The sequence below is a fragment of the Gossypium arboreum genome, chromosome 10 (genome assembly GCF_025698485.1).
Source record: "Gossypium arboreum isolate Shixiya-1 chromosome 10, ASM2569848v2, whole genome shotgun sequence".
NCBI lineage: Eukaryota > Viridiplantae > Streptophyta > Magnoliopsida > Malvales > Malvaceae > Gossypium > Gossypium arboreum.
The window spans coordinates 3856693-4000871 of record NC_069079.1 but is presented as its reverse complement, the minus strand read 5'-3'; the positions used below and the strand labels follow the sequence as shown (position 1 = coordinate 4000871).

The 144179-nt window shown below is 31.2% G+C and overlaps 13 protein-coding genes and 1 non-coding gene across 18 annotated transcripts in view; 8 read left to right on the top strand and 6 right to left on the bottom strand.

Annotated features, from left to right (window-relative positions):
- Window positions 1-1143, top strand: part of LOC108487058 (F-box/kelch-repeat protein At1g30090-like) — a 1973-nt gene extending 830 nt beyond the window's left edge. For all 3 annotated transcript variants that reach the window (XM_017791280.2, XM_017791279.2, XM_017791278.2), the window contains exon 2: window positions 1-1143. This exon is cut by the window's left edge. In XM_017791280.2, the coding sequence (XP_017646769.1) occupies window positions 1-963 (963 nt within the window). In that variant the 3' untranslated portion in view covers window positions 964-1143.
- A 1035-nt stretch (window positions 1144-2178) lies between these two features.
- On the top strand, window positions 2179-2860 carry LOC108488491 (outer envelope membrane protein 7). The gene has a single exon (XM_017792767.2). The coding sequence runs from the start codon at window positions 2330-2332 to the stop codon at window positions 2558-2560; it is 231 nt and encodes a 76-aa protein (XP_017648256.1). The 5' UTR covers window positions 2179-2329; the 3' UTR covers window positions 2561-2860.
- A 497-nt stretch (window positions 2861-3357) lies between these two features.
- Window positions 3358-9959, bottom strand: LOC108489638 (cullin-4-like). Of its 2 annotated transcripts, XM_017794314.2 has the most exons (18): window positions 9435-9959; window positions 8682-8797; window positions 8233-8579; window positions 7397-7577; window positions 7091-7213; window positions 6714-7001; window positions 6443-6568; window positions 6208-6309; window positions 6070-6123; window positions 5144-5250; window positions 4996-5056; window positions 4776-4907; window positions 4510-4647; window positions 4319-4399; window positions 4063-4143; window positions 3871-3951; window positions 3676-3790; window positions 3358-3615 (listed from the first exon to the last, which is right to left on the bottom strand). In XM_017794314.2, exons 1-17 carry the CDS (start codon window positions 9781-9783, stop codon window positions 3677-3679), a joined length of 2481 nt encoding a protein of 826 aa, XP_017649803.1. In that variant the 5' UTR covers window positions 9784-9959; the 3' UTR covers window positions 3358-3615; window position 3676. The 2 variants fall into 2 exon arrangements, with proteins under 2 accessions (XP_017649803.1, XP_017649802.1); XM_017794313.2 differs by having other exon boundaries at window positions 3358-3790.
- Window positions 9960-13731: 3772 nt separating this feature from the next.
- On the top strand, window positions 13732-14326 carry LOC108488962 (VQ motif-containing protein 10-like). Its single transcript, XM_017793214.2, has one exon. It carries the CDS (start codon window positions 13850-13852, stop codon window positions 14225-14227), a length of 378 nt encoding a protein of 125 aa, XP_017648703.1. The 5' UTR covers window positions 13732-13849; the 3' UTR covers window positions 14228-14326.
- A 26234-nt stretch (window positions 14327-40560) lies between these two features.
- On the top strand, window positions 40561-42887 carry LOC108488665 (glucan endo-1,3-beta-glucosidase 11-like). Its single transcript, XM_017792955.2, has 2 exons — window positions 40561-41661; window positions 42429-42887. Exons 1-2 carry the CDS (start codon window positions 40570-40572, stop codon window positions 42510-42512), a joined length of 1176 nt encoding a protein of 391 aa, XP_017648444.2. The 5' UTR covers window positions 40561-40569; the 3' UTR covers window positions 42513-42887.
- Window positions 42888-48746: 5859 nt separating this feature from the next.
- On the bottom strand, window positions 48747-50985 carry LOC108488155 (uncharacterized). Its single transcript, XM_017792453.1, has 7 exons — window positions 50587-50985; window positions 50088-50491; window positions 49728-49972; window positions 49477-49613; window positions 49298-49405; window positions 48989-49171; window positions 48747-48806 (listed from the first exon to the last, which is right to left on the bottom strand). The coding sequence occupies exons 1-7, from the start codon at window positions 50983-50985 to the stop codon at window positions 48747-48749; spliced, it is 1536 nt and encodes a 511-aa protein (XP_017647942.1).
- A 123-nt stretch (window positions 50986-51108) lies between these two features.
- On the top strand, window positions 51109-52204 carry LOC108488985 (uncharacterized). Its single transcript, XM_017793230.2, is given in 4 exon segments — window positions 51109-51339; window positions 51435-51622; window positions 51701-51863; window positions 52046-52204. Coding segments are annotated over 4 exon segments (591 nt in total). The 5' UTR covers window positions 51109-51258.
- A 285-nt stretch (window positions 52205-52489) lies between these two features.
- Window positions 52490-57792, bottom strand: LOC108488414 (beta-amyrin synthase-like). Its single transcript, XM_053020121.1, has 17 exons — window positions 57246-57792; window positions 56975-57160; window positions 56804-56893; window positions 56421-56707; window positions 56106-56268; window positions 55827-56015; window positions 55351-55470; window positions 55134-55256; window positions 54916-55038; window positions 54563-54661; window positions 54421-54477; window positions 54089-54135; window positions 53856-53999; window positions 53566-53743; window positions 53278-53361; window positions 53072-53155; window positions 52490-52881 (listed from the first exon to the last, which is right to left on the bottom strand). Exons 1-17 carry the CDS (start codon window positions 57447-57449, stop codon window positions 52768-52770), a joined length of 2292 nt encoding a protein of 763 aa, XP_052876081.1. The 5' UTR covers window positions 57450-57792; the 3' UTR covers window positions 52490-52767.
- A 233-nt stretch (window positions 57793-58025) lies between these two features.
- Window positions 58026-59861, top strand: LOC108487233 (uncharacterized). Its single transcript, XM_017791527.2, has 5 exons — window positions 58026-58262; window positions 58497-58649; window positions 59120-59359; window positions 59449-59508; window positions 59593-59861. The coding sequence occupies exons 1-5, from the start codon at window positions 58152-58154 to the stop codon at window positions 59695-59697; spliced, it is 669 nt and encodes a 222-aa protein (XP_017647016.1). The 5' UTR covers window positions 58026-58151; the 3' UTR covers window positions 59698-59861.
- Window positions 59862-60917: 1056 nt separating this feature from the next.
- On the top strand, window positions 60918-62279 carry LOC108486990 (transcription factor MYB119-like). The gene is made up of 2 exons (XM_017791175.2): window positions 60918-61860; window positions 61985-62279. Exons 1-2 carry the CDS (start codon window positions 61373-61375, stop codon window positions 62277-62279), a joined length of 783 nt encoding a protein of 260 aa, XP_017646664.2. The 5' UTR covers window positions 60918-61372.
- A 480-nt stretch (window positions 62280-62759) lies between these two features.
- On the top strand, window positions 62760-65189 carry LOC108464739 (transcription factor MYB64-like). The gene is made up of 3 exons (XM_053019772.1): window positions 62760-63786; window positions 64574-64624; window positions 64708-65189. The coding sequence occupies exon 1, from the start codon at window positions 62877-62879 to the stop codon at window positions 63756-63758; it is 882 nt and encodes a 293-aa protein (XP_052875732.1). The 5' UTR covers window positions 62760-62876; the 3' UTR covers window positions 63759-63786; window positions 64574-64624; window positions 64708-65189.
- Window positions 64933-69211, bottom strand: LOC108486991 (uncharacterized). Its single transcript, XM_017791176.2, has 11 exons — window positions 68965-69211; window positions 68450-68599; window positions 68297-68352; window positions 68050-68115; window positions 67824-67931; window positions 67049-67115; window positions 66716-66800; window positions 66176-66339; window positions 65865-65966; window positions 65383-65605; window positions 64933-65273 (listed from the first exon to the last, which is right to left on the bottom strand). Exons 1-11 carry the CDS (start codon window positions 69001-69003, stop codon window positions 65140-65142), a joined length of 1194 nt encoding a protein of 397 aa, XP_017646665.1. The 5' UTR covers window positions 69004-69211; the 3' UTR covers window positions 64933-65139.
- A 4642-nt stretch (window positions 69212-73853) lies between these two features.
- TRNAN-GUU (transfer RNA asparagine (anticodon GUU)) lies at window positions 73854-73927 on the bottom strand. The gene has a single exon. It is a non-coding gene; the product is annotated as a tRNA-Asn (tRNA).
- A 37281-nt stretch (window positions 73928-111208) lies between these two features.
- On the bottom strand, window positions 111209-113181 carry LOC108488694 (gibberellin 2-beta-dioxygenase-like). Of its 2 annotated transcripts, none has more exons than XM_017792983.2 (3): window positions 112551-113181; window positions 112111-112462; window positions 111209-111673 (listed from the first exon to the last, which is right to left on the bottom strand). In XM_017792983.2, the coding sequence occupies exons 1-3, from the start codon at window positions 112955-112957 to the stop codon at window positions 111410-111412; spliced, it is 1023 nt and encodes a 340-aa protein (XP_017648472.1). In that variant the 5' UTR covers window positions 112958-113181; the 3' UTR covers window positions 111209-111409. The 2 variants fall into 2 exon arrangements, with proteins under 2 accessions (XP_017648472.1, XP_017648473.1); XM_017792984.2 differs by having other exon boundaries at window positions 112111-112459.
- Window positions 113182-144179: the final 30998 nt, after the last annotated feature.

Here is a 144179-nt window from a genome sequence, read left to right as displayed (position 1 = left end):
CTGCTTGGTAATAAAGAACGATTTTTCACTTCAAGGAAGGAACTAGGTTTCAAAGACCCTTGGCTGTTTGTGCTTGCCTTCCACAAATGCACTGGTGAAATTGAATGGCAGGTTCTTGATTTAACCAATTTTTCTTGGCATAGCATCCCTACGATGCCTTGCAAAGACAATATTTGTCCCCGTGGTATTAGCTGCGTTTCGTTTCCCGGTGAGGGCGCACTCTTTGTTTGTGGGGGGATGATGGCCTCCGATGTCGATTGCCCTCTTGACTTGGTATTCAAGTATGAGATTCAGAAAAACAATTGGACTATGATGAAAAAGATGAATACCGCTAGATCGTTTTTTGCAAGTGGAGTGATTAATGGGATGATATATGTAGCTGGTGGAAACAGTGCTGATCTTTTTGAGCTCGACTCGGCCGAGGTTATGGATCCCGCAATTGGGAATTGGCATCCAGTAGCCAGCATGGGGACCAATATGGCATCTTATGATTCTGCAGTACTCAATGGAAAGCTTCTAGTGACAGAAGGCTGGTTATGGCCATTCTTCGTCTCTCCAAGGGGTCGAGTTTACGATCCAATAACTAATACTTGGGAGAATATGGGTCTAGGATTGAGAGAAGGTTGGACTGGCTCGAGCGTAGTGGTTTATGGCCACTTATTCGTGGTTTCTGAACACGAAAGAATGAAACTCAAAGTTTATTATCCAGACAATGATTCCTGGGAAACAACACAAGGTCCCCCATTACCAGAACAGATATGCAAACCATTTGCTGTCAATGCATACGATAACATAATATACGTCGTTGGTCACAACCTTCATGTTGCCGTGGGCTATATCTCGAAACAGAATCAAACAGGCAGTTCCGAGAATAAGTGGAGATTCAGTGTCGAATGGCAAGTTATCGATGGTCCAAAACTTTCTGACTTGACACCCTCAACTTCTCAGGTTCTGTTTGCTTAGCTTGTATCACATATTGTCTATCAGTTCATTCAATAAATTGTAATTGCAGAAGTAGTATGCATGTCGATATATTTTTCCGGTCATGGACTCACTTTATTCTTGTATGGAATATAAGTCCATATCATCAATGGCTATAAGCACAATTACAGTGGTAGGAGAATATTGGAAACTTTGGGAAAATCATTAACTTGCATGTTAAGCAAACCATTGATGCAAATTCAATTGTTAAAAGAACCTTAAGCAAGGGCTTATATTAAGGGGGGACAAGAATGGCAGATTCTCAAAGTAAATAACAAATCTGATTCTGTCTGCTACATTGCTAACAAAAAGCAAGAAGATGTTGGTATTTTTTATTTATTTAAAAAACAATGAATCCTGTCTTCCTTTTTCTAACACTTCCTGTAATGAAAATCATGGCCATTGTTTTTAGTTTATGCTTGGACAGGATCTTGTTTTGTAGTAATAATTTATGTATTAAAAACGAATAAGAATATATGTATACTACATACTTATATTTAACATTAACATTCACGTACTCATTTGAAATAAAAATAAAATACATGAGGAGTAAAATTGAAAATATTGAGCTGGAGTGTTTGATGGTGAAGGTTCACCCCCTTCTCTTTTAAGACAAATAAAATAATGGAATACGTATCTTTTGTTTTTGTTGAATTTCAACGTGGAAGGCACGTTATTAAGTGGCATAATCCCACTTTGTTAGTGAAACAAAATGGGGGAGGGGGTTGGGAAGGATTGGATTGTTTAAATCTCAATTAAAAATTTATAAGAAATCAAGGTTGTTCAAATATTAATCTAATTGCCATTTGCAACAACAATTAAGTCAATAATCAAATTGATTTTCGACTTACGTTTTAAGATATGAAATCTAATCTAGACTCACTTCAAATAATTATAATATTTAAGAAAACAATGAATAATAAATAAGATTAATTGTACAAAATATTCATATTTTAATTTGATCTTTAGACTTTTAAGTCTTTAAAGTATCGATATCATATTAATTAAGTCTTGGATCGATATGAAACATATAGATCAAATTTTAAATATACGAGAGCTTATTATATAATTAACTTAAATACATATTAAAAATCGTACATTCTGACGGTGCTATCTATTATTTTAACATGTCGGATAGATGATATCTATGTAATAATATGTACACATATTTAAAATTTGATCTATGAAGGAGGATAAAGGCCCAAAATGTGATATGAAGAAGTGATTGGGCCCAAATCGTCAAAATCATAACAGTAGGATTTTGTAGGAAGGATTTCTATCAAAGGAGCCTAACACGATTCTCTGAAAATTCATTCCCAGAAGGAAAGAATTAAGAGGGAAGGAGCTGATGGCAGCAATAACAAGCGCGGTGATAGCAATAGCGGGAGTGATATTGGGATGGATAGCAATCGAGATCGCCTGCAAGCCTTGCCTGGAGAAAGGGCGTGAAGCCATTGACCGATCTCTTAACCCTGATTACGACCCCGACGATGATCTCCAAGCCCCTCTCAACCCTAACCCAGATCCCCAATCTCACCCTGGTATTTCTTCTTCCACTTCATCCAAACCCCTTGAATGATCCCCTACAAATTTAAGGGTTGGGGGGGGGGCGAATTCGTACTTGATGGCTGTTATAGGCAAATTTGTGTCAATTTATTTTCTACCTTATTTGTCCAGGTGATTTGCTATTGTTTTGTTTGAACTTTGAATGAATGGCGTGGTTGAATTGTTATGGTACTACTGTTATCACATTCAATTGTACCGTTCTTGGCCTGGTTTTAGTTTGTTTCAAGTGACATAACTTGGTTTGTGCATCCATGCCTTTCAAACATAACATACTCTACAGATTATTCAATTGAGTGCAGGAATTTTTTTAAAATTTTTTGCAGTGTTGTAGTTGTTCATTAAGGCAGTCGGCGTTAACCCAGATGTCCAGATCAGATAATTTTATAGATAAACAAGTTTAGTACGAATGCAATACATAAATGCTAATGTGACATAAGACATCGCACTGCGAGAAAATAATTATGTAATAAATTTATAAAACAGGAATGGTAAGGATGTAAACATATATTTGGCTTAAATATTTGTATGTACATATATTTTAAAAGTAAAATATAGATATTATATTTTTAGTAAATTACCAGTTGTGTTGGTAATTCAATTGAAAGGTAACTTCTAAATAATAGTATTGATTGATATATATTTTTCATAGTGAAATTCAAGTAGCTTAAAAGCCTCCAATTAATTCAAACGATAAATTAATTTAATTAAAAAATAATTAGATCATGAGATATAGAAATGCAATTCCCATTGCAATGCCCACAACCAATCAAATATTTTATACTTGTAAAGGAGGAGCAAAGGCGAATCCCATTAACGAACATGGCATATACCTTTAACATAATAAAAAAATAAAAAGAAATTCCCTTCTAAAGAAAATAAAACAAGAGCCAGGGAAAAAATGTAGCTTATTTCAAGTACCGTAACAAGGTATCAAAAGAGAGGCTAAATATGCTTTACAATTACAATCTCGATTGCAACAACAAAAAACAAAGAACCTACATGTTACTGTACATGGATTTCACCTCGGATTTCACCTCCGGCCTCTTAGAGAAAAGACCATAGTTTCCCCTGTCATTTTACAAGGAGCTTTCTGTTATAAAAAGAAAGAAACCAAAAAAAAAAAAAAACCTTATGCCAAATAATTGTATATTTGTGGGTTGTTCTTGTCCCGCTCCAGGTACTCCCTGTCAATGAGAGACTCGATTCTTTTCTTCAAATCAGCCGGTTTTATGGGAAACTTTAGCTGTTCAATGGAATAAACTTGTTTTCAGTATATGGATATCTCCAACTGCAACTTTAAGGCATATTATCCCTTTAGATTACCTGTTCGAAGAGTTCAGTTATCAAAAGAGTGTGACTCAACACTTTCCTCGTCTTCATTATCCGAACAATAGCAGCATCAACCTGGAATATATCGAGTGATAGTACAATATATTTGATTAAGCAGACCTGTTATTTTATTTTGTTCTTTTGGTGGATAGCTAAAAAAAAAAAAAGGAAGAGAACATGCCGAACCTGATATTGACGGTCTTGAAATACTCTTTCAGTGGTGCTTGTGTTCTCCTCCACTGTCTCTTTCATCTGGATTGCATTTACCTGCATTCCAAAAGGAAAAGAGTCAGCTTGATGCTTTATTACGTGTGGCAATTACTCACGTCAGAATCATAATAATAACTTTCCCATAGATATTTAGGAGAATACCATATAGATAAGCATGATGGTATTAGAAAAGTTTTTAACCACCATGGCTTGAAATCGCAAATAGATGTACCTTTATACGATAGAGAGGAGCAGTAAATCCTTCGTTGAAAATGAAAGAATCATCATCTTCGACATCTCTCCCTTTTGGCAACTGCAGCACACAAATTCAAACATAGAAAAGAACAAAGAAAAGAATGTCACCTACTTCGCCAGCACAATAATGAGATTAACTTGGTGAGTGCAATAATATAATGGCCATACCTTTTGCAGGACTCTCACTTTCCCACACGCAAGGGACTGCAAGGTCCTTCTCAATTCCTTGTCCTCTATGCCAGTGGAGTCTTTAATGTCTTGAAAGCTAAGCTTTTGGGCATCGTTGAACAACATCAGAACTACAGTCTAGAGGTTAAAAGATCACAAAACCAGAAAACTGTTAGAACTTGTCTGCTTGTAGAGAAACTACGAAAAGAGAAGGAACATTATGGAAGACAGGAGGAAAATGGCTCATAAGACACCAAGAGACAAACCTGGAACAGGGAAACTGCCAGCTCCTTTTTACCTTTGGGAAAATCTGCTTTCAACACACAATGACCCAATGAATTTTGCCACATTAGGCGTCTCCCACTGTACTTACTCAAGTAGAACTCCTTGAAGATGTCCTGTTAGACCAAGTAGAAGAAAGTATTAGAGAACTATAAGATAAAAGCTTCCTGGTGTTTATAATGGTAAACATTTCCTGCAGCAAACCTGATAGACATTCAATTCATGTGGAAGCCTAACATCCATAGGTGGATATGTTGGCCAGTACCTGCCCAGCTCAACAACCAAAATAAAATCAAATACTATTGATCAAGCAGCTATTATTTAACTTGAATAATGGTAAAGTATGATTTACCCAGTTGTTAAGACATGGACACTCATCTCAATTCCTGATCGAAGTTTTGTCCTGGCTTGGGATGACTGCTTGAATGATTCATTTATCTCCTTTGATAGTTCAATATCCTGGATAAAAATAACGAGAATCCATATTCATTACAATTAAGGTTTGTATTCTGGGAAACTGTTAAGAACTTTTTGCCAAAAAACCACACACAGCAAGATCAACCATACAACGTGAGGAGATTTAATTACAAATAGAGGCCCATAGTTCTGACCCATGGCAACAACTGCAATATTACATTTCAATTAATTTCATATGATTAGTTTCCCCAGAACTGAAATATAACTGGAAAGGAAACTCAGGTGTGCAATGTGCTAATCCTTCCAGGTTCTGGGTAGTCCATTAAAGCGCACAAAATTTAAGAGTAAATGTTGTTTGCATGTGAACATATTTTAGACCTAAGAATCTAGTCACAAAAATAAATTCCAGTAACACACGAACTCCATTTATTATGTAAATTGTTTGATCTTACAGCAACCAGTACACAAGTAGGTATTCCAAGAAATAGAAGATAATTTAACTTGTTGAGTACTTTTCTCTTCTACTCTGACATGATTAGATTATTTTCTTATATATTTATATGATCTACCCTCAGGCACAACAAACTAATGACATCATCATTAGTTCAACACATTCTGCTTGCTGGAATTACAAATAATTAATCCAACTCATGTCAAGAGGGATAACACTACTGGAGACAAGACCACCAGTAACAGGTAACATATTCTTAGACTCTTAGTGGTTATAAAAGTTATGGACTGCCCATGTTTACAAAACCCTAAAGGATGCAGTTCACCAGATTAATGATTAGAAATTCCAATGGTAACCTATGGAATGCATTGCTTTTACAAACTTATACAAAAAAGGATATAGAGGTAAACCTTGAACATTCCTTCAAGTTTGTTTGTAAACTGGCTGCCACACTCTGTCTTCAGCTGCAGCATCGCAAGAACATAACAAATTAACAATTTAATACAATCTTCTGAAGACACACCATTTAATGCGAAGAACATACTGACCTTAGAAATCATGGATTTCTCTGCGTCAATAGAAGCACTCTTCCCTAAAAGCAGCCTTTTAGCAAGATCTTTCTTATAGAATGCTTCAAAAACATCCTTGCCCTTAATTATCAACAAAAATGCCATTCACAACTCTAGCATTAACTAGTAGGGCAAGAAAGAAAGAAATGCACAAAAGGAAAACTGTTACTTGGGGGAAAAAAATAAATTTAATCATTTTTGGGGGAAACTCTACCTGGATGAACCTGAATAAAACCAAAACTTTATCAAGTGTACCCTCTAATTCCTCTTCAGAAGTACCCTTATTACCAGCACGAAGCTTTTCATCCAGAAACTTAGCAATAAGCTCAGCAGGTCGATTCTATTAAACACAATAAAGTTCGACCATCAGTCAAGTTCAAAATATGATGATCTAAATTAGGAATTTACTTCACTGGTTTAAAGGTAAATGAACATGCAGTTTAAAAATAAAATAATCTCCAAATACAAAGGACAAACATGCTAACCTGACGAAGATTAATTAGATGCTCAAAAGAATCCTTAATGGTGTTGCAAAATGCCTCATTCTTGGAAAAGCTTTCTTCCAATATGGAGTCAAGTGAAGCCTTGAATTCTAACAAGGAAGACACCATGTCCTTGTCTTTCTCTTCATCCATGACAATGCTCTGCCCAGTTCTCCGAATATATGAGCTTAGGGCCTGCCTGAGTGATTCAAGAGCATTGACCCTTGAAAACAGTGAGTACATCCTCTGAAGGTCCTCGATACGGTGTCCATCCATCAGCATCATAAATCCCTGCACAAATTAGAGAAACCATAACTACTAAGAAGATGCAAATTCAAGGTGTTCAAAGCACAAAGAACAACCAAAATTCATATTCACACCTTATCAAGAATGGCAGATATATGACGTTCCAGCAGTTGCCTTTCTGCTGTTGCTATAAGCGGCTTTCTCGTAAGAGCATCCAGGTAGAGTAAGCATCTTTCATTTTCTTCATTTAACCTCATCTGAAGGAATACGCACAAAAAGCCATATAAATATGAACTTACCCAAAAATTGTAGAGGGATAAACATGCATATTCCATATGAATACAGAAACATATGATAAATTAAGAATTCCTGTTAGAAGGATAAAACATGTACAATCCAAACCAGTCACTGCTAATAGAAACATAAAATATGAAAAGCACCTCTACATGCTTCAAGTAATCTGGAACATCAGATTGCTGCATGTATTTCATTCCTTCAGCTGCATAAAACTCGGATGTACGCTCCAGGAATGGCTTCTCAAAGCTTTCTGAGTAAATACCTAAAGCAGTAAACATCTTCAAAAGATGGTTAAGTAGTGTTCTGTCAACTGCTTCACCTAACCTGCATGATCAAAAACAGATGCAGTGGATTCCAAGATGTAAATTTAATAGAAACTTGGAAGATTGAATTATTCCAAAATTTATGTGGATTTAGACATCAAAATTGGCCTTTCAAGATATTGCTTTCCACAATACAAAATACGTAACCACCTTATACCTCTAAAATCATAGAAAGATAAGTAAGCTAGGCCAGGGAATATTGACATTGAAACAACAATTTAGGAGTTACTAACCTGACAAATACTTGACACGTTGGTTTACTTTTTCAGTATTTACCTCTCCACTTACACTTGCATAGAAAATTCAGTGTGACCTCAACTAGGTAAGAAGGAATCTAAAACAAGTTAAACCATAGCATTCGTTTATCCCAACTATACTGTTTCATCCAACCATATTATCCTTTATGTACTAATAGCGAAGCCAAAACAATACAAGGCAACAGGGGACCTTCTCAATTTCTTATACCTTTCCATCCACATCGTCACAAGAAGGATAGTTCATCCATAAGTTTTGCAACATTCAATGAGAACCAATCCAGTACAATATCCATCTAAAATTATTATGCATCTTCTGCATAAGTTTTTACTTTGGAACACATAAAAAAGAGACTAGAATAAAAGAATTACAAATTTCAATTTGACTGTTATTAAACTTACCTCTCACTCTCAATCATTCTTAAAAGACCGGTGACAGTTTTGTGCTCAACTTCTGGAGCCAGAGAAAGATGTTTACAGAAAAGTTGCAAGCCCATGTCCCACAATGAACGTACATTTGGGGTTTGTTTAACATATGTTCTGTCCAGGTACAAGGCTATACCACGAATCATCAACATTTGATCACAAAGATCTTGCCAACATTTCTCAACAAGCGATAAGAAAACCACGAGGTCCGGACTTTGCCCAACCAAAGATTTTAATGCTGCCGATATACGTGCTTCACACTCTTTTTCAATTCGTTGATAAAGACTTCCTCCCATCCTATGCAGGCAAAGATCATTGACAGCCTGAAGGAAGCAAGCCCAGTTATCAAGTGACAATATTGCTCATATTGCAAATGCCTGTCGTAATCAAAATAGAGAGAATGAAAAAAAATATACAAGACTTACCTGATAAAGCTTCTCCAAGTCACATGAATCTGGTTGCTTTAGAAAAATAGCATTAATGGCTGACTTCAGCTTTGCCCACGTTTCCTCCTCAAAATTCATAGGCACTGTCGGTTTTGCTACACCGAAACAAGACAGAAGTTTAAGTTGTATCAGAAATCTTTCCGAGTATATCTTCTAAATATTTTCATTGTTGGAAGTGCAAAGCCCTTCTAGTTTCTTACAATTAGTTCATATAAACAACATAGTCTAGGAGATATAATCTGATTTCCAAAAGAACCAAACTTACTTGAAACCCCATTACATGATTACAATTCCTTGTAAGTAAACTTACTAATAATAAGTAATAACAATTATATGCTAACTAAAAGCCGTATTTAGTTGTCTGGAAAGATAAAGTAACTGATTATACTTATGCGAGCACGCATCAAATATGCTTACAAAGAAAACAATAAATCGCTCCACCCAAATAAAATTCTAAATAACCCAGTTATAATTAATTAGTGCTAGCTCAGTATAACAGTAAAAGCAATAAAACAAACTCAAAATACCAAGATCTTAAAATCGAATAAAACACCGAGTTTTATAAAATTCACCTCTTCTAAGTCCTAATTTTTCATTCCAAAAATGACCCAACAACCCAAAGCCACTCAATTGGTAAGATCAAAATTCTGTATTAACTAAAAAAGGGAATTCATAAAACACCCAGAAACCAAACTATAAGAATAGAGAGAGATCAAGTAGAAGAAACTCAACCTTTAACGAATTTGATGACGAGCTTCTTGGCGGGTTGAGGTGGGGTAGCCTTTTTGCGAGACAAATTGGCGGCGGCGGGAGCGCGACCATCGTCGGACTTGGAATCGTCGTCGAGGGCCATAGGTGAAGAAGGGTCGAAGACGACGTCGTTATCGCCTTGGTTGTTGTGGTGGTTGTGAAGGCCGTTCTTATTGGGGTCAAGAGAACAAGCCACGGCTTGGGACTTGGCTTTCTTCATTGACTGTTGAAAGTGAGAAGAAGAGGAAGAAGAAGAAGAAGAAGAAGAAGACAAAGAAGAAGCAACAGCGGCGTTGGAGCTAAGAGAGCGTTTGGTTGGGGGGAGAGACATGAAAAGTGATCAAGAAAGCATTGTAAAATCTTCAGCTTCAACTATTTAATTTAATTTGATTTTTATTCACTCTTTTTATTTTATTTTTACAGTATACATCATATAGATATAGGGGAAGATAACGAGAGAAGGCAGCTGAAAGATGAAAAATGTTGAGAGAGAAGGAAGTTACAAAAATAGAAATGTTTTTACCCTTTTCCTTCTTTTGTGTACTGTTTGGTGGTTGCTGGGCCTCAGAGCCCGGTTTTGTGATAACTAATTGGACTATTTGATTTTTACGATTTACTTCACATTTAGCCCACTAACATAGCCCCATTTAAAATGCCTTTTTCAACTCAGGTGCTTTCGCTTCCTTATTTCACCCTCAAACTTTATAAAAAAATCATTTTAATTCTCCTTTATTTTTTTCACTTTTTTTAGTCTTTAAACTTATATTTTTATCAAATTATCTCAAAATAAATAAAAAAATTGACGTTGTATACATGTAGATTGCCACATTGATGACATGTTAATATTTAATTAATTTTAAAATTTTTAAAAATTTAAAAATTATAATTTTAAAATTAAAAATCAATAAATTTATTTAAAAATTATAAAATTACTTTTAAAATTTTATAAAATTAATTAAATGTTAATGTGTTATCTACGTGGCAATTTAGGTGTATGTCATATAAGCATAGTTAACAATAGATAGCTTTTCTATCTATTTTGAGGTGATTTGACAAAAATATAAGTTGAAGGGTAAAAAGGAGAAAAATTAAATGAATGTCTAAAATAACTTTTTTGTAAAGTTAGAGAACCAAAAAAGTCATTATGCCTTCTTTTTACAATAAATGTTAATTTTAGAAGAGATTAACATATACAAAAGCACCTAAGTTTAGTAATTTATACTTACTTCGTACCTCAAACTTTTTTTTACCTAATTTGTACCCAAACTTGAAACTATAAGCCAACTTGGTATCTTTTTTGGGTGTCTGACTAATACTATTAAAATCCACACTAACGACCAATAGTATGGTGACACATAACAACCTCACATTGTGACTTGTAGAAAAAAAATGTATATTTTACTTTTGCCATGTGTCACAATTGCCATATCGACGCCACGTCAGCTTATTTTAACAATTTTAATCAGCTAACTAAAAACAATACCGAGTTGGCTTATGGTTTTCAAGTGTAAGTACCAGTTAGGTTCAAAAAATATATTAGATATCAAGTAGATATAAATTATCAAGTATAAGTACCTCTCTATATTAACTCTTTCAGTAAAAAGGATCAAGTGTCTCCTTAATAACTCAAAGGAGCATGTGGTTGAAAACTTTGTATTAAACATTGTAAGTTCGGAGTTTAAGTCTTGACAATAACATTCTCTTCCCTATTTCTAGTGTATTAAAAAAAAAAAACCTCAAAGCAAAACAAACAACAAAACCAATAAAATATAAAATATAAAATAGCATAACCCAAATGGTAAAGTCAGATAAGATCATAACATGATATCTAAGTTGATAAAGTTTAATGTACATGCATTAATAACCTTGGAAGCTAGAAGTCATATTTAAAGTCATGACCTTTATTGGATTCGGTCATTAAAATTCATTTGATGTGTTGAAATAACATTACCTATTTCTATAATATATATATATATATATATATATATATCATACATAAAATTTGTTATGGCAATGGAAAACTACATACAAAACCCCGAAAGAAAAGCTTATTAACACACACAACATTAAGACGAAAAACAAAAGCTGGCCTTTTCTTTTTTCAAAACAACAACAAATCATCATCAAAAGCTAAAAACTATCCTCTTTACTCCGTGGATTCTCGAAACACTCAAGAAGAAGAAGAAGATAAAAACAACACAATCAAAAGCCATGGTAAGGAAATATAAAGTTGTAAAGAAGAAAAGCTCCAAAATGATTCCTAAAGACGAGGAAAGAAAAAGAAGAAAAAAAGAAGTCACGTAAAGCTAAAAAATGGAACCACACAAGGATACAAGGCTAAAAAAAACCTATTCACTTAAGGACTATGTCAAGAGGTAGAAGGGAGAGCAAGCATACAAACAATGCTAAACATAGAGGATATCATTGAGATTAAAATTTTCAAGTTTTTGTAACCATCCATGTTAGCTTGTAAGCTGTCTAGAGAAGTATTTGAAGTATTGTCTTTTAGGATGAACCCTTCGATAGATCTGTATTGATCTCCAATTGGGATTTTGTCTTTTGACTCTAAGAAATCTTGAGTGCCTAAAGCAACGGTTCAATGCCCTTTGTTTCCATTTAAGATGCATGGGTTCAAACTCTACCAATAGCGAATGTTCACATCCTTTTGGCAGAAAGCCTTGTACCACACACGGTCCGATTCAACGAGAAACTCTCTCTCTCTGTTAAACTTGCTACATTAGGCACTCGAGCTCTTCCTAAATTCAAAAGACAAAATTCAACCAAAAACAATATTGATTCATTGAGAAATTCGTCACCTTCCTTAAATTATTATCTATTTTTACCATTAAATTGTTGGAAAAATGGATCTTTTGGAGACTTTGAAACATATTCTTAATTAGTAAAGGTAGAGATTTGAATCATAAAACTATGATTTTATATTTTACTCTAGGAGACCTTTACAACGACATATCATATATTCAAAATGGTTGAATAATGAATGAGAAATTGATGCTCAAAATAAGTCATTTGTGAATTATGTTGAGGAAAATGTAAAATTTAATCCCGTATTGATTAAATATCAAGTGTGAAATATATTTTTATATATGAACTAACTTAATACCTATTAAATGACTAAATTAATATTTTTCCCTTCCATACAAGGGTGCAGGTGTAAATCTAAACTTGCTAAGGTAGGGATGTACTTATACGATCTGTGTGAACTTTTTTTTCATATATGGCTAATTTAGCCTATTATTTGTCTTAGGCTCCCAGTCCCACCACGCGACTTATATGCGTGCTTGTTGACAATTCCTTATGTGCGTGCTTTGACGAAGACCATGCCTTTTGGTTTCTCATTTCTCCCTCCACCAATTTGACTCGAGTTTTGGTCCGTCAAGACTGCATAACATATATATATCACTAATTATGCTCACAGTCCTTGTGCTTTTCATATATTTAAATTTTAGTAATTCCATTTTTAATTTTGAAAAATTAGTTTCTTTGTTCTTTTGATTTAATAATTAAGGTCTAATTAACAACAATATTAAAGGACTTATGTGATATTTTAAAATAAAAATTTGTTAAGGTGGCTAATATTATATGTGTAAAAGGTCAAATAAGCAAATAGATATGATGAATATGGGATTGTAAGGTTTCCTTTTATAAATATAAGGTTGTAAGAAGTTTTAACATTATTCTAAATCTTTGTCCTTTTATTTAATATTTGAAATCTAATTGATAACACTAATAAATGTCAACTTTTGTTATTTTAGATTATATGACATTTAAAAAAATGCTCGTGTGGGTAATATTATCTCCGTTGAAAGCTAAATAAGTAAATAAAAATATTGAATATGTAAATTATAAGGTTTTATATTCTAAATTTTGTAATATTATTTAATACTATTTTAGAGAAGCTAAACTAATGGCGATACTTTTTTTCTTCTTACATAGTTTTTACATAGTATTAAATTCAGAAATTATTTTATTAAAAATGTCAAATAATCTGATTTAATAGAAGTCCTTTAACTATCAATTCGACTTCAATTGTTAAATAAAAAATAATTGGACTAAATGTCTGAAATTAAATGTAAAAGGACTAAATTTTAAATATATGATGAGTAAAAGGAGTTGGAGTGCAATTAGAGCTATATATAATCATTTACCCTTTAAAATAGTCAACTTGGTTTCATTTCTCCAATAACTGCGCAACCGGTGTCGGTCCCCTCATCGTTTCCCCTATATAAAACAATCCCCCCAAAGCCCTTCAACTCACATCTCTCAACTTTCCTTCTACATCTAAAGCACTGCCGTGTGTATTCAAGCAAATAATTATCTGTGTTATAATAATAACACCAATTCCTTTCTTTTTTTTGTGTGTGTTGGTTTTCTTTTCAATGGCGACTACCATTACTACTTCATCTCATGAAGGTGTTAAAGTAGTGATAATCGATACTCAGTACGTTGAAACCGATCCCCTCAGTTTCAAATCTGTAGTTCAAAGGCTTACAGGCAAGGATAGTTGCGTTTCATGGATAGAGGAGAGTTCGTTTCCCTGCAGTAAAACCCAAACAAATTATAATGTTGCTGCCGGAAAGGTTTCAGCTGAAGGGTCATATGGCACAGCCACCGCAGGAGGCGGCTATGGTTGTGACGGTGGTGGTGGTTTTCATGTACCCGTGTTTACTACGCGTTTAAGTTTTAAAGACTTGGATAGGTTGATCCTGGAGGCTCCTCCATTGGACGAGTTGAGCTGGTTGTTGGCTGAGTGCTAGATACGATTTGCAATATATACCCACAATTAATTTTTGTAATGACATTCTCTTTTTGGAATTTTTTATATTGCTGTTGATGCAGTATTTTCTCTTCGTTAAGACATCGTTTGGATTGCATTGAAGCTCAGTTGAATGCGTTTAATAATGGTGTTTAGATTACACCATTAGAGTGAGATTGAGCAATTGATGCCCACAATTTTGTCTAGTGATCCCACTAAAACCTCTTTTTAACCTTCATGTATCTTGTTTTATTTTCTAAATTATATACTCTAAATATTTCTAATGTATTTATATTCTCAATAACAAATGGTGGACTGTCATGGTAGTATGATACTTTATTAAATATTAATTCAAATTTAATATTATTTTTTATACAACATTAAGAGTAGAGATGAAATAATATGATTTGAACCCGTGTCAAATGAATGTTGATAAAAACTCGACCATCATTCTATGAAATTTACTTAAATTACTTAGCTAAAATATTTATATAAATTTATAAATATTATTAAAATTTTAAATGATAAATGTTTTTTCAATCATTTAAATGTTAACTACACTCTTAATGAAAATAACCATTATTAAATAAAATATAAATAATTACATCAATGAAAAACTTATCAAATAATTCTCTTTTTTCATATATAAAAAGAACAATTTAATCATCATTATTTTTACTTTCACCTCGTTATCATCACTATTTTTAAATCTAATCATACAGTCAATTAACTTTTTAATGATCTAATCATTAATTTTAATATCACTGTTGTAGTATTCAATTTCATTGTTACAATGATTAATCTTTACACCATTTTTAATCTTAGTAAAGTCAATCTTATCACTCATCCAAATGGACCATTAAATTATCCATCTTATATATTTATATATATATATATATATATATATATATATATTATTTAGTATGATTTTAATGAAAGAAAACTCAAGTTTAAACTCTAGAGATGCCATTGTAAGAAAGATTAACCACGAACCTTGAAATGGTTAATCTTCATGATTCATAAAATGAACACATAGGTAGAGATGATATCAGTTTGGTTTGATTGGACTTTTTGAATTTCTTAAACCATCCATTATAATTCAATTTGATTCTCAATTTTTTCATACTAATTTTTATTTTGAATTTTAGATTTATTTTAACAAAATGAACTTTGTATGTTTTTAATATTGTTTGGTGAAGTTTCAAAATCTTTTCATAAATATTTTTAAAAACAATAATTTTAAAGTAAATAAAAATCATCAATAATTTTTATATAATAATTTTAAAAAATATTTTTATACAAACTTTTAAGTAAATTTCATTATTTTTAATATAAAATATTTATTTATATATCAAAAATTAAAATTAATTATAAATTAAATAAAAATAGAATTTAATTCAGTTTTGAACCATCATAATTTACAAATTTATATTTTATAAGCTATCTAAACATCCTAATTCGAGGAGGTTTTCAATTTTTCTATTTAGCATAGAGTGTAGGGCATTCATATTTGGAGTTCAGTAACTAGTGTTGGGTTGTAGAAATGAGTGGCGGTCGGAGACTCCATCACTCCACGGCATTTATAAGCAAACATTAGGTCTAGATGCTTGTGATATTGATCGTTTAACTTTTCTCTGAAAAATTAAAATTAAAACAAATATTTTTAATAAAATGATATTACGTAATTAACTGATAGTAAACCTACATTATTAACTTTTATAAATACTGTATCTCTATATGTCAATGGAAAAACACAGCTTCAGAAGAAAAATTGTAGAAGTTTCTCAAATGGGTTACTTCGCATTAAAATTTTATAAATTCAGGAGAAAACTATTTTGATCCTATCAAATAAATTAATAATTAATTAATTTTAATCATCATATACTTCCAAGGATATGAACATGGTAGTAAGGTTTAGGTCAAATCTAGTTGTTGTCGTACTCAAAAAGTATTAGTCAAATGATTAGAAGAATGTGAATATTCAAAGCGCTATAGCATCAATATTAAAAGCATCTCTGCTTTGCCAAAAAGACAAAAGGACTTTATATATATATATATATATATATTGTGCAGGAATTCAGATTTTGCGGCAAGTTGAAACCAAGAGCTTTGACACACATGGATATGGAGACTTAAATGCCCTCTAAAATAATCTTGTTCCTATGGAAACTGTGCACAAGATGGATACTATATAAGATGTAACGCAGTGCTTCGAAGTCCCAAAAAAAGTGTGTAATGAGATTAATGCCGCGATTGCTAACTTTTGGTGGGGACAACAGCAGGAAGAAAAGAAAATTCATATATTGGTTAAACTGGTTGGAGCTCACTGTTAAAAAAGGAAACCAGGGGGGGGGTTAGGATTTAGAGATTTTAGCTTATTCAATAAGGCTCTCTTTGCAAAGCAGTGTTGGAGGCTGCTACAACATCCTGACTCATATTGGACAAGGATTTTCAAGGGCAGGTACTTCCCTGACTGTACTATCTTGGAAGCTAGAAAGGGTTCGAGAGCCTCGTGTGTTTGGGCCAGCCTCCTTGAAGGGAGGGATTTCTTAAAAGAGAACATTATATTGCAGGTATTGGATGGGAAGGAGTTGAACATTTGAAGAGATAGGTGGCTAAGAGTTGGGACAAATAATGTTGATACTCAAGATTTACTAAACAAAGTTTGTGAAATTATGGATGTTGAACGAGGGTAGGGTGTTTGGATGCGATCAGGCCTTGGATTTCTGAGGATATTGCGAGAGCTATGGAGGAGATTCATATTTGCCAGCATTGTGGAAAGGATCGAATGGCTTGGCCTCATTGTCTGTCTGGCCAATATACGGTTAAGGAGGGTTATCATTTACTGAAGAAAAAAGAGGAGGGTAACCGGATTAAAAAGCCTTCTTCGTCCCATTGTGTGGATGAAAAACTTTGGAAAATTATATGGTGCTTGAAGACTTTACCAAAGGTCAAAATGTTTCTTTGGAGGGCCTGTAGGAATTTACTTGTTACCAACCAGAACCTTTGTAAAAAGAAAATTAAAGATGATCCTATGTGTATTGTATGTGGTAATGAAATTGAATCTGTTGAACACATACTGTCGACATGTGAAGGGGTTAGAAATGTGTGGTTTGGTCTGAATTTCTGTTTTCGAATCAACAAGGTTTTGATTACAACGATGGACGAATGGTTGGTTGGAATTGAAGGCCTGGTAAGTAAGGAAAATACGCAACAGTTATTAATGAAGGTTGCTTTCACGTGCTGGCACATATGGAAAGCTAGATGCAAGTTGATTTTTCAGAATGAGTCTTGGAATCCAGGGCAAATTATATGGGCGATTAATGCTGCAGTCAGAGAACTTGATACAATTAAGTTACCAGACATTAAAATGAAAGAGAAGTCCAAGCAGATGGAGTGCTCCAGCTGAAGGTTGGATGGTTGCTAGCTGTGATGGGACTTTTAATTATGGTGCCGAAGGAAGTCGGAATTGGGGTTGTTATCAGGAATTCTGCTGGTCAGGTAGTGGTATAAAAAGTTTGAAGGCAAGTTCGGCTATTGAAGTGGAGGCTTTAGCTGTACAGGAAGGTCTTTTTGTTGCTGGTAGGAAAGTCGAGATTGACTCTGAGATACTTCAAAAAGAGATTACACTTACTAAAGGGGTAATTGGCTTATTTTTCCATCTGTACAGAATATACTTGTATTGGTACAGAAGTTTGATAGGTTTGTTCATATCAAAAGAGAAGCATTTAGAGCTGCAGAATGGGTTGCGTCCCAGTTCAAAAGGAGCATGTGTTTATCAAATTGGGTGGACTCACCCCCATCTTCCATGCTCCATATCTTGTGTAGAAATGGTCATCTCTCTCTACAGAATCTTGGAGAAAAGGCAGTGGTCAAATTCAAACAAGTCGCCATTAACATGCATTCAGTCACAAATCACTTTCAATCGAGACTCATCACAATAATTGAAAAAAATAAAATAAAACAAGGGAAAAAAAAAAAAAGGTAAGCCAAAGACCTTTAAATTGGAATTCTGTCCTTAAAAACAAAAACAAAATTGTAATTATTGAATTAATTTATGGCGAATAATAAATTTGTAAAAATTAATACAAAAATTAAGTGTGACTTGTTGAAAAGATTAATTTGAGAAAATTATGATGTTTTGGATTTAAATTTTATTATGTGTATTTATTTTTAAAATTTTATATATATAAAAGATAAAAATACTTTCAAAATAGTATTTGTTGACTTATAAAATAGTAAGTTTTAATAATTCTATAATTAAATTAATGTTTAATATATCATTTGATACTTAAGTTTGACATTGTTTTCTAACGTGGTATTTATACTATTTTTGGTTCTATTTAGTACTTGTATTTGATAAAAGTTATATATTATGGTACCCAAAGATGACAGTGTTTACTATTTAATGCTTAATTCGGTTTTAAGGTTGATTTGATGAAAGTTAATTATTATTATTATTATTATTATTATTATTATTAAGTTTGAATTTTTCGTGATTTTGTTAAGGGAATTAATTTAGTGTTACTTGTGAATTAGTTTAATTTTTCATTTAATTTGAAAAATATAGTTCGATAAATATGATTTAATTCAAGTTATTTTAAGGTTGATTTGATGAAAATTAGTTATAAATTTATTATTAACTAATTATAAATTTTGATCAAAAATAAATAATTTTATAATTATATACATCACACATAATCAAATATTATGACTTTTTTCTAACTTAGACAAAAATGTGAGTATATAAATTTATGTTATTATAAATAAAAGAAGTTTAGTCTAATTTGACTATTGAAAAATATGGAGTTATTGAGATTTATTTAAGAAAGTGTACAATTCTTTAAACACTTTGACACACTAGTCTATTTTCATATTTAGTTAAGAACTGTATTTTTGGATTGAAATTGTGGATTGTATCTAATCCATCCACTAGCAAAACAAGTTTTTAGCGGCGTTTTTCATTCAAACGCCGCTAAAGAACGAGCATTAGCGGCGCTTTTTAAAAACATCGCTAAAGATCGAGTATTAGCAGCGCTTTTTTAAAAACGCCGCTATATGTACACCTTTAGCAGCTTTTTTTGAAAAAACGCCGCAAAAAAATTTAACACAACGCCGTCGTTAAACGCCGCTAAAGATTGAGTATTAGTGGCGCTTTTTAAAAGCGCCGCTATATGTACACCTTTAGCGTCGCTTTTTAGAAAATGCCGCTAATGCTTGATCTTTAGCGGCGTTTTTCAAAAACGCCACAAAAGAATTTTGCAAAACGCCGTCGTTCTGTATTGACCTTTTAGTGGCTTTAGCGGCGCTTTTTAAAAAACACTGCTAATGCTCAATCTTTAGCGGCGTTTTCTAAAAAACACCACAAAAAATGAAAAAAATTAAAATACTATTATTTAAAATAATTTTAAAGATTTTTTGTATATGACTAATTGTTTTTAATTTATATGTTAAATATTTTCTTACATAATTGTAAAAGATATAGTATTAATTTTAAAATATTAAATTAATTATAATTATAGTTTAGGGTTTATGGTATATGGTTAAAGGTTTAATGTTTATGAGTTACTATTTTAAGGTTTATGGATGATGGGTTTAGGGATTATGGTTTAATGGTGGTTTAAGGGTTGGGGTTTAAAGTTTAGGTGTTAGGTGTTAGGGGTTAAGAGGTTAAGAGGTTATGGGTTTAGGTTTATGTTTTAGGACTTATGGTTTAGGGTTTAGGGACTAGGAGTTTAGGGTTTAGATTAATTAGTGTTTTTAATTTATATGATAAACATTTTCTTATATAATTATAAAAGAAATAGTATTAATTTTAAATATTGAATTAATTATCATTATAATTTAGGGTTTATGGTTTAGGATATATGGTTTATGGTTTAAGGGTTGAGGTTTAAGGCTTAGGGTTAGGGGTTAAGTGTTAGGTTTTTAGAGTTTATAGATTATGTTTATAATTTAGGGTTTAGATTAATTAGTGTTTTTTAATTTATATATTAAATAAGTGTAATTAGTGTGAAAAGCATATGTTAAAATTTTGAAATACTATTATTTAAAATAAATTTAAAGTTTTTTGGGTATATCACTGATTTTTCTAATTTATATATTAAATAATTTCAAATTTTAAAGATTTTGAATTTTATCTAATTTTTTAAATATTAGTTAAATTTTAAAAATTATTTATTTAAATGAAAAAATTAAAATACCATTATTGAAAATAATTTTAAAGTTTTTGAGTATATAACTGATTTTTTAATTTATATTATTTTTAATTTTTATATTAAATAATTTTAATTTTTAAAGATATTAGCGTTTTTATTATAAATGCCGCAAAAAGTATGCAAAAATTCATTTCACTTTAAAAATGCACCTTTAGGCTTGTTCTAATCAAAATGTGCAGTATTAATTTTTTAGTGGCGTTTTAGTAAAACGCCGCAATAAGTGGGATTTAGCGGCATTAAAAAAAAACGCCGCAGTTTTATCCAAATTTTATCCCCAACTCAGATACTCGAGCCCTCTTAATTTTTTTCCCCTAAAAATTTTCCTCCAAAACCTTAAATTTCCCCAAATCTAAATCCCAACCCATCTCTCATGGGACGGACCACCATCTGCGCATCACGGACCGACCATCTCTTTGCATCGCCGTCGACTCGACCATCTACTGTGTCGCCGTCACATTGCTCTTTTTTCCATCTTCTTCTCGGTTCTCATTTGCTTTTTTTGCGGAACTATTATTTTCATTCATTTCTCGATCATTTTTCCTTTTTCGACAGCAGCAAGGAAAGACTAATTGTTGTTCCCTGCATTTTGTGGGGGGAAATTTCGACGACAGGAGTTGGTCACTAAGGTTGGAGAAACATTTGAGTGCATTTTGGAAGGGGCAAGTTTTCTATATTGTTTTATTGGCATATCTCTCTAGTAGCTAACGTGTTTACTGCACAGAACTTATAACTATTTTCTTCCTTTTTCTTAGAATCCTAGAACCGTGATGATGTTCTTTCTCAATCGATGTTCTTGTCACTTTTTGTTATGTGATTGCATTTAATAAAGTGAGACAAGAGCACAGTGAAGACATGTCCATAAGTAGTGCTTTCTCAATTATTTTCGAAAGAAGACCAGAATTAAGGTCTAACGTCATAACTGTTATTCAATATCGTTTTACTCATTTCCTATTTTACAACTTTGAAAGCGGGAATATTCAAAATCTAATTGTTAATCTACAGGTTGCAAGGGCTTGCACATAAGGTACTTCAGTGGTATGTATGCAGAATGGAAGGTTGGTTTACTTCGGATGCAGATACCATCTCACTTAAAAGCTGGGACCAGGCAGGTTTCATACTTAGGAATTTGAGGTTTTATTTGAATTGCTTTTGATGTTTTATTCCCTCTTGAGTTTTTGTTCGATGAGGCACCAAGATTGTAGTAGAGATGAGTTTTCTTATGCAGATTATGGGAAGTCAAATGCATAATGGAGGTCTCGAATGTTCATGACAGCAGCCCTCTCTGCTGGGTTTTTTCACCATTGTTGCTGCTAGGTGTCAACTTTATTTTAACAGATGTTATGCCTTATATGATGCTATATGTGTAACATCCCCTAACCCTATACCGTCACCGGAACAGGGTTACGAGACATTACCAGTCAGTACAGTCCAATTTCGGTCATTAATTAAAATAAATATTCACACACATCCTAGTTTTAAGATGTCGTCCCTTTAATGGGCCCTCGCGGTCCAATATGAATAGTAAATTCAATTCGGGACTAATTTAGAATCACTACGAATTTTTAGTAAATTTCAAAATTCATACTACATACCGTTGCCAACCATAATTTACTCATTTCATCAATACCTTTACAACCTAAATGACTCTCATTAAACATCCTGGGTACATGCCATTATCAATACTCAACATACTTTACCTTAATGAATTCGGGATCGTCTTAGGATGCTGATTCAACGTACTATCTTTACTTAACTGCAGACGAAACAAACGTGCATTTGAGTATGGTATACTCAATGGTATTTCTATAATCCGAACAATTAATAATATAACAAATACTTAAGATCATAATAACAATTACAATTATTCAATTATTTATTCATAGATAAATTTCAACTACTTACCATATAAATTTTATACAAATCATATAATAAACACAATAACATAATTGTTCAAGTCTTAACTAAATCCATTATTATTACTCCATTCTTTCACTTACTACTCGGTATAGCTTTCTTTAATTTACTCACAATTCAATATCATTAAACTATATTCAACTATACACTTATCAATCGTATTCCATTTTAATTCATTTCAATAACAGTCAATTTCATTTATATCATATCAACTTACTATCCCTGATAGCTTTCAGTATATACATACGATTCATATATCTCAAATCACATTTCAATTCATCAAGTTGCATCATATATCATCAATTCGAACTCCAATCATTTCATGAACCTTTGGTTCATATTTTCAATTTCATATCTAAATTTTCAATTCTTAATTCAATTTCTCGTTTCATTTCAATAGCTTGATCAATCAAATTTATTCGATTTATCTTTCACTTATTTACCCCTATTAACAAACCCGGATTTTGACTGATACACGGATTCCAACCCAAACACATCAGTACGGCACATTGTGCCTAAAACGGTACATAGTACCTGATCAGTATACGACACATAAAGTGCCTGATCGATAAAGCCGGCAAATCCGGTACACTTCCAGATTCTATGGCATGCCAATTATATCCGACTCAGCTCGACTAGTTAATAGGGTATTTCATTCACTTTCTCAATTTAATAATTCTTTCATCAATATACCATTCTGATAATCACATATATTCACCCATTTTCACAATTCATACAATTTCATTCAATTCAACAATATATTTCAATTATTCACATTAATTCATAATTCAATACAATTCAATTCACTTTTCAATATCAAATATTCAAATATCACAATCTCATATATTCATATCAATTTCCTCATATTTCTAATCAATATATTTTTAATATAATATTCATTCAATATTCAAATTTCTACATAAATCATATATATTATATAATTCAATCAATATAAATTCAATCAAAATAATTTCAATCAATATAAATTCAATAAATTCATCGCATACCAAAATCAATCCATTCCAATTGTAAAACATCATAATTCTAACACTAACAATTGCCATATGTATATAAATATAACAAATAATAACTAAGTTCGGATTATAGAAATACAAACCGTAATTTTCGAGCTAACTCCGTTGACTTTGTCTTGTCCTTTCTTAGCCGAGATTTCGGTACCACATCGACTACGAAATTAATACAATTCATAATCATTAATACATTACTAATTCATATCTTGAGTTACAAAATTCTAAATTAAGATCCGCTAATTTTTCCTGAAACTAGACTCACAAATCTTCTTACAATAAAATTTTCAGAATTTTTGGTTTAGCCATTAAGTACATTTTATTCTTTAAATTCACCCCTATTCTGCTGTCTGACAGTTTCGTCCCTTCTTCACTAAAAATTAATTATCTCACAGTACAGAACTCAGATAATATTCTCGTTGATTTCTCCTGAAAATAGACTCATTAGGAATTCTAAACATATAACTTTAAGCCTCTAATTATTTTTCTTCAATTTTTGGTGATTTTCCAAAGTCAGAACAGGGGAACCCGAATTCATTCTGACCTTGTCTCACAAAATTCATTATATCTCAAAATTTACAATTCAATTGCTTATATCGTTTCTTCTATAAGAAACTAGACTCAATAATATTTAATTCCATATTTTATTCATCCTCTAATTCAATTTCTACAATTTTTGGTTATTTTTCAAACTTAGACTACTGCTGCTGTCCAAAATAGTCTTAGTACAAAATGTTGATTTACTTTAATTTCAATTTAATTCTAACTAAATTCACTTACTTTTCTATCTTAATTCATACTTTATTTCTACTCAATTTTTAACCAAACTTAGACATAATTATCTATTTTTCATCATAAAACCATAATTTCGAAATTCTTTCAATTTAGTCCTTAAAGCATAAAACTTATGAATCACTTTACAATTCAATCCTTGTATCATTTTTAACTTGAATTTCTATCAATTTAGCCCTTAATTCATCATTTTATTTAACATGGACAATATCTAGAAATCTAATAACTATCAAAATATCAACTTAATTTCATCAAAACTTTGTTCTAAAACTTCTAAAACATCAAAATTAAGTAAAAGGGCTTGATTGACTTACCTATTAAAGCTTAAAGCTTCAAACCTTCAATTTTCCCTTTTCTCCCCTTCTTTCTTTCTTTTTCTCCCCTGCTCTCTGTTTCGTTTCATTCTGTTTCTATATCCTTTCATTTGCTTCTTTTGTTTATATATATAATATAATATAATATAATATAATATAATTAAAACATAAAGTACCTTTATTATATAATAATATAATAATATAATAATATACTAAACATAAAAAAAAATCTTAGATTTTCTTCACGATAAACCACCTCAATTTATACTTTTTGTATAATTACCCTTTTAGTCCTTTTTATTTTCTTTTAATCTATAATTCAACTTTCACACTTTATTCAATTTGGTCCTTTTACTTAATTACTCTTAATTAAATTTAAATTCACTTAATTAAACTCTAATTAACCACTCATTTTACTTAGTAAATATTTTTAATAAATATTTACGAATCTATTTTTCAGAAACGGAGACCCGAAAATACACTTTTTCAGTAACGGTAAAATTCGGGTCATTACAATATGAGACAAATATATTCCATAGTTTTTCTTATCCTTCTGTTTTTGTGCCGTTATACTCTCTAATCACATGATTTCCCTAAGCCATCCCCCGTCAATAATGATTGATTGCTGATGTAACAATGTTTGATTGCTAATCACATGATTTTCACTTTTGTTTTGTCTTCAATAATGATTGATTGCTAATGTAACAATGTAATAACCCTCTGTATTGCATTAACAAAAACCACTGCCTTCATCTAGCAAATGATTTCATTTCAGGGTGATAAGAGCTCAAATGAAATTGACAGCAATGTGGGAAATAAGAGCTCGTCAAAAAGGGTGGAGAGAAAAGGTCGCCAAATCTAATGCGCAGACACAAGGTAACCTCCAGTTTGTCTAACCATCCACCATGGCCTGATAGGAAGAAAATTAGTAGAAAACGTATTTCTTTCCTTCTTTCTTTTCCACTGTTCAGTGCTCTGCGACATGTTTTGTCAGTTTTGGACAGCGAAGCGGAATTTTATAGTCATCATGAATTTCAGAGTTAATATTATAGGCAGTCTAATTTAACATTGTAGTAAACATTATATTTGATAATTTTGGATACGATGTATAAGAAAAACGATTAAAATACATGATGATATGAACATCTAAATATGTCAAAGGGATATACTGATTACCATATCTAGTAAAATATGATTTATTTCTAGCATAAACTAATTCACTTCAAAACTACTCTTTATTGTAATTTTTCATCAATAACTCATGCTTCATTCTAACTATCATTTTTTTTTTCTTTATGGATTTTCACTAGCGTTGATGATGCAAATTAATCATTATTTATTCCAATATATTTGAAGAAAGGAACATTTGTTCAGATAAAATATAGTATATATTCTCTGCTCCTATCTAATTTATCATCATTTGCCTTCTCAACGACTGTTATTTTACCAGAATCCCTACTAATTGAATCATACCTTTGAAACATGCGAGCTATAATTTACTGTGTAAGCTGATGAGTTACCATAATATAGCTTTTTTACATTTTGACTGGTGGCAAATGGAACAGGAAAAACCAACTACACTAGATTGTGGTCCAAGAACAATTTGCAGAAGGCACATAATGGCTGACTCCCACCTCTACAAATGCATATGGGAGGCATTGCAGCAGCAAATAAGAATGATATTGATCAACATGCAGTTGACACCGTATGTGCTCTGAATCCGAATTCAGGTGTGAGTTTCAGATATTTTATGTGCAAAAAAGAGTGCCTTATGTTTGTATGTTAGTTAAGCAGATTATAGATAGAACCTGCAATAGGATCAACAAATTAGTTGATCAAAAACTACACCCAGTTTTGTAATAGTCTACTTGCATATTTGCATATATTTAATAATAATCTCGTGTCAACTAATTATTCTATTTTCTTATTTAATTGTTTTGTTTTCAACATTTTATTTTTATTTGAGTTGAAAGAGAAAAACAAGAATTGTAATTTTGACTTAGAAAAGAGAATATTCATTAGCAGTTTAATCAATTTAAATAATCAATGTTGATATTTTTATTATTTATTTTAGTTTTGATTCTAATTTTTATTTTTATTTTAATATTTAAGATAATTTGAGTTCTACCTTTTGGATTTTAATTGTGTTATAATTTATTATTTTAAATTCTAAATTTAAATTCATTAATTTTTGTATTTAGTTTTAAAGTTAAAATTTTAATAGAAAATTTAATTTGATAATGAATTTTAAATTTTATATTTTTCATGACTTTTATAATATTTTATTTTTTTAAATTTAATGACCTTTAGCGGCGTTTGTGGGGAAAGTGCCGCTAAAAGTCCTGGTCTTTAACGGCGTTTTTTAAAAAAGCGCCGTTAAAAGTCATAGTCTTTAGCGGCGTTTTTCAAAAAAGCGCCGCTAAAAGTCCTGGTCTTTAGCGGCGTTTTTCAAAAAAGCGTCGCTAAAAGTCCTGGTCTTTAGTGGCATTTTTCAATAAAGCGCCGCTAAAAGTCTGTTTTCCTGTAGTGATCAAGGGAAACATGTTTGAAGAATTGGATTGAATCATGTTTATTTAATCTCTTGGATCGAGAAAGTTGGATGAAATTTTAACATTGAAGACTTAGCTGTCTATAATCCTTGTTTGTTATTATTATATTGTATTCATCTAGGTTGACTATTGTTAGCAAGTCTTGAAAACTCTATATAACTGATAGACTTGTATAGGTTTATATATTGAGAATTGAGAGTACTTAATTTGTTCAGAGTGAGAAACATTATTCGGGAGAGTGCATTTATTTGTAAAACATTTGTGTTGTGGTTTTACATGCTAAGTTTATGGGGGTGAATTTAGTGGTAAGAGTTTTGGTATTTAAAGATACAAAAGTGAAGAAATTATCATTGGAGTGTGATAGATTTAAGTTCGCTTGTTATAAATGTTTGAAGATAATGAATATTTTTCATTGAGTTAAGCTCTACAAATATAAAAAAACGAATTGCATAAACAATATCCATCTCCTATTTTTGGTTCTATGCTTCGTAGTACTTTGAAAATGTGCTAACTTCCCCAATCAATTTTATCAGCACAATTAACTAATTAATTAATAACTTATTCAAGTTAACATTCGCTATTTTATCTTATCTAACATGATTCTAATTTCTTACAATATTTCTTAAACCAAAATATACCAAAAATGTGTGATATCCTTTCCTTAGATTCATGGGGCAACATGTTCATTTTAATGTAAAAAAAATGCATGCATTGAACCTTCAATGATCAATCCCCCTTTTACTTTGTTCCATGATTCTTTGCTTCCTTTCTTTTAACACCTTAATGTTCATGAATCTTTTGTTATAAAAACAAGGCATGTTTCTTTAGTAATCTGCTTTATGTGATGTCATATATTGCAAACTCAAATATATAAGTAAGCTAAACATTTCATTTTCCATTTTCATATATAAATTAAATGTAATCTAAAAATAAAAATATAAGTTATAAATATCGATAGAGCTTTAAAAAGTAAATATATATATTTGATAAATTGACAATATATAACTCTATGCATGCATCATCAGTGAATTAGATATATTATAAAAAATTTAAAATTAAATTTACTTAACATCATTTAGATAATTAATGATTTAAATCAACCTCTAGAACTGCTACAAAAAACACCATTAGATTACAAAATAGCACGATCTAACTCAAAATTTTCACCTAATTGAACACGTCTACCATATTTTTTTACAGTAACAGGATCACTATAACTCACTCCATTGAGTTTGCCGCCATAAAACTCAACAGTTACACCTACTTATTCGAATAAAAATTTTCTTAGAAAAAGAAATCATATGAGAAAGTTTTTAAATAGATAAGCCCAAAACTTTTAGGCATTCGGCCCATAAGTTTCACGTTTATGTTAAGAAAAAGGCCTTACTATTTTTGGATTACTTTAAAAAGCCCTCAATTAATCAACTTTATTTGCTTACCATTTCATGAAAATTATCATGAAATGTTAAATATGTTTTTTATATTTTTTCTTCAATACGTCATAATATAAATATATATAAAAGTACTTTAAAAAATAAATAAAAAATCTTTTATTGTTGACTATAATACTAAATTAATATTAAAATAATATTTTATTTTAATTATTCAAATTCAATTGCACATTTATTAATATTTCAATAATATAATACTAAAACTTACCTTACATTAAATATTTAGAAATTTTGATTCCATTAATAGCTAAAAAATCACAAAATAAAAGTTTGAATGTCATTATTATTTTCATTTAGACTTTAACTGTTTTTTAATTTTTTATTTTTATAATATTTTAATTATCAAAGTAGTAATATATTTTAGTTATTTTAATTAAAATTTTGAATGATATTACTTTATATTAATTGCATGAAATAAAGTATATTTGTTCAATAAATTAAAAATTTTAATATGCAAAATCACGTGTAACATATGTGATGTTAAGAATTAGTATATATAAAAGAACAACTTTGAAGCTAACGAAAAAATATTTTTTATTATATTATTAAATTAATATTTGAATAATATTTTATTTTTATTATTTAAATTAAGAATTTATTCAATCTTGAGTTAATTTTACTAGTATAATGGGAATGCAGTAAGTATTTTTATTCAACTAGCACTACAGCAAAATTGACTTTTAGCGGCGTTTTTTAAGGTCTTTAGCGGCGCTTTTATACGCCGCTAAAACTATTTATGGCGTTTTACAAGCGCCATAAAATACGCCGCTATAGATGGCGCCACTAAAGTTTGTGGCGTTTATTTAAAAAAACGCCGCTAAGGTCATGACCTTTAGCGGCGCTTTTCCCACAAACGCCGCTAAAGGTCATGACCTATAGCGGCGCTTTTCCCACAAACGCCGCTAAAGGTCAAGACCTATAGCGGCACTTTCTCACAAACGCCGCTAAAGGTAATGAAATTTTAAAAATAAATAAAATATTATAAAAGTCATGAAAAATATAAAAATTTAGAATTCATTATCAAAATATTGAGAAGAATAATATCCATGATATAAATATAAAAATTTTCTATTAAAATTCATTATCAAATTAAATTTTCTATTAAAATTTAACTAAAAATATTGAAATAAAAATAAAATTTAGAATCAAAACTAAAATTCTTCCGAAAACATTGGGATCCTTGATGGATGCATACTGTACAAATGAGATTGATAAACTAGGCATGAACAAAAGCACTTTTAGAAAATATTTGCATGCTCTAGTCTTAAATAATCTCCATGTGATATACATAATTGTTTTTGCTGAACTCTACTCCAAGGCGTTGGAATCTTTCACATGCCTTGATTGTATCATCGTGGTGATGCCAATATGTCTGAAAAAGGCAAAAGGGCATTTTTAGTACCTAAGAAATCCCAAAAACTCCTTCAATACACAAGCCGCATATTACAAGAGGCAAGGACTATTCATACCAGAGCCTAAAGGTTTTATAGTATCTGGGTAAAACTGAAATATATACATATTGGGTGTTTTAAGGAATAAAATTATGTCTTCCATTTTGAAATCATTAAAATCCTCACACCATGTTTGACCAAGTGAGAATTTCCTTTACATGAAAACAGAAATCCGCAGCCAAAATATCTTAATATCTATTATCCTTTTTTTTTATTTGAATATTTTATAGTCGTCATTCTCTTCTCAAGAAGTGAACTAACAAATTAATTTGTCTTTCTTAGCATACCCAATAATATAACTAAAATTCAATATGCTGTTCACTGCAATTAGATACAGAACTCTTAAGTGAATTTGCTTTCCAACATAATGTTTTCAATTCAAGCCCTCTTGTTTGGAACTGATATTAACCAAAACAATTTGGTTTGTCTCTGTCTTTTGCCAAACTGGAGGTTACCTTGTGTCTACTAATTTTCTACGTTTTCTACTAACCCTTAAGAAATACGTTTTCTATTAATTTTCTTCCTATCAGGCCATGGTGGATGGTTTAGACAAACTGGAGGTTACCTTGTGTCTGCGCATTAGATTTGGCGACCTTTTCTCTCCACCCTTTCTGACGAGCTCTTATTTCCCACATTGCTGTCAATTTCATTTGAGCTCTTATCATCCTGAAATGAAATCATTTGCTAGATAAAGGCAGTGGTTTTTGTTAATGCAATACAGAGGTTTATTACATTGTTACATTAGCAATCAATCATTATTGAAGACAAAACAAAAGTGAAAATCTTGTGATTAGCAATCAAACATTTTTACATCAGCAATCAATCATTATTGACGGGGGGTGGCTTAGGGAAATGATGTGATTAGAGAGTATAACGGCATGAAAACATAAGGATAAGAAAAACTATTGAATATATTTGTCTCATATAGCATCATATAAGGCATAACATTTGTTAAAATAAAGTTGACACTAGCAGCAACAATGGTGAAAAAACCCAAGAGAGAGGGTCATTGTCATGCTAAAATTAGAGGTGATCTAAAAGGCATAGACAATATTGCATGAAGGAAAGAGAAGTTGCAAGATAGAAATCAAAATTAAATTCAAGACCAAAGGTGAGTTAAGTTAGCAAATTAAACAGAAAGTAAAAGTTCAAGCCTTGCGTAGCAAATGCTCAGTGCAAGTAACCAAATTAAACATCAATTTACAAATACGAGTACCATTGCAGCAATTAACCTGAAAGATGAACCTATATATATTATATGGGACACTGGTCAACAATTCCTCATCTGTTTTATGTCATATAGAATGTAAGGGAATACAGGGAAATCCTAGATTCAAAACAATGTCACCTTATGCAGTTTTTAATTGTTTTCAACTTCATGACTAAGAGTATCAGCTTCTGCATAGAAATTAATGTTTATCTTTCTACACACAACACAAAAATTCCAAAGCACCTGTTACTTGAATGGCAATATATGACATGAGAAACTAGCGGAAACTTAAAATGTAAGCATTATCGATAAGATAATACATCAAAAATAATCAAATCAGTTGCAGAGGTAATCCCAAAGTATTCACATGTTTCTAGGAAGTTATAGGAAAAAGAAGGTCAAGACACTATTTTCAACCATGTACTTCTTTGTCCCATCATAATAACACAAGAACACACTACAGGATAGAAGGTGTACTTACTAGCAACTTATATCCAATATTGTTTCTCTCGCTATTGTTTCAATAATATACGTGCATCGTTATCGAAGTCCTAGTCCAGCCTTCAAGATAACATAAAATATTATTAATGCTTACGCTTTGGAAACAAAAGGGAAGTGTCGAAGAGGATTCTAAATTACAAGACATGCTACCATGTGTGAGGCCAAGACAATTAGTTTGTCTTTGTCACCAAAGTCAGATAATTGGCGATCGAGAAAAGAAAAACGAAATTAGATAAACATTAGTTTCCAATTTAAGACTCCATTAGGAGAAACTAGTAATGATTCTAATATAAATGGGTTAGAAAATTTGCATGGGAAATAGGGAGTTCAATGGAACTGAAGACGAACCAAAGGACAATTGCCTAAAGGAGTTAGTCTCCTCATTTTTAAGGGAATGAAATAGAAAGAAATGATCATTCCTGATTATTAGAGTAAGAGAAGGATATCCTCAATTGGACATGAGATTCAGATGTAGGAAAAATGAAACTAGAAAATAGGCTCAAGAGACAGCAATAGAGACCAAATAAACAGCAAAATATAGCTGGTCTCCTCAAATAATGAAGCGGAAGAGAACAGTGAAAACTATTGAAACATAAATAAGCAATGAATCCTTCACCAGACACGAAATTCTCTGTTCATGCTATATTTCTTACCTCCGTTCATGCTAGTTTGATCACCAATCAACTTTAGGAGGAACGGCAACAAGTAACCATGTATAGATAAGGAACCAATAAAAAGCATGGCTAAATGTTTCAGCCAAGCCATAACTGTTCAATAGAAGTAGAACTGCAGAAAAACAAAAACATACAAAGGCATATTTAGAACTATGCAAAGAAGCATTGAGGCAAATGAGAACCGAGAAGAAGATGGCAAAAGAGCAAAGTATGACGGCGACGCAGCAGATGGTCAAGTCGACGGCGATGCAGCAGATGGTCAGGTCCGACGATGCAGCATATGGTCGGGTCTGGCGATGCAGAGATGGGTTGGGATTTTGATTTGGGGAAAATTTAGGGTTTGGGGGAAAATTTTTAAGGGGAAAAAATTAACGTGGTTCGGGTATCTGAATTGGGGATAAAATTTGGGATAAAATTGCGGCGTTTTTTTTTAATGCCGCTAAATCCCATTTATTGCGGCGTTTTACCAAAACGCCACTAAAAAATTATTAAAATTGCACCTTCTTATTAGAACAAGCCTAAAGGCGCCTTTTTAAAGTGAAATAAATTTTTACATACTTTTTGTTGCGTTTATAATAAAAACGCGGCTAAAATATTTAAAAATTAAAATTATTTAATATATAAATTAAAAATAATATAAACTAAAAAATTAGTTATATACTCAAAAAATTTTAATTTATTTTAAATAATAGTATTTTAATTTTTTCATTTAAATAAATAATTTTTAAAATTTAACTAATACTTAAAAGAATTAGATACAATTTGAAATCTTTAAAATTTAAAATTATTTAATATATAAATTAAAAATTAGTGATATATCCAAAAACTTTAAATTTATTTTAAATAATAATATTTCAAAATTTTAACATATGTTTTTCACACTAATTACACTAATTTAATATATAAATTAAAAAACACTAATTAATCTAAATCCTAAATCAAAACATAATCTATAAACCCTAAAACCTAACACTTAACCCTAACCCTAAGCCTTAGACCTCAACCCTTAAGCCATAAACCATAATCCATAAACCTTAAAATAGTAACTCATACACTTTAAACCCTAAAACATATATCCTAAATCATAAACCCTAAACTATAATGATAATTAATTCAATATTTAAAATTAATACTATCTCTTTTATAATTATATAAGAAAATGTTTATCATATAAATTAAAAAACACTAATTAATCTAAACCCTAAACTCTTAGTCCCTAAACCCTAAACCATAACTACTAAAACATAAACCATAAACCCCTAACACCTAAACCCTTAAACCCCTAACCCCTAACACCTAAACCTTAAACCCCAACCCTTAAACCACCCTTAAACCATAATCCCTAAATGCATAATCCATAAAACTTAAAATAGTAACTCATAAACATTAAACCCTTAACCATATACCATAAACCCTAAACTATAGTGATAATTAATTCAATATTTTAAAATAATACTATCTCTTTTACAATTATGTAAGAAAATATTTAACATATAAATTAATACACAATTAGTCATATACAAAAAATCATTAAAATTATTTTAAATAATAGTATTTTAATTTTTTAATTTTTTGTGGCGTTTTTTTGAAAAACGCCGCTAAAGATTGAGCATTAGCAGCGTTTTTTAAAAAGCGTCGCTAAATGTGTACTTATAGCGGCGTTTCTTATAAAAGCGCCGCTAATGCTCTGGTCTTTAGTGGCGTTTTGCCAAAAGCGCGCTAATGCTCTGGTCTTTAGCGGCGTTTTGCTAAAACGCCGCTATTGCTCTGTGTTTTACAATTTTTGCGGCGTTTTTTGATAAAACGCAGCTAAAAACGCCGCTAAAGCCCTATTTTCCTGTAGTGTAGTAGCTAAAAAAATAAATAAGAAGTTTGAATCTCATTTTATTTTCAATCACTTTAATTATAATTTGATTTTTATAATATTTTAATAATCAAAATAATTAATATATTTTAATTATATTAAAATTTTAAATAATATTACTTTATATTAATTATTTAAGATAAACATATATAATTAAAAAATAAACACATGCAACACATATAAAATTAGGAACTAGCCTACAAAAAATAAGGTAACATATTCAATTAAACCCTATAACCAATACCCAAAGCTTTTGCTGTTCATTTCTTCTAATCAACTTATCATATGATAACCTTTGTTTGCAAAACAATCCAAAAATAAAATTGGCTACAAATTTGCAGGGGCTTCTTCTTTTTCTTTCAAAGTAAAAACCCTTATGGAAACTTGGTTCATCATTCTAATTTTTAACAAAAAAATTTCTTAAACCAAAGTTTACCCAAAATGCATGGGGATCCTTGGGTAATGATTATTTGGACAACATGTTCATGTATATGTAAGAAATTCCCATGCATTGAACCCTCAATGATCAATCCCCTCCCCCTTTTTTCTTCTCCCATGAATCTTTCCTTCCTTTCTTTTAACACCATAACATATATATATATATATATATATATATATATATATGTCTTTAACAAAAAGCATGTTTCTTTAGAAAATCTTCTTTATGAGATATCATAGCTCACTCACTCTCATATAGTCTTGCAAAATATTCATACATTTGCACATCAGCACATGCTATAACCCTAAAGTATAATAAGTAACCTAAGGAATATACGTTACCTTTTTTTTTTTTTTTTTGCCCCCAATTTTCATATATGAAAATCGTAATCTTAAATTGAAAAAAAAGAAGATATAAATATTGTTGAAATTTGAAAACTCTCGTATTTGGTGGAAACCTACTTTTAAAAGCAGTATTGTCTACTTTTTGTTGTCGATTAAAAAGCACCGAAAACAGAGAAATGATAAAACTGACTACTTTATGAAGATGAATCTTTTCCTTTTCAATGGTGTGATCTCTTTTTAGCAGTGAGATCACATGCAAGGTCGGGGGTTAAGCCACTTAGTTCACAAGGGGCATGCAAGGCTGCTCCTTGTCTCTTTTGTTGTGCGGGTAATTATCGTTAAGATATATATAAAAGATCTGTCAAAGACTCAGAGCTAAGTACGTTTTAAACAGTTCATGGGGTCAATAGTATCCCACTTGAATGGGGCACCTAATTAGCTATTACCCGTAACTAAATGTTTAACATATTCACCATATTTCAGAATAAAATTTCAGTTTTTATTAGGATTAGTTAAATATTTGAATTAAGAATCACAATTTTTAATTTCATAAGTAAAAATATTTTTCTAGAAAAACTAAATGTTAAATATATTTTGAAAAATATATGTTGTTTTATGTAATTCTATTGTTAACTATAAAATTTTATTGGTAATGGAAGAGGTAATTTTTACTAGATTTATGATACACTCACTCATGAGTGAAAAAAATGTAACAAGTATATTTATTTAAAGTTCATATAAAAATTAATTGATGTTTTGGTTACAATGATAACGTTAATTGTTTATTATATATGGTGCTCCGTATTTAAATTTTAGTATAATCAATTTTTATTGATTTATTATATAGAAAAAGATAAAAATATAACTTAATTTGTACATGTGAGGGTAATTTAGTAATTTTATAACTAAATTGATGTCTAGTTAACCTATGACACCAACTCAATAAAAGATTTAAAATTATTTTCCTTTAACTTCACAATAAAGGAATCTTAAGATTTTTCAAGAGATCCCTTCTAATGCTGCCAATATTATACAATCCGCGTGGTGTTGAGTGAGTTATATTAAGTCGAAGCCAAGTAGACCTAGTGGGACTATGAGTAATCGACGTGGAAATTCTAGGTGGATCCCACCACTTACTGGTTCTATAAAAATAATATGGTGCTCGAAATCTATCTCCAGGCCTTGCATCTTTAACAGGAGTGGCAAGAGATGAATATGGTAGGTGTGGCTTTGGTAGATTGGGAGAAATATTGGAAGATGCAATGTTGAACAAGTTAAACTTTGAGCTATTTATGATGGCTTTTGTGCATAGGATTTTAATTGGAAGGAGGCCATTCTTGAGACTGCTTGTGCTTGGGCTATTAAAGGTATTCATAGGGGTTTTAAAGGTCAAGTGAATAGAGACTTGATACTACGTATCCAAGAATTATGCAAGCGTGACTAGCAAATGGTCGTTAAGCAGATTCCAAGAGAAAGAATTTTGCCCCCCATATTCTGGCAAGTCTAATGAAAGAATTTCCACTTGGGTCATGTGTGTTTCATGATGCCCTTACTAAAGTTGCTGAATAACTCCGAGTTGATAATACTTGTATACTATCTAATTCTAATGTTGCCTCTGTTTGATTCTAATTGACTTTATTTTTCTACCAAAAAAAAATAAATATAGATGGAGTGATAGTAAAATTATATTTTAATATTATTGAACATGTTTTTTTATCTTTGAATCTATAATTGTTTATTCTTTTATTTAAAGATGAAATATAAAAGTATGAAAATACAAAATGTCATAATAATAATGTTAATTATAATTTAAGAGAAGGGTATTTTATAATTTCATGACCGAGTTAGTGACCCAACTAAAAGTGACATCAACTCAGTAAATACTTAAATATAAGTATAGATAGATGCTAGTGATGTCAAATTTGGCTTCACTCCATTACTTTTTCTTTCATTAATATCCAAAGCATGTTTAATCACCATTCACAAGTTGATTTTCGCATTTAATAGATGTGTATTACATATTTGAATGGTGATGATCATCATATTAGATATTAATGATTAAAAAAAGTAATGGAGTGGATCTTAATCCAGTAATATCTACATTTTTCCCAACTTCTTTACTTATACAAGTTAAAAAAATTCTATAATAAAAATAATTTAGTAAAATGAATTTTTAAGTATTATTACATTCTATCAATTAAACAACAAAATCTTATACCTTCCAATCAAATAAATCAAACGGAGTAATGTACCTTACCTTTTAATACACTAAATAATCTTACATTTTATTAATATTATTATTAGACATAATTTTTTTAAAACAATTAAATTCAGGGTGTTTTTGAATGGGCGGTGTTTACTTCCGGTAAAGTTAAAAATAAGATGACGATGAAATTAATTATTGTAACTGTGAAGTAAAAGATATCACCGCACTATAACCACCGTCCATTTAGAGGGAGCATTACTCTTTTTGAGTGAAAAATACACCGGTGTTTGAACAGTTGGGACCGCTAACTGGTGAATAGATTCCATGGGATTGGCTGGTACATGACAGCTTCAACTTGCATGGCAAGAAAAAAAAAAGGAATGAATTAGCTCCAGCTAGGCATTAGCTCACTTTGCATGGCTTACTTATCCATAAATTAGACGTGGGTTTAACCCTAAAGTCAATCAATAAAATCAACCCCAAAAAGAAACCACCTTGACCTCCATTTTACATGTGCCTCACTCCCACCTCCTCAAAAGAAAAAGCCCAAAGGTAAAGCTTTTCATTTCATATACCATTTCCAATCTTAATAAAAGCTAATATACATACACATATATACATATAACTTTCAACCTAGACAATGACTCTTTAGATTATGCCACGAAAAATCCTACCCTAAACTTAATGGAAGATGACGAGATTTTGACGAGGCATTCAACCAGAGTCTCCTCACAAATGGCTGCCGTGCACATATAGCCACTAATTTGGCCATGTGCAGTAATAGAAACTAGAAAGTCTCCCTTTTATTGACTGTTAAACACAATTTGCCTACCTGTCTGCGTGTAAAATGAAAACGAAACAAGACCTGTTTCTTTTCTATGTTGCGTTTTAGCCTGCCCCTTGGAAAAATCTAACCAGTTTTTTCTTTATTTTTTCAGCCAAGGGTCTTTGTTTTCTATTTACTTTAAGAAAAAGGATTGAAAAAGGAACCATGACTTAAGATAAGCACACTTATCTTTGTAATAAAATTCAACGTATTACGTAGACCATTCCTTATCCACTCACCAAACCTTTACTTAGTCAGATTTAGTCTTAAACGATTCATTTTTATAGTTAGTCATATTTGACATGCAATCACTCTAGTATTACAATTCTAACATCTATTAACTCTATCCTTCTTTTTCTTTTTTATACCTTATTTTAATATTCTTTATTTTAATTGATTTATTAAAGTTGGCCATAATGCCTCTTCTATTTCCTGCCTTTTTGTTTCTTACAAGTCATAAGTTTCATATATATATATATATATATATATATAATCACTTTTTATCTTTGAAGGAGAGCCACAACTAGTAATTAACTGATCACACTCATGGTGCACTATTTCATTCAGATGTCCTAACATTTAAATTATCCAACGTAAATATTATTATAATAAGAATACACATATATATTGGTCAATTCAAAAAAAAAAAAAAAAGCTTAGCTATACCTTTTCTTGTAAAATGGATATTATCCTAAGCAAAACTTTTAGCTTCATAATTGCAAAAATAATATATTGGCTACATACACATAGAATTTGTATTGAGTTTTTGGTACATTCATTTCTAATCCTCAACTTTTTAAAACATGTATTTTAAGTCCCGAGTTCTTTTTATTGATTTTGTTAAATAATTTGATATGACTTATTTTTAAAAATGTAATGTGATATAAACACGTTGGCATTTTTCATTTTCTATTTTTCTCTATCTTTTATAAATATGCAAAAAATTATTAAATTATATATACATAAAATATCAATATGTATATATTTCGTTAGCACATATTTTTAAAAATAAACCACATCAAATTATTTCACGAAGTTAATAAAAAAATAAACTATTAAAATAGTCATTTTTGTTTGACTCGGGTTACATTTTAGTCATTTATACTTAAAATGTTATGTTTTAGTCACTTGCGTTATCGTATTGTAATATTTGAGTCATTGAGCCATTAATTACTGTTAATGATGTAACGATAAACTGAAGCGGCATGTTAAATCATCATTTCAAACGAAAATTTTAAGTTAAATTCTATAATTGGTCCCTATATTTTTTCATTTTTAGCAATTTAATTTTTTTCTTTTATGTTCTTTTTACTTTCTCTTTTTCTTTATTTTCCATCCTCTTATGCTTCTCCTCTGTTTTCCTCTCTTTTCATTTCTTTTAATGTATCTTTTCTATGTTTTCCGAAAGTTAAAAGAACATAAAAGCAAAAAGAAATAAATTGTTTATATTATATTAAATTGTTCTTAAAAGAATATTATTTGAAGGGTATTTATAACTTTTTATATTTTGATAAATTTAGAAAAAAAATACACATAAAGAAAATAATGAGAATTTGGACCCTAAACATTATGGTATTTACTAGCTTAATTTTATCATTTCATCCAAACTCATATTTGTTTTATATCACTTTTTGGCATAATATTAAATTTAGGCCTTAAAATTTACATCTTTTTTTAAGGAAAATACAGACTAAAACATTAGTTTTTTTATAATATTGGTGTGACAACCCACATGGCACTTCACGTGTACGACATGTTGATATGGTACTATTTATCTTGTCATGCCAATAAATAATTTAAAATTTTAAAAATTTTAAAAATAACATGAAGTACATATGAATTACTAAGCGGGTTACCATTTTTAAAAATTTAATATTTGAGTCATTATTCTAGTTAAAAACAACAACAATTCAACTTTATTTTAAAGGTTGATGGTACTTTTTTAAAAAAATTAAGGCTAAATTTAACTTAAAAAATTAAATTGATAAAAATATAAAAGTTAAAGGTTAAATTTAATATTATTCCTTTATTTTTAAAATTGTTACATAAACATAATCTACTACTAATTAAAAAGGAAATGGTAGAAAGTAATATATTTAATTAATTAATCATGATTAGTGGGATTATGGATTTCCTTTTGGGTGAAGCAAGTGGTAGGGGCAATTAAGTCATAATAATAGTAAACCCCGTAAGAAAATTTGGAGAAGTTGGCGTGCGTTGGAAAGAGACAATCTAGTCCAACTCCAAAGCCGAAATAATTTTTTTTAAATAAAGGACATGCCAAAAAACCAAACCAAGTCTTTTAAAAACCCATTTAAGGCAGTAACCAAAAAAATAAAAAATAAAAAAAAAAACCAAACAAGAAAACCTGAGGCATCTTCGAAACTTCAAAAAAAACAAGTCACATTCCTCTCATTCTTTCATAGTAACACTTTCAACAAGGATTTTCATGATGATCCATGTTTTCCTTCTCCTTTCTCTCTGTTTTTCAGGTACCCCCTGTTTTTATTTTTCTTTTAATTTCCTTCTTTTCTATACCAATGCCATGTTGTCTCTAATCTAATGTATTTCTTGTCTTTTTTTTTTTTCTTAGATTATGGTTTCTTACCAGTTGCTTCTTTAGGCATCAACTATGGTCAAGTTGGCAGCAATTTGCCTCCACCCGACAAGGTTCTTGGTCTGTTGAGTTCCCTTAAGATCACAAAAGCAAAAATCTATGACACCAATCCTCAAATTCTTACAACATTTGCCAACTCCAATGTTGAGCTCATTGTCACGGTTGAAAACCAAATGCTTGCCGTGGTAATGGATCCTCAACAAGCACTTCAATGGGTTACTACTCACATCAAGCCTTATTTTCCGGCCACTAAGATCACCGAGATCTCTGTCGGAAACGAAGTATTCACCGACGACGACACGTCGTTAATCGGGTACCTTGTCCCTGCCATGGTTAGTATCCATGGTGCTTTAGTTCAATTAGGCTTAGACAAGTACATTCATGTTTCAACACCCAATTCATTAGCAATTCTTCAAGAATCTTTCCCACCTTCAGCTGGTAGTTTCAAGAGCCAAGTGTCGGCGACCATGTCACAGTATCTTCAGTTCTTGGCCAACACTGGTTCCCCATTTTGGATCAATGCCTACCCTTATTTTGCTTACAAAGGTGCCCCAAACAATGTTTCATTAGACTATGTTCTTTTCAACAAAAACCCAGGAATGGTCGATCCTTACACTAAACTACACTACGACAACATGTTGTACGCCCAAGTAGATGCTGTTGTGTACGCCATGTTTAGGTTGGGTTATAGTGGGATCGAGGTACGGGTTTCGGAGACGGGTTGGCCGTCAAAAGGGGACCCCGATGAAACCGGAGCGACTCCGGCGAATGCAGCTGTTTATAACAGGAATTTGTTGAGAAGGCAGATGCGTAATGAAGGGACACCTTTAAGACCAAACACGAAGCTTGAAGTGTACTTGTTTGCTTTGTTCAATGAAGATATGAAGCCTGGACCGACATCTGAAAGGAACTACGGTCTGTTTCAACCTGATGGAACCATTGCTTATAATGTCGGACTCTCTGCCTTGTCCACAACTTCATCAACATCGTCATCTTCATCATCTGCTTCCATTTTCCTTACGTCCTCTGCGGATAAGGTAAAATCATAGCTGTAATTATAATGGTATAATTGTAGAAATATGCAAAGTGACGCACGTAATTGTTTTTAAAAAATGTGTGATTTAATACTGTAAAACATAATATGAATAGGATTGCATTTTGCACTTTATACTATAAAAATATGTAAATTAATCTCTGTAAAAGTAAACTAACCATTATATTAAAGATTTCATTTATTTTTACTGTTTAAAATTTGTCCCTGTACTTCAACATAAGATATTACATGTGGCATGCCATTGTTATTGTCTAATTATTCTGTTAACTTATTTTTAACAGTATAAATGGATAAAATTTTAATAGAAAAGACCATTTTATTTTTAATATAATATATAAAAATTAATTTAACATTTTAATAGAATTAATACCTATAATATCGTTGCATCTATTAGTAAAGTCCAATCATCAAACAATTTGCTTACCTAAAATTTCCCTAAGGTCGTTTTTAAATATATAAGTTAAAAACAATTTTTTCCCTCTTTCCTTTTAAAAGAAATTTGGAAAACAAGTATCTTGTTAGAAAAACAATGTCACATAAGCAAATTTGGATAGTTTATTAAAAGATATTGTGGCTTTTTTTTTTTTATCCATTTGGCCTACATTGATATACAAAGTTAAACTTCGCATGCATTGTCACATTAACTCAATAATATAATATAATATAAAATTGTTGCTTCAATATAATATAAACTTCTTCTTATAATTATTATTGCATTTCATTTTAAATAGCATTTATTGTGTTTTACAGGCAGCAAAAATGAGATATCAAAGCTTGGTTTATTGGATGTTTGTGTATTTGCTAGCTTTCCAAGTTTTACTAAGGCAACATTAAGCAAAAATGGTGACAGCATGTAAATATTACATTTTGGTCTGGATAAAAAAGAAAGAACCCTACCAAGCTTATATGGTTATTTCATGAAGAACATACTTTGAAGATACCAAGTTCAACAATGGATCAAATCAACCATTATATGATCAAAATGGGTATAATTTCAAAACATACCCTTTTTGTGAATTGTGTTGATACTCATTCATCATGTTGAAGATTAATGGAGCTGATTCAAGAAAAAGAGAAGCTATATATTTTCTTTCTTTTTTTTCTTTTTTTTTTATTGTAGTTGTTCTAGATGTTGTAGAAGAATTATTTTCTCGATTCAAGAGAAGGATTATATATATTATTTTCTCGATTCAAGAGAAATTCTGGTCATATTTATTTTTTTTATACAATATTTAAAACTATTTATAACTTATCTTTAACTCATATATAGGAGGATAATGTGCTTTAGTATACTCAAATTCACGTCTTTCTACATTGACAACAATACTCATACTAATCGAGTTAAAAAAAAAAAATTACACCAAAAAGTTAACTTTGGTGTACACTTTTGGACGTGGAATCCATAACTGTTAGCTTTCTTAAGAAATTTGCTTTTAATTAAACTTTTGCTCTGGCCAAATGGTATAATAAGAAAGATTAATTTTAGCATATAATAAGAAAAGAATATATGGGATAATGAAAAGATGAAGCTTTGTTTGGTTGTTTTTGTGAATCCCGAACATGAAAATAGAGAGGGAGGCAGCTTTATTCCCTTTTTGGCCAAATAAACCGTCAGCATTGGTCATAATATGCCATCCTCTTTTTTCTCCCAAAAGGAGCTTTTTTTTATAAGGTTATCTTTTTCAATTCCTTTATATCTATCAAGATATATGAAGGAGACAACGTCTGCTAAGGCTGAGTTAATGTTGATGGGGATCCATGGTCTTCTCATCCTTACATCACCCTACATGGTCTAGATGCACCCCCACTATCAAAAATTAAAAAATAGGTTCTTCAACTTAAAAGGATAAAATAGTCTATTAGTATAAATATTATTATAAAAAAGTGGATTCAAATGTGTTTAAGTTTATTATTCTAGAAGAGAGATTATAAATAATTTTAAGTATTATATCAAAACAGGTGATAAGATCATAAGATCATTCATTAAATCTTTTAAATTTTATAAATAACAACTACTAATTTAAAATTATTTATATATTTTAAAATTTTATTTTTAATTATAAAAATATTTTTCACAAGACGTTATTAATTTTGACATAATCATTTCAAATCAATCCAAAATGGATGGAAAAATTAATTTATATTAACTTTGTTGACGTAACATCAATGTGACAATCTATGTATATGTCATATTAGCAATTAACTAATTTTAAAATAAAAAAATTTAAAATATTTTTATACATTTTAATTTTTAAAAATATTTTTAATTTTTTAATTTTAAAAATTAATTAATTACTAACATGTTTAAAGTTAATAACGCTAACTTTTCTATCCATTTTAAGTGATTTGATAAATAATACAAAGTTAAAAATTAAAAAGACAAGAAATTAAAAAACTAAAATATTTTTGTTTGTAAAATTAAAAGGTGAAATAAATTATTATTCCATTAATTTTTTCGAGGTTTACATTCAATATGGTTTAATTACAAAAAGAAGTTAAAAGAAGTTTGATGCATGTAGGTTAAAACAAATCAATCCCACAAAAGATTAAAATTCCTTATTGTATTGTCCTTTAGCACTTAATTTAGAAAAGATTAAGCTTATTATCAATTTCAAAAGGGATTAAAATTCCTTTGGATGTTGACAGCAGAATTATTTGGGTACCCTAAGTTAAGTTAATTACAAACATTAAAACCAAAGTCCATAAGGGTAAAAAATGAAAGAAATCACTTTTAGGGTTTATATACATGTCGGCACAGTAAATAAAGGTTTCGCCATAAAAATAAATAAATCTCAAAATTATACGTGAATTTTAATTTAATATGAAATTGTATATATAAATTTTACTTTGGTACAATTATATACGTGAAACTTTAATTATGGTTCAAATATATACTTAAAACTCTAATTTTGATTTAGTCATTCACATTTAAATAAAATAAATACATCAATTTTTTTATATTGAATAAATATAATTATTTATGTATGCAATATATAAACATAAAACTATGTTATATTACTAATTGTGTTAATAATTTATAAAAATTAGATCAAATCAAAATTTCATGTATACAATTATACATTAAATCATAATTTATGTATAATTTTAGGATTTATAAAAAAACAAAATAATGAATTTAATAGGTAGCTTCATCCTTTTTATATTATCCTAAATGTGGGATTTAATCGTAATTAATTAATTAATTGGTAATTTGCTTGTTACAAAAGGGAAGATTTAATCATGACCCAGATAGGCTTGAATTTTGATTCTTTTATAAGCTAATCGGAGCCTCTATTATCATTATTACACGTGTTTTTATTAGCATTATTACACGCATTAAAGGAAGAGATAATAATAATTATTATTAATTTTCAAGAATAATTATTATTAATTTTCAAGAATAATCATTATTATATATGTTAGATTGAAGTGGGTCCATTATGCATTGTATTAATATATACATTGTTTCTCAAATTTGATTTTATTTTAATTCAAACTTATTTAGATCACATTCATATTATTTTTATTAAAAATATTTTTGTTTAATGATAAATAATTATATATTCATTTATTTTATCATCATTGTGTTATTTTCTTTTTATTAATATAACATATTTTTAATAAATATAATAATATAATATATTTAAATTTTCATGTGATATAAAATATATAATACATTATATTAAAGGAAAAACAAAGTATTATAAACTTGAAAATAAATTGAGTCAAACTCGAGCTTTGAATATTAGAAAAATTCAATCCATATTTAAAATAAGAAAATTTTTATTGCTAAGTTTACTTTTCGAATATAATATTTTTACTTGAATCATCTTAAATATCATATCAACTTTCGAGTTTGGACAAGTAATCTAGCCTCGGACAAAGCTAATCATGCTTTACTAGAATTATTCTTCATTAATCTCTTTAGCACTTAATAATAGGGTAAATTAGAAGAAAAATGTCTATTTTAAAACATATTTAGAAAAGTAGGTCTTTTTTTTTAAATTTAGATTAAAAAAGTCAATTTTAGAGAGAAACAAAAACACTTCCTTAACTAACATGTCCGAAAATACTTTCTACAAAATACATTTTCTTTTTATACATTAACTTTTTCACTTAGGTGGCTAAATGTTAATGGTATTTTTATTTCATCTTGTTTTAAAAGTTTTTAATTTTAATTAATATTTTTAATTAATAACTATTTTATTTATATAAATAAAATAATAAATACATAATCATATAATAAAAATATATATTATATATATCATTATGTTAAAATATTCTTAATTAATAACTCATTTATTTATAACATATTTATTAATAAAAATTTAATTAAAAATTTAAAAAAATCAAAAACATGAAATAAAAATACAAATGTGAATGGGAGAAGAATCAAATCGAGACTCAAATAAAAATACAAATATGAATAGGAGAAGAACCAAATCTGAGATTTAAGAATAAAACCACTAATATTTAATCATCTAACCAAATGAGCTGATATGTCAAAAGTAAGTGTTTTCCAATATGTCACTTTGTTTCTCTCACCAAAATCGATTTATTTTCTTAAATATGGGAAAAAAAAGACCTACTTTACAAAAAAATTTTCAGTTTTTCCCCCGAATAATATTGATAGTAAAAATAGCTTTAAAGTAAATAATAACAAGATATGTATCTAAAAATAGAGAGAGGGGGGGGGATGATAATAACATAATTTAAATTCGAATTTTTAACATATCAACAAAAGACTTAACCAGTACTCTTTTATTATGTCTTGGAGAGTGATTTACCAAAACATTATTTATGAGACTCAAACATACATATTGAATAAAAAAAAATGAATGAATCAACCCCAACCGCATATGCTAATCAAAGTACTATTTCCTTATTCACGAAGATCTTTTATGACCAACAACCGCATCATAAAAATCATAGTTGCAATTTTAAGGACATTACCATTGCTTTGAATGAGGTGGACTTCCATATGATGTTTCTTTTATAGTACTAAATTTCTAATAATGGAATTAAATGGTTAAAGAAAAAGGGGTTTTATTTATTTATTTATTTATTTTTATAAACAATGGCAGCAAAAAGATAGGGTTTCATCCACTCTTTTCATTTCTAAAAACGGGTCAAATTGCATGTTTAAATTAAAAGTAAATAAAAATAAAAAAAATCCTGAGTCATGATTTGTGTATACTTTTTCTTAAAGATGAACTTTATAGGAGGAAGATGCTCTTATAAATGTAAGATTCGCTCCTTTACTACATGGATTTGGTAGTTTTGGTGCTATGGAAATGGAAGTTCTTTCTACAGTTAGGGTAGGTTTTTTTTTGCTACTTCTTACTTGGGTTTAATAGGACACTATTTGCTAGGTTTGGATACTTTGTTTAGGGCAAATTTTTAGTTTGGGTTTGGATAGACGGTTGGTGAGTGTGGTGTGTTTAGTTTACTTTTTGTATCACGTTATAATATTGATTTAGTATTTAATTTTACCGCCACCGCTATTTTTACACTAACCGTAGGTAAACGTACTGCTCATCCAAAGCCACCCTCATTTGATTTAATGGGTTTGATTTTATAATTTTAAATTTGTTAAGTTTAGAGAGTTTATTAGTCAGAAATGAAGTAAAAATTTTTGCATTGGAGGTGGAGATAAAACAAAAAAGAAAATTAACAGTTAAAAAGCTAAAAGTTATGTATCAAAATAGCTTAAAATGAATTTTTAATATCTGAAGGATCAAAAATATAAATTTATTACTTAAGTTGTGTTTAATAGTGCTTTTAAAAGCATTTTAACATGAAAAGTACTTTTGGAGTAAAAAAAATTATTGACTTTTCGAAAGCATCCCCAATAAAAAGTTAAAATTTTAGTTTTCTCTTCTAAAATTACTTTTAACACTTAATTATATTTTCACCCTCCAACATAAGGTTGCTTAAAAATATTTAAAATTTATTTTCATATATTAAAATATTAACAACAAATTATAATAATTTATTTTTATATTCTTATTAAAATATCATAATATTAACTAATTTGAAAATTATTTAAATGCTTAGTTATTACTTTATAACACCATGACTCAAATGGACATTTTATTTCTCAAAAGCACCTCTTGACAGTAATACTAAATGCTTAAATCTTAAATCAAACTTTTCCAAAGCACTTCTTAAAAGTAATATTAAACTAGCCCTTAACCAGTGGCTAGAAAGTATTAAACTAAACTGTTAATTTATGAAAGGAGCTAATATGCAATTTTGTCATTTAAACAACAGCTAAAAAATATTAAAACTTAAATTAGTAATGTTTAAGAAGTACTAAAAAGGAATTATACCATTTGTCCAAGAAGGGGCGGAATCCCCTTGACTTCATTCTAATTCCAATTTAACAGTGACAAATTCAACCAAATTGATTACTGAGTTGAATAATTTTTTTTTTTATACTTCTGGTCATAAATACAAATAATAATATTAATGCCTACATAGTTAAATAATGGTCATGAGTATATTTTTTTCCTTTGAAAACAAAAAGCTTGAGTAAGCTTGAGTTCTAAGAATATATATAACATCTGAATAAAATGTTTGCGTATAATTAGTAAATTTAATAATAGTATAATTATGCCGATTAAGTCTTAATTCGATTGGTATAAATATTGTTGCTAATGTAAGAGAACGTAAGTTCGAGTACGCTAAAACGTATTATTCTCTTATTTATTATGAGTTGTAGAGGTGTTATACGTAATTATCTCTAGTGAGATTTTTTAAAAAATAATATAATTATGAAGGAGATGACGCCTCCGCTAAAAATGAGATTACACTATTAGAATTATTAATAGTAGAATAAATAAAAATTTCGATTTATGCAATAAATCAATTAATATTAATTAAATTTATTATAAATATTTATAGTTTTTATGTTTATAAATATAAACTTTACACAAGCATTCTAGGCGAAATTCAAGACTGCAACAATAAAAAATATTCCTTTCAACTTAGATAATGCCCAAGTTAATTCCTGATTCCAAGAACCTACAGTTCTACGAACATATAGAACATTGCATAGTTGCAATTCTAGTTTCCAAACCTTCTTAGAGAATCCACATTCGAAGAAATACGACTTCTAGGGAAAACCTGGAGCAGAGTAAACAAGCATCAACAATAAGACCCATAGAAACTAAACAGTCTCTAGTGGGAAGTCTGTTAAGTATTGCCATCCAAGCGATAATAGTGTTTAGGGATATGCAGTGGGAACCATAGTAGCCTATGCCAAAAAACTTTCCTACCTTTCACTCTAATTCCTCCCATAATTTTACAATATCAACGGGGAAATTATGGACATTACAAGCAGCTACTTCCTTCAATTTGAGCATTCTTCTCCAATTCCAACTACTAACAGAATTAGGACTGATATCCCAAAAGCTTCTCCCCTTCAAAATGTACTCTTTGATCCACGCAATGCAAAGAGAGCCTTCTCCAGCAAGAATACTCCAAACTTGCTACAAAATACAAGAATACTCCAAACTTGCTACAAAATACAAGCCCTATTCCACACTTTAGGTTTTTCAAACCTAATCCTCTTTCTGACTTAGGAGAACATATCAGTTGCCAAAAAACGCTTGCACCTGTTGCAGCACAGTCCCTACCTCCCAAAAGAATCTAGCACAAATCTGAGAAACCTTTTTAAGGACAGCTTTGGGCAAAAGAATCGCATGCACCAGTAAGCTTGAATACTAAAAAGAACAGCTTTGATGAGTTGAAGCCTACCAGCATAACTCAAATGTCTAGTGGACCAACCATTAACCTTAGCCAAAATTTTATCAATCAAAGAACCGCAATCAGAAAAAGACAACTTCCTAGACACAAGAGGCACTTCCAGATACCTCACAAGTAATTTGAGAATCTTGAAACCAATGATACTTGTCATTACCCCCAGTTTCTCTTCAGACACACTAGCAACAAACAATTCACTCTTAGAAGCATTGAGTTGTAGATCAGAGAATCAATAAAACTCTTGCAAAATGCACCAAATGCTCACAACAGAATCAACATTACCTTTTGCAAATATAAGAAGGTCATTTGCAAAAGATAAGTGTGAAAGTTGCATTCTAAGATACTTTGGATGATACTTGAAGGCTCTATGCTTGGCTGCCACTTCAAGAAGCCCAGACAATAACAAAGAGGTAGGGAGACAGTCCCTGCCTGATTCCCCTTCTCCCTCTAAAGAAACTATTGAGACCACCATTAAGAGAGATAGAAAATCTAGGAGAAGTGATGCATAGAGAAATCCATTGAACCAACTGTGTAGGAAACCCCATAGCTCTTAAACAGATAAAATAAATTCCCAGCTCAAAGAATCGAAGGCCTTCTGAAGATCCACCTTAAGAGTGCATCTAAGAGAAATGTGCTTTCTACAATACCCCCCTCATAAACTCATGAGCCAGCAAAGTATTGTCAACAATATTTCTACCCTTTATGAAAGCTCTCTTACTCTTAGAAATTAACTCAGGCAAATACCGAGTAATCCTATTCACAAAAACCTTAGAAATACACTTGTAGACAGAACTACAACAAGAAATAGGCCCAAACTCCTTGATATGACTTGAATTCTCACATTTAGGAACCAAAGTAATAATAGTGGCATTAAAAGCAGTTAATAACTCTATAGTATTGAGAAAATGTTGAACAGCAGTAAGACAGTCGTCACCTACAATGCTCCATTTTGGTTTGAAGAAAAAGGCTGTGTAGCCATCAAGATTAGGGGCTTTGTCATTCCCTTGCTCAAATATAGCAACCTTAATTTCATCTCTTGTAACAAGCTTAATAAGTTTAGTTTGAGCATCCAGGGATAAAGAACATGGAAAGAGCTCATCAAGGAATTGATCAGGAAAGTTAGTGACTCAGCAGCACCAACGAGACCTTTATAAAACTCTATAATCTTAGAGGAAATCATCTCATGAGTCTCCAACTTATTCCTTGCATCATCAAACAGGGCTTTGTTAGTGAACTTATTCCTCTTAACAGCAATTGCATTATGAAAAAACCAGGTACTTTGGTTCCCGTCCCTAAGCCAAAGAACTTTAGCTTGTTGCCAAAAGAACCCTTCCTTAGCATCCTTCAGGTTTTTTAGTTCAACTTGTACTTGCCCAATATCCCCACAAATAGCTTCCTCACTCAACTCAGCTAACTGCAATCTTTCTAATTCAACTTGCTTCTCTTTCACCCAACAAGAAATGTTACCAAAAGCTTTAGAACTTATAGCTCTTAAAAGCTTCTTTAACCTTTTCAACTTGATGAAAAGACGACGCAACATAGGATCACCAGTAATTCCTGCCAAGAATCAACAACTATCTTCAAAAAATTACTATGTTTAGCTCAAAAGTTAAAAGACTTAGGAGGAGAATAAACAGGCTTGTCCAACGAAACTACTGAGGGGCAATGAAACAAACAAACAAACAAATTTAGCTCCTCGAACCGGGCCGGACCAATGTGCACAGCGACCCAAGTTTAGACCCCTATTTAAACAAACAAATTTAAACTCTGCAGTTTAGAAGATACTTAGAACATTAGGACTTTCCAATAGGCGATGATGGCGCTTTCCTCTGCGTTTCGAGAAAGACTAGAACACATGGAACATTCTAGAAACCAACGTCTAATGCTCCTCCTGGTCAAATCTAAACTTCACTTTCTTTTTTTGTTTGGTTCCCGGTAAAATCAAAGCCAGAAAGTCGTAATTTTGTGTCTCTTCTTGTTAATACACAGGCGGAGAAAGAGCTGCAAGCGCACAAATCTCAGGTTTTGGAATCGAAACTGGCTCGTATTGGTTCCATGGAACGAAGTTGCTTGTTTCTTGATCAAAAGATCGCATCACAAAACTTTAGAATCTCTGCTCTCAAATCTGAAATCGAAAATCTCGACGCCAAATATGATTCTAGTTCTCGAAAATTGAAGTAAATTTTTTATTTGTGTTTAGCGGTGTAGATTTATAGTTTAAATTTTGAACTGAAATGCATTGCGTTGAAACTTAGGGCTGTGAAAAGTGAGATTGAGGAGCTTGAAGAGGTGGAGAAGGAGAGAGATAAGTTTTACGAACTGAAAATTTCAGAAATGAACGAGTTTAGAGAGAATGTGAAGAGGTTTTTGACGGAAACTCGAACTGGAGTGCAAGAATTGAGGAACAGTGTAAACGAGGTAAATTGAAATGTTTGAATTTGAGACGTTCAAATTAAGGATCTTAAATTTGAACTACTAAGAAGTTTGTTGAAGTTACAAATAGAATCTCATTTTTAATTGAACAAATTGAGCAATGTATCCATTCGATTTCCTAACTTGGTTTCATGGAATTTGTCAATTTTAACCGATGTTTCTTGCAGCTGAAGTCAACTTTTATGGAACTTCCAGGCAACAATGGTTATATGAGTAGTTCTGAGATAGCTGAGGCAGAGATGAAAAGGGCTGAACTGTTGGCTATGACAGAGAGTTTAACAAAAACCTTAGTTTCAAATCACCAATGAAGAGCAGAGTTGCAATAGCAGGCTGAGAATATGCTGTTTGCACGAAGTCCAGAGAGATGGAAACCAATCCAGTCTGGCAATAGCAAAGGTGTCTGATAACAATATAGCAGATTCATGAGGATGAGTCATGTTGTTGAATCAAATTTCTACCATAATTCCGGGTCAGTTTTTGAGTTCTCATGCAATAGGATTGAATTCATTGTTGTTTTTGGTAGTAATGAACTGTAACTTGGAACTTAAATCTATGTTGTGGGTTTGTAATCCGTATCAAAGAAGTCATCAGGAGTAAAAGCTGAAAACAAGTCAATTGAACTATGCATATATTTTCATTTGTTTGCGAGTTTTACACCTTGAATATGGTATTTCCTTTTACAATATCTACTCACTTAGTTTCTTTCTTATACCCTTTAAATAAGCCTGAGTTACTGAGATCAGCATAATGTTTACAAGTTTATTGGAGGAATCATATTTACAACACCAAAAGGGCTGAAAACTATTTGAATTGATTAGAGAAAAAAATACTAAGTAAGCATCAATTAACGGTATTGATAATTCCTAGATCCTCTGAGAACCTATATCGCTTATGAAGGCAAAAGCACATGCCTACGATATTCGCCTAGAGCCCATAATGGGAATATATTTCTGTATGCAGCATAGTGTATCATACAAGTCCTCAAGCAGAACCCTGTCAGTTCCTGTGAAAACCAATATGGTAGTTTAGAGAAAAGCACTATTAATTAGTGTTCGATTTAGATATTGATCATTTAGGCCTATCTATGAAAATTTGAACAATAAAAAGTAGTTAAATAGATAAGAAAGGACGCCAAATCTTTTGGCAATGGATGCATTACTTTGCTAGAAGGATCTGATTTATGTCTGACATACCTGCTGAGGAAATTCACCACTTTCCATTTGTGAGTTAATCAATAGTCTTGCTGCTTTATGTAAAGGTTCCGGATCGACATCAGCCTAGTTATCAAGAAACATACAGAGCAGGAATTGAGGTTTGTTTTGAATTTCTTATGTTTAAGGGTTGGTATCATGTTTCTTTAACCACTAATATCAGCATAATTTATTTCCCATAACCCTACCTGTCCTGCATGAATCAGACCCATCATTGCCCATGAAGTTTGCACAAGATGTGACCAGCTCCCTTCAGCTAAATGTCTATATTCCTGTTCATATTGAGGGGAAAACACTTAGAAATATTAAATATCGGTATTGTTTTTGAAAACACCATAGTTTCTTAAGGAAAACTGCTAATTATATGTCCAACAAAGCAACAATTACAGCAATATCTGCTTGAACCTCACATAATTCATGCTCCCTAGCTTAGACATAGATTTGAGTATGCAACATAGGAATAAGGTGACAGTTACCATATTAGGGCATGATGAGTAGCTTTCTCCCCATCCACCAGACTCTTGCTGTTTTGAAAGCAAAAATTGACAAGCTCTATGGACAATTTGGCTGTTCTGACAAGTCTTACCGACAGCTGATAGCCCTGCTAAAGCAAAATATGTGCCATATGTATAGCAAATCCCCCAGTTTCCATACCTGCATACACAATAATGATAATCTTAGCTTAAATATCTATGTTAACTTTCTTTCCCATTATCCATTCATGATTTTTCTTAAAATCAACTACGAGAAAGGAACGGAAAATCACCAAGAACCATCTGCCATTTGTGAACCTTCAACAAATTGTACTGCCTTAGCCACAGCAGTTTTGATTTCTTTCTTTTGGTATTGAGGATATAAATGAGAGAGCAACACAAGAGCTTGGATGGCTGATGAAGTGCATTCAACATACCTATGATCACCACATGGCTAATGTTATAGAAAATTTCTAATATGATGCATCAATAATAACATAAAAATGCAATCACTGATGATACATACTCACGCTCAATTGCTGCAGCAGCAAACAGTTCAGTCGGATTTATCTTCTGAAAAATGAAAAAGATCCCACAAATTTAAAAAAAATGACTCCGCGTAAGAATCTATGTTATTTGGACTAGAGTATGAATGTGGGACATGGGTATGTTCAATTTTTAAAAAAGTTTTGACGTATTAGTTATAACTTTATACCCATATTTGAACGTGTTGGACAGGATCGAGATCAAGCAAAATGAAAATTCAGAGTAATATAGATTAGAATAATAGAATGAAGCAGCAGAGCATGAATTGAGCATGAACTGGAAAAAGGACATGTACATTTTGATAACTTCTACCTGCATCCATTGAGGTCCTCTTACTGGCTCCCAGGCAGTAAAACCACCATTTTTGCTCTGATGAGAACAAATGAAAATGGAAAATCAAAGCCAAGAATACATGAATATGCAGAAAGGTTTTTCTTTTAGATTTTTTTCGTACCTGTAATGACAAGAGGGCATTTACAGCATTATACAATCGCTCTACTTCAATTGTTTCGCCTACGATTTCTGGTGGCATCTGTGAGAGTAAGAGTATTGCCTGCAAAGAATCATGCTTGGACTCAGGTTTGAGTGTTTTGTCACAGGTATGCGTCCTACACAGGTATGGTAAACTTTTTTTCTTGGAGGAACAATCCTTGTATCCATGTAAGGATATGTATTACATACAGGTACCGGACACGGGTATTTCAAGTCAGACCAACAAAAATTGAATCCAACAAGTACGATAATTGGATCTTAAAATCTGTAACTTCCTTTTTCTATTTTCAGATCTTGATGCAGGAGATAATTTACCTTCAAAGCTTCAGCTATGCCATCTGAGGTTTGCCATCCCTCATCTGGAATAGAGAAAGGCCAACCTCCTTTACTTGCATGGCGGTGCATACTTTGAAAGTCACCTGATGGATTTTCTAGAATCTATGCAAGAAACAAAGTCAGCTGATATAGACATCTAATACAGGTTAGTTTATTAAGAAATAAAAAAAAAACTAGGGGATGAAATAGGCAGAAACCTGTGACATTTTTATGAACTCATTTGCTTTTCTGAGAGTTGAACCATATTCATCGGTTAGATTACTTGAGATGATTGCTTGAGTAGCCAAAACGGCATCCCAGAACTGGCTACCACCGTTTAACTTCACGAATGCAATGGAATTAGCAAAATTTAATCAGCAGTTCGATAGATGCAGTTTGTAAAATGAAAATTTATTATCAAATTTATCACCAAACCTGCATTTTCATTCCATCTTCAGCTAACCATAAGAAATCTGGAACTCTTGCCAGGTGAAATTGTAGTGAATCTGAAGTTGGATTTGGATCCTCTGCCCAACAGGCCATCATATTCAGAACCTACATTTTGTAGCATTTTGGATTATCAGCATTTTGGAACCAGTTGGCCTTCTCCAATGTCAGCACTGGCATAGGGCTAGACCCATCAATTCGGCAAGTCAGGTTGGTTTTGAATCGGTTCAATTTGAATTGAGTTAATTTATATTTAAAATTTTTTGGATCATTTTATGTACGAGTTAGTTTCCGTTTCAGGTTGCTTGGGGCTTAAGTCATTCAATTTGACAGTCAGGTTTTTCCTTGGGTTATGTATTCTGGTCATTCCAAATTCTGGGGATTTTGGCTTCAAGTTATTCAGGGTTTGGATCGGATCAAATTTTCAAGTTCAAGTGAGAAATTACTAGTATATATAGAGATACCTTTTGGGTGCTTCCTTGAGTTAAGAATCGAGTATTTTCATCCTCATAGTGAACTACTTTCATAGCTATCTGAAGAGCTTTCTCTCTTAACATGGAGAACGGCCAGCAATTTAGAACCGGCTCGACAATGTAATAAAGATAGTCCCAAAGAAGAATTTGCACCCTGGGAAATGGCAAATACACGTCTTCCTACATATATATAGTTTCAAAACAAAAACAAATAAGACTTGTATGCCTTTAGGAAGCTCTAACCCATTGAATACTACAAACAATACTAACCTCTGAACACAAGTGGCGAGCTTTATTCCAATCTATCGTATCATATGATTGGTTATAAATTTCATCCCTCAATGACACAATTAGCTCACTTATCGGACCCACGAATTTCTTCCCATAAAAGTAAGACAGTGGTGCAAAAAAATTGCGCATGTAAGACCATAGCCTCGCTGAATGCACATCAATGGTAAGATATATATAATCAACTGTCAGCTTATAGAAGAAAAAAAAAGTTTAGCTTTTTGTTTTCTTTTGATATAATTATTGGTGCTCTCATCCATTTTACAGTCTAAAACTATTCCTGTTAGTGTTCGGGACTTACTTGGTCCCAAAGGAAGATATGAAGGGAGAAGCCATAGTTCTGGGGGCATTGGGTTGCACCCTGACCATTCATATAATCCTAGTACCGAAAGATAAGCTTTGCCCCATGAGGGTACCATCGTTGCGCCACCATGATCAAGTATCCAATTCCGAGCCTTCTCAACAGCTCCATCTTTGCCGCCATCAGTTCCTTCCCCGAGCAAACGGAGAGCAACATAATTCAGGGTCGTGTTCATCATGATGCTATGTCCTTCTATATGGAAACCCCATCCTCCATCTTTATTCTGGCCAGGTTAACCCCAAAAAAAGTAGGACTACTAAGTATCTCCAACAAATTAAAGACGATTTTCATTTACAGAAATGTTTCATAAATTTATTACTTGATGATTATAAATATAACGTAGAATCTCCCTCTTGTGTTCTGAAGATAGAACTATATCAGTTGTTCCAGTAAGGTACAACACCATAACCTGAAAAAAAGAAAGTCTTAAAAGCCGTAAGAACCAAGAATTTGACCATTTTCCAATGGCTACTGTACTTTTAAAACATACCAAAGGAGGTAAGCAAAACAATGGGCCTGAATTTTCTGAAGGCCAATGTCCATCACAAGCTTGGGTAGCTGAAAGGAATCGAAATGCTTTCCTTAAAGCAATTTCGGCTTTTTCATTTTTCACCACTTCATCTTCTTCAAATCTCACTGGTTCAATGCTTAAATCTACGTTGTTTTCTTTGATCAGCTGTATTTTCAATCAAGACTAATAGTAAGAAAAACAGTTTGATGTAAGCAAAATACCGAACACATGGGAAGCTAAGAAACTTGACCTGAAAATTCTTAAGCATGTCGCTGCTTGGTCTAACACGATGCCGATGTGAGTTGAAATTGGGTTGAAAATATTGGGTTTGGGTTCCTTGTCCATTTGATATTGAGGAAGCTTCATTGTCGAACTTCCAAATCTGTCTGCCGACGAAATTGTTAGTGCTAAGCAGCCATGGACCATTGCCTTCAGCTATCTCCAGCTTCCACATATTGCTGCTCTAGAAAGTCAACTTTTCTGTGATCACTTGAGATTGTTTTTTCTTCCTTCTTAACGAGGTACATTAAATCACCATCTTCACTGTACAGTACCCATTCTTGTTATTTATTTATTTTTCTATTTAGAATAGAACGGTAGATGATAACATAGTTAATATATGATTCAGATCTTGAAGGACAGCAGCGTTTACTATATTCTAAGCTATCAACGTTAAACCCATTCTGATTTTATTCATTTCTTTTTCCAGCATTCGACTGCGCTTTGCATGTCCTGATTCACGTGATTCATTAGTCTTTGTGAATTGAGATTATAATTGCTATATACCCAAATCCAATTTTTTATATAAATAATCTGTTTTTCATCCGTTTACGCAATTGTACATTCAAAGAACAAGACAGAAAATGAGGGTTAATTCGTTTTCACACTGTTAATGTAGAAATTGGGTTTAAAACCCGAATTTCATAACCTTTTGGACCAAGAATCACTGGACTGAGCCCAAAAGAAAATTCTTTCCTTTTTCCAAAGCCCTAATAAATATTAAAAAAAAAAAAACCATGTTCTTGAAAATTCCAAAACTTCCAAACTGGAAGGTTCTAGTACTACAGCCTCGCATAATCGTTTAGCTTAAATCCCTCCGATTAAAGAAAAAAGAAGAGAAAAGAAAAGGCCCAAAGAGAAGTGATTTTAAGGAAAAATGGCAGAAGAATTGACGTTGGATTTGGAAGAACTTAGGCAGCTTCAAAGCATCGCAAAGAGACCACGCACTCTATCTCTTATTTCCTCTGAGATTCGCAACTTGGAGAAGGTATTTTTTTTTCTTGAATATTGAAATTTTAATGTTTTAGATTAAATGGGGTGTCCTTATTTTTTTTTATTCAAGTGTTCTTGTTGAAGCCACTATAGCTAGTCTGATAATTTCTTACTTTTCCCCAGTTTTTTAGAGGATCTTTTGTGGGAATTTAAGTTTTCTTATTTTTCCTACTTTGAAATTCAATGGTGTTTTTTTATGTTGTTGTTCTAATGAGTTATTGAGATGCAGACCTTGAAAGAGAATGAAAATGGGGCTTCTCCTGTTACTGCTCCACAAATTCCAACTCCCATTTCAACCTCAGTTAAGACTCCAGTTAACCCTGCACTGAGTTATGTTACACTTGCCTCCTTCAGCTGGGATCAAGATAACGATAAAGTCAAGGTATGGAATTTATGTTCTTAGGGATTTAGAAAAAATTTCATTTCTCATCTAAGCAGAAATCTATTATTTATTTGTTTCATCATTGGATTTTGGCACCATAAATTATGTTCTCTAAGACGAGGTTAGCGGTATGCTATTTGAGTTCGATTATTACTTCATATCGAATTTGAACTTAGAAAGTGAAACAAGCTTAAACTTTTGAGACTTTCAACTCGAGCTTGGCTTGATAACACCCCTAATTAGCTTGAAATATGTGTTGATAAGAAAGGTTTAATCCAGTGAGATCGATTATTATTTCAAGTCGAATTCGAACTTTAAAAGTGAAACTAGACTGAGTTTTGTGTCTCAAGTTTCGACTTAATCTCAGCTTCATAACACCCATAGTTAGTAGCTTCTTAGATTTGTCTTCAAACTTATGAGCAGCAATCTCAACTTTTATTTTTTTGGCTAATGTTGTGTTTATATGATAGATATATGTCTCTCTGGAAGGAGTTGAACAGGAAAAAATTCAGACAGAGTTCAAGCCAATGTCATTCGATGTTAAATTCCATGACGTTCAAGGCAAAAACTACAGATGTGCTGTTCCAAAATTGAACAAGGAAATTGAACCAGAGAAGTGCAAGGTGATGGTTAAGCCAACAAGAGTCATCATCACATTGTTCAAAGCTTCTAAAGGGAATTGGACTGACCTGCACTACAAAGAGGACAAGGTAATTACCTAGATTACCATGATTAAAGCTTACTTATCATGCTTCGTTTACTATTAAACTATGCTAATAGTACCTTCTTTTTTTCACAGCTGAAACCAAATTTGGATAAAGAGAGAGATCCCATGGCTGGAATCATGGACTTGATGAAGGTTAGGTTTATTTCATGAATTATTACTAAGTTGTAATGTCTAATTAATGCCGGTTTTAACGACATTCAAATGTGTAAAATACAGAACATGTACGAGGAAGGAGATGAGGAAATGAAAAGAACAATTGCTAAAGCATGGACTGATGCAAGATCTGGCAAAACAAATGATCCTTTGAAGGGTTATCGTTGAATCCCATTTGAAAACTGAGATGAAATGGGGTTCGTTTCGGGTATTTTAGCACAATGGTCTTGTTTCTATGCTTTTTTGTTTGAACTTGTACTGAAGTTGCAGAAAGATTTGTTTCTGGATACTTTTGTTCTTGCTATAAAAAGTATAATTGAAATTTGGAGATAGTTGGATTTCTTTCTTTATGTTAAACCAATGTTTGTCGGACATGTTCTAGTTTGCGTGGTCTAAACTCACTCCAAGTACTAAGTCGGCATTGATAAGACTAGAAAATCTGGAAAATTAAGAACTATCTTGGCGGCGGCAGCCGTCATCCCAGTATTTGACTGCCATAGTCTGTATTGAACTTCTCGTAGCGATGAGCATGTAAATGAGCTGATGGTCTTGTGTTCTTCAAGGCAATTTCTATATCATCAGGTGTAATTAGCCAAACCTCAAGGCAGTAGAACTCAATAGCCAGTAGACATTTATGATTTATCTTTAATTTTTAATTAATATTTTTTATTAAATTATTTAACCGATATTTAATATATTCGGCTCTGTACATGGTACTCTCAACAATTGCTACAGTAACTTTATTTATTCCTAATGATACTCAAAAAGCTGATTTTATTTAAAAAGTACCCATAAATTCTATTTGTCTGTACATCTTTGTTCTTCTCACATACCTGAGTTCATTGGAGCTCTCTTTTTCTAAATCCCCCATTATCAAATATTGATCCTTCAACACCTAAATTCTGTCCTGTTCACTCAAATTCGTAGAAATTATTATTAAATGAGTAAAATTAAAAAACAAATTATAGAGGTTGAATCTTCCATCTATTGCATGGAGAGTCATTCTAATATGGGTTTTATAAGTTATGGATCATTGGCTTCTTACTTTCATGGGCCTACTTTGGTCTCACATATTCTCTAAATCCATCCCAGACGTCTGCTTTCTGGGATTTTTTTTTTTTTTTTTTTTTTTTTGACTCAAGCAAACACTTTTGTCACCTACCGGGTAATCTTTATATTAAAAGGGATATGAAGTAGACAAAAATTTCAATGTCAAAGAATAAACCAGTAGAGCTAAAACTTCATTTCTACCACCAATGAAGTTCATGGTTTTTATAACTACCTACTCAAACTCTCCCCTGAAGCACGTATTTCTGCAGTTTCAAAATCAGGAAGGGCAAGAAACGGAAACATTTTCTGAAGAACTGGAGAATCAAATCTTGATTCTAAGTAACCATAAGAATGTTAATAATCGGAGTTATTAGTGTTGATAAATATACATATATAAGCCACATCTTCCACCCCGCTTCTCAAACTCTCCCTTAAAGCAGGCATTTCTGCAGTTTCAAAAGCTGGAAGAAGAGATCTTTGCCTTGACAAAAGAAACGGAAACATCAAAAAGCATTTTGCAAAAAATTCAAGAGAAAAAAAGAAATGATTGATTAAATAATTAATTATGCAATTAATTTTCGGTTTAATAACGAACCCACTAATCTCTCCATCTCTCTCTCTCCTTTAACAATTTTGTCTGAGAGAGGAAGCTAAGGAGTTATCTTATTTCAACGTGTGCCCTTTCTCAAGCCTTGCTTTAAGCTAAATAAGCTATATTCTCTTCAGTTTTAAGCTCTTGTCATGGGATTTTCTTTCTCTTCCTTTTTAAATATTTTGGTTTAGGTCACTTTTCATGGAAGAAGTAAGAGGGAGAAGGGTAGCTTTTGGTTATGGGAATTTACTGTGCAATTATAATTGTAAGCCTTCCCTATGTAAGTCCAGTCCTCCATTATCTGCTATAGACAGGTTTTTATGGGGTCAAACTCAAAGCCTCTCATCTCATTCTCAGGCTGCTCATCAGCGGCCGTATTCAATACAAAACAATGTGAAGATCAACAAAGGAACAATGCTTGGTTCAACTGCTGATGCTTTGCTCCGGGGTTTCTCCTTCCCCAGTGATGCAATTGGTGGCTATTTACCAAGGCAAACTAACCTTGAGGAAAGCTTCCTTGATGGACTTTTGGTAGATGGTGAGATCCTCGCTTTGACAGAGGATAAAAACCCTAACACGGAAATGAAGGCATCAATGAAAGGTGATTTCCCTAAAGGGGTAGTGAGGAGAAACAAGAAAGTTGCTTCTGCAGCTTTGATCAAGGGTCAATGGACAGATGATGAAGACAGGTGATATATAAAACAATGGATTTTATTCATTTTCTTTTATAAGAATTAGATTTTGTTTTTCTTCTTCTTTAATGGTTTTTTTCTAGGTTTTTTCTTACGGTTGATATATATTATCTATTTATAGGAAACTGAAAAGATTGGTGAAGCAATATGGAGTAAGGAAATGGGCACAGATTGCAGAGAGTTTGGTTGGTAGAGCCGGAAAACAGTGTCGAGAGAGGTGGCATAATCATTTGCGCCCTGATATCAAGGTTTCTCTATGTTTCCACGTTTATACTTTACTATATATATCTTCTTTGAATGATGAAATCAAACAGAGGTTATTCATTACTTTACCTGGTTTTGTTGTCTCCATATCCATTCTTCAAAATACAGACTACCCGGAATCTACAAACTTGGATGTTTTTCATGAATATTAGTATTAAAGTTGACTAAGAAACAAAATCCTGGGACTTTGTCTTAACTGATATTAATTTTGTCTTGAAGTCTGTGCATCTCATCATGCCCGAAATATATGCTAAAGACACCCATTTACGACACAAAAAAGATCTAACCCTGGAGGATATATAGCTATCTACTACTATATTTCCTCCATTTATATATATTTAGGGTTTTCTTTCATGACTTTAAAAAAGAAAAAAGAGTAAAAAAAACTCCTTTCCCCCATCTTCAATAATGTGTCGTTAATTCTTGAGTTGGAAAGGTCTAAAGGGGTTTTGTTTTTATGTATAACTATAATTACCTTGACATGCAAAACATACGGCTGGGGTTTCAGTAGCCGTTTCTCCGCATGTATCTTCCCCTCATTTGTTCCACCTTTGCAAAGTTTTAACTTTAAAACTTTAGCTCAGTGTTGATTTTCATGTGAAACTTGGAAACTTTTTTAAGCTAACAAAGAAGTAATTTCGTCATTAAAAAAAAGGCTTCCCTTTGAGTCTTTCGATAACAAAATTAACTCTCTTTTTCTTAAAAAAAAAATTGTATTTATTCTATAATAATTATACGCTCGCATATGTATGTATATATATGTGTGTATTATTGTTTTGGAAATAAAATCGTCATTGCCTCATATTCTGTTGTTACGTGAGATGTCATTGTTGCAGAAAGATAGCTGGAGTGAAGAAGAAGATAGGATCCTAATTGAAGCTCATGCCAAAGTTGGGAACCGGTGGGCTGAGATTGCAAAGGTCATCCCTGGAAGAACTGAAAATGCCATAAAAAACCATTGGAATGCTACAAAAAGGAGGCAAAACTCAAGGAAGAAGAACAAACAAAATGATAAGCAAAATGGCAAACCTCAATCCTCTATTCTTCAAGACTACATTCGAAGCCAAAATCTGAATACCCCAACCAACAGTTCCACCACTTCCGCCACCCCTTCTAGCTCCACCTTCTCTGAAGACTTGTCAACTCAATTCAATTATTTCCTCCCTGAACCATCCGAATCCGATGATTCTCACCCTTTGGTTGCTCAAACATATGATGATGAACTTATGTTCATGCAAAACTTCTTTGCAAATAACAACAATACTATTCATCTCTCCCTTGATTATTCCCAAACCGGAAATCCAACTGAGGTGTTCAAGTCCGTCCATGTTGTTGATCATAACTTGAGCAAAGGTTCATCCACCATTGACTGCCTCACATTTGCTGATACTCGCTTTAGCTTCTCTTCTTCTATTCAGGAGCCAAACAACGAACCTCGAACCACCTATTTGTTTTCCGATCTCTACTTGTCTCGCCTCTTGAATGGAGCCACCACTTCCTCATTTCCAAATGACCACGGCTACTACAATGGCAACGTGAACACTAACCTCCTCTCGGAGCAGTCTTCTTCAGATGAAAGGAAAGAGATGGACTTGATTGAGATGGTTTCTTCCTCTCAATTCTACACGTAGCAGCTTATATTTTGGTACTTTTATGGACGTAAGGAGCTTATTTTAGGAGTTATTATTGTCTTTGTTAAGAACAGTACTGCTAGGTTTCTTAAAGGTTCCATCATGCGAATATGCATGTAACTGTGATATCCTTAATGCGGGTTGACTCTTTTCCGCTCAAGCTTTGAGTGAAATAATCTGTCGTGGTTTATGAACCAAAAAAAAAATTGATGGTGCTTTTGTCAAAATTTCAGCTTTTGTTTGGTAGACTTCAATCATTGTCATGGTGGGTTCAATTGGTTTGGTTTCTGAATCTGTCTTTATGTTTACTTCAATTTGTCTTCAATTTGTCAACGAGTTCTAAAGCTTTGACGTGTTCATGTTGACGCAACTTTCGTTGATACTTTCTTCCACATTGATTTCTTAAAATAATACCCTTTAATTCTTGTTGTTGCAATCCAATCCAATCCATTTCTTGCCAAAAGAATTTCAAATCTCTCTATCCATTGGTGATGTTATGGTTGATACAGTAAAAGGGTACATCACAACCTTTACGTCGGTTTACGGAGTTTTTGTAATTCTATTAGTGTGCATAAAATAATTTTTCTTACCAATTTTATCACATAGCTATATGTGCGGAAATTAAGTTTTTAAAATATATTTATGCTTTTAAAAATAACATTAAATAAATAATAATGAAATACATAGTTTGAAATTAGTAATAATAATAATAATAGCATAAATTACCTAGATTACCATGATTGAAGCTTACTTATCATGCTTCGTTTGCTATTAAGCTATGATAATAATATCCTCTCTCTGTTTCACATCTGAAGCCAAAATTGGATAAAGAGAGAGATCCCATGGCTGGAATCATGGACTTGAAGGTTATTTTATTTCATGAATTATTACAAAGTTGTAATGTCTAATTAGTGCCGGTTTTAACGACGTTCAAATGTGTAAATTACAGAACATGCACAAGGAAGGAGATGAGGAAATGAAAAGAACAATTGCTAAAGGATGGACTGATGCAAGATCTGGCAAAACAAATGATCCTTTGAAGGGTTATCGTTGAATCCCATTTGAAAACTGAGATGAAATGCGGTTCGTTTTGGGTATTAGCACAATGGTCCAATTTTTTATGCTTTTTTGTTTGAACTTGTATTGAAGTTGCAGAAAGATTTGTTTCAGGATATTTTTGCTCTTGCCATAAAGTATAATTGAAATTTGGAAATAGTTGGATTTCTTACTCTATGTTTAACCAATGTTTCTCGGACATATTATTTGTGAATGAGTAATCTTCTAGTTTCCGTAGTCTAACCTCACTCCAAGTACGAAGTAGTAGGCATTAATAAGACTAGAAAATCTGGAAAATTAAGAAGTATCTTGGCGGTGGCAGCCATCATCCCAGTATTTGACTGCCATAGTCTGTATTGAACTTCTCGTAGCGATGAGCATGTAAATGAGCTGATGGTCTTGTGTTCTTCAAGGCAATTTCTATATCATCAGATGTAATTGGCCCAACCTTAGGCAGCTCTGCAAACCAAAAACCAGCTTTTGAGTTGTTCAATTATTAACATTAAAAATTCGAGTGATTTTATCTTGTTTAATGAAATATTTTAGTTAAAATATAAGAAAGACGTACCATTGTCGGGCAATTGTTCCAGGCTACTTTCAAGGACTGTCATTAAACGTCTCAAAGGTTGCATGGCTGCTTCTTTGCAGACTAATCGAACATCTGAACCCGAATAACCTTCTGACCTTTCCACTAATGTATCATAAGGTAGAGCTTTCTCACCATGCTGCTCGGGCAGAAGTTCTTCAAACATTGCTCTTCTTGCTTCTGGTTCTGGGAGTGGAACAAGGATCTGTTTTTTAATGCGGTTAAAGGCAACTGCTTTATCAATAGCATGGCTTGAACTTCAAAGAATGGACGGTTAATCTTGTAGAAGATGCTGTGATGTTTTACAGCACAATGTGATTATGTTGCCATAAAAGTTAGTGCTGCGAATGGTTCTGTGAGTAAATTTCTTTATCCATTCGAAATTATGTATATTGAGGACCCTTTAGGCTAATTATTAATATTTGCTTCCAAAATTTATGATAAATTTAAGTGTCAAAGGATACTCGCTTCTCAAGACGACGGAGCATGGCTGCATCCAATTCCCAGGGGAGATTTGTTGCTGCCAAGACAAACACGAGCTCGTCTGACCGCGTCAAACCATCCATCTGCAATTAAATACTACCGATCAGATTTTTGAGAATACAGTTGAAATATAACAAGCTTATAGCTTAGTTTCTCCAGATGTTTGTCTCTTGATTCTAGAGTGCAAGATTTCTGACTAAAATAACCAGTGATAGTGCTACAAGGTATCTAAATGATGTGCTTGATATTTATCCCTGTAAAAGTAAGGACACATCTTGAAAACAGACATCACCTGTATAAGTAGCTCCGTTTTCAAACGTCTACTTGCTTCATGCTCGCTGCGCCCTTCACCTCCACGCTGACTTATAATGGCATCAATTTCATCAAGAAATATGGTAGACGGTGCATGATGCCTAGCTAGGTCAAAAAGTACTTTTATTAACTTCTCAGAATCACCTGAAATGTTATAAGCCCCACAGTTAGAGATAACTGACCAATTCTTCCGAGAATCACTTAAAGTTATTGGGTTGTGTTCAGACAGGTCCTTTGCTTCATATTGATATCATGATCTTCAATAGCTTATCAAAGAATTGGGTTGTGTTCAGACAGGTCCTTTGCTTCATATTGATATCATGATCTTCAATAGCTTATCAAAGAACTTAAAACAATAGTATCTTTTCCTCTGCTTCTAAGTAAGAAATTACAATGGAGCAGAGTATAAAATGATATCTTGCCATTTCCATTTTGGAGACAATTCTATATAAATTTCATACCTAGGACCAAGTCCCTCTACAAATCAAATAAGATACTGGAAATCATGTGCTTAACATACCACGCCATTTGCTGACTACAGATGATGCTGAAATATTGAAAAATGTTGTCTTGCATTCAGTTGCAACAGCCTTTGCTAGCATTGTCTGCAACCACATCGGTGATTCAAATCGAAACTAACATCAAATATAAACACTACTAAGATATAGCAAAATCTTCCCAGAAAAATATTTTTTTCTTCCAACATTGAGGCGATTGCGACCTACTTTGAATTGTGATTATGGAAGATATGTTTCTTTCATATTAACCAAATATCTTGCATTTCTACTGTATTATGAAGATGGGTTGTATAAGACAAAATCAATTTATTGGAAACAATCGAAGAAATACAGACCTTTCCCGTCCCTGGGGGGCCAAAAAGGAGAATACCCTTCCATGGTGAAAGAAGACCTGTAAAGTACCTACAAGAGATCATTCCAATTGTGAAATGGAAGCTTCAAAGTCCTTTGTAAAAGATTATTGAATGATTCATCAACATTTACTGAAACAAATACACAAGACAAAAGCCCCCATGGTGCTTTACAGAATATTTTCATTGATCTCAACTCTCAAGTATGTAAGAGGGAAGCAGCAAAAGAACTAATATTATAAAGGTGAACAGCTATACATTATGAAAAGAAGTTTGAATCTCTTGGTAATACACTCCGTCCACTTTCAAGAGAACTAACTTAGGTAGGATTTAAGCCCTCCAAAGTCCCACATCTGCTTTTCTTTTCAATCAAGATAAAACAATTAAAAGAATTATTCCTTGTACTTTTGAGAGTACCAGCTTTGGAATCTTACCAACTTGATAACATTGTAATAGAATGGAAGTTGTAGCCCTTTGCAGTTCTATTAAGCTTTACGCTAAATGTAGGATTCACGCACAGAGTGCCTTGAAAATTTTCATATGAAAAATTTCTACTCAATTGGGCAAACACGTTGCTCACTTTATTCACTTCATATGACAAAATGAAACTTAAATAATGGGAAAACTGCACAATGGTAGGTTTAAATACAACACAGATAACAAAAATTCACAAAATGACAGATTATTATAGACTCAGAAAAAATAATCAAGCAGTCGAGAAAAAACAGATGACTCCTTTTCTAAGAATAAAAACACTTACTTGGGATATTTTATTGGCATAACGACAGCTTCTTTAAGCAAACGTTTAGCGCTCTCTAACCCCTTTATGCTTTCCCACTTAACATCTGGATTTCCTCGAACAATGTCCCTGAAAGGAATGATGTAAGATGATATGAAGTAGACAAAATTTTTAATGTCAAAGAATAAACCACTAGAGCTAAAACTTCATTTCTACCACCAATGAAGTTCCTGGTTTTTATAATTACCTACTCAAACTCTCCCCTAAAGCACGCATTTCTGCAGTTTCAAAAGCAGGAAGAAGAGACTTTTGCCTTGACAAAAGAAACGGAAACATCAAAATCGTCATTTTCTGAAGAACTGGAGAATTATATCTTGATTCTCATTAACCATAAGAATGTTAATCGGAGCTATCAATGTTGAGAAATATACATATTCTAAAGTGTAAATAAACAAATTTATTATGTTGCGAATCAGAGGAAGAAATGAACATACGGTCTTGAATCAAATCCATTAGACACCGCACCATTAGAGTGCACCCCGTTCGCATCCTGAAGACAATACAGAACAATAAAGAAGCAAAACAATTAAGAAATACACAAAAATGCTTCCTTTTTTTTTTACATTTAAAAAGCTAAAAAAATATACCTGTTTTCGGTACTGCTCGTAAATAGCCATTTCAGACGTGTTCTTGACAGAATGGTTTCCATTAGAGGTCACATTCGAATCAGTGCCATTGGAGACGGGCGCATCGGCAGCTTGATCATCTTGTGGCTCAGCTAATCTCTTCCTCCCAAACTTGGCATCGTAGAACATTTTAAAATCCAGTAAATAATCATATTATCACTTCAATAAAATGCTTTGAACTTTACTCTCTCTCTCTTTTCCCCTTATTCTTCTCTACATTGCTTCATACAGTTAGATCACGGTTCACAAATTCAAAGAGCATAAAGAAAAGGAAGCAACAACAACAACAACAACAAAAAGAAGTATATAAAATCCAAAGCAATTTAAGCTAAAGAAATGAGTAAATTTTTATTAAAGAAGAGTAAAGTCAATAGAAGCAAGTCAAATAAACTTCATGCAGTTCAGTTCAGTGAGTTTTCATTGTCAAATTCGTTACTGCAATCAAACAGGAAAAATGAGAGAAAGAGATCGAGTACCAGAAAAGACCAGCGAGAGGGCAAAGGTTCATCGGCCATTGTTGAAGTAAAATTAAAATCTGAGCTTTGGATAATAGCAGAAGAAGAAGAAGAAGAAGAAGAAACGAGTACCAGAAAAGGAGAGATTTACGAAAATTAAATTTTCACTCAGATCTCATATCTTTTGTTGATGTTAAGTATAAACTACCAAAAGACTGGAAGTAGGGTGCAGAAGATCAGTTTACTGAGCACATGCTTTAAAAACTTTGCTCACGAGACAAAATGGGAAAATAAATTAAATAAAATTGAGGGTAAGCTAACATTAGTCACTAAATTATGGGTATGTTCTATTTTTGGTCACTTAATTAAAATAAGTTATAATTTAATCATTAAACATTTCGAAATTGTTCTTCTCACTCCGCTGTGGCAATTTTTTTAGTTGGTATAATAATAATTTTAGTCCTCAATTTTTATATTTTTTTGTCAATTTTTGTCAAGTTGTGGATTTAAATAATATTTTTAGTCCTCAATTTTTATATTTTTTTGTCAATTTTTGTCAAGTTGTGGATTTAATCCCTATATTTTTATTTAGTCATTTTTAGTCATTATACTTTTCAAAGGTTAAAATTGCAATCCTCACCAAATAGTAACTGTTAAATTCATTCAATAAAATTCTATTATTTCTAAGACATGATGTGCCAGACATGTTATCATGTGTAATACCACGTCAGTTTATTATTTTCACATATTACTCACTAAAAATTCAGTTAATGGACTAACGACTATAATTTGCGATAAGACTAAAATTTTAAAATTTGAAAAGTATAGGGACTTATAATGATCTAATTTTAGAAAATGGATTAAATATATAACTGTATGAATTAAATTTAATCAAACAGATTTAATTACTATTGTTCGTGTCGAGACTAAATTTTCAAAAATTAAAAAGTATTGGGACTAAAAGTGACCAACTTGAAAAGTACAAAGACTAAAAGTGATCAACTAAAACTACAAGGACTAAATCTATAACTTTTACAAAGTACATGGACTAATAACAAAACTTAACCTATTTTATATTACATTTCTAACAAATGAATTCTTAAAAATCACAATACGTTAAAATATAAATTTCCAAATAAAACTTATATTTCTACCCTCCAAGTTATTTTATATCTAAATTCTTCTTCGTACATCATTTTACAGCTATTTTCATCCATTTAACAGTCTAAGCTACTGTTGATAACTTGAAAATTTAAGTAATTTAACTACTGAATTTAAATTATAAATTTTTTGATATATTACTTAGAATGAAACATAATTAAATTGTTTGATAAATATAAATTTTAAATTATAAAAATAAAATAAAATTCTACATTTTATACTTAAATTTTAAGCATTTCATTTTATTCTATTAATTGAAAATATTACTTATTAAGTAATAAATAGCTCAAATTTTCCTATTATTTTCCAATTTTTATAGAAAATTTCTATTATATTGTTTTTTATTGAAAATATTAAATTTTTGGATGATGACTCCAAAATTCTAATTCAATCAAATTGCTTAAAATGGAAATTTATTAATACTTCTTCCAATTACTTCTTTAAATTTGTTTCTTATTAATTTAAAAGATACTTTGCTATTATTATTAATCATAAATCCAGTTGAAGTTTACTAACTTATCAAAACTTTGACAAACCTTTTTTAAGATGTTTTTGTTTTTTAGCTCTCAATTTTCATTATAAGTTTTGAACATATCTGTTCTTTTTTACATAATGTTTAAAATTATTCATAGCTCTTTTTTAGCCCATAAAGAGGAGGATAAGATGCTTCAGCATACTCGAACTATACATCCTCCTACATTAGCAATAATACACATACTAACTTTTTAGATGAATCATTTATAATCATCTAAACATTAACACTAAATTTTGTATCAACAAAAAAGAAAAAGTTGATCAACTAGATTGGAACAAAACTTTATTTGCTTCACTTTCAAATAGTCTCGAAATAAAATAATTAATTTAAGGTTGAATATAAGATAAAATAAATTTCCAAATTATGACACGACTCAAGAACCCATTAATTCCAATTTAAGATATAGTATGGAGAGAGGCAAAGCTAAGCCTAAGCAGCCAATTGAACCCATTCCTCATGGACAACCGTAAATGAAAATAACAGCTTAAGTTAGCAGTATCTAGTGCTGCCAAAAACCTGTCGATTAAAATTAAATCTAGTACTTGTCCTAGACAAGCCTGGACCATGTCGTGGAGTTTTTGCCTAACAATTTTCCAATCTTTAGGACGTAAGCTTAATTGTGGGATACTGTTATATAGTTAATCTTTTAACAATTTAATCTTCATATTTTATATTTTATTCATATAAATTATGCATGTCAAATTGATATACATTAAATTTTTTAATTATTTATTTTATGTAAAAAACTTTCAACCATTCAATAAATATTAATATATATATATATATATAGTATTTTAGATCAATATGATAGAGATATCGAATTGGTTCAAAATTTTATCTGTAAAAAAATTACAACCATTCAATAAATATTAATATATATAATTTCAACGATTTGATGGTTAAAATATTAATTGTACAAAAAGATACAAAATGATGTAACACTATTTTAGTTTTACATCAGTGTAAGTGGATCACTCTCCATTGACATTATCACCATGTTAATTGATAACTAGTATTGTTCCTACCCATGCTTCGAGTTGGGTTAGTTATTTATTTTTTCACTAAATCATAGATTAAAAAGTTAAACGCTACAATATACTCAAAGCTTTTGCACTCTTTATATATTTGGAATTTAATCTTCTTATTCTTATTTTCAAGATTTTGATCCTTATAATTTTTGAATTTTAAAGGTTAAGTCTATTTTTTAACACCGCCAAAATCCATATGTTAAATTTGCTGGTATGACATTATAAAATTAAAAAATTAAAACTCTCTTGGTATCCATGTAACAAAAATAACATTATAATGGACTTAAATTTAATGTAGAATTTAACAGTGTTAACAATTCTTAAAAATTCACCTCCAAATTTTAATAAGAAATAAAATATTTAAGCTAACTAATGACACTATAAAATTTTAGTCACCAAATTATTTCAAAATTAAAGTAAAGAGATTAAATCTCAAATATGAACGAAATATGGGGGTCAAAATTGAAATTTAGCCATTATTTTTGCATGTCAAGAGAAAAATAAAAAGAATGTCACATGTGTCTAAATTATGTCAAAAATATAGAAAACAAATCTCAAATTTGAGTGAAATATAGAAATTAAAATTGAAATTTAACTATTTTATGTAATCTTAAAGAAGTATGGGGAGAGGGAGACAGGAGCGAGGAGGTTTTTTTTTAATATTAATATCAATTCTTTTTTTTTTGAAAATTATTGAGTATTTTTCCGTTACATCTCATTAAAGAGGACAATCAAATATTTATATACATGGTTACTGTTCATGAAATTGATGTTCTTAGTAGACTCTATACATGCAAGACACGTGTATTGTTCTGGGCTGTCTGCTGGACTTCGTGGCCTCCACATGTGAACTCCTTGGGTATATGTAGGCTGAGAGAATGAGCTTCCCTTGCAAGCACCCCGTGGCATGTGCAAGCTGAGACTGCGAGCTTCCATTGCTAACTTTCAAGTTGTGGGTGGGCGACTCAGACGTTATCTAGTTTTCGGGTTTGTGATCATAAGTACATAACAAAAATATTCATGTATTTTTATATATTTTTAATTTTTATATATTATTATTTCTTGTCAACAAATATTTTTTTTTATTTTTATATATTTCTTTGAATTTTTTAGAATTAGGATCAATTTGAAATAATTTGTAAATTTTAAGGGTTAATTTTTGAAAATTATGACTAAATCGATAAAATATGAAAAAGATGAGGGCTAAACTTGTTATTATACCAGTTTTTTAACTACCACATCAACTTGTCGTTTGTGATTTTGGTGGGAGTTTTCAAAATGACTAAATTATGTAACGTGAGTGCTTAAATTGCAAACTCTTTATTTTGAGTACTTAAAATAAAAATTTTGTATAATTGAATGACTATCTGTATAATTCACCCAAAAATGGATATGAAGGCGTTAGGACATTGCTTTTATATATATAGTAAAATAGATGATAAAAATAAAAGCATAATTGAATTTTGTTTAAAAGGTTTTAGTTATTTGCCAACTATGAAATGTGAATAAATTAAAAATTGGGACAAAGTTTTTTCTTTTAAATGTTGCAATTAATATTACTTCTCTCTATATAAATCTATCATGAAAGTTGAAAGAATGGTCCACTAGAAGGCCGAGAGCATTGTTTGAAGATGAGAGAAAAAGAAGCAGGAGAAGATGAGTCGAGTTTTAAGGTTAGAAGAAGTTGGCAATTGAAAATTATGTTTTCTCCATTGACTTAAAAGGGATAAATAAAGAAGACACTCTTAAAGCACATGCTCCCTTTTGATTGGTTGGCAATCAAATAAAGTCGCGTAACGTAGTTTTTGATTTGTGATGGGTAATATTTGTGTTGTTGGGCAAAACTTACAAGATATCAAAGGTCGAAGTGGTTAGGTGCAGTCTTACTCCCTGTTGAGGTGTAAGTCTTGATAGAAAAGCATTCTCAGCAATGTATATAACAATATCCTTTATTATTATTATTATTATTATTATTATTATTATTAATGAGCTAAATTTGAAAAAATAAAGTCACTTTCAAAAAGACCCAAAATAAAATAATTAATTCCTTCTTGAATACAATTTATTATTTCTTATTTGTTTATGACACGATTCAAGAACCCATTAATTCCAATTAAGATATATAGCATAGATAGAAGCGAATTGAACCCACCCACTACTCATAGACGACTGTAAAACGAAAAATACGCTAGAAGGAGGGCTTGAACCTCCGACCTTGTGGTTAACAGCCACACACTCTAACCAACTGAGCTATTCCAGCACTTGTCGAATAGCATTCCTAATTAAATCTAAACATATAATTGATTTTTTTTTTTAATTTTAAGGTTTTAGTTATTTGCCAACCATGGAATGTCATTAAGTTAAAAAACTGATATAATTTTCAAAAAAGTTTGTTTGTATTAATTGAAATATTTCTTTTTGCTGTAACTAATATTGTTAGCTTTACTTAAAAATTTATTATGGATAATATTATTGATGATAGAAAGTTGGAGAAAATTGAAATAGTTATTCACCTAAAGAAGTTGAGAGTCGTAGAAGGAAGTTGTTTGGAAGGGAGAGTAAAAGGAACAAGAGAGGACAACTTGAGCTTTGAGGTTAGAGAAAGTTGGCAATCGGAAATTATGTACTCTCTATTGGCTTTACAAGGGTATTTAAATGGGACACTCATAGGTTATCTGTCATCTCTTGATTAGTTGGCTATCATTCAAATTAAAATAATATAAGTCTTCATGTTAGTTTGGCAATATAACATGATATGATGCGATTATTGAGTATGTGAGTAATGGGTAAAAACTATCTTATGAGGTGAAGTAATTTGATTTGATGCAATCTTACTTCCTGTCGAGGTGTACAAAATCATTCAAAGAAAATTTATATGATAAGAATTTTTTTCTTCATTTTTTTGAGTGAAGCATAAAATATATTGTGAAAAAGTTTATATAAATATCTTTCATGTTATTTTTATGTGTTTAAAATATTATAAATTGTTTTATATTTTTTAAATATGTACATGCATTCATGTTATGTTTATGTCAATTTTATTGTGTCTAGTTATTTTATATATATATATATGCTTGTATTGATTTCTCAATCCATCCTTTATTATAACAATTGCATTGTTAAATCTAAATTTATTTGTTAATGTAACTATTATAAATATTGTTTAAAAATTTTAATCTGATATTTTTCGAGAGGGATATATTTTAGTGAAATAAAATTTTGGATAACTCTTAAAATTATACATGAACTTTGATTTAATGAGTAATTTGATACGTGGACTTTGATTTAGTGCAATTATACACATGAAACTTTATTTTGGTTCAATCATACACATTTAAATAAATACATCAATTTATTTATATATGGGATAAATATAATTATTTATGTATGCAATATATAAATATAAAATAATACTATAGCAACATCTGTGTTAATAATTTGTGAGGACTGAATCAAATCAAAATTTCATATATGAAATTACACAAAATCAACATTCATGTATAAAATTGCACATTAAACTTAAGGTCATGTATAATTTTGCGATTCATTCCTAAAAACTTTCTACGCTCGAAGTAGGAATGGCAGCGGGTCAGATATATGCAATTTTTGGATTATCCGAATACAAATCTGTAAATCTGGCTAAAAATTTGAATCCGCAAATTATTCAAGTATTACTATCCAAATTTGATTCCGCATTAAATACCATTATCCGTCGAATATCTAAATCTGCTAAAAATCCGAATTTCACATTTTCAATCATATGTCGAATATCTAAATCTGCAAAAATTAGAATTCAGATCTGCAAAATAATATAAAATCAAAGAAAAAATTATTTTTAAATAAAATTTATTTATAATTAATAATAAATAAATACAATTTAAAAATAATTAAATAAAAATCCAAACAGATTAAGCATAATAATTTCACAATAATTTAAATAGACTTAATAACTTAAACTTAAGAATTTGAAAAATTGAAGTTTCCATAACTATTTGCAAAAAATTTTAAATTTAACATTTTCGATCAATACGTCGAATATTTGAATCTGCAAAATAATATAAAATCAAACCAAAAATATATTCATAATTAACAATAAATAAATACAAATTAAAAAATAGTTAAATAACAATTCAAATAAATTAAACATAATAATATTAAAAATAATAATTCCAAAAAATTAGAAGTTACATAACAATTCGAAGAATCTATTTACATCCGTTCTAAATTCACAGCGAGTAATAATTTTAATATCCGAATTTACATTGTCATCTCTATCTCAAAGTCAATTTTATTTTCGAAACTAACTTTTTTATAGGCCTTGAATTATAGAACTGCTAGACCCAAACATAATACATCAATATTGATCTCACAAGGCCCCAAAATTGAGGGGCTCGTTTTGTTTTAAAGGGCACACAACGGAGCCACATTTTTCCTCCATAAAGATAAAAGAAACGCACAGAATTTGTAACCAAACTCAAGTGATGGGTGAAGACATGGACTCGATATTGAGGTTGGAAATAAAATATAAAAAATTCGAGACATTAAAGGTAAAAGTTTTATTTTAAAAAGAGCTTAATTGAATACTTGAAAATTAGAAAAAATACTAAAAGTGATGTTATTTTTCTTAACCGAGAGGGGTCAAAGCTACCTGCTAAGATGTTATCTTCTAACTATGCTCTATAGTTTCATGATTGTATCTTTATAACTTAATTCTAAAGTCTCAATTATAAGATATAACTACGAGTTGAATTTAAAATATTTGACTTGAAAAATAAATTTGTGTAAAAAATTAAGCATGTTTAAACTATAAATTAAACTTAAGTTCTAATATTTAAGGTGGATTTTAATCATTTATTAATTTTTATGTTACATAAATTATATTATTTTATATATTATGTGACTTTTTCCAAAGTGAAATATTTGACAATTAAATTAAATTATACAACATTGGAATTCTGAAAATAATTATTGAATTGAACAACACTAACAAATCCTTAATTCGATTAGGGAAAAGAAAGAAAATTAAAGGGAAAAAACACAGAAATTAAAAGTTAGGAAATGTATTATTTTTCTTTAGTTTGATAGTTGTTGCAATTGATTTCCTTCGAAGGCCTTTAATTCTTGATTTGTTAATTTTAAAATTTTAATAAAAGGAAAAAATAAATTATTAGCATTTAAAAATTAAATTGTCAAATATAAAATTAAGAATCATTTTTAAAAAAATTGAAATTATAATTGAGTATAGATTAACTATTTATTGAATTGAGTAGATTTAGAACATTTTGAGACCTATATTTCATGACGTGAAGCACTTAAATAAATATAAAATATATTAACAATACACATATGTTCGGCCCGAACTTACGCATCTGTGCCCATGTATTAACACTACTCAATTAGAAAAAAAAAATTTAAAAATTGATTTAAACGGCACCGTGTCAGTTTGATTGTAATTCAAATTTATTTATTCAGTTAAATTTCAGATTGATTATTTACTACTTGAATATTTTCCTTTGATTCAAATTCACAAGTCAAAAACTGCGATTAGTTTAGTCACATTGAATTATATTTTCTATTTAATTCATAATTAGATTTTATTAATTTATAATTTAAAGACAAACATTTTATATTTTTATATGTAAATCAAAGAAAATAACTCTAAAATACTACATAAAAATATTTTTAAAAATAAAAATTCAATAAGTTATTTTAATTCAATTTATTCAATTATCTTTAATATTTTATTTGAATTCAATTCGATTTTAAAAATCAAAATACTACATAATAATTATAATCTTTTAAAAATTACTTTTAAAATTATTGATAAAGGAAAAGGGAATAAAGAGCATGACATCATTTCTATATCCATAGTTGATAATTTAAAGACTATAAATATTAGAAAATGTCTATTCGAAAGAATGCCTTGGAAAATGCTTGGAAACGCTCTTGGCGCAAATTAGCATGTCTATTTGTGTTTCTTTTAAGGGTTTAAGCTGTGATTTTTCTGATTTTAAAATTTTGATGGATTGAAATCAGTGATTATGTTTGGGCAAACCACCAAATTTCAGTCACATGTAGAAGCTTATCTCATTGTTTTGAGGGAAAAGTGGTTTGGTGGATGTTAAATCAATAGGGGAAAATGTTTTCATAATTCAATTCTCAACTACTGAGGTGAGGGGTTAGGTGCTTGAACATGGACCTTGGCATATCAAAACAAGCCTGTTATCGTTCGAAGATGGGAGCCAGGTATGAAATCTCTGAAATTTGATTTGAAGAAACTTCCTGTTTGGATCCATCTTAGTCATGTGTTGCTCGAATTGTATACTACAATTGGTCTGAGTTACATAACTAGTGCATTAGGGATTCCTCTATACATGGATAGCATTACAGATGGGCAACAAAGACTTTCTTATGTGAAAGTATGTGTTAAGATGACCGCAAACTTAGTTTTACCTAGGTCAATTGATGTTGAGTTGAGGGATAACTTTATTGCCACTACTTCTATTGGTTTTCCTTGGATTCCACAACGATGTTCCAAATGTTGCATATTTGGGCACGAGGATAAGGGATGTATAAAACAGGTTGTAGAACCAATTAAGTAGTGGGTTCCAAATGTGAGTAATAACGATGGATAAAATAAATTGACTGAAGAATCAGTGAGAAGAACTGACGTTGGCTCTATTGTAGCATGTGGAAAAGAAATTGTACTTGAAGCTAATAGGTTTAAGGACTATGCGAGCTCAAAGACTAAAAAGAGAAGTAATAAGGAGAAGCAAGTCTTAACTGGTTCTTCTAATAGATTTGCGATTCTTGAAACTGTAAATTTGGTGAAAGATCAAATTATCGATTGAGTCAAAATAGAGAGATTTGAACATACTGAGATTGGGAAAATTGGCCATGGGGAATAAGAGTTTATAAAAATTGTTGATATGGGTGTTTCTCCTAAAAAACCTAGAGCTGCAGTTGTTGGGGTAGTTGACTCAGTAAAAAGCTTAAAGAGTAAAAGAAATATGCAAATTTCAAAGCGGAAAAAAGGAAATAAGGTAGTACTAGCTGCTTATGGAAGTTTACCATCTAATTCTACATTATGAATTGTTTTATGTGAAATGTGATCTGCCGTAATTTGATATGGTAAATTAGGCTTTCTTGATACACTTAATAAGCTTATTCTTAAGCAAAGTAACGTCTTTTTCGTAATTTTTTTTTTATACTTTTTAGGTTTTAAGTTAATAAGTGTAAATGTCTTGTTTTTCCTTATTTTGAAACCCAAATTGACTAATTGTGCCATTGGGGGCCCTAACGTATGGTGGAGTGATGTAAGGACGTGTTGGAAGATGAAATCGAGCAAAAACAACATCAAAGAAGAGGGTATTGCGATATTCAAACATTAAAATCGCGATACCTCCAACGGACCTGAGATTAGAGACTAATCTTCAGTGGTATCGCGATATCCACTTTGGGTATCACAATATCCATCTGCCAGGAAGCACCCTAAGATCAAGAGTGTCTGAGTTATCGCGATACCGATATCGTGTGGGGACAAAAAATTAACGAAAAGGGTAATCTTTGTCCCTCGAAGCACCAGTCATTGAATGCCCATTCAAGGGTATTTTGGGCATAAGAATTGGGTCAGAATAACTGCTATATCAACCAAAATTTGACTTAGAGAAAAAAAGAGGCCCACATTAGCTTAGTTTAGGTTTAGTTTTCTCTAGGTTTTCTCTTAGCTTTTCATTCTCTTCTTTTATGGTTTCTTATTTTCATTTCCTTAGTTGTAGATTTAAAATTTCTTTGCAAATTTTCTTCTTGTTTTAGTTGTTCTTAGTGTTAGTTAAGTTAGTTATCATTGTAGTTTAGAGTTATTTGTATTTTTAGTCCTCGTACTTTGGTTGTAAGACATTTTCAACTTTAGCTTAATGCGTTTCAGTTTCTTTTACTTTGAACCTGTTAAAGTTTATTCCTTTTATATTTATTGCTTTAGATTTTCTTGTTGAATTCTTTTCTTTACATGCCCTTTTTAAGTTTTCTTGCAAAAAAATCTCAACTTTTTTTTTTAAGTTTTTCTTCAATGGCTTCCTTGCATTTCACTTTCATACTTATTAGTTTTATTTTTAGCTTGAGTAACTAAACCTTTAAGGGGATTGGTGGATGAAGATGTGGTGAGCTAATTTTTTAGATAAATGACCAAATCGTAATAAATTGGACTAATTTGAATGAACCTAAAAACCTAGTAATTTTAGTTTTTAATCAGTTATTCCATTTATTCAGTTAAATAATAGAAAGAAAATAATTATTAGTACTTTTAGTATTCGTGAGAACTATATATTTGCTTACTGTAGCTATACTATTAATTGATAGGTGCACTTGTCTTAGTTAAATTTTTAATTGGTTTACAACACATCAAATTTTTGGCGTTATTGCTAGGGACTAAAATATGAAGAAAACTTTATTTCTATTAATTTAGCCATTTTTATTTTTATTTTAATATTTTTGTCTTTAATTTAATTTATACATTTTAAAATTTATTTTGTTTGATTCTTATAGGTTCTTTTAGTTTATGACTAGAGGCAACTCGTTAGAACCAATAGTTTTTACAGTGAGGTTGAAAAAACTGCTTACAGAAATCGTAGAGAGGTTAGAGAAGCAAGACAAGGCCAACAAATTTTAATAAACGATTAAGAGGAAAAGGATATTACTTTGAAGATGGATGATAATTAAAATAATCAACAACCTTTTACACCTCCTGCTCCTCGTACTATGTATGAGTATGCTAAGCCCACTCTGGTTGGGCCCAAATCGAGTATTGTCAGACCAATAGTTGTTGCAAATAATTTTGAGATGTAGTTGTGAAACTTCAATATAAATAGTAAGTAGAGAGCCCATAAGGGATGTAGTTGAAGTCGACTTTTATACAGAGGCTTAAGATTGAAAGTGATGACTATTTCGATTTTAGGGGCTAAATTGAATAAAATGTAAAACTTTAAGGGTATCGAAAAATGAAATTTCATAGGGTCATTCATGTTATTGCATAATGTATAAATGTTAAGTATTGATGGATTCAAAAGGAATAATTATATAGATCAAGAATTGGATCAAATTGGAGATAATTGAGGAAAAGCCAAAATTATCGATTAGTCCCTAAAGATTCATCTTGTTTGTTGTTTTGATCAAGTAAGTTCATATGGTATTTATAACTTAGATTGCATGCATTTGAATTATATATATGTATACTTGATTGTAAATTAAATTGGTTGCGAATTGGTACAAAAGGTGAGAAATGGACTAAATTGAAAAGTGATGATTATATTGTAATAAATGCCCTTGTGAACTTAGTAAAGGTTAGGATACGATTGACATGCTAATAACGTTTTGTGTGCACTTGTACGAGATTGATTACAGATGTTACCAATGTTGCAAATACTCAAATACAGTGATACAAGTTTAACTCAAACGAGTAACCTGATGTCATTTTAAATGTTTAGCCCGAATAGGTAACCTGACATGTATATATATTCAACTTGGACAAACAATTGGATGTTTTTTTATAAAGGTTTATCCTGGATGAGTAACCTGACAAAAATATATATTCAGCTCAGACGAGCAAATGATCTAATGTAAATACTTGTGTATCCGAATTCATTTACTAAGGTTCATCGGGTGTAACAACTAATGTGAAAATGAAAAATTGAAAAGGAATGATATGAGCTTGATGTTCAAATGGATAAATGTCGAATTGAGCATAGGCATGATATTGAAATATTGACTTTAACATGTATGTGGTTATACCATCCCTTGAATGAATAAGTTTTTTTAGATTTATTATCCAAAATAACATGAATTGGATTGTTGCATAATTGAGGTATCATATGGTTTTGATTATAATTTGATACTCACCTTGTTGTTTTGAATTGCCATGTCTAGCTAAACTATGTCAACTTATGGTAGCATATTGTATTTAGATAAAAGATAAGACAAGTTTTGTTTAATACCTATGAATATATGCCTACCTAGTTTGTTTTCCTTTTCTTTGTAAATTGTCGCCTTGTGGAACACGTCAAGCCAGATCGTCTAGAAGCTCCTAGTATCTTATCATCGAATTGGTAGTTATTTAATCATTTTGAGTCAAGGGATGTGGCATGAATATATGTGTCTTGGTACATGCCTTAATGTATAAAAATCTTGATGCATTAATATCTTGTGATGAATATGGTACATCGTGATGATTTTGAATGTTGGCAATGGTATGTTTGATTTCCATGCTTGAAGTATGTGTTAATGAATGGTTATCTTAGTTCATGGTTAAAGTCATGAATTGATGTTGAATTGTGTATGCATGCAAATGTGAGTTAGACTAAACATGATTAACATAGTTGAATGGAAACTTAGGATCAAATATGTTTTAAATGATGAATAGTGAAGAAATATGGCCTAATTTGGATATTTTTGGTTTTGTTTGAGGCTTATAAGCCATAGATGTGCATAATGTTCCAAAGTGTATGTAAATAAAATAAAACGAAATGGTATGTTTCAATATGGTAAGGCATAGGTAAAGATCGATGTTTGAATGATTTGGTTGGTATGCCCTAATGATATGGAAATGTTTAAGTTTAATTGATGTTTAAGCAGTGAATGCCTTGCTAAAAAGTTGAACATAAGTATTGAGCTTGTTAGGCATGATTTTGGCATGTTTTGAATAACCTGAAGTTAATGTTTGATGTATATATTGATTGATTGCAATTGGAAACTATAAATTAAGTAACAAATTGTACATTCTTTTTGTCAAAAATAGGGTCCACGTCTTGATGATCAATTTACCTTGTCGTAACGTCGACCAACAGTGAGTCACATCGCTACGTAAAGTGGCCTGAGGTTGTGGCGTGACATACTGGTTGACGACATCATGATGTGGAAGATGTGACATCACGACATTGGTCCTGAACTTTTAAAACTTTGCAAATTGGTCTTGATTCATGCTCAAGTTGATAAAAAGGCTTTCGTAAGCTCGAATAAGACTCGAAAATGATTTGTTATTGTAATTCGATCATGACTAATGTGTGAATGATTATTTTACTGTGAACTTGACTGTAGTTGCTTTGACAACAAATGTAGCATTTTGTAGCTCAGACCTGATGATTGGGTTAGGCGAGGGGTGTTACAACATTTCTTTAAAGTTTCTTGGGATTTGGCAAGGAATGATGTTATTGTAGCAAGGTTGCATTTTTTTCAAATTGGGAACATGATTCCAACTTTCAATCCCACTGTGGTTGTTTTAGTCCCAAAGAAGCAAAATGCTAGCAACATTAAGAATTATAGACCTGTTTTGTGTTGCACTATTTTTTATAAATGCATCATCTAAGTATTGGTTGAGAGGCTCACCAAATTTCTTCGTAGTATCATTATTAGAAACCAAAGTGCTTTTATTCTTGGGAGAGGTATTAATAACAATATACGGTTGGCTGAAAAGCTTGTTAGGAGTTATCATAGATACACCTTATCATCTAGATGTACTTTGAAAATTGATATACAAAAAGCCATTAACTCTTTGAATTTAAAATTTAAACTTGTTGTTTTGGTTGTTTTAAGATTCCCTAGTCAATTTATTAGTTGGATAGAGAGGTGCATCATTAAGCCTCAATTTTCAATTTCAATAAATGGGGGCTTGGTTGGCTATTTTAGATGTGTTATGGGAGTAAGACAAGGGGATCCACTTTTCCCTTACCTTTTTGTGATTGCCATGCATGTTTTGTCAAAATTACTTAATGTTGCTGCAATTTTGGATTGTTTAGCTGCCATCCAAAATGCCATAAGCTTAGGTTGTCTCATTTTAGTTTTGCTCATGACTTATTAATTGTGTTTTGCAGCAGACTTATTTCTTCTCTGGCCTACAATTAAATCTTGCCAAGTGTGAGATTTTTTCTTGAGGAATCTTAGAAGTGGATCTTTAACATATCTGTAGTCTTACTGGGTTTAAAAGAGGAACGCTTTTAGTAAGGTATTGAAGAGTTCCATTAATAACTAGAAAACAAACAGTGGTCGATTGCTCTCCATTGATTGAGAAGATAAAGGACATGATTAATGGATGAACAACTAGACATCCTTCTTATGTTAGAGGAATTCAACTCATTCAGTTTGTTTTATTCTCCCAAAAAGTGTTTATAAAGCTATTAATCAACTTTACTTTAGATTTTTCTAGAAAGGGCAAAATATGGATGCTAAGGGTTCAAGAGAGAGGGTTAGGTTTGAAGGAGCTTGATAGTTGGGACCAAACTTGTATTATGTAAAATTTGTGGTCTACTTTGATTCAAGCAGGGTCTCTTTGGGTTGCTTAAATCCAAGCTTATGTTATCAAGGGTAGGGATTTGAAGCAAGTTTCTCCTTCTTAAACTAGTAGTTAGAGGTGAAGGAAACTTATTAAACGGGCAAACTCATTGTCCCAAGACATCTGTAGGTGAAATCTAACATGAACTTATAAGTCGAGCAGTCAAGGTAAATTGATGTAACCTTTGTTGTCCTTATCATATTCTAAAGCATTCAATGATGGGTTGGATGGCAATACTTAATCGACAAACTACGAATGATAGGCTATTGGCCTGGGGATTGCAAGTTTATAGTTGTTGTTTTTGTGATAGTGAGATGGAGACTAGAAACCATTTAGGGTGCGTTTGTTTGGCAGGAAAACATTTTCTGGGAAATGTTTTCTTGGTTTTGCAGTGTTTGTTTGATTGAAAATCAATTACATTTGGAAAATGTTTTACAAAGCATGGGTAAAAAGAGATGGATTTTACGAAAAATGTTTTACCGATTTCGGTAAGATATTTTCCATCATCCAAAACTTTCACCAAATTTTTTCCTCATCCCGTTCTTCATATTCCTTTTCCTTCTTCATCCAGGTAACATTTTTATGCTTTATTTAATCTGCATTTCATGTTTGTCGCCTCTTTCATTCAAATCTTCTTCTTCCTTTTTTTTTTGTTAAAGAATCTGTTTAGATTTTGCATCTGTTTGTTTAATCTGTTTGGGTTTTGCATCTTTCAACTGCTTCTTTCTTTATTTTCTCCAACTAGAAGAATGAGAAAGATTTAGTGCTTAAACCTAAAAGTTAGATTGTAGAAACTTGCCCCCATTTTGTACATCAATTTCCTCTTCCGGTGGTTAAGATCCATAATTTATGGGAAACTGATTTTCTCTGTTTTTCTTATCTCTTGTTTGTTTCCTTGGAATTTCTGCATTTTCTGGCTGGGTAACTACATTGCATTTGATAATTTACTCTGATTTATTTGTTTATGATTACTGATTTTCTCTGTTTTTCTTATCTCTTGTTTGTTTCCTCGGAATTTCTGCATTTTCTCGTTGGGTCATCTCTAATATTTGGTTTTTTTAATTTTTTGTAATTTGTATCTACATTTCAGTGTTGCACATTCCATCTAGGGTATTGGCTTCACTGGGTCATTGGTGTCGAGCAGGTAAAATGTCTTAAGAATATTTATTATCAGATACTGCTTTATTTCTTCGTTATTTTTCAATCAGATATGCAAGCCATTGTTGATATCTGAAATACACAAGAATGCAAGTCAGTCATGGTGTAATGATATTCATTTCTATTGAGATCTAATTGTTCAAATTTTGTCAGTCACTTCAACTATGGAATCCATTAGATAGTTGATTGTGATGTTGGTGTTTTTGTTTGTTAGAATTTTTTTGGATGTTGTTGTTTGAATTGGAGTAGGAATTCTGCCTATTATTTTTGTTTGCTTAATTCTCTTGGCTGTTTTTTACGTTCTTTGTGTGTTGGTTTCACTTTCGAGGTATAAATTGGTGTTATTGGAATTGGATGTATGGTACTTTGTTACATGGATGGCGGTGGGTTTGCGGTTGGGTTGGATTCTTTTTAATGCTACTGGGGTTGTTTTCTGGTCTTATTATCTGGTTATTGTGCAGGTGAGGTCAAGGATTGGACGGTCATTTTGGTATGTAATGAGGTTGCAGTGATGGGCTTGGTGTTAATTTGGAAGGATTTGGTTTTTTTTACAATACAATCAATGTATCGGATTGGTTGTTTGTTTGTTGCATTCAATCGTGGTCGTTTTGAGAGCTGATCTTGTTTTTGGGTGGTAATTTTTTGTTGTGGCTGAGGTATGAATTAGAATCACATGTCGAGCAATTGATGCAATGGCGGTTTCATGTTTTGTTGGTCTCCCGTTGTTAATTTTGTGTGGAGCATTTTGGTTTCATTGTTGGGATGTCGTGCTCTTTTGTGTTTTTGGCTTTATTTCGCTTTTCTTGTTACTTGTCAAACTAGTCGGGTTGGGTGATCCCAATGCCTTTTCATGTAATGTAACGCCCCCACGCCCGAAACCGTCACCGGAGTCAAGCTTGAGGTGTTACTAAACTTATCTTACCTTTTAAACAACTCTAAACCACTTATTTAAATTTTCGGAATAAACTGTTTTTCTGCGTCATGGTTGCTTAAAAATTCATTTCTTGCGTTTCAAAACTCGAAATTAAGATCCTTAAATTTTTTCTGAAACTATACTCATATATCTATCTACTAATTTTTCTCTAGAATTTTTGACTTAGCCAATTAGTACAGTTTATTAGTTAAAGTTACCCCTATTTCAGAATTCGACTACACTGGCCTCTACTTACTTCGAACCACTTTTCTCTTTGTAAAAAAATTATATGACTATACCGTTTATTTCTATTAAAACTAGATTCAATAAGGATTCTAACCATATAAATTACACCACATAATTATTTTTTTAAAATTTATGGTGAATTTCTAAAGTTGGAATAGGGGATCCAAAAATCGCTCTGGCCCTATTTCACCAAAACTCAGATATCTTATAAAATACAAAACCTTTACCTGTTTTGCTTATTCCATATGAAAATAAACACAACAAGATTTAATTTCATATATTATTCACCATCAACCCATGTCTCTACAATTTCTTGTGATTTTTCAAAGTCACGTTATTTCTGATACTTGAATCCTTTTTTAAGTTACTTTCACATTTTTCATAGTTTTCATGTGATAGTTACTACTTAATCATACATACTATTAAACATGTATATCATCAGCCACTCTATTAGCTAATCACTAGCAAGTATTTACACATCATTCATTGATCATATCATATCAAAAGAAACCAAGTTCCTATACATGCCATAAACAAAACGAAACGTCTAACTATACCAATGTGATTTCTTCGATAGTGTGATCGGGTCTCCGACGTTTCCTTCGATCCTCGAGTGGCTTGATAAAAACTATAAGAAAAAGAAAATAAAGAGAGTAAGCACTAGGCTTAGTAAGCTTACAAGCAAATAAATTACAATGTTCAACATAATGTCACCTAGCCTCATAAACTTTCTTTACATTCTCATTTTCTACCTTCTTCTTTACTCACTTACCTTCTTTCTTACCTGACCTTTTACTATTCATAAATATAATCTACCTTCCCTTTTTGTTGATAATTCACTGTAATTTAACGTGTACAATGACCCGTTGAACCACTCGGAATACTAAGGATACTAGGTCGCCTCTGCTATCAATATCCTGCCAATGCCATGTCTTCGACATGGACTTACATGAATTATTCCTGTCTCCAATGCTATATATATATATCTAATATGGGCTTACATGGCTCATTCCTGTCTCCAAAGCCATATATCTGATATGGACTTACATGGCTCATTTCTGTCCTGTCCTGTCCTGTCAACCCCAATATCCTAACATTCCTAAGGTTCAAACGGGGCTTCCTAATGCTTTTTCTCTGTCACTTCGCCTTTAATTCGACTTTAAATATTCTCAAAAAATAAGTATATAAATGCTGAAAATTGACAATAATAATGTAAAATAAAAGAATATTGCATTTATTTACTGTAAACTTACATCGATACAAATGTGACTAAACTTTACAATTTAGTCCTTTACTTTTTCTTTTCCCCGATCTACTCCCGAATTTCGCTCTTCTTGATCTATAATGGAAAATTTAACTTATTTAATATTAACATTTATCAAAACAGTCCTTGACCCAAACTTTGGTAAAATTACATTTTTGCCCCTAAACTTTCACATATTTGCACTTTTGCCCCAAGGCTCGTAATTTAAACTTCATCCTATTTTCTTATGTTTTATGACATGCTGATCATTTTTCTTTTCTATGACAACACCAAATTCACACTCTAACATGTACTTATGACTATTAGGTATTTTTACCGATTAAGCCCTTTTATTCGTTTTTACTTAAAACCGAGTAGCACAAGTTGTCTAACAAAATTTAAAACCTCGTATTCTATCATAAAACATCAAAATAAACACTTTTCACCTATGGGTATTTTTCCAAATATGAACCCTAACTTAAATTATTGCTAGCATAAGCTTTATCGAGCTACCGAGACCAAAACGAAAGAACATTAAAAACCGGGCTTGGAATCACTTACTATGGAGCTTGAAAGCTTGAAACAAACCCTAGCTATGGAGAACCCTTGAAATTTCGTGCTAATGAAGAAGATGATAAATTTTGTGTTATTTTTCCCTTTTTATTTCATTGAATATCCAAATGACCAAAATACCTTTCCTTATTAAACTTTCAAAAATTCCATCCATGTCCTATTTTGTCCATGAACTTATAAATTGGTCAAATTCTTATTTAAACCCTCTTAATTAATATTCCAAAGCAATTTCATACTAAAAACTTCTAGAATGCAAGTTTTGCAAATTATTTGATTTAGTCCTTAATCTCAACTTAAGCACTTTATGCATAGAATTTCATCACGAAATTTTCACACAATCATGCAATCATATCATGAACCTCAAAATAATAATAAAATAAATTTTTTTACCTTGAATTTGTGGTTTCGTAACCACTGTTCTATTTAGGCCCTATTTCGGGATGTTACATTTCTCCCCCTCTTTAGGGATTTTCGTCCCCAAAAATCTTACCTGTGAAGAGATTTGGGTACTGTTTTCGCATAGCCTCTTCGGGTTCCCATGTAGCCTCGTCTACCCCATGTCTATTCCATAGTACTTTCACAAGTGCAATACTTTTGTTCCTTAATTACTTTATCTCTCGAGCTAGAATTTTTACCGGTTCTTCATCGTAAGTCATGTCTGGCTGAATCTCAACCTCTGTCTGAGAAATCACATGTGATGGATCTGAACGATAATGACGTAGCATAGACACATGAAATACATTATGAATCTTCTCTAACTCAATCGGCAAAGCTAATCGATATGCTAATAGTCTGACTCTCTCAATCACTTCAAACGGTCCAATAAAACGTGGATTTAGTCTGTATTTCTTGCCAAATCTGAGAACTTTCTTCCACGGGGATACTTTCAAAAAAACATTGTCACCAACTTGATACTCAATCTCTTTTCTCTTCAAATCTGCATACGACTTTTGTCTGTCTGAAGCTGCTTTCAAGCAATCTCTGATGATTTTTACTCATTTATCGGATTTAGTGATCTCGAATCACTATTCCGACACCACTGAAAATTCAGGCTATTACAATTCTCCCCCTCTTAAGAAATTTCATCCTCGAAATTTGTTACCTGAAAATAGGTTCGGATATTGTGATCTCATTGATTCCTCTGTTTCCCAGGTTGCCTCCTCCACACCATGTCGATGCCACAACACTTTTATTAATCTGCACTGCTTGTTCCTTAACTCTTTAATTTCCCAAGCTAGAATTTTCACCGGTTCTTTGAATAAGACATGTCGGGTTGGACCTCTATTTCAGTATGAGGAATTACATGTGACGGATCCGATCTGCACTGCCTCAACATAGACACATGAAACACGTTATGAATCTTTTCAAGTTTCGGGGCAAAGCCAATCTATAAGCTACCGGACCGATTCTTTCAATGATTTTATACTACCAATAAATCGTGGGTGAGTTTTCCTTTCTACCGAACCGCAAAACTTTCTTCCACGGTGACACTTTCAAGAATACACGATCACCCACATTAAACTCTATATCTCTTCTCTTTAAATCTGATATGATTTTTGTCGATTGGAGGCGCTTTTAAACAATCTTGAATAATACTGAACTTTTCTTCGGTTTCCGAATTAAGTCCACTCCCATTAGTTTCGCTCACTTAATTCGCACCAATATAATGGAGTTCTACACTTTCTTCCATACGAGCTTCAAATGGTGCCATTTTAATACTAGTTTGATAACTATTATTATAAGCAAATTCGACTAAAGGTAAATACCTTTCCCAATGCCGCCAAACTCAAGTACACAACACCTTAACATATCTTCTAAAATCAATCACTGCTCGACCGCCTGCCCGTCTGTTCGAGGATGAAAAGTCGTCTTTGAAATTTAATTTAGTGCCCAAAGCCTCCTGTAATTTGTTCCAAAATCTCGAAGTAAATCTCGGATCCCGATCCGAAATAATAGATACTAGAACTCCATGTAATCTCACAATCTCGAAATATACAATTCGCTTAACTTCTCCAATGAAAAATTTGATCCGACCGAATAAAATGTGCCGACTTTGTCAATCTATCAACGATAACCCAGATTGAATCTTTCTTTTTCGGAGTCACAGGCAATCCTGATACAAAATCCATCGTAATGTGTTCTCACTTCCATTCAGGAATCATAATAGGTTGTAATTAACCCGTTGGTACTTGATGCTCTGCTTTCACTTGTCGACAGATTAGACATTTTGCAACAAATTCACAAATCTCTCGTTTCATACCGAGCCACCAAGATATTCTTTTAAATCGCAATACATTTTTGTACTACCGGATGAATAGAATACTTACTATTATGAGCTTCAAGAAGAATATCATTTTCAATTTCAATTATTCGAACACAAATTCTATTACGATAACGCAACATACCACTATCATCAATGCTATATTCGAACTCAAATTATCCCGAACCGCTTGTCGTTTCAAAGACTAGTTTTGGATCATCACTCAGTAATTCACGGATCCGTTGAAGGAATGTAGATTTTGCTTTCAATTCGCTAATATTGAACCATCTTTATTAATGACAAATGAACATTCATTGCTCAAGTGCAAACAATGATGATTTTCGCTAAGTGCATCAATGACCACATTAGCTTTCCCGGTGATAATCAATAACAAGATCATAATCTTTCAATAGCTCGAGCCACCGCTCTCGCCTCAAGTTTAGCTCTTCGTGTCATCAAATATTTCAGACTTTTGTGATCGGTATACACATAACATTTTTCCCCGTATAAATAATGTCTCCAGATTTTTAAAGCAAACACAATCGCGCTAACCCAAATCATGGGTAGGGTAATTTTTCTCATGTGGTTTTAATTGCCGAGAAGCATATGCCACTACTTTCCTCGACCGCATTAAAACACAACCCAAACCATTTAAAGATGCATCACTATACACAACATATGGTATACCGATTCGGTTGAGTTAACACGGAGCTTCATCAACATTTTCTTCAATGGTCAAAACTTTGTTGGCACTTTTCGACCATACAAATTCAACATTCTTCAAGTAGTCGAGTCATCAGTAAGGCAATCATTGAAAAATTTTTAACAAATCGGCGGTAGTATCCCGCTAATCCCAAGAAACTCCGCACTTCATTACGTTCTTTGGTGTTTTCCAATTCACCATCACGACACTTTACTTGGATCTACTCAATTCCTTCATTTGAAACAATATGACCCGAAATCTAACCTCCCGTAGCCAAAATTCACACTTGCTGAACTTTGCATACAATCGCTTTCTCTCAAGGTCCGCAACACACTTCTCAAGTGTTGTGCATGATCGAGCTTCTAGATTCGAATAGATCAAGATATCATCAATAAATACAACCACGAATCTATCCAAATAAGGTTGAAAAATTCGATTCATCAAGTCCATAAATGCGGCGGAGCATTAGTTAAACCAAATGGCATTACCGTAAACTCGTAATGACCATACCGAGTTCAAGGCGCTTTTGGCACGCCACATTCTTTAACTTTCGGTGATAATACCCAGATCGAAGATCTATTTTTGAAAACACAAGAAGACTTTTCAACCGATCGAACAAATCATCAATGCGGGCAAAGGATATTTGTTCTTGATTGTAACCTTATTTAACCGTCTGTAATCTATACACAATCTCAACGAGCCATCTTTCTTTTCATAAACAAAACAGTGCACCCCAAGGAGATGTACTCGGTCTAATAAACCCTTATCTAACAATTCTTGTAATCGAGTCTTCAACTCTTTTAATTCGCCGGTGCCATTCGTATGGTGTTACGGATATTGAGTCGTTCCGGGATTACATCAATCGCAAACTCAACTTCACGATCCGGTGGTAAACCCGCAATTCCTTAGAAACACATCAAGAATTCATTAACAACGCAACTGTTTCAACTTTGATTCGAATCCCGAATATCAAGAATGTAAGCTAAATATGCTTCATTACCCTTCCAGATTAGCTTTCGAAATGAAAAGGTGAAATAATTAGGACATTATCTTTCATATTTCGAACTCATTGAAATCATTTCTCCTCTCTGATTTTTCAAATCAATCCGTTTCTCTCGACAGTTCACTACAGCGTCATGTTTTGTTAACCAATCCATTCCCAGAATAATATTAAATTCCCGAAAGGGTAACAACATCAAATCAGCAGGGAATGCACAGCCTTTCACTTTCAGTGGACAATTACGACATATTAAATTAACCATCACACTTTGACCTAATGGATTAATGACTTGTATATCATAATTAGTGGACTCAACAGATAATTTCTTTTCAGATGCTAGCATAGTGCAAATATATGAATGAGTAGACCCATGGTCTATTAATGCATAAACAAGAACATCATAAAGATAGAAAATACCAAAGAATTACATCAGAGCCATAGTCTCTTCCCTTGCTCGAATGGCATAGGTGCGTCTGGTGCTCTATTCTCTCGATTGACCAACCTGGTTCTCTTACACTCGAACGGGTAGCCCTCAGTAGTAATCGCCCGCCCGAACGTCTACTTCTTTGGGGAGTGGTTCTCAGATCTCTTTCGATCCACTTCATCTTTTTTGCATTGGGGCAATCTCGAATAAGATGATCAAGAGTCCCACATTTATAACAAGCCCCGCCTTAGTCCTGCATTCACCGAAATGATGTCTTCCACAATATTGACACTTAGGTCGGGAGTATTCTCAACACCGCTCACACTTGCTGCAGTCTATCAAATACCTTGAAATCAGATTGTCTTGATCTACCTCTACCCAATCTTCCCGGCACGGATGTAGTTCGACTAATTTCTTCTCTAGATTTCTTCATCGGCAAATCTAAAAATGACTTAGAAGCACCTCTTTTAAATGACTCTTTATTTTTCCGATCTCTTTGCATTTTTCTGTTATATACTTCTTCAAGCTTTTGAGCACGGTCTGACAGAACAACGAACTCTCGTATTTCATTGGCCCCAATCATCATTCTAATCTCATCATTTAACCCTTCTTCAAATCTGATACACATTTCTTCTTCGGTAGGTACAATGTCTCGAGCATATTTTTTGAGGTAGACAAATTCTCTTCAGATTCGACCATCGACTTATTTCCTGCCGTAGATCAAGAAATTCTCTCTTTTCTTATCTAGATATCTTTTCCCACATATTTCTTTTTAAACTCGCTCGAAAAATTCCCAAGTAAGCTTTTCTGCAGTACTACGACTTCCACAGCTTCCCACCAATTATATGCTTCTTCTTTAACAATGAAACGGCACATCGTAGATAATCTTCCGGAGAACAAGTCATCTGTTTAAAAATTCTTACCAAACTTTGTAGCCAATACTCAGCTTTTACAGGGTCATCATCTGATCTCCCTCGAAATGCCTCAGCTCCAAACTTTCTAAGCTTTTCGATCGGAAAACGTTTACTAGTTTCAATTATTGAAGGAGGTGGAGGAGCAACCGGAGGTACCATAGGTGGTGAAGTAGGGGGAGGAGGTGGTTGAGACTGACTTCTTTCTTGTATCACCTCCTTATACCACTGATTCATAACTCTATAAATCATATTTTTAAGTTCTCGCTCTCGCATCATTGAGATTGGAATATCACTACTTGTTCCTTGTTCTGGAGTCTGCACCCTACTGTTAGCTTCCTCCTGTTCAGTACGTTCAAGTCTATCTGACATCTTTATAATCAGAGAGTATCTATAAAAATGACAAAGATTAGATCAGATCATACACATCACACTATCACAGATTTATATGGTATGTATTTCTAAACACTTTACACATAACACATGTTCCGAGAACCGACTAAACCGGGCTCTGATACCACTAAATGTAACACCCCTTACCCGTATTCATCGCCAGAATAGGGTAGGAGGCATTACCGGAGTTTACCGAATTAATTTTCCGTTAATACGAGTTAAATACTATTTATTTACTAAAACATGTCATGGTGTCCTTTAGATGGGCCTCCAAAGCCCAAAACATACTTCGAGACTAGACTAGAATTAAATCGAAACCATAGGGATTTTTCGCAAAATCCCAAAGTTTTTTTTTTTTGCTCAATATAACCCCTTTATAAATATCTAACCTTCCCTGCAATTTTTAAAACCGAGACCAATCCAACCAACCAATTCATTTCAATCAATTTAATACAAAATTATACTTCTATTATAATTATACTATTTAACTTACTCATCATTCTTTACTTTAATGTATATTCATTAAACAAGTCTTAATATTTATATAATCACCAAGCCTTATACATGCCATATAAATCAAAAAGGAAATTTACAAAAGCTACCGGAGATAATCTGGATAGTGTGATCCTCTGTGTTGATCCGATCCTCCGTATACTTCTACGTCAATCTACAAGAGACATTGAATACATTCAAATAAGCTTATAAAAGCTTAGTAAGTTCATAGGCATAAAACATAAATCTTACCAAATATTTATACACTTATACTATATACACAATTATTAAGTTCACCTGTCAATCACAGTCATTGGTGAGTTCCCTATATAAACTCACTACCACTTATCCATTTCCATTAATTCTTTTGGGCCCATTTGTCATATATCATTCTTTAACCAAATTAGGGAATGGTAAAGGAAAAATTGAGTACTTCACTTTCACTTTGCCATAGTATAACTATGGGCTTGCATATGATCACTTATCACTTTTTAAAATCATAGTCCCGTCACGGCCTTACATCGATCACATTTATCACTTGTCATCGATCGATAAGTGCAGCTAAAGCTACCACTTATCACTTATCACTTGTCATTGATCGATAAGAGTAGCTAAGCTACCACTTATCATTTGTCACTTATCATCGATCGATAAGTGTAGTGAGGCTACCACTTATCACTTGTCACCGATCGTAAGTACTCAAATCCGACATTCCACTCAATTTGATCATTTATTCGATTTTCAAGTTGTTATTTTATTTTCTATTCATCAATAAATATATTTCATCATACATTATATAATTCATAAAATTAACATATAATCATTAAACTTCAACCCTATGAACTTACGGGTTGATTTGTAAAATTTGTGAAAATTCGTGGACTAATCAGCTACTTTTTCTTTTCCTCGACTTGCTTCGGGTTCTCGATCTATCATTGTAAAATCATTCATTTATCAGTATTGACTTCATCTTCAACCCGCTTATAAGTAATATTATCTATAATTTAATTGTTTACTTATGTATTTTCCAATGTTGTCCATCGGTGTCATAGTCACTATATTATTTTTATCTTTAGCTACAGAACTCCAAATTAGGATCCGCTAATTTTATCTGAAACTAGACTCATATATCTTCTTATCATAAAATTTTTAGAATTTTGGTTTAGCCAATAAGTACAGTTTATTCTTTAAAGTCACCCCTGTTCTGCTGTCTGACAATTCCGACCCTTCTTCACTAAAAATTAATTATCTCTTTGTACAGAATTTGGATGATTTCCATGTTTGTTTCTATTGAAAATAAACTCATTAAGGATTTTAAAAATATAAATTTAAGCCCCTAATTATTTTTATCCAATTTTTTATGATTTTTCAAAGTCAGAACAGGGGATCCCGAAATCATTCTGACATTGTCTCACAAAATCTATTATATCTCATGATCTACAATTCCGTTACTTACACCGTTTCTTCTATGAGAAACTAGGCTTAATAAGCTTTAATTTCATATTTTTTTCATCTTCTAATTCGATTTCTACAATTTATGGTGATTTTTCAAAGTTAGACTACTGCTACGGTCCAAAACTGTTTTAGTGCAAATGTTGATTTCGATTTTTGCCCCAAATTTCACAGTTCATACAATCCAGTCCTTGCTCAATTAATCCCTCAATGAAGCTAATTCTTCCCAATTAATGCTTTACCTTAACATTATAAGTTATTTCACAATTATTTAAATTCATAATTTCCACATAAAACCCTAACTTCAAACTTTTTCACCTTTAGATCCCAAACATTCACTTTCTATTCAATTCTTTCAATAAAATCAGCATATAAACAATTTAAAACTCTAATTCCATGCTAAATAATCATATAATTCCAGCACATATTCATATCAACTTTCAATTTCTTTCATAGAATCAAAACTAATAAATTCAACAAGTGGACCTAGTTGTAAAAGTCATAAAAACACAAAATTTCAAGAAATAATCAAGAATTGAACTTACTTGCAGTAAAAATATGAAAACCAGCTTAAGAAAACCCTTCTATGGTGTTTTTGCTGATGAGAATGCAGAAAAATAATGAGAATTCTAGATAATTCCACTTTAGTCCTAGTTTATTAAGTAAAATTTTGCAATATTCCAATTTTGCCCTTAATTCATCAATTTTCCTGCTGATTTCATGCACCTTGTTGTCCAGCCCAAATAGACCTGGGGTCTATTTGCCTTTTAAACCCTCTTTCTTTTATCATTTAAGCTATTTAATCATTTCCCATAATTTTACATTTGTTACAATTTAATCCTTTTTATTCAATTAACTATCGAAACTTTAAAATTTCTTGTGAAACTTTAATACTAACTTATTAACACTCCACAAATATTTATAAAAATATTTATGGCTCGTTTAAGAATTTTCAAACTCTCGATATCTCGTTTCCGATTCTAATTTAATTTTTTTTATTTCTAGTACACTATTCGCTATTTCAAAATTTTCCTAACTTCACACTTAACTTATATTCACTAAATTATTAATATTTTCTACTCATTTGTCGGATTTAGTGATCTCGAATCACTATTCCGACACCACTGAAAATTCAGGCTATTACAGTCATCAAATATTTCAAACTTTTGTGATCAGTGAATATGTGGCACTTCTCACCGTACAAATGATGTCTCCAAATCTTCAGCGTAAAAACAATGGCAGCTAGCTCTAAATCATGTGTCGGATAGTTCTTCTCATGTGGCTTTAGCTGTCTAGAGGCATAAGCAATTACCTTCCCTTCCTGCATAAGTACACAACCAAGTTCATTCATGGACGCATCACTGTAAATCATAAACTCCTTACCTGGTTCTGGTTGTACTAAAACAAGAGCTGTAGTCAACAATGCTTTTAACTTGTCAAAACTTTGTTGACACTTATTGGTCCATTCAAACTTGACATCCTTTCGCAGCAATCTTTTCAGCGGGGTAGCTATCATGGAAAATCCGTCTACAAATCGCCTATAATATCCGGCAAGACCAAGAAAACTTCTAACTTCTGATACATTTCTAGGAGGCTTCCAATCAATAATGGCTGAAATCTTGCTCGGATCGACCTTAATACCTTCACCTGAGACAATATGTCCAAGAAAACCAACTTCTCGTAACCAGAACTCACTTTTGCTGAACTCGGCATATAACTAATTATCTTTTAGAATCTGTAAAACTGTTCTTAAATGCTCTGCATGCTCAGTCTCATCATGAGAATAAATCAAGATATCATCAATGAACACAACTACAAACTTATCCAAGTACAGTCTGAAAATTCGGTTCATTAAGTCCATGAAAATGGCAGGAGCATTAGTCAAGCCAAATGCTCTGCATAAGTACACAACCAAGTTCATTCATGGACGCATCACTGTAAATCATAAACTCCTTACCTGGTTCTGGTTGTACTAAAACAAGAGCTGTAGTCAACAATGCTTTTAACTTGTCAAAACTCTGTTGACACTTCTTGGTCCATTCAAACTTGACATCCTTTCGCAGCAATCTTGTCAGCGGGGTAGCTATCATGGAAAATCTGTCTACAAATCGCCTATAATATCCGGCAAGACCAAGAAAACTTCTAACTTCTGATACATTTCTAGGAGGCTTCCAATCAATAATGGCTGAAATCTTGCTCGGATCGACCTTAATACCTTCACCTGAGACAATATGTCCAAGAAAACCAACTTCTCGTAACCAGAACTCACTTTTGCTGAACTTGGCATATAACTAATTATCTTTTAGAATCTGTAAAACTGTTCTCAAATGCTCTGCATGCTCAGTCTCATCATGAGAATAAATCAAGATATCATCAATGAACACAACTACAAACTTATCCAATTACGGTCTAAAAATTCGGTTCATTAAGTCCATGAAAATGGCAGGAGCACTAGTCAAGCCAAATGGCATCACAAGGAACTCATAATGACCATACCTAGTCCGGAAAGCAGTCTTCAAGACATTTGACTCTTTAACTCGTAACTGATAGTATCTGGATCTCAAATCTATCTTGGAAAATACAGTAGCTCCCTTCAATTGATCAAACAGATCATCAATTCTAGGCAATGGATAGTTGTTCTTTACTGTTACTTTGTTAAGTTGCCGATAATCTATGCACAATCTCATCGATCCGTCTTTCTTTTTCACAAATAGCACTGGTGTACCCCATGGTGAACTACTGGGTCTTACAAAGCCTTTATCTGTTAATTCCTACAACTGAGCTTACAATTCTTTCAATTCCAACGGAGCCATTCTATAAAGAGCAATAGAAATGGGCGTGGTACCTGGAATCAACTCAATACCAAACTCAACTTCTCTAACAGGAGGCAAACCTGGTAGTTCTTCCGGAAACACATCGGAAAACTCACATACCACAGGCACTGATTCAATTTTCAATTTTGGATCTTTAGTGTTTAACACAAAAGCAAGATAAGCTTCATACCCTTTTCTCAAACATTTCGAAAGCGACGTAATGTAAATTATGGAAATAAACTATCGACTCTTCCGAATTAACCCGAAGAATTTCACCATTTTCACACTTCAACTCAATGAATTTCTTTCCACAATTCACTATCACATCATGTGTAGTCAACCAATCCATACCAAGAATCACATCAAACTCATCAAATGGCAATAGCATGAGATCTACGGAAAACAAGAGCCTCTAATCATTAAAGGATAATTTCTACATACTTTATCTACTAATACATGCTTGCCTAATGGATTTGATACTTTAATCACAAATTCTTTAGATTCTATAGGCATACTTGTACTAGACATCAATTTCTTGCAAACATATGAATGAGTTGAACCCAGATCAATCAAAGCAATGACATTAATATCATGTAGAGAAAATGTACCCGTAATCACATTGGGGAAGGATGCCTCTTCGCGTGCACGAATAGCATAAGTCCTTGCAGGGGCTCTAACATCTGGTCTCACAGCCAAATCTCTTGAGGTACCTCACATTTGCTCCTACTCCCGGTTGCCTCGGTGATCCGCCTCTAGTAGAAGCATTTCGGATCTAGCACTGTGTTATCTCTCGATTAGCCACCTCGGACATTCTCGTACAAAATGATCCGAGCACCGCATTTATAACAAACATTTTCACCGTCCGACAAGGACCATAATAAAGTCTACCACACCGTAAACACCTCGATCTACCTCGTCCAACATTACCTACACTCGCAATGAGGTGTTCGAGCCTTGAATCCTTAAATCACGCCTCTATTCGACTAGAATACCCGGTGAGAAACTCGATCCGTAGAAAACTCCTTTGGTCTTTTGGATTTAGCACGGAATGACTCGCTCATTTGTCTCTTCTTTGTATCTTGTGTCTCTGTCTCAACTTTGCCTTTTGTTTTTAACAGCTCCTCTGCCTTACAGGCTCTCTCAACTAAAATAACGAACTCTTTTATTTCTAGGACACCCACTGACAGTCGGATATTATCATTTAACCCATCCTCAAACCTTTTACACATAATAGCCTCTGTAGACACACATTCTCGAGCATATTTACTAAGCCTGACAAATTCGCGCTCATAATCGGTCACTGTCATATTACCTTGTTTCAATTCCAGGAATTCCTTTCTCTTCTGATCAATAAACCTCTGACTAATGTATTTTTTACGAAATTCCTCCTGAAAGAAATCCCAAGTGACCTCTCCTTTGGTACAACCGATACAAGTGTCTTCCACCAAGTAGTAGGTCGAGTCTCTAAGAAGTGATACTACACATTTCATACATTCCTCGGTGTACAAGATAATTCGTCAAAGACTCGATAGTATTTTCTAACCAAAATTCGCTCTTTTCGCATCAATATCTTTTGTTGCTCGGAACTCTTTCGCCTTGTTTCCTGATTCTATCAACTGGTGGCTTTTCTCTTATCACTGCAGTGGATCGGGGAGCTTGAGCTACATAGGTAGCCTAAGAATCATGAGGGGTAGAGGTCTAGCTCACGGATTCGCATTTAACGAACTCGGCAAACAAATCATTCAAAGCTTGGAAGAGAGCTTCTCGAGTCACTCCTCCCTGATTAACTATTACTGGCCTATTCTCAGATGGCGCTGCCCCTTCCGCGGGAGCAAGCGCATTACTTTCTACATCATCATCACTAGCTCGCTCGGGATCCATTACTATAAAACAAAATATCTAAAAATCGTCAGGAATCGTCACACTATCAAAATACAGGTATGGCATGTATAGCTAGACTTTTACTCACACTAACTGTAACGCCCCCTTTACCCGAGACCGTCGCCGGAGTCGAGCACGAGGCATTACTAAACTTATTTGAGCACTTAAACAAATTCAAACAATTTATATCACACTTTCCAGACAAGTTGTCCAACTGTGTCATAGTTTCTAAATAATTCATATCTCGAGTTATAAAACTCGAAATCCAAATCCGTAAATTTTCTCTGAATTTATACTCATATATCTACTTACCAATTTTTTTCTAGAATTTTTGGTCAAGCCAATTAGTACAGTTTATTATTTAAAATCTCCTCTGTTTCAGGGTTTGACTACTCTGACCTTTGTGTATTACGAATCAGATATCTCTCTGTACAGAGCTTCAATGACTATTCTGTTTGTCTCTAATAAAACTAGACTCAATAAGAAATCTGTACATATAAAGTATGACTTCTAATTATCTTTGTAAAATTTATGGTGAATTTCCAAAGTCAGAACAGGGGATTCAGAAATTGCTCTGGCCCTATTTCACAAAAATTTAAACATCTCATAAAATATAGCTCATATACCTGTTTTGCTTCTTCCATATGAAAATAGACTCATCGAGATTCGATTCCATAATTTATTCATTATTTAATTCCATTTCTACTATTTTTAGTGATTTTTCAAAGTCAAACTACTGCTACTTTACGAAAACTATTTTAGTACAAATATTGTTAACTAGTTTATAACATCTTTACTTCAATTCATTCAAACTCTATACATGCCATATAAATCTTCAAACATAAAACAAAAGCTACCGAATTGATCGGATAGTGTGCTTTGTTGTGTTGATCCGATCTACCCACTTCACTTCAAGTCAATCTACATAAAAATATTAAACACACACAAGTAAGCTTATTGAAGCTTAGTAAGTTCATAGGTTAAAAGTAATGCTTACCAAACATAATATTTCCAAACAATACCAAAACATTTACTAAAGTTTCCTGCGATTTACAACCATTGTTATAATAATTCACATAGTTGAGCTCAACAAGAATAACTACTCAATCTCTTTCATTTGGATCACTTCTCTTTTATTTCTTATAATCAAATTAGGAAACGGCTTACGAAATTGAGTACGTCGTTGCTCAATGCCACGATTCACAACTCAGTATGGTTTTCCTCATTGAAATACCATACCTACATTTTTTTAACTCGGTATGGGAAATGCCATACCTACATTTCTTAACTCAAGATGGATTTGATAATACCATACCTACATTTCATGTACTCAGTATGGATAATACCATACCTACATTTCACAACTCAGTATGGATGATACCATACCTACATTTCACACTTTGCCATGGAACAACCATGGTCTTATCCATCAATTCATCACACGTCACGATACGAACGTACTCAATCCTGCGTTTTTCCTAATTTGCATTTCCACATTTATTCTTTCATTAACAAAATCTACACAATCCCACAACAAATTCGTATATAATAACACATTATATACTTCAATCATTCACAAATAAACATCTAATTTCAACCATATGAACTTACCCGCTAATTTGTAGAAGATATTGAAATTTTGGGACTATTCGCAACTTTTTCTTTTCCTCGTTCTTCTTTGGATTCTTGATCTATAATATAAAATATTTCTACTCATTAGCATTTATTTGATTTCTATTTCACTTCACAATTTATGCTGTTCAAATTTCGAAATTGCACTTTTACCCCAAAATTTACAGTTTTCACAATTTAGTCCCTACTCAATTCACCCATCAATTGAACTAATTTTCTCAATTAACACTTTATTTTATCATTATAAACTATTTCAAAACCTTTTATATTCTGAATTTCAACAGCAACCTTCAATTCACAACTTTTTCACAATTAGGTCCTAAATATCATTTCCTATCAAAATCACTTAATAAAACCACCTTAATATGAAATTAGAACTTAAATTTCATAATAATTCATCATAAAATTCCTTATCCATCCAGGGTAACTTCCAATTTCACCCATAAAATCAAAAACTAATGAATTCTACAAGTGGACCTAATTGTAAAAGTCATAAAAACATAAAAATTATCAAGAAAAAGCAAGAATTAGACTCACATGATGTAAAAATATGAAAAACCAGCTTTCTCCAGACCTTCTATGGCGTTTTGGCTGAGAAATTATGAAGAAAATGTCTAGATTTTCAATTACATCATTATTTAACTATTAACTTTTATCTATTTCCAATTTTGCCCCTTGTTCACATTGTTTTCTTGCTTATTTCATACCCAAACCGTCCAGCCATTAACCTTTGGGTCTAATTGCTCTTTAAATCCATCTTTTTAAATACTTAAGCTATTTACTCACAATTTAACAAATTTTGTGCTATTTTCAATTTAATCCTTTTCAATTAATTAGCCATCCAAACGTTAAAATTTTCTAACGAAACTTTAATACTAACTCAATGACACTCCATAAATATTTATAAAAATATTTATAGCTCGATTTTCAACTTTGAGGTCTCGATACCTCATTTTTGACCCGTTTGACCTAATAAATTCTTTTAATTCACTAATTTCACCATTTCACAAATTCTTCTAAATTCTTACTTGACTCATAAATATTAAATTACTATCTTGTTCAATCTTATTTGTCGAATTTAGTGATCTCAAATCACCATTTCCGACACCACTGAAAATTAGGCCGTTACACTAACTGTTTCGAGAACCGACTAAACCTGCTCTAATACCAATAAATGTAACGCCCCCACACCCGAAACCATCACCGGAGTCAAGCTTGAGGTTTTACTAAACTTATCTTACCTTTTAAACAACTCTAAACCACTTATTTTAATTTTTGGAATAAACTATTTTTCTGCGTCATGGTTGCTTAAAAATTCATTTCTTGAGTTTCAAAACTTGAAATTAAGATCCGTAAATATTTCCTGAAACTAGACTCATTTATCTATCTACTAATTTTTTCTAGAATTTTTGACTTATCCAATTAGTACAGTTTATTAGTTAAAGTTACCTCTGTTTCAGAATTCGACTGCACTGGCCTCTACTTACTACAAACCACTTTTCTCTCTGTAAAAAAATCATATGACTATATCGTTTGTTTCTATTAAAACTAGATTAAATAAGGATTCTAACCATATAAAGTACACCACATAATTATTTTTGTAAAATTTATGGTGAATTTCTAAAGTTGGAATAGGGGATCCAGAAATCGCTCAGGCCCTATTTCACCAAAACTTAGATATCTTATAAAATACAAAACCTTTAACTGTTTTGCTTATTCCATATCAAAATAGACACAACGAGCTTTAATTTCATATATTATTCACCATCAACCCATGTCTCTACAATTTCTTGTGATTTTTCAAAATCACATTATTTCTGATACTTGAATCCGTTTTTAAGTTACTTTCACATTTTTCATAGTTTTCATGTGATAGTTACTACTTAATCATACATACTATTAAACATGTATATCATCAGCCACTCTATTAGCTAATCACTAGCAAGTATTTACACATCATTCGTTGATCATATCATATCAAAAGAAACCAAGTTCCTATACATGCCATACACAAAACGAAACGTCTAACTATACCAATGTGATTTCTTCGATAGTGTGATCGGGTCTCCGACGTTTCCTTCGATTCCCGAGTGGCTTGATAAAAACTATAAGAAAAAGAAAATAAAGAGAGTAAGCACTAGGCTTAGTAAGCTTACAAGCAAATAAATTACAACATTTAACATAATGAATAAATATACATAATGTCACCTAGCCTCATAAACTTTCTTTACATTCTCATTTTCTACCTTCTTTTTTACTCACTTACCTTCTTTCTTACCTGACCTTTCACTATTCATAAATATAATCTACCTTCCCTTTTTGTTGATAATTCACTGTAATTTAACGTGTACAATGACCCGTTGAACCACTCAGAATACTAAGGATACTAGGGTCGTTTCTGTCTATCAATATCCTGCCAATGCCATGTCTTCGACATGGACTTACATGAATTATCCCTGTCTCCAATGCCATATATATATCTAATATGGGCTTACATGGCTCATTCCTGTCTCCAAAGCCATATATCTGATATGGACTTACATGGCTCATTTCTATCCTGTCTTGTCCTGTCAACCCCAATATCCTAACATTCCTAAGGTTCAAACAGGGCTTCCTAATGCTTTTTCTCTGTCACTTCGCCTTTAATTCAACTTTAAATATTCTCAAAAAAATAAGTATATAAATGCTGGAAATTGACAATAATAATGTAAAATAAAATAATATTGCATTTATTTGCTGTAAACTTACCTCGATACAAAATGTGACTAAACTTTACAATTTAGTCCTTTACTTTTTCTTTTCCCCGATCTACTCCCGAATTTCGCTCTTCTTGATCTATAATGGCAAATTTAACTTATTTAATATTCACATTTATCAAAACATTCCTTGACCCAAACTTTGGCAAAATTACATTTTTACCCCTAAACTTTCACATATTTGCACTTTTGCCCCAAGGCTCGTAATTTAAACTTCATCCTATTTTCTTATGTTTTATGACATGCTAATCATTTTTCCCTTCTATGACAACATCAAATTCACACTCTAACATGTACTTATGACTATTAGGTATTTTTACCGATTAAGCCCTTTTACTCGTTTTCACTTAAAACCGAGTAGCACAAGTTGTCTAACATAATTTAAAACCTCATATTCTATCATAAAACATCAAAATAAACACTTTTCACCTATGGGTATTTTTCCAAATATGAACCCTAACTTAAATTATTGCTAGCATAAGCTTTATCGAGCTACTGGGACTACGAAAACGTAAAGAACATTAAAAACGGGGCTTGGAATCACTTACTATGGAGCTTGAAAGCTTGAAACAAACCCTAGCTATGGATAACCCTTGAAATTTTGTGCTAATGAAGAAGATGATGAATTTTGTGTTATTTTTCCCTTTTTATTTCATTTAATATCCAAATGACCAAAATACCCTTCCTTATTAAACTTTCAAAAATTTCATCCATGTCCTATTTTGTCCATGAACTTAGAAATTGGTCAAATTCTTATTTAAACCCTCCTAATTAATATTCCAAAGCAATTTCATACTAAAAACTTCTAGAATGCAAGTTTTGCAAATTATTCAATTTAGTCCCTAATCTCAACTTAAGCACTTTATGCATAGAATTTCATCACGAAATTTTCACACAATCATGCAATCATATCATGAACCTCAAAATAATAATAAGATAAATTTTTTTTACCTCAGATTTGTGGTTTCGTAACCACTGTTCCGTTTAGGCCCTATTTCGGGATATTACATGTAATCAATTGACTGAGCAAAAAAAAAAGTGTATACATAGACTAAAATGCTGGTTTTTTTTCTGTTTTCTTGTTGGCTAGTCGTTTGGACTTGGATCCTTTTTCTTTTACATGAGAAATGATAGATCATTACTGATTTCTTTTGACAATAATGAAGCTTTTAGGGGGAATGACCACAGCTGCTCTATTTATGGTTGGCTAGTTAGGTTGGTTCATGTAGTGTTTATGCTTGTGTGTCATTATAATGTCAAGTTCTATATTTCCTTAAACATAACAGTCAACAACTAAAGAGTCTATTGCCTACAAAAGAGACTTGATTTTTAAGTAATCAATGGCAAGTTCTCAAGAAACTCAGTTTTTACAAACATCAGAGACAAGAAATGAAAAGAAAATGGAAAATTTCTAATAGAAGCTCAGAGTAACATAACTTTTATAATTGACAAGTTAAAGAGATGATCAAATCTTGTTGGTTAACTTACATTACCAAAGCCTCATGTACTGTATCTTGAAATATTCTTCTGTTGTTGTTTACCATATTTAAGGGATATATATATAATAGATGTCATTGGCCTAGAGAAAGGGGAGAGTTGGAGAAGCCTTTTGATGGATATTCATTTTATGCTGGTTCAGTATATAGTTTATTATACTAATACACTGATACTTTGGTTAAAAGGTAATATCAACAAATATTGAGTGTAATGGTAAGTTATATTATACTTTTAAGAAAAATTTCGGGTTTAAAATGCGAAACAATATTGTTAAGAGGGACAATTACAAATCTCAAAAAGATTATAATCTTTATGAATCGTAAAACCAAGATAAAAGATATATTCAACTTAGGAGTGTATGTGGCAAGCTCAAATAAAACAAAAATCTAAGTTTATATCTTTGAAACCTCCCATTACTAATTCAGTATGTATGCCAAGAAAACCAGATATCTTCATGAAAAGATAATAATTTCTTAAATATATATTTGTTTAATTTAATGTATATTCTAGCTTAATAATTGAGTATTATTATATATTTAATTTGATTTATTTATTTATAAATAAATTATTGCAATATATTTAAAAATAATTTAAAATATAAATTTATTAATATATGTAAAAATAGCTTTTTCGGAAAATATTTTTAGGTAATTTGCCAAATAACAGAAAATATTTTATACAGATTCATCCAAACACTAGAAAAATAAATCATTTCTAGAAAAATAAATCATTTTCCAGAAATTATTTTTCGGAAAATATTTTACTGACAAACAAACGTACCCTTAGTTTTTGAATGCAACTAAAAAGTGTTGAGATTGTTTAGAGTATAAAGTGTTTTTACTATATAGCTTTTGTTTACATGGGAATTTCTTATATTTTTTTGTTGTTGGATAAATAATATTTATAAATTTATTTAAAAAATATTTGATTGAAGTGAAAAGGGCAAATGAATTAAAAGGAAGAGTATTAAAAATATTGGAGAATCCTCTCTATAGTCTAAAAGGCAAAAGCTATAGACATGAGTATTGGACACATAATAAAATTTCGACACGCGGTAAGATATTGGATGGCATCGGGAAGGGGCAGCTTATAGTATTCATTACATAACGAAAACTGTGGTCCTAAATATTGTTCCTAAGGACCATAGCCACTATTATTATTACTCACTACCATTTATTTGGGGTATTAGCTTTGAATTTCCATCGACCAACAGTCGGTCCCAAATCCCTTGAAAGATCTGTTCTATATGGTCCGACTCTAACCCCCCAGCTTTAATGGAACTTTTTGAGCCGATACCTTTCTTCTGTATCCCTCTTTTATAGACAAAATTGGAGCGTTGAACCCACATTTCATCCTACGATACTCATACTACAATATAAGTTGGGTACTTTTCCATAATCCAATTAACAAACAGCTAAAATCATTATTCCATTATACAAGGGTTAGTTATTATGGTTAAAGGGATGCTGTGGACTTTTTATCACATAATTACAACAATGTAGAAATTTCAATCAATCATTAATCAAATGTTTAAGGCTATAAAATCATTTTACTAGTAGATTTTAAAATATATATATAAATTATGTTAAATTATAATAAAACAATGAAATTTCAATTTTAATAATAATATAGATATTAAAATCTTAGATAAATATTAATTGTTAAAATTGGATTAGACTGGTCGGTACACCAATCTTAAATAAGAAAGAGAATTATGACAAAAAAAATTTAGTTGAGCTAACAAGTTTATAGTTTTTAAATAATTTTTATATCTTTTTATTTTTATAATTTTTAGTAATTTATTTAATTGAAATCGAGTGAGATTAGACTGATTGAATCAAAATTAATAGTCTAACTAGTTCGACCACTAGTTCGATTCCAAAAATCATGAAATAAACTGAAAAATAAAGAGTATTCATAAAGCAGTCTCGCTTTATTTTTTGTAATAGTAAAAAGACATCTTATGTTCCTCTCAATTTTGATATTGAGCAAATGGGCTCCTCTAAAAAAATTAGAGCAATTCAACCTTTATCAATTTCAAAAGTGTGTAATTAAGAATAATTAATCATAAAATTTATGTTTCTCGTGAATTGTACATAAATTTAATCGATATATTAACCAATTTAACCCTCAATCTTAATTTTTTTTAAGTAAGTGTTAATAGAATAAGTAAGTATTACCGACTAAATTCGTTACTATGCCAATAAAAAAATACAATTGACAAAAAAACATTAAAATTAAAATTTAATTATTTTTTATTGTTGAAATTCAAAATTGATGAAAATTAAATTTTTGTAATCTTTTTGAAACTCGAGAAGAATCAATTTGTTTAATATTGGAATTAGGATGGACAAAAATGGTACTTTTACCTGTCATAACACAGGTAGTCAGTGTGGAATGATGATTTATAGGGTGTAAATTAATGAGGCTAAATTAAGTGGATATGTCTCATCACAGCAATATCATAATTGAGCAGCAAATCTTTGAATAATTGTGGAAATAAAAGGACATTGACATTGATAAGACTTATATTTATACAATTATGAAAATAAAAGGCATTGATAAGACTTCTAGTCATCCTTTTTGCTTTCTCCATCCTTTTAACATTTTAAGTAAAAATAATTGCAATGAGTTAAAGCCTTTTCTATTTAAAAATAAAATAAAATAAAGAACAACATTACAAAATACTAGAAAAATATCAGAGGAGAGGTTTCATGTAACTTAAGCCCTCCTCCTAAAAGTCAGTTTGGTGATACTATTAACTTATATCTTTTTTTTTTAGGAACATATTCAGATCAAATTTTTTCATTTTGTAAAAATTGTAAGATATATTTGATTAACGCATAATTTAATCCCTTCAAAAGAGATTCTTTGATAGATTCAATGACTTTTATATTATTTGTCTGCATTAAAATTCTATCATACTGTCTTCTTTGTGCTAGAGTCACACCACCGAATATGCCTCACAATTCAGCTTAAAAAACAAAACATTTTCCCAAATTGCGATTGTATTCAAATATCTAATTTTCATTATGAGTTCTCAATGTGCCACCCGTCACAACATAACTTGTGTTGAATTTAACAGCTCCATCATATCTTATTTAGATTCAGTTTTTTGTTTCCACCATCTCTGCTCTCGATGTAGATCTCACAGTAATGCCTCCCTTGCAAACTTATGCAAAATTTTGACAATCTCCTTTACACTCCATGATATCTCATTAAAGGTGTAAATATTTATGTTCTTCTATATCCGCCAAACAACAAAAGCGTTTTCTAAACCATTTTAAGGAGGAATGTAGCTACATTAATAATACTCAGGGTCTTGGGTCCCTCAAATTTTTTCTTAAAATTCTAAAATATTTATTAGACATTTGTTAAATTTAATCAGAGTCTCAAGTTTTATTGTAAAAAGGACAAATAGCGTATGTTTCCCCTTTTTTTACTTAAAAAAAAAAAGTTTGAGGCCATCTATAGTTCATTTAGAATTTATGATAATTGTCAATTGCTCCATAAATTTTATCTTTTGGACTTTCTTGAATATAAAATAATGTAATTAAGGTGTAATTTAAGCATTTTAATCATCTGCCATAATTTTTGAATTTTAAAAAAGGTTTAATATAATATTTGGTATCTAAACTTGACATTTTTCTAATTTGGTATTTAATTTGTTTTGGTCCAATTTGATTCTCAAACTTGACACTTTTTTCCTAATTTGGCATCTAAATTTGACATTTTTTCTTAATTTGGCACATAAACTTTTGGGTGGTCTAATTTGGTACCAGAACTTAACTTTTTTTCTTAATTTGGTGTTGGAAAAAACACGTTAGCGAACAAATATAAATATATAAATATTTATATTAAATACAAGATTTGATAAAATAAACAAATATTTATATTTATGTAAAATGCCAAATCTAAACAAAATAAAATAAATAAATTTATTTAAAACATCAAATATGAAAAACATATAAATAAACAAGATCTTGAAAAACCAGAAATCGAATAAGAGAATCGAGTTTCATAGTTTTCTTAATACAAATTCAGCCGCTCCTATGGTACTTGGAGAAACATTAGTCGTCTGTCTCCCAGGATACAACAACAAAATAATCGCTGTAGTAGTACCTTTGCAGTGATCAACGAACAAACCTTGTATTATTTTATCACTGAATCGTTTAAAAATTTGGAGAGAAAAAGAAAATAATTTTTTAGAGTGAAAAATTCATTGTGTCTCTGAAAGAATTCCGCAGTATTCTTTAGCTTTTATAGGTATTCAATATGGAGGAATTTTAGAAATTTTTGGTGAATAAAGATACAAATCTGTATTAAAAGAACCTTTAAATCAATTTGAATAAAAGCAAATCAAATTGAAAATGAATTTAATTTGAGGTTTTAAAATATTTTTCTTATTTAATATTAATTGTTAAGTAAAGCTCAATATCTATTTTTTAACACGAAATTTCTTTAACATCGACAATATTTTTGTAGCATAACAAAAAAAAATCTAACACCATTAGTATTATACATAATTTGTATAACATTTAATAAATTTAGGTACCAAATTGAACCTAAAAAAGCTTAAATACCAAATTAAGAAAAAAATATTAAATTTAGATACCAAATTAGACCCCAAAATTTAAGTACCAAATTAAGAAAAATGTCAAGTTGAAGTAAGAAACTTTAAAAATTAATAATTATATCTTAGTTTATGTGGATGATGGGTGAAAATAAGAATATTGGAACTTGATGATTTTTATATAAAAAGAAATAATGTGTATTCAATTTTGTAAATGAAATAGTAACGTGGTCTATTTTGATAAATTAAATGTATATGCAATAAATATTTTATTTGGACAACGTCCTTGTTTGTGAACGTGATTTATAAGTGAAATATTATAAAAATAGTCTTGAAATTCCCAAAAGTAAATTGACGAGAATCAAACACATTCAGTACATTAATATGGGTCACACATAGGATTTCACATAGCTACAACCTATGTCATTTCCACCTATAGAAAGTAGAGTCAACATTTTTATAGCACCTGTTTGACTAAAAATGGAGGAAATTTTATATTCGAATCATTGGCCTGCAGCACCACCAGTTTTTTTCTCAAAGAGGCCTAGCCTATAATCACCCAACCTTGATTTGTATGCAGAAGTCTTGTATTCCCACCATGTGAACTCCTCGTACAAGCTCTCTTCTCCTTTCGCCATTAATGAAGCTAAAGGTGCTATCTTTTCACTTAAAGGTGGCCCTCCAAAATAGATCATTGATACCCTTGATCTCATTGATTCTGCCAACACTCTGTGCCTCACACTTCTTAATCTCCCATTTGTCATTACCTAAAAGAATCGGATTTATTGAATATTAATTCCTAAATATGATTACATGAAACAATAGAATAAAGTAGGAGACTAGAAAGTGGCAGTGACGCCACATATGAGGCTAAATTAAGGGTATTCTTTTCAAACAAGGCATAAAAGGGAAGACAGAGAGAGCTCATTAAGAATAGTGATAGATATGGAAAGGTAAAATTTTCTTTATATATGTAAACATCATCCAAAATCCAAACCCAGTTTTGATATTTTCTCTTTCTTTACTAGAAAAAGGAGGTCAAATTTCATTTCAGATCCTCCTACTATACTCAGATTTAACATTTAGTCCTTATACTTTAGTTAATAGGGTGTTAGTGATTTGGACTGAGAATGACACTATAAAAGTAGAGGGACCGAAATAATAATTAGATGAAAGAAGAATGTTGACATTATATAGTGTATACCTGCAAGGCATCACCAACATTGATAAAAAAGGAGGTCTGATCAGGTGGGACTGAAACCCAAGTCTTATCTCTGAGACAGATTTGCAGGCCAGATGTGTTGTTTGATCTTAGGACAGATATTATCTGCGGGTCTGTATGCTCCCCGAACCCTATCAGGTTTCTACCACCCAATGCTTGTAGCTCCGGGCATGGTGGATAGTGGTTTAGCCTGAAACACGAGTCACTCTTCTCGTCTCTCAATAGCCTACTTAACGCATCCCTCGGCTCTATTTTCAGACCATCCGCCAGTAATTCCACCACTTCAAATGTCATTCTCTTCACTGCTTGGATATAGTCGTTCACAGCAGAGCTGCTTCATTACAAAAAAGAAAAAAAGAAAAAAAAAAGGCAGAATCAGTCCATCTGCAATCTTCTAAAACAGTAAAAAGAGATCATATTACCGAAAAATTTCAGGGGTTTCTCGGAAAACAGTGAGGGATTTGAGGGAAGTGATTTGAGGATTGGTGTTAAGGAGGAGGTATTCAACCCATCCCACATCGCCATTAGAGCCAATTTTCTTGAAACCATAGCCAAAAGGATCAGGAGGGCCGGCTTTGTCTTTGTCAGACTGGGGGAGATTGAAGAACTTGAGAGCTTCAGCTTCTAATCTGGTGAAGAATTCCATTGGAACACCATGATTGACTAGCTTAAAGAAGCCATATTCCTCACAAGCCTTAACTATGAGGTTCTTTGCTTCAGGGTCCCTCAAGTCTACCACTGGGATTCCTTTGAAAACACTGGTGGTAGGCTTGCATGTTTTGATCAAAGAGCAATGGTCTAATGCTGCAGACTGTGAATGCACAACCATGGTTTCTTCTTTTCTTTTGAAAGGAGGAAAGAAAGCAGAGGAAAATAAGGGAAAACAGAGACAGATTGAAGAGAAGGGTAATGAAGGGGGGGAAATTGGTGGTATTTAAATACGAAAAATAGGAAGAGCAGATAGCGAAGTGCATGACATAAATAGCATAGAAAAGGAAATGGCAGGGGCGTTACTGACTATACAGTGGAGACATCTGGCCTTGTGTGTATCTTTGGGAATTTATGCTTTCGAGGGAAGCAAATGTGAATCAAAATTTTCTTTTCTCTTTCTTTTTCTTTTATAATATACAAAATCAAAACCATGACCTTTTCGGTAAAAGTATTGCTCACATAGCTACCAATTTCCATTCTTTTTAGTATATTGAAGAAATTTTCTTTCTTGTTTAAAAAACTCTAATAATTGCTTTTAAGTTTTAGCCCAATCCGATTTAATTATTTTCTTATAAAATCACCCTAAAATAAATAAAGAAGTTAAAAAAAATATTTTACTTTGCTGATGAATATATACAGGAAAGTCATATGAATGACACACTACCATTTTCATTTATTAGCAAAGTTAACTAACATTAATTAAATGTTGACATAATATTCACATTCATCTCACATCAATAAAGTTAACTAATATTAACTTTTTTCATCTATTTTTAAGTGATTTGACCATAAATATAAATTTGATGGCTAAAAATACAAAAATTAAATAAAAACTAAAATAATTTTTTATAAAATTTGAAGGTCAAAAACTCATTATGCCAAATTAATATCATAAAATTTAACTTGTTTTAGACAAATTGTCATAAAATTTAATTAAATTTATTCATAAAAATTATATTTATTTTTTAACTATCATAAAATCATCATTTTACTTTTTATTTTTAAATGTATGTACCTTTTCCTCAATTATTAAAAAAAAAAAAGGTTGAGACCAAAATACAAGATGCAGTTGTACCACATTGCATAATGTGGTACTTTCCTTGAATTTTACTTTTATAACTATATAAACAAGTCTTTGAATTTGTAGCTTGTCGGACAACGATTGGTCGTTGCATTTGGTTTATCAAAGGAGCATTCAATGGGGCCGAAGAGTGTGTATATAATTTTAATATTTTAAAAATGTTGCAAAAGGCTTAAAAATTATATCTTATTTAATTTTAATTAAAATTTATTTCTAAAAATATAGAAACAATATGTTCATTTTAGGGCCAGGTTTCAAATGTCTTATGGACTAATTCGGATTTTGAACAAATTAAATTTTGTTTGATCTGACAACAAATAACTTAATTTGAAAATATTTAAATTTAAATATCAATATATTATTTAAATATAATAAAATAAAATATTTAATATTTAACATCATTATTAATGTTACGTTACACTTTATAATATCATTGTGTTTTAATTGAGAAAAATAAAAAATTTTTATTTAGGCCCTTCAAAATTTTTAAAATTTTAAATTAATAAAAAAATTATACTTTGGCCATCTTAAAAATGATAAAAATTTGATTTAATCTTTTAAAATTATAAATATATAAATTATTAAAATTATAATTTAATTTTGGCCCTTAAAATTTTTTTTTCTCTTCGCTCCTAAATGGGCCGTTAGATTTTTAAGGAGAGGTGAGAGGAAAGATGGAAGAAGGAAGAAATATAAAAGAAAAGCAAATATAAAAGAAATACATATAAATAGAAAATATTTTTATTTATGTTTTTAATGCCGTTAAGAAAAATTTATTTTACTAAAATAAATTTTTCTTAACGGGAGTAATCTTTGAACTTAAATGTGCAATAGAATAAAACTCTAGGTACCTATTTTGACAAAAAAATAGATACTTAAATAAGAAAAATTTCATAATTTGGGTACACATTTTTGCTTAAAACTTGCATAAATTTATTTCATATACAAAAGAAAAATGTGCACTGAGAAACGCAAAATACAAAACTTGTATTAGATATTATAACTATTTACATTTTTATTTGTTTTTGAATAATTACTATAAAGGAAATACAAATAATTTATTTTAGTAAAATGAATGACATTTAAATTGACAGTGTTACTAAATTTGTCATATCAAAATTATAAATCTACAAAAGAATATTAAAATACAAATTTAGAAGGACTGAAGCATAATTTTACCAAAATTTAAGTAATAATGTAAAGCTTATAAATGAAATTTTGAAGGAATTTGGGGGGTGATTTGCCTCTGACCACTATGTATTTGATAATTTTAACATAATAAAGAATATGCTTAATGATAAATTTGGCTATTAACATTTATATATTTTGTCAAAATGGTTCTAATTGTATTTTTGAGCTTTTTTTCAAATTGCTTTTTTATGATTTGATGAAAATACCGTTAAAAAATTAATAGGATGATGTGAAATATTTTAATGAAATTTTATTTGTTACTTATGTACCTCAACAAGATAATTACATGTAAAAAGAATAAAATAAATAAATCATACATGAAATTAAAAAATAATTCTTAATTTAAAAAATAAACATAATAATTTAAAAAAGTTTCAAAATGAATGCATACATTTGTTTCTTGAGAGATTTAAAAAATTAATAAATCAAATAAAAATATTGAACGTGTGCGTTTATTTTGAAACTTTTGAAACTTTTTCAGATAATTATGTTCATTTTCTTTAAATTAAGAGTGATTTTCTAACTTCGTGAATTGTTTATTTACTTTATTATTTTCTATATCTAATTATTTTAGTGAGTTATCTAAGTAATAAATTACATCTCATTAAAAATATTCCACATAATCCCGTTAAATTTTTAACAGTACTTTCATCAAATTTGTTAAAAAAGTAATTTGAATAAAAAAAAAGAAGAACAAAGGTTGATTGCCAAAAATGCTCAAAAATACAATTAGGGTCATTTTAATAAAACATGTAAATGTTAGTGGTCAAATTTATCATTAAGCCAAAAGAATATAATCTCAACATAACATATATAATTTATTAAGACCCTAACTCCTTCATACATGACTCGTGTCAATTACTTTTTCTTTTTCGTTTTTATCTTTATAAGATAAATGGTCAAATTTTAATTTTGATCCTTTTACTATGATCATACTTGAAATTTAATCAATATATATATCAATTTGATTTGATTTAATTATCTACTTTTACAATAATATTGGTAAATCAAATAGTAATTATCCTTGACTAGTTTGGTTAAAAGGTTAATAAGTTTTTCTTTAAAACACTTTTCTAACGTACAAAATCTATCACGGCATGATAAGTTAGAAGGTGTGTTTCAAAGAAAAAATTGTCTCAACATTCTTACCGGAACATTTAAGGGTGTCAACTATTTAGACTAACTTGTAATACTTTAAAATTAGATAACTTAAATTATGTCAAATTAAAGTGTAGATATTAAATCTTAAATTTAAACATAGTAAATGGGTTGCAGCTATAATTTAACTTAAAACAATCTATATCTAATACAACCATCTTTATTTTTTGAAAATTTTAGTAAATTTAAATATTTTCAAGAATCTTATTACAAATTTTTATTTTTAATTGTAGTTATAGAAAACTAAAATCTATACTTATTTTATCTCTTGAGTAAAAGATATTGATAAAAAACCTTATTAACGAAAAATTTGAGTTGTTGTTTTTTTGAAAGGTAAATTTAATAATTCATTCAATAAATGGAACCATATAATTCAGAGAAAAAAATATAACAAACATTCATCGTAGATGGTAAAGAACAAGCTCCATTAATACAATAAAGGCTTAGCCTCAACATTAATAGAACATTAAATTTAATTTTATGATCTATCTTTTGATATAAAAAAGGTTTATGATTTTTTTAAATAAGGTTTTAATTAATTTTTAATTAGTAAAGAAATAATTTAAGTCATTATAATTGTTTTAATGAATAGTCAATAAAATTTTAATAAACATCTAATAAGCAGGGATGAAAATGGAGTGAGTTGAGGTGGATATTGCCAAACCCACCATTGATCTATAGTTGGCATGCTTTACTCCACCATCCATCATGTTCCACTGTGAATACACAATCTTGAAATCCATTACTATCTCCATAGATATTGTAATGACCTGAAATTCACGGGCACCGGAAAAGTGAGTTATAGGGCTTCCGCCTTAGTGAAATAAGTTCGAAAATAATTATTAAAAATATTTATGAGCCTAGTAGTGTGTCTAATTAGGATCTAATTAAGTGAATTTAGCTTAATTTAGAGTAAGTAATAAAAAGGATTAAATTGAATAAAGGGTAAAAGTTTAATTATAAAGCAATAGAAAATAAAAGGATTAAAATGGCAATTAAGCCATTGACTACAAATGAGGTGGCATATTGGTGAAATAAAATCAAAGATTTTTTTAGGTTTTATATATTATAATGATTATTATTATGTTTTTATATTAAATTGTTATGATTATTTAATTGATAATATATTATAAATAAATTAAATAGAAGATAATTGTATGGTAATAAAATATACATGTGTAAGAATTGTATGGGTACATTTGTAATTTAAATATTTAATTACTTATAATTTAAGTATAAAGATATTTGTTAATTAAATAATTAAATTATAAGATTTTGGTATGAAAAACAAATTAAATAATGACATTTGTAATGATATGAATATATACATTTGTATTATAATTATGTATTTACTTAAATTTTAAGTTAAAGATATTTATTAATTAAATATTAATATTATAAGATTTTTATTTGTTAAATAAATAAAAGAAAGACAAATGGATGGTAATAATAGTGTACAAATGTACAAAGATACATGTATACAAATGTGTTAATTATATTGTTATTAAATTAATAATAATATATATTAGTTAAATGATAAAATAAATAAGTAAAATAAATGAAATAATAAAAGAATAAAAGAAAGACAAAAGAAACAAAGAAGAAACAGAACAGAAGCATTTCGAAACAGGGAAAGAAAAAGAAAGAAAGAAAAGGCAAAGAAAAAACTAGGTTTTAAGGTTTGAAGCTTTAAAAGGTAAGTTAATTAAGTCCTTTTCTCTTAATTTTGATGTTTTAGGAGCTTTGAAACAAGATTTTGATGAAATTAAGTTGATAGTTCAAGAGTTCATATGTTTCCAAGTAGGGTTCATGTTGGAAAAATTATGGAATTAGGGATTTAATTGAATGAATTCTAAGTTAGAATTGATTAAGGGATTAAATTGTAAACAAGGCTATAAGTTTTATGTTGTAGGGACTAAATTGAAGAAATTTTGAAATTAGGGAAATATGCTGGAAATTTTATAGTTAAATATAAGTTTAGACAAAATTTTAATAGAAAAGAGAGTGAATTGGATTAAGAAAATAATTAAGTTTAGTTAGGATTAAATTGGGAATAAGGTAGGAGTTGTTTAGAAATTTAATTATTTATTATAATTAGTGCTGTAAATAATAATGTAAATTACTATTATTTTCGTAGCCAACAAAGAACCTGAAGCATCAGCATTGAAAGGAAAGGAGAAAGTCATCGAGGACTAAAACGGGAGAATTACGGTGTGTATTACTATAATTCAAATTTTAATTATTATTGATTGCTGAAATTTTAATTGTTATGTATGGTAAGTAAGACTTGAGGTAAGTATGTGATTATTTGAAAAGTGTATTGATTGAAAAATAAATAAATGGTGACAATTGTATGGTGTTGATGGTATACACTTGTGTGAAAATTAATTTGTATATGAATTAAGATAATAGATATTTGAATTGAATGAGTATTGAAAATTTTTGTGTAAATTAAATTGAAATTAGAAAAAGTAAAATAATACCCTATTAACTTGTCGGACTAGATTTGATACAAATGGCATGCCATTGGATTTGTGATGTGATGAAGAGATTGTAGTTCGGCCGAGAAGATGTTTCTGTTATTATATACTTCGGTTTATCCGAATAGGCATTTAATGCCTTATTGGTGTGTTTGGGAGGATATATTATACTGGTGTGTTATGGAGGATTTACAATATTCCGGGTGTGTTTGGGTTGGATATTCTGGTGTGTTTGGGTGGAAATCCGCGTATCTGTCATAGTCCAAGCTTTGTTAATAGGGTAAATAATTGAAATGAAATTTTGAAAATGAGATTATTTGTTTTAGTACTATTGAAAAGTACGAGAAAGAATGTATGAACTAAATTATGAATTGAGTTAGTATGAGAAAATAAATTATGAATTTAAGATTTATGAAGTAAAATAATTTTATATAAAAGTAGTTTAAATAATTATAAAATTTATGGTTGATGTTTGTAATTTATTAATGTTAAATAGTCTTGATTTATAGTAATACCACTGAGTATATCCATACTCAGCGCACAGTTGTTTCGTCATGCAGATTAGTAGAAGTCAAGTGTCCGCTCAACATCCGAACAATCCCGACTCAACACAAACTTGGTGATGTATATTTTCTTTTGGGTAAAGGTGGCATGTACATAGGTGTTATTTAGTCACTGGAATATGTATATTACTTTGGGTAGTGAAGGATGAATTATAAAATTTAGATGGTTAAATGAAATGATAAGGAAAGTACATGATATTTCGATACAAGAACATTAAGTTGTTAAATGAATGAAGTTTTTAATCAATTTTGAATGATGCTATGATAGTTATTAAATTAAAATTTTGTTAATAATATAAATATTAGTATATGAATGTGAAATATTGGTGTTGGTTGTTTTGGTTTGAATTTGCAGGAAGTTTAGGTAAAAATAAGCAGAAATGCTGCCGAAATTTTTATAAAAAAAAAATTGGAATACTCGAACAAGTCCCGTCCTACTTTTAATACGGGGTTGAACTTCGAGAGTTCAAGATAGGGACTTAATTATTATATTATACTATGAAAGTTATATTAATTGTAAATTATTCGTAAGTTGTCTGATATGTCCGGTAATGCCTCATAACCTCGTTCCGGTGACGGTTTGGGGTTAGGGGTTGTTACAGATATTAGATGCATCCATCCCCACTCAACTTCAATTTAATTTTTACTACTTGTTTTTAATATTTCTAATATTTTTAAAGTCAAATAAATATTTAAACATAATTCTTCATAAAAATATTTGAACATAAAATATATAATTTTTTATAATATATTATTATATTTTACCCTTTTAATAGTTATATATATAAAAGGATAAAATGTTAACTTTATATAGTAGAGCTAGGTGAAGTGGGTGGAGTAGGCTATTACCATAACTGCTCTATATCTATTATCTAAAAAAAAAATTACCCCACTTCGTCCCATATCCACTTTTACAAAAAAAAAAAAAATCAAAATAATTCGAAATCTATAAGATGATTTGGGTTTTATCGTAATTAAAATAACTAAAATTATTTTAATAAACACATAAAAAATTTACACGTGTTTTTGGGTTGACCTACTTTTAAATTAAAGGATTTGTGATATGTTAGACATTTAAATATCGAATATGTGATGCCCAACCAGGATAACAAAACAATAAGCTGACCTACTTTTAAATTAAGGAAGGATTTGTGATATGTTGAAAATTAATATCAAATCTAAGATGCCCAACCCAGGACAACAAAACAATAATTGCCTAAAGCTGTTCATATAAACTTCTCTTTTATAGTTAATTTTATTGTTTATATTTGATGTTCGTAAATATCTCTCTTAATAATATTAAGAAAAAAACTTCCTTTAATAACATAGTTAAAAGATTAAGGAAAGTGTAGTTTAGAAAGAAAAAAAAAAAGTGTCATGAGGCAACTAAAAAGGAGATGACTTTTTTCCGGTTACAAATGAATAGCATTCTACCATTAGTAAAAGCAAATGGCATTTGGCCATTTGAAGAAGAATGGTTTTTCGCCATTATTAAGGAAACTATCTTTCGGTCATTTGTGACGATAGAAAGAGACCCAACCATAAATGGAAAGGGAGAATCATTAATTCGATTATGGTTGATTAAGGTTGTGTACATGAGGAAATATATTTTTGCTTACGAAGCAATACTTAATCTTTCTATATTAAAAATGAATTTAGGTGATGAAATTGTAGGTAATTTTCGTCACGTGAGTGAATCAAAATCAGTGTCGTTGAAGTAATGTACATTTACATGGCCTGAGCCTCAGAATTTGATTGACAGCAGTCAGATTAATGACTTCTTTAAGGTAGCGTTTTGGGAGCTAATATTTTAGAATTTAGATTGGATTTCAAAATTAATGTAAATTGAGTATTAAGCTATTAAAATGTAACATTTATGATAATTTTTTAATATGTGAATTTGTTAGATGTTTATTTTTGTAATGAATTTGAAAATTTTAAATTATTTTTGAATTTAACAAATACATATTTTATTCTTTTCTATATATTGTATTATATCGAGTCTCAACTGATTTATTCATAATATATGTGTTCTGTTTTTATCATTTATATAATAAATAAAATTTAAATTCAAATTTTCAAATCCATATTTTCAAACCAAGCATTACACAAATCATTGTTGATACATTCAACCCCACCTCCATAAAAACTAGCACAATCAGCTTAACAAATAATATACACAACATTGGGTAATAACTAATAAGTAATGCTAGGAATATAAATTATTTGATTCAATTAATAATATATTTGAAAATTTGAAAATTGCAAGTAAAAATTATGAAGAATACTACCTTTATGTGAATTTAACTAGTACGAGAAAATATTATATAAAATAGAAATATTATTAGAAAAGAGACACAAATAATGTGATGTCACTTGTTATTTACTTTAAACAAGTGAATTCACACATGTAAAAATGACAATAATGTAATAAATATCATACAATAGGGTTTTGTTTCTAATTGGTAGGGTTTTGTTTCTAATTGGTGCTTAAAATTTTTACATGTTAAATAATTTTATTAATATGCTAATGTGGCTTGGCTCAATACAATATTAACTATTTTTGAGTTTTGAGTCTTACTTTATATAATTTCTTCTATGTTTATTACGGTTATAATTAATTAATTAATTAAAATTATAAATATATATTTTAAAAATAAAATAAATTACAAAATATACATGTTTATAGACAAATTGGCAGCATCAATTCTATTCATAGAATTTGAGAAGTAAATTTACGGTTATAAATTTTTCGACTAATGAAATTTGCATATAATAGTCAGTCCATGCCAGTAATCTTGTCATCCGTTACGAGAATCTCAAATATTATTTGATTATTAATTTTAAGCGCGTTTTATTGTTAAATTTTAGATTATGTTTGAAATAAAATTATAAGAATGTAAGATTATAGGTCAAATGTGAAATTACTTTATTTGGTTCATTTAATTAGAATGTAAAATTTAAGCATTTAATTGATAAAATGTAAAATTATCTTAAAATAAATTTTACTATGTTGTCTTTATTGTAAAATACAAACTCATTAATTAAATAATTACGATAACTACAAAGACGATGATAAAGAGCAAGTTACTCCACCAAATTGTCAATCATTTTATAATCCTAATAGATAGAAAAAATTCGAAAATCTTGTAAATAAATATTTTCAAACTTACTAGAGAAAAAGGAAAAAATCTTTTTTGTTTTTATCTTAAAATATAATGAAAAGAATTATATTGATAAATATAATAAAAATAGAGGTAGTTTTGTCTTAAAAGATTCTGCCCATAATATTAGGTTACTTAAGAAAGATATAATAATGAATTACACCCTATATTACGAGATTATCATAATATTAAAATCTAAACACCATAATCTCATTCAAAATATAATATTACGGATCATAATATTGTATTTGGTAAACCAAACCTTTGCTAAATATTATTAATAAAATCTCATTATAATGCTCTTTAACAATCCGTACCAATGATCAAAGTTGGCATCCCTTCCATCTCCATTTTCATATGGCAGGATCTCCATTTTCATATGGCAGGATCTTAGGGTCAATCCTAATTTGCAAACATCATTTATGTTTCTTTATGTACATCATACACACAACAAGCACTAAATTAAATAATTTAATTTAGATATGGGTTCAAATTGACCAAATAATTAACCCATATATAATTTTTATTTGGTGGATGATTCCCAAATTCTTGACCCCTCCACGATCTTCATTGCCTCCCTATGCCTATTTGGCCTATAAACTGATTTGGAAGTCAAAAGCATATTAACATCCTTTTTCGGTTTTTCCCTAACGAGACAAGCTTATAAATTCCTCTAATAGGAAAGCACCATTGGATTTTGATTTGATATTTCATTTCTACACTTCATAAAGGAACAATATTCAGGCCAAAAAAGAAGGAAAAATTAAAAGTCAAATCCTAAATTAGAAAAATACGAATATATATATATGTATATATAAATTAAATTCTTCGGATATTGTTTCACTACCTTACTTGCATGTTTTAAAGAGTTGACAAATTTTAGAAGAAAGATATTAGACTATTTGTTTTGAAGATATTTGGACAAGTTAAATCCCACAACATGAAGACTAATTGAATTAAAATTGAAAACTTGAAGATTGATTTCTTGCAGGTTAAGACTAGTTACTTGCGAAACAAATAAAGTCACTTTCTATAGTTGAAGACTTTGGATTGCATCGAGACTCTTGTGGAAGCATTATTTAATGCTGATTCTTGGCCTTACTTTATAAAAAAGTGGTTAGATTATAACTCTTATGTAAGCAAAACTTAAGTAGTATTTAAACTTAAGTTTTGCTTTGGTTAAAGGTAACTAAGACAGAAAAAGGCCTTGATAAAGCACAAATTTGTTCAAGATAGGAATGTGTATGTATGCATTACTTTTGCAAGCAATCATGAGAGTCACTTGAGTTGCAGAACTAAGCTTTTGAGGTGGAAGCTTAGAAGAAGAGTGATTCAGTCTTTGTATAACGGTGAGGTTCCTAAATTGGTGAGTGTTAGACTAGTGTTAAGACTTAAACCATTGGTTGTATTGTGAGAAAGATAGCGGATCATTACTTTGGACAAAACCCCATAAACATAGATTGAAATCGAATGGCATAAACAATCTCGATATTCTTCTTTAATTTTTCTACAATTTTAACTATTATTTTAGCCACAATTTTTGTTTTGCAAAACAAATAACTGTCAATTCTTCACTTACAATAAATCAAATAACATGCCACATTATATTATTAGCTAATGACATATCATTTAATCAAGTAGACTTGTAAAATTAATAATTTTCAATTGTTATAAAAATCTTTATTTTTTAAATCGAAGGACTAAATTACGTGGCCAAACCAATGTGAAAATGTGATAATGAGTTGAATTAAAATTAGTAAAATATAAGTCCGACGTATGAAGATGATTTAAATTTAGATTTTTATTTTCAATATTCCAATCAACTTAGAAATAACATAAAATCAAACAAATAAGACAAGAATTCCCTTGGAATCATTAGTAAAGAAAAAGTTAAGATGGTGATCTTTAGCGACTACATTATAAGACTGACCTTCCTAAGAAACAAACTTCGAAAGAAATGGTACGCAAATTGCAACTTTAATAAAGACAAAATTTAATTTGTCAAATTTATCAAAAATAAATAAATAAAACATACATCAATAAATTCTCTCGACAAAGATTTTTGACTTAGTCCACTCACAAAGTAAAACTAGGAAACATTTAGTTTTTTTATGTATAAAGTTATAAGTTGGGATCAACAAAATCAAGAAATTCGTGATATAAAAAAATAATCATCACTCACAACAAATAAATTCCTATTAATCATCTTCAATTTTTATTAAAAATAGTTAAATAGATATATTAATCGTATTAATTGAATTATATGATCATAAGATATAGAGACAGATTCAGGATTTTACTCTAAAGGAGTAAAATTTCTAAATCAGAATAACTTTTTTCTAATGTAAAAAGTGTCAATTCTTCTTGGATAGTTTTTCTTCTTATCAAATAAATCAATTTAATGTTTTCTAAAAAGCATGAACGATTTAACTGTAAAAAATTAAAAGAAAAAATCACATTATATAAAATTAAATATTTCTTTCTAATATGTAAAAAGAATAACTAATACTATACTAAAATTTCCATAAATATCATTATAATTCCAAAATTAAATTAAAAAACTTGGCCTTAGTCCTATTTCTCAATACTAGGCATCCCAAATTACACCCTTGCTTTTTCATAAAATCGAACTCATAATGATAGAATCTGTTGAAAATAATTTGTTAATATAAAGTATAGCCTTATGGTTTAAGGGAATGAATTATATGAAATAAAATGTGACCAAGGGGACTAAAACCTTCAAACTAAGTCCAAAGATTCTTTGAGTAAGAACCATTAGATCATCACTTATTCAATCAACAAGATAGATATAATAAATAAAAATACAAAGAAATGAAAGGTTTGTCCTTTGATTAAAATAAGCATAAATTAAATGAGAGTTTGAAAGAATAAAAATTTTTGATTTATAAATAATATAACTCTTTCTTTGAATTTTTTTTTGAGTCTGCCACGAGGTTTGAATATTATATATGAATCATAGTTCAAATACTTTGTGATATATTTTATATATTCCGTGTTTCAGATACTAGAATGACTATCCCGTATGTTATATAATGTAAATACTAAATCTAAAATACAAAATAATTTATATATAAAATTTAAAAATTTTAAGGGGACAACCGCCCCGCATCTCGTGGATCCATCCTCGACTAAAGAAACTCAAGTTTAAGCTCAATTTTGTTCAAGTTGTGGATTTGTTTTACATCAATATTACATTTATTTACATATGTATTGATTCTTAGATTAATTATTTGTTTATCCATTATTATAAGTTATAATATTTTATTATAATTGTAATTTTATTTGTATTAATAACTTCATCAAGAAATACAGATATATCCAAACTCTGGTCAACAACAAAAACCAACTGTCCATAAAAGCTATTAAACATGAAAGAGAATAAAACAAACAGCGACAACAAAAGCAAATAAAACAAGAAGCAAGGGAGAGATAATGTAAGCAACAACCTCTTTTTATGGAGACAAAAGATGATACTTAGAATGATAAAAAAATGAAAGTGCAAACACTACATGTGGAAGTAATGCCCCCATCCCTTGGGCATGGATCTATTAAAGCAATTTCAGAGTACTGTGAGTAGATACCATCCGCTACTTTGGACCTTGGATCATTTTCCCTAACCAACCTCGCCATTGAAAAGGTCATTGCCTCTTCATCCCCCTCCATTAAGGAGTCCCCGTCCTTGTTTGTGGTTCCATTAGTTTCAAACCCTCATCAATATTCCTTAGATAACTAAGCTGATGCTTCATTAACTCAATTTCTTTCTAACAAGCCCATCGAATTTCCTCTTCTTTGCATTTTGTCTAGCAACCTTCTTAATATGTAGAGAGTCTTGACCCTTTTCCCTCTCCCTATTTCTGGGAATTCCACCTCTTTAATTTTTCCCTTGAAATTCTATTTCTTCGGTCAACATTTTATTCTTTTTTATATGTTTTCACATAACAGTTTTGTCTATTTAAAAAATTTAAACTTTTAAATTAATAAATAATAAAATTATATTTTGATGCCCTAAAGAATTTATTCAATTATGGCTCTCGAAAATAATTTCTGATTTAGCGTTAAGAGGATGTTTGGTATTATGAAAAGTGATAACTTTTATGAGAATTTAATTAATAGAAGTGTGATTCTTGTATTTAATATACTAAAACATTTTCAGTTTTATAATGTAACTTTTTTGAGAATTACTTTTCCTCAACCATAGAAATGTGATTCTTTTAAATAATGGTGGGAAAGTAACTTTACTATGTAGATGGAAAGTTAAGTTTTATCTTTTAGACAACCCTTATTTATTTCCATAATTTTTATAAAATACATTTTCACCACATAATCATAAAATTTATTTAATTTTTTTGAGATTGTTTTAAATTTATTGTAAATACTATCAAATTAAAATTATATTTTAAATTAAATACATATTAAATATTTAAAAATTATTTTAAATTGAAGATAAATGTATTAATTTATTTTACTTGAAATAAGTAAATTAATTTTATTTTAAAATTAATAGGTTAAATTATATATTTCTTAATAATAAACTAACTTTTTTAATAACAAATATCATTATAAAATTTAAATTAATAAAATTTATACTGATAGGGATAATTTTAACATTTACCATTACATTGTTGGTGGAGTGCTCAATGAAGTAAATATATCAATGTAATTTTCTTAGGGTTTTATTTAGTAGTTTTTATGTCTATACCAAATGTCGTAATGTTAAATTCTCATAATCACATTCTTAGGATCCAATTGAACCTTAATACGAGAAAGTACCAAACCCCACCGAATTATTATATAATAAAGGGATAGTATAAATTTTTGCCTCTGAATTTGGCAACTAGGTCCACTTTGATATCTCTATACTTTTTTTTGTTTACTTTGCTATTTGAATTTGGCAATTAGATCTATTTTGTTTCCTGAACTTAAATTCTGTCAAGATTTAATGATGTGACTAGTGTCACTAGAACATAACTGAATCGGACGGACTGAGAGTTGATTGATATAAAGGTTTGAATAAAGGGGTTAAACCGATTAACTTGAAAATTGCTTGGAATTGGTAAAAAAAAAAAAGGAACAAAAATCAACAGCTAAACAAGTTGAACCGGTTTAATAATTTTTTTATATTTTTATATTTTTAAATTTTTAATTATTTTAGTCTGACAGTCGAACCAATCAAACTGGAGGAATCGAGAACTGGTGGCTTGATCTATTCAACCGTCGATTCTATTATTAAAACATTGAATGTGGTATTCTGAGATTGTACCACATCATCCCAGAATGTGCAAGTACCAAAATACCAAATTGAATCTAGTTGTCTATTTCAATTGCCAAACTGGATAAAAAATGTATAAATACACTGTAGAAGCCCAAATTGCCCGGGCCCAATTATATGAAAACCCAACCAAACCTCTAAACCCACTAAAACCCTTAACCCATGACCCATTTACATCTACCCAAACCCAATTCAAAAGCCCATTAAGCCCCCCAAAAAAAAACCTAACCCAAAAAAAAAAACAAAGAAAAAAAAAAGAAAAAGAAAAACTTACCCCAAAAAACCTAACCCCAAAAAAAAAAGAAGAAAAAGAAAAACCTAACAAAAAAGATAAAAAACCTAGCCACCTAACCACTTTCCCACTTGCCCCATTTTTCCTCCCATTGTCTACCACCACCACCTACAAAATAGAAAAAAAAAAAGAAAATCATGTAAAAGATGGCTATAAAAGCCATTCAAAATCATGTAAAAAGGAAAGAAGGAGGATTTTACAAAGATTGAAGAAGAAAAAACACAAAATCCTTCAAATTTTGAACACAAAAGAAACATCAATAAAAGGTTGCATTTTTTCTTTTTCCTCTTCTTTCGAATCTTTTTCTTTCTTTTTTGTGTTGTTTTTTTTCTTTCTTTATATATACATATATTGTTAAAAAATTATTTATTTTTCCGCCACTGTAGGCGGTGGCTTGACGGTGGTCGGTGATTGGTGACGATCGAAGATCGACCGTGACCGCCCCCTTGGCCGGATTTCTTTCCCCCCTCCCTTCTCTCTTCCCTCTCTCTTCTTTTTCATTTATTTTTCGTATTTACCTTGGATTTCATATTATTTTGCTACTTAATTTAGCTTTAAATATTAATCATGTTATATATGTAATATTGTTATCACTATTATTTTTATATATTGTTATTATTATATTATATTTAGCTATTTATATATATATTTTCTTTATGTTTCGTTTCTTACTATTATATGCATATATATCTATTATTATATTTATTATTAATATTGTTAGCATTAGTACTTTTACTTAATGTGTATGTAGATATACATGTACATATTATTAGCTTTTTATCATATGTGTATATTGTATATATTATATTTATATTATATATATATTCTTAATGTTATTAGTTGTATACTTCTTGTATATTTCCATGTATATATTTTATATTGTCTCATGTACATACTCAAATACTATTATATATATACGTATTTTTAATACCATATCATGTATATATTATTATATTTATTTTATCCTATTATATTTATTATTAATATTAGTACACATATTTTATTATAGGAGTATATATATTCTTTTCTTTATATAGTATTATTTTCATATATCGTTATATTTATTATTATACTTATCATTTTTCTCTATTGTTACTTACTATTTTGTTTTAAATTATTATGTATTATTTGGTATATATCGTCTTTTATTATTACTCTTATTATCATTATTAGTACATGTCCATTATATATGTAGATATTTTAATACATATAAGTACATATTCATGTAGTGTCGTTAGCATATATATATATAAAATATATTTTTCATTATTAATATTTCTAATATATGTTGTATATTTTCATTTTGGTATGTCATGTATATATATATATATGTATATGTATGTTTTATGTATATATTGTTATTTTCTATTGTCATTATGAATATATTATTTTTCTTATTATATTGGTAGTACATCATTTCTATTTTTTTGTAAATATTAATATTGTTGTTTTAATATTCTCGCTTTTAACATTTCATTATTAATTGCATCGTTGTTTTGTATTATTTACGAATTCTTATTTTAAATAATGTTTTACTCATAATTTTTAATTTCAATAAATAAGGCAACATGCCGATTTAATATTAAGTCATCGATTTCATCGCTATGTTGGGTGAATATCAATCGACTCGTGTTAAAAGCAGTACGTCCTTCTCAAAAGAAAACGAAACTTGAAATTTCTCGTGTTTTGATCGAATCACGATTCAATGTTACTTTGAACTTGCAATTTTGAAAATTAAGACAATACTTGTTTAATAAGATACCAATTTTGGGCGTCATGAGGTGCTAATACCTTCCTCGCGAGTAACCGACTCGAACCCAACTTTACTTTGGCTTTTGACGTAGACCTAAATTCGGCCTTCATTTTTGTGCAAGAATAAGTTTTCTTTTCTAAAAAGGATGATTTATTAGGTGTCCGGTCACACCTGGAAAAAAGATCGGTGGCGACTCCCTTTATTAATAAAATCGAAAGTTGGTTTTCAAATGTTTAATAAATCACCACAATTAGCGACCGAAAGAGAATTTTTTTTACGTCGCTACAGCTGGCGACTCCACTGGGGACCCTTTTGAGAGTTGAGTCGAATTAAACTCGCGTTGTCAAAATTTTCAAAGTTCCTTGTTCAAATTAACATTTAGTCGTGATCTTCAAATTTTTTGTTTTCAAAAAAAATCATGCATTTGTATCGTGTTGTATATATTCTAACTTGTTTTATCTGGTTGTTTTTCAGCTTTAAATTTTTGTGATTTTAGTTTGGTTTAGTTTTTTAAATAAAACGTAAAGGTTTGCAAGTTTCTCCCCACACACCGTGCACGTGCATTTTTGTTGCATAACATGAGCTCTCTACCCGGGCTCCGTCCGTTTAAGTGAAAGTAAACGCTACGCCTTCGTGAGTTAACTCGTCCCTCCGCACAGGCTAGTGAATACTTTCGGGTTACATATGACTTATGCTTTCGTGAGTTAACTTGTCCCTCCGCATAGGCATAAGTAAATGTAATCCCTCGAATTGAACTCGTGAGCCTGTGATAGACTATGACCGAGGCTCCGTGCTAATCTTAGCAGATGATAGTACGGGCAATTCGAGTACCTATCTAGAACCAAAACCGCATATAATGAACCATACGAGCCACCCAACTAGAGCCATGCCGAACCTCTGTCCGTTTAGTAGTCCCCAAAATAAGTGCACGGGAGGAATGCCTCTTGCCTTTTGCATTTTCACTTTCTATATAAGAGGATCGGGTCTGTTTAATAAACTAGGTCGGGTAGTTCGATTTGTTGAAGTTCTCTATGTTTTCTACCGTATTAAATTACTAATCAAGTTTGTTTGTCTTTGCTTTATTGTTTTTCATCATGCATTATAGGCATCATATTAGGAAGGTGTTGATTAAAGATTGGTTGCCAAAAACGGGTTTCTAATGGAGGAGTCAATTATACGAGTGACCGAAACGTTGTGTAATACTCTTTTGATTAAGGAAATGCCTAAACAGGGGCTATCTTGAAATTAACACCAAATTTTTGCATATTCATTCATGACTGACATTCATTTGACATTCATGCATTCATTCATGCATTCATTCATACATTGCATATCCCATACTCGGTCGCTGAAGATAAAATATATAATTCGCAGTTGTAATACCACAAGACTGGAACCACGTCATTCGTATAAAACTCGCCGACAAGCTAGAGTAATGGAGGCTGAATTCAATGAGAAAACTGAAAGATTGAAAAAGGCCGAAAACCAGAATGGGAGCCTATGGAATTCCCTCCTTTGTCAAGAATATTTACGTCTGCGGGAATGATATACCCGAGGCAGGACAATGCACAAGGCACAATGTTAATGATCGAAAAGGGTTTTCAGAACATCAGTATAAATTTCATTGACAAAGGAGCTGACACAAGTAAAGATGTCTCAAGGATACGCCTTTGTCCCCCTGGTTTCATGTTGAATAATTGGACTGCCGAGAACCTTTTTGTAGTTTATAAGTCTTCAGAGTAATGCTCAAACATTAACATTCTATTGTGTCCTTAGATATAATAGAATTCTTTTGTAAGAGCTTGCATTCACTCTTTATCATTTAAATGAATATCAATGAAGATGTATTTTATCACGATCTTTCGCATTATCACTAATTTCATAATCATCTCCTCATTTCATAGCCTATCTATACATTTGCCTCATACCATGCCATAACATTTCGTTTGTTGGTTCCAATACTTGGATGCCCCTCTATAGTTTCCTTTTCCATTCAACTTTCAGGTGCTCGGATATCAACAACATGAACAAACCCGTTACGAGTCCTGAAATCGATTTTGAGAAGGCTGTTTGTTTAGGAGAATTTGAAGTCGAAGAAAATGCTGAAGACTATGTTTCGTCCCCTGACTTGCTAAGAATGGTAGAACAAGAGGATGAACAGATTTTGCCTCATCAAGAATCTGTTGAAATAATAAATCTGGGAACTGAAGAAAGGAGGCAAGAAGTGAAGATTGGGACTTCTATTTCAGGGGGCACTAGGCATAATTTGATTGCTTTGCTCCGCGAATACAAAGATGTATTCGTATGGTCATATCAGGACATGCCAGGATTGGATGAAGATATAGCGGTCCATAAGCTCCCATTAAAGCCAGAATGCAAGCCCATTCAACAAAAGCTAAGACGAATGAGGTTTGAGATGTTGTTGAAGATAAAAGTGGAAGTCAAGAAGCAATTTGATGCTGGCTTCCTACAAGCCTCCAAATATCCAGAATGGGTGGCTAACATAGTCCCGATACCAAAGAAAGATGGCAAAGTACGAATGTGCGTGGATTATCGTGACCTGAATCGAGCAAGTCCTAAAGATAATTTTCCCTTACCACTCATTGATACGTTGGTGGATAACACAGCAAAACATTCATTGTTTTCTTTCATGGACGGATTCTCGGGGTATAATCAGATCAAGATGGCCCCTGAGGATATGGAGAAAACTACCTTCGTAACAATGTGGGGAACATTCTGCTACAAGGTGATGCCATTTGGGTTAAAGAATGCTGGAGCAACATATCAGAGGGCTATGGTAACGTTATTCCATGACATGATGCATAAGGAAATAGAGGTCTACGTCTACGATATGATTGCTAAATCCCGAGGGGAGGAAGAGCATGTAGTGAACCTGAAGAAATTGTTCGACAGACTGAGAAAGTTCCAGCTAAGGCTTAATCCGGCCAAATGTACGTTTGGGGCTACCTCGGGAAAGTTGCTAGGCTTCATTGTCAGTGAAAGAGGTATCGAAGTTGATCCAGATAAAATAAAAGCCATCCAAGAATTACCACCTCCGCGCACGCAAAAGGAAGTTAGAGGATTTTTAGGGAGATTAAACTACATCGCCCGATTTATCGCTCAACTTACCAACCAATGCGACCCAATCTTTCGGCTTCTTTGAAAATATAACCCGGAAGAATAGAACGAGAAATGCCAGGTAGCCTTTGATAAGATAAAACAATATTTGTCCAGTCCTCCAATGCTAGTACCGCCAACTCCTAGAAGACCATTGATATTGTATTTGGTGTGTTCGAAAGTTCAATGGGTTACGATTGGGCAACACGATGAGTCGGAAAGAAAGAAAAGCGATCTACTACCTCAAAGAAAAGTTCATCGAATATGAGGCAAAATATTCGTCCATTGAGAAATATTGTTGCGCTCTGGTTTGGGTAGCTCGGAGACTCAGACAATATATGTTGTATCACACGACATGGCTAATTTCAAAGCTGGACCCAATAAAATACGTGATGGAATCGCCGGCACTATCAGGAAGAATGGCACGATGGCAGATCCTCCTTTCGGAATATGACATTGCCTATGTAAGTCAAAAGTCGATAAAAGGGAGAGCAATAGCTGACTTCTTAGCAACTCGAACGACAGAGGAATATGAGCCTTTAAGATTCGATTTCCCAGACGAAGACTTAATATGCATCACAGAAATAGAATCTGAGTCATCAAAGAGAAGTCATAGAAGATGTGCTTTGATGGTGCGTCAAATGCTTTAGGGCATGGAATTGGAGCAATCTCGGTATCACCAGACGGAATCATTATCCGCTCACCGCAAGACCGAACTTCTTCGCACTACCAATAATATCGCAGAATATGAGGCCTGTATCATGGGGCTTCGTGCAGCTATCGAACGAAACATCAAGATCTTGGAGGTGTACGGGGACTCAGCCCTAGTGATTTACCAAATCCGTGGAGAGTGGGAAGTGAGGGACTCAAAATTGATTAAGTACAGTGATTTAGTGGCTGGATTGATCAAGGAATTCAAAGAAATAGCTTTTCATTACTTCCCACGAGAAGAGAACCAACTGGCTGATGCCCTGGCCACTTTGGCTTCAATGTTCAAAGTAAGTAGAGAAGCAGAAATAATGCCCTCAAAATGAGCATATACGAGGTCCCTGCACACTGTTGTAGCATTGAGAAAGAAGTAGACGGACGGCCTTGGTTCCATGATATCTTAGAATATATCAAGAATCAAAGGTATCCCGAACAAGCGAATGAGAACGATAAAAGAACAATTAGAAGAATGGCAGCGTGGATTTGTTCTTAATGGGGATATCCGTATAAAAGAGGAAAGGATCGGATGCTTTTGGGATGTGTGGATGATTTGAAGCCGAAAAATACTTGAAGAGGTCCATGAGGGAATTTGCAAAACGCATGTCAATGGTTTCAATATGGCCAGAAAGATCATGAGATTCAGTTATTATTGGCTGACAATGGAAAATGACTGAATCAATTTTGCCAGAAAATGCCACAAATGTCAAATCTATGGTGATAAAATTCATGTAGCCCTTCACCCTTCATGTCATGACTTCTCCGTGGCCTTTTTCTATGTGGGGCATGGATGTCATAGGGCCAATTTCTCCAAAAGCATCAAATGGACATCGATTCGTTTTGTGGTCATTGATTACTTCACAAAATGGATAGATGCCGCTTGCTTGCCAATGTGACGAGGATGCAGTTTATGTGTTTTTGAAAAAGGAAATCATTTGCCGGTATGGTTTGCCTGAAAGAATCATTTCAGATAGTGCCACGAATCTGAACAATAAGATGATGAAAGAAGTGTGTGAGCAGTTCCAAATAAAGCATCATAACTCCTCGCCCTATCGCCCAAAGATGAACGGGGCTGTTGAAGCAGCCAATAAAAATATTAAGAGGATCATTGGGAAAATAACTGAGACATATAAAGATTGGCACGAGAAGCTTCCATTTGCTTTGTTTGCATATCGCACATCTACGGGAGCAACTCCTTTCTCTCTGGCTTACGGAATGGAAGCTGTGCTACCTATTGAGGTTGAGATCCCCTCCCTGCGAGTCTTAATGGAATTAAAGTTAGAAGAAGCAGAATGGGTTCGAGCTCGATATGATTAGTTGAACCTCATCGAAGAAAAACGTCTAAGAGTAATTTGTCACGAGCAGATGTACCAGAAGAGAATGATCGCGGCCCATGACAAGAAAGTATGGCCAAGAGAATTCCACGAAGGAGAACTCGTCTTGAGGAGATTCTCCCAATACAAAAGGACTGCGAGGAAAATGGGCACCAAATTGGGAAGGACCATACGTCAGTAAAGAAGGCATTTTCGGAGGACCTTTGATCCTTACCGAGATGGATGGCAAGGAGCTCATGAATCCAGTGAACTCGAGATCTTTGTGAAGAAATATTATGCTTGAGATGAAAACCCGAAAAGGGCATCAAAAAAAAAGGGATCAAGGCGAAAACCCAAAGGCGTCTTGATTAGCACAAAAGATTAGGATGAAAACCGAGAGAGGCGTCCTAATGAGGTAAACTCGGCTTAAAGAGCGTGGCGTTTTAACAATGGGTCAAACAAGTGAGACTACGAGATTTGAAGCATTTTAAAGCTCAAATCTTCTACACAAGAAGCCGCTCGAAAAGATTTTTGATTGAGGAACGAGGAAGAGTTCATGTGTTGAATATCTAGAGCATTTGTATCCGTTGAATACGATCCTTTCTTTCTTTTGACATTTTTACTCTCATTGGTTAACTTGCTTTGTTTGCCACATTTGAAATAGATGAATATGAAATATCATTTTGTCCCTATCGACCTTTTCATGCATCTCATTATGTGTTTATTTACATGATAAATGGTGAAATGACACACTCTAAGCAAAAGAAATGTTAAGCATTACCTGGATGAAAATTTGATAAGCACAAGAGTCTCAAAGTAAGAACAAAGTTCAATCGGGGGCAAAAGAGTGATATCTGAGAAACGTCGATTACTCGTGAAGCTTGAAGACAGTATAAGGCTCAAGAGAAAGTCGAGAATCAAAGCAATGAACACAGATCCTCAACAATCGTGGCTAAATGGACATACGACAAACATGCTTAAGGAGCCTTTGCATAATCATGTAGGCATAAAAGCATTTAAGACAAACATGTGCATATCATGATAACATCATACATGGCATATACAGGTACTCCAACAGAGCAAGAAATCTTGAATGAAAGTCGAACTGAATCAAAGGAAAAGACACCCGAATTCTACCAAAGGACAGGTTTTGGTATTTTGATGTTTTTAATTCATGCTTTTCAAGGAAAATCAACTCATATTTGAGAGATGAGTTGAGCCTCAAGACACGTTGAGGTATTTTTAATTGTTGTTTTCAAAATCAACTCATATTGCTAGAGGTGAGTTGAGCCTCGGGCACGCTTGAGGTATTTTCAATTTTGTGTTTTAATCAACTCATATTAGAGAGATGAGTTGAGCCTCAAGACACGTTGAGGTATTTTTATTTTTGTTTTCAAAATCAACTCATATTGCGAGAAGTGAGTTGAGCCTGGGCACGCCTTGAGGTATTTTTAGTTTATGTTTTAAATTGACTCATATTGCGAGAGGTGAGTTAAGCCTTTTAATTTTGTTTTCAAAATCAACTCATATTGCTAGAGGTGAGTTGAGCCTCGGGCACGCTTGAGGTATTTTCAATTTTGTGTTTTAATTTCAACTCATATTGCGAGAGGTGAGTTGAGCCTCAGTCACGTTGAGGTATTTTCAATTTGCTTTTCAATTTACGTTGTTCAAGAATCAACTCATATTGCTAGAAGTGAGTTGAGCCTCGGGCACGCGTTGAGGTATTTTCAATTTTGTGTTTTAATCAACTCATATTGCGAGAGATGAGTTGAGCCTCAAGACACGTTGAGGTATTTTTAATTTTGTTTTCAAAATCAACTCATATTATGAGAAGTGAGTTGAGCCTCGGGGCACACTGAGGTATTTTTAGTTTATGTTTTAAATTGACTCATATTGCGAGAGGTGAGTTAAGCCTTTTAATTTTTGTTTTTCAAAATCAACTCATATTGCTAGAGGTGAGTTGAGCCTCGGGGCACGCTGAGGTATTTTCAATTTTTGTGTTTTAATTTCAACTCATATTGCGAGAGGTGAGTTGAGCCTCGGGTCACGCTGAGGTATTTTCAATTCTGTTTTCAATTTACGTTGTTCAAGAATCAACTCATATTATGAGAGGTAGGTTGAACCTTTTAATTTCTACTTTTCAAAATCAACTCATATTGTGAGAGGTGAGTTGAGCCTCGTGACACGTTGAGGTAATTTCAATTCTGTTGTCAAAAAATCAACTCATATTACTAGAGGTGAGTTGAGCCTCGAGCACGCCGAGGTATTTTCAATTTTATGTTTTAATTTCAACTCAGATTGCGAGAGGCGAGTTGAGCCTCGTGTCACACGCCGAGGTATTTTCAATTTCGTTTTCAATTTCGTCTTTCAAAAAAAATCAACTCATATTGCGAGAGGTGAGTTGAGCCTCGTGACACGCTGAGATAATTTCAATTTCATTGTCAAAAAATCAACTCAGTATTGCAGTGGCGAGTTGAGCCTCGGGTCACACGCCGAGGTATTTTCAATTTCCGCTTTTCAATTTTTGCCTTTCAAAAAATCAACTCATATTAGAGGTGAGTTGAGCCTCGGGACACGCTGAGGTAATTTCAATTCTGTTGTCAAAAAGTCAACTCAGATTGCGAGAGGTGAGTTGAGCCTCGATCACACGCCGAGGTATTTTCAATTTCCATTTTCAATTTCGCCTTTCAAAAAAAATCAACTCATATTGCGAGAGGTGAGTCGAGCCTCGGGACACGCTGAGGTAATTTCAATTTCTATTTTCAAAATTCAACTCATATTGCGAGAAATGAGTTGAGCCTCAAGACACGTTAAGGTATTTTCAATTTCGCTTTCAAAAATCAACTTATATTGCGAGAGGTGAGTTGACCCTTGGCTCATCTGTTGAGCTATTTTCAATTTCTATCTTTCAAAAAATCAACTCATATTGCGAGAGGTGAGTTGAGCTTCAGATCACACTCGAGGTATTTTTCAATTTATATTTTTCAAAAAATCAACTCACATTGCGAGATGTGAGTTGAGCCTCGAGTTACATGTCGAGGTATTTTCAAAATCTATTTTTCAAATTCATTTTCAAAAATCAACTCATATTGCGAGAAGTGAGTTGAGCCTTGGCTCACGTCTTGAGCTATTTTCAATTTCTTTTTTTCAAAAAATTCAACTCATATTGCGAGAGGTGAGTTGAGCTTTTTAATTCTGCGAGAGTTGAGTTGAGTCTTTTAATTTCTTTTCAAAAATCAACTCATATTGCGAGAGGTGAGTTGAACCTCCAATCACATATCGAGGTATTTTCAAAATCGCTTTTCAAGTTAAGTTTCAAAAATCAACTCATATTGCGAGAGGTGAGTTGAGCCTTGGCTCACGCTTGAGCTATTTTCAATTTCTTTTTAATGTCTTTTTAGAGAGTCAATTCATATTGCAAAAATGAGTTGAGCTCAGGATCACATGCCGAGAGAATAAAGATTGAAGGCGATTGAAGACGCCGATTACGCCTCCTTAAAGTTGCATGGAGTTGATCGAGGCATCGATCTTGCCTTTCGAGTCGCAGAAGAGAAGACCAAAACCTTATCTCACCTGAAGCGATAGAAGAGCATATTGAAATTGTAGATCTTATCTTTACGAGTTACGGTGAAGCGGATCGAAGCCACAAATCTCATATCCTTGAAGTTACATTGGAAGCATTGAAGCTACAAGGCATATCTCCGAATTTGCATGGATTGAACCAAAGCTACAAGATGCGGTGGACCTGAAAAGAGACTAACTAAACAAGAAGAGTTCCAAATCAAGTCAAGACCTAGCAAGACCGGCAAGTTTGGTCTTCTTGAAAGTCTTTGCTCTATTTTCGTTGCACGACAATGAGCAAAGAGGGCAATAGAAGCCCAAATTGCCCGGCCCAATTATATGAAAACCCAACCAAACCTCTAAACCCACTAAAACCCTTAACCCATGACCCATTTACATCTACCCAAACCCAATTCAAAAGCCCATTAAGCCCCCAAAAAAACCTAACCCAAAAAAAAACAAAGAAAAAAAAAGAAAAGAAAAACTTACCCCAAAAAACCTAACCCCAAAAAAAAAAGAAGAAAAAGAAAAACCTAACAAAAAAAGATAAAAAAACCTAGCCACCTAACCACTTTCCCACTTGCCCCATTTTTCCTCCCATTGTCTACCACCACCACCTACAAAATAGAAAAAAAAAAAGAAAATCATGTAAAAGATGGCTATAAAAAGCCATTCAAAAATCATGTAAAAAAGAAAGAAGGAGGATTTTACAAAGATTGAAGAAGAAAAAACACAAAAATCCCTTCAAATTTTGAACACAAAAGAAACATCAATAAAAAGGTTGCATTTTTTCTTTTTTCCTCTTCTTTCGAATCTTTTTCTTTCTTTTTTTGTGTTGTTTTTTTTCTTTCTTTATATATACATATATTGTTAAAAAAATTTACCTTTTCCGGCCACCGTGGGCGGTGGCCGATCGGTGGTCGGTGGTGACCGACGATCGACGATCGTGACCGGCCCCCCTTGGCGGATTTCTTTCCCCCTCCTTCTCTCTTCCTCTCTCTTCTTTTCATTTATTTTTCGATTTACCTTGGATTTCATATTATTTTGCTACTTAATTTAGCTTTAAATATTAATCATGTTATATATGTAATATTGTTATCACTATTATTTTTATATATTGTTATTATTATATTATATTTAGCTATTTATATATATATTTTCTTTATGTTTCGTTTCTTACTATTATATGCATATATATCTATTATTATATTTATTATTAATATTGTTAGCATTAGTACTTTTACTTAATGTGTATGTAGATATACATGTACATATTATTAGCTTTTATCATATGTGTATATTGTATATATTATATTTATATTATATATATATTCTTAATGTTATTAGTTGTATACTTCTTGTATATTTCCATGTATATATTTTATATTGTCTCATGTACATACTCAAATACTATTATATATATATGTATTTTTAATACCATATCATGTATATATTATTATATTTATTTTATCCCTATTATATTTATTATTAATATTAGTACACATATTTTATTATAGGAGTATATATATTCTTTTCTTTATATAGTATTATTTTCATATATCGTTATATTTATTATTATACTTATCATTTTTCTCTGTTGTTACTTACTATTTTGTTTTAAATTATTATGTATTATTTGGTATATATCGTCTTTTATTATTACTCTTATTATCATTATTAGTACATGTCCATTATATATGTAGATATTTTAATACATATAAGTACATATTCATGTAGTGTCGTTAGCATATATATATATATAAAATATATTTTTCTGTTATTAATATTTCTAATATATGTTGTATATTTTCATTTTGGTATGTCATGTATATATATATATATGTATATGTATGTTTTATGTATATATTGTTATTTTCTATTGTCATTATGAATATATTATTTTTCTTATTATATTGGTAGTACATCATTTCTATTTTTTGTAAATATTAATATTGTTGTTTTAATATTCTCGCTTTTAACATTTCATTATTAATTGCATCGTTGTTTTGTATTATTTACTTAATTCTTATTTTAAATAATGTTTTACTCATAATTTTAATTTCAATAAATAAGGCAACATGCCGATTTAATATTAAGTCATCGATTTCATCGCTATGTTGGGTGAATATCAATCGACTCGTGTTAAAACGGTACGTCCTTCTCAAAAGAAAACGAAACTTGAAATTTCTCGTGTTTTGATCGAATCACGATTCAATGTTACTTTGAACTTGCAATTTTGAAAATTAAGACAATACTTGTTTAATAAGATACCAATTTTGGGCGTCGCGAGGGTGCTAATACCTTCCTCAGCAGAATCGACTCGAACCCAACTTTACTTTGGCTTTTGACGAGACCTAAATTCGGCCTTCATTTTTGTGCAAGAATAAGTTTTCTTTTCTAAAAAGGATGATTTATTAGGTGTCCGGTCACACCTGAAAAAAAGATCGGTGGCGACTCCCTTTATTAATAAAATCGAAAGTTGGTTTTCAAATGTTTAATAAATCACCACAATTAGCGACCGAAAGAGAATTTTTTTTACGTCGCTACATACACCAAAATAAAATTAATTGTCAAATTTAGAATAAAGAATTATATTATCCCTACAATAAATGATCAGGTTAATGAGATTTAAAATTTGAAATTCGAAGAAATTCAATCTAGTACGAATGCAAAATCGAAGAGGCCATTGATTTGGAATAATGGCATAAAAATTGACGTCCCATATTTCGGAATTGCAAGTCATTTTCTGTAAATGTCGGAATTGCTTTACAAATGAATGATATCACTAGAAGCATGCATACAGCTATTTCTTTATCATGGTACAGTCCAGGAAAAAAAAGATGCATTTGGTCAAAGATCCCGAGACCCCGCCAGCGAACAATGCCGATTTCTGCCTAAAACTCGGCTATTCAGCACCGTTCATAATTGAAAAACAAAATAGAAGGAACCCGAAATTGTTGAAATTTGTGCTCTTTCATGCTGTTTTTTGGACAAAGTTTTCATTTGACGATGATCGTTAATATATATAAAGGGTATAAATAATAAAATACTACTTTTGAAGTTTATATTTAATTTTTTATAAAAATAGCATCAATATTATGTTTCATTATCTTAAGTGGTACATATTACATTACCCAAATCATTTTGGCCTATAAAAATCTCTTAATCAATTATCTTGTAATACGTAACACTTTTAAATTAAAAGAATTAAATTAAAGTATAAATATCAAATTTAATTAAATTAAAACTTTTCAATATCTTTTCGTTTACACTCTCTCCTCCCTACCACAATTCTTTCTTCTCTTTTAATCCAATTTTTTTTAACTGTTGGATAACTTTTATTTTTGCAATACTCTTCCTTGTTTTCCTTTAACTCTTTCCCATTATATGAGTTTTATGCTTTATCTAGGTTTTTTTTTTTAATTGTAGAGATTCGTCGGCATTAATTATTCTATGCAAAGTATATAAAAAAGAATAAAAGAAAGTTAATTTTTAAAAAAAATAATACATAAATTTTGAATTGGGGTGAGAAACGAATTGAAGTTTAAGGTTAAAAATGGAAAAGAAGCGTTAGAATCTGGGTTTTTTTTTTTTGAAAACTAGATTTGGATGAATTTTCTGATGGGTTCTTAAAGCTTTCATCATCGAAGTTTTTCGGTGAAGCATAAAAGAGATGAATCTGTTTACAATTTTTTTAAAATAAAGTTTAAGGAAATAATATTTAGGTTAAATTTTTCTATTAGCCCCTATACTTTGTGTAAATTGTGAATTTAGTACCTGTACTTTAGTTTGATCAATTTTAGTCCTGACTCAATGGGAACAATTAAATATGTTTGGTTAAAATATGTTATTAGTCATGTATTATGTGTAAAGTTATAGATTTAATCGATGTTTACCAATTGGATCATTCTTAATGGCTATATTTTTTGAATTTCAAAATTTTAGTCTTAATGCAAATGACCGTCGTTAAATCTATTAATTGATTTTTTTGTGAGTAATATGTGAAAATAACAATCATACATAGCATTACGCATGTGATAATATGTTTGACATATCAAATTTTAAAAATAACAAAACTTAATGTATTTAATAGTTATCATTTGGTTAGGATTAAAATTTTCAAATTCTAGAAGTATAGGGATTGAAAATGATAAAATTAAAGTACAAGTACTAAATCCAAAACTTATACAAAGTACAACGTCTAATAGGAGAACTTGACCTAATATTTAACTTTTTTTTCTTTGATTTTTATTAGTTTTAAAAGTCTCACATGTCACAAAATGTTTGGTTAAGATTTTTTTTAATGGTTGGAATAATTTGGGTAATAGAGTATAGTTTAGGTACAATCAGGGTAACAAAGTTAGTTTAGATAACAGTTGTGTCAAAAAAAAAAATCTAGGTACCAATTTAAGAAAAAGAGTATAATTTAGATACTATTTTGTAATTTAAGCCTATAAAGAGACGGAGGGTGAATGCAATCTCAAAATGATAAAATTATTTTTGAAGGTTTTTTATAATTATAATATTAAAATTGAATATAATGATAAAATTAATTTTAACCTTTCTAGAATCTATAATTTAATTTTGGTATCTTAAAATTTTAAAAATTCTAATAATTATTTTAAAATTAGTTTTTTTGTAAAGTACAAAGATTAAATTCTAATGAATTAAAGTAAAAGCTTAACTTATTTTTTTTTCATAAAATAGAAGGATGAAATTCATAATTAGACAAAAAAAAAAAAACTCTAAACACTACATTACTGATGAAAATTCAACAATTAAAATTAGCAAAACCAACAATTTGAACCATCAATTAGTGGATGTATTTCAAGATTCTAATAAAGTTATTGATATCTAAGGATTGAACCACAACTCCAAGTATTAGAAGTAAAAATACACCACACATAATATTTTCTTATGTTTTTGTTAAAGGTTGTTTACTTTTAGCATTATTATAGTCATGTGCTTATCTTGTTCATAATAAACATTTATAAGAGAGATCACAACTCTTTTTGTTGAAATATCGCCACTTGTTATGTTTATTTAGGTAGAGTTCTTTTGATGTCTATATTGTTTTAAACATTTAGACTGTAATTAGTAAACTTAATTAAGAATGTTCAAATTCATCCTCTATACGCAATGGACTACACTAGTCTCTACCAAACTTGTTTTAGAATGTGTTTTGCTAGTGCATCACAAACACATGACGATAAATTATTTTACTCATTGAACTTTAAAATCAAACGTTACTAATTAAAAATTAAGTTTCCATTATCGATGTCAAATAATAGGGTTGAAATTTATTCTAATTATAGTCTAATATGTCCAAACTTTCAATTTTAAAACACACTTTTAGACATCGTATCTAAGAAATAGTCAGCATTGTTTGTGACCACAACTCTTATTCTCCTTAAAACAAATTATAACCATTCTATTTTCCTAACTTTTATCCAACTTGAATACAATTTCTAGTATAATTGGATAAAATAAATAAAGAAGGCCATCACTCTAATCCTTTAAATGGCCTTTTAATAATATAACTAAAATTATTAGTTTCTATAATTTTGTTTGTAAAATTATTCTAAACTTTACTACACTATGGCGGTGCATATATAATTTCTTTAATTTATTCTTAATTTACAAAAAAAATTCACACACTTATCATGTGCAAA

Coding starts and splice junctions, on each gene's coding strand:
- LOC108488155 (XM_017792453.1), bottom strand. CDS start 50,985: ATGTTGCGTCGTCTTTTCATCAAGTTGAAAAGGTTAAAGAAGCTTTTA. Junction 50,492..50,586: donor TAGAGTTTTATAAAGGTCTC/GTTGGTGCTGCT, acceptor AAACTTATTAAG/CTTGTTACAAGAGATGAAAT. Junction 49,406..49,476: donor TTGATAAAATTTTGGCTAAG/GTTAATGGTTGG, acceptor TGTTCTTTTTAG/TATTCAAGCTTACTGGTGCA.
- LOC108488962 (XM_017793214.2), top strand. CDS start 13,850: ATGGCGACTACCATTACTACTTCATCTCATGAAGGTGTTAAAGTAGTG.
- LOC108488491 (XM_017792767.2), top strand. CDS start 2,330: ATGGCAGCAATAACAAGCGCGGTGATAGCAATAGCGGGAGTGATATTG.
- LOC108486990 (XM_017791175.2), top strand. CDS start 61,373: ATGGAAGAAGTAAGAGGGAGAAGGGTAGCTTTTGGTTATGGGAATTTA. Junction 61,861..61,984: donor TGGACAGATGATGAAGACAG/GTGATATATAAA, acceptor ATCTATTTATAG/GAAACTGAAAAGATTGGTGA.
- LOC108486991 (XM_017791176.2), bottom strand. CDS start 69,003: ATGGCCGATGAACCTTTGCCCTCTCGCTGGTCTTTTCTG. Junction 67,932..68,049: donor TTAGGGGAGAGTTTGAGTAG/GTAATTATAAAA, acceptor CATTCCTTTCAG/GGACATTGTTCGAGGAAATC. Junction 67,116..67,823: donor ATGCCAATAAAATATCCCAA/GTAAGTGTTTTT, acceptor GATCTCTTGTAG/GTACTTTACAGGTCTTCTTT.
- LOC108488694 (XM_017792983.2), bottom strand. CDS start 112,957: ATGGTTGTGCATTCACAGTCTGCAGCATTAGACCATTGCTCTTTGATC. Junction 112,463..112,550: donor GAAACCCCTGAAATTTTTCG/GTAATATGATCT, acceptor TTTGTAATGAAG/CAGCTCTGCTGTGAACGACT. Junction 111,674..112,110: donor ATGTTGGTGATGCCTTGCAG/GTATACACTATA, acceptor CGATTCTTTTAG/GTAATGACAAATGGGAGATT.
- LOC108489638 (XM_017794313.2), bottom strand. CDS start 9,783: ATGTCTCTCCCCCCAACCAAACGCTCTCTTAGCTCCAACGCCGCTGTT. Junction 4,400..4,509: donor AAGTGAGAGTCCTGCAAAAG/GTATGGCCATTA, acceptor TGTGTGCTGCAG/TTGCCAAAAGGGAGAGATGT. Junction 3,952..4,062: donor TTCAAGACCGTCAATATCAG/GTTCGGCATGTT, acceptor GATATATTCCAG/GTTGATGCTGCTATTGTTCG.
- LOC108488665 (XM_017792955.2), top strand. CDS start 40,570: ATGTATTTCTTGTCTTTTTTTTTTTTCTTAGATTATGGTTTCTTACCA. Junction 41,662..42,428: donor TTACGTCCTCTGCGGATAAG/GTAAAATCATAG, acceptor TGTGTTTTACAG/GCAGCAAAAATGAGATATCA.
- LOC108488414 (XM_053020121.1), bottom strand. CDS start 57,449: ATGTGGAAGCTGGAGATAGCTGAAGGCAATGGTCCATGGCTGCTTAGC. Junction 55,257..55,350: donor AAGATGGAATGAAAATGCAG/GTTTGGTGATAA, acceptor GCATTCGTGAAG/TTAAACGGTGGTAGCCAGTT. Junction 54,000..54,088: donor GCTGCAGCAATTGAGCGTGA/GTATGTATCATC, acceptor TGGTGATCATAG/GTATGTTGAATGCACTTCAT.
- LOC108464739 (XM_053019772.1), top strand. CDS start 62,877: ATGTATATATATGTGTGTATTATTGTTTTGGAAATAAAATCGTCATTG.
- LOC108487233 (XM_017791527.2), top strand. CDS start 58,152: ATGGCAGAAGAATTGACGTTGGATTTGGAAGAACTTAGGCAGCTTCAA. Junction 59,360..59,448: donor TGCACTACAAAGAGGACAAG/GTAATTACCTAG, acceptor TTTTTTTCACAG/CTGAAACCAAATTTGGATAA. Junction 59,509..59,592: donor GAATCATGGACTTGATGAAG/GTTAGGTTTATT, acceptor TGTAAAATACAG/AACATGTACGAGGAAGGAGA.